Here is a 102,721-nt window from a genome sequence, read left to right on the forward strand (position 1 = left end):
TGTAAATATTACAAAAAAGGCTAGGAAATGTAACACAAATGTATTACATCAATGTTGGTATGAAACATTTGACAGGATATATCACAATTACCAAACACTTACTAGTTATTCAGTTTTTTTAATGATGGCAATGTATATGTGTTCAATGTGAATTTAAAATTCAAACTTATAACAACTTCACTAGCTACAATATCAATGACTTAGTCGAAATATCAACATACTGTAGAGCTTGGGCGTCGCCGTGATGTCACTTTCATTCCCATCATGGCTGCCCGAACACTTAAAGTCAAAGTAGAACCAAGACACAGCTTGGTGGGAACTGTTGGGCCACCAGGCATCTGGAACATAGCTGTCCTGACAGCCGATATCCCATCATCCGTAGGTTCAATGGCCATGGCCACAACATCAAATGGATGTTCATCCTTTGCCATGGGTTGAAAAGGAAGTTGTAAAGTCTCTACAGGAGTCAGGACCATCCCTGATGTGTTACGATTGGACAACTTCATATACTTTGTCCGCCTTGGTAATGGCGTCGATACAAAAGGCAGAGGCTCAGGTTCAATAAGAATAAGAACACGTGCAAAAGGACGTGACGCCATATGCATCATCTCTTTAGCACGTTCACGTCTGCTTCTCTGAGCATCGACAGCTTGCTTAAGTTTCCATAGTAACACACACATGGCAAGAAATAGGAAAAAACTGGAGAAAAATACAGAGAAAAACACAAACAGATCTATATGTGTCTGATCTTGTCTGAAGTAGAGGTTTCCGTATGTCTCATTGGATGTAGGACCTCCACGTCCGTACATTACCACATAAAACTTTGAAGTCTTGAGTCCCAATTCGAGGGGCAGCGTTATAACCACTCGTGACTGAACATTCTGGATGATAAGGATAGTGTGGGTCATTTTGACAGTATGGTAGGTGTGGAAGTCATTAGCTTTCAGTTCTATCAGTTCATGCCACTTGTGTGATGAGCTATTCTGTACACTACGTCTGTGACGACTACCATGCTGAATTTCCTGTGGATGGGGAAATATCAGGTCAGAGGCCAGAGAAGGGTCAAGCTTGATGCTGTGGTAACCATTGGCCTTGCTCACATCAACAATAAAGGTCTGGTCACTTGACGAGAAGTAGATATCAACACCTATACAAAATACAGAAAATTACGTCCTCACTCAAATCAAAATCTGGAGACAATCAAAAAACGTTTTGGGGTTTCACAGAGACATACCTACATACAGTTTCACTTGATTGTTCTTAGAACTATAGAAATCAGTGTAATTTTATGTAAATCTAAGAAAAAATCTGAATGATGAACACTACAACCAGCCCCAGTCTAAAGAAAAACACTACAACCAGCCCCAGTCTAAAGAAATATTAGTACACTACAACCAGCCCCCAGTCTAAAGAAAAACACTACAACCAGCCCCAGTCTAAAGAAAAACACTACAACCAGCCCCAGTCTAAAGAAAAACACTACAACCAGCCCCAGTCTCTACAACCAGCCCCAGTCTAAAGAAAAACACTACAACCAGTCCCAGTCTAAAGAAAAACACTACAACCAGCCCCAGTCTAAAGAAAAACACTACAACCAGCCCCAGTCTAAAGAAAAACACTACAACCAGCCCCCAGTCTAAAGAAATACACTACAACCAGCCCCAGTCTAAAGAAAAACACTACAACCAGCCCCAGTCTAAAGAAAAACAATACAACCAGCCCCAGTCTAAAGAAAAACACTACAACCAGCCCCAGTCTAAAGAAAAACAATACAACCAGCCCCCAGTCTAAAGAAAAACACTACAACCAGCCCCAGTCTAAAGAAAAACACTACAACCAGCCCCAGTCTAAAGAAAAACACTACAACCAGCCCCCAGTCTAAAGAAAAACACTACAAACAGTCCCAGAAAAACACTACAACCAGACCCCAGTCTAAAGAAAAACACTACAACCAGCCCCAGTCTAAAGTCAAACACTACAACCAGCCCCCAGTCTAAAGAAAACACTACAACCAGCCCCAGTCTAAAGAAAAACACTACAAACAGCCCCAGTCTAAAGAAAAACACTACAACCAGCCCCAGTCTAAAGAAAAACACTACAACCAGCCCCAGTCTAAAGAAAAACACTACAACCAGCCCCAGTCTAAAGAAAAACACTAAAGAAAAACACTACAACCAGCCCCAGTCTAAAGAAAAACACTACAACCAGCCCCAGTCTAAAGAAAAACACTACAACCAGCCCCAGTCTAAAGAAAAACACTACAACCAGCCCCAGTCTAAAGAAAAACACTACAACCAGCCCCAGTCTAAAGAAAAACACTACAACCAGCCCCAGTCTAAAGAAAAACACTACAACCAGCCCCAATCTAAAGAAAAACACTACAACCAGCCCCAGTCTAAAGAAAAACACTACAACCAGCCCCAGTCTAAAGAAAAACACTACAACCAGCCCCAGTCTAAAGAAAAACACTACAACCAGCCCCAGTCTAAAGAAAAACAATACAACCACCCCCAGATTAAAGAAAGACACTACAATTAGGAATAATGTTGTATGTTACAGTACATAGAAGTGGATAGTTATGAGAAGTTTTGGTGATAGGAGGAGAAAGTATTTAATAAGAAAATCTAGATAAATTTGTCATAAAATGTGGATACCTCCTTTTGTGATGTCTATGGTAACTCGGATGTCTACATTGAGGTAGCGTGGTTGGACGGCAAAGAAGACAGTGCGCCCTCTCAACAGTGGTCCAGGATTTTGGTTACAATTCTTCTGTGTGTCTGGATCTAGACAGTAATCTCGATCTACTGTCATCTGACGGTAACAATGGTGACCATTCGTAGGTGTTCCTAAGAAGTACTCCTTACAGGCAGAGCACTATGAAACAGGAAATAACATTTTGAATTAAGATCTTCCAAAACAAGAGGCTAAACAGGCTAAAAGGCCTGTGTTACTCACCTGCTCTATAGCTCATGAAGAGAAGACATTCTTGATAGAGAGTATCAGGGAACTTTCATGTTTAGTCTATAATTGATACCTTATTGCCTGTAGGTTCCAGGTAAAATTGAACACAACTGATGCCTGTGACCTTAAAAATGGTCAATGTGATTAATTGATTAATAATTGATTAGTTTGATTACCCTTCATCCCAGCTTACTAATGACTAAATGAATCTGTACCTTTTGGTTTATGAGCGGAAGTCGTTTGGAAAATTGAACACATTTGACCCCTATGACCTCAAAAGTAGGCCAATATAATTCATTTTATCAAACTTTATCCTTCATACCAGTATGCTGACCCAATATCTTGAGTATCAGATAAAGAGAAAAGTTAACTAAAACCAAACAATGTGCCATGACACAACCTTATTTATTCTTCAGACAGATGAGCTAAAAATAAACGCTTTTTCAATGAAGAACACTACACAGCAGACAAGACTTATTCAGAAGAGGAAATGTCATTTTGTTGCGGAACATCATCATAAGAAAAGTTTACCTGTTTCTGCCAGCACTTCTCCGCAGACTCCTTGTCTATCTTCTGACTCTGACAGGGACTCTCAGTGTTATTGGCACAGCGACAGTTCAGGCCAGACTTACTGTCACACATGTCACTGTGGCCGTGACACTGGCACCTGTAAATATGGATGTGAAAGTATGTCTCTTACTAAACCCAGGTCATTTATGTCTCTGACTTTTACATAAACATGTACACCAAGGTCATTTATGTCTCTGACTTTTACATAAACATGTACACCAAGGTCATTTATGTCTCTGACTTTTACATAAACATGTACAAACATGTCTCTGACTTTTACATAAACATGTACACCAAGGTCATTTATGTCTCTGACCTTTACATAAACATGTACACCAAGGTCATTTATGTCTCTGACTTTTACATAAACATGTACATAAAGGTCGTTTATGTCTCTGACTTTTACATAAACATGTACACCAAGGTCATTTATGTCTCTGACCTTTACATAAACATGTACACCAAGGTCATTTATGTCTCTGACCTTTACATAAACATGTACACCAAGGTCATTTATGTCTCTGACCTTTACATAAACATGTACACCAAGGTCATTTATGTCTCTGACTTTTACATAACATGTACACCAAGGTCATTTATGTCTCTGACTTTTACATAACATGTACACCAAGGTCATTTATGTCTCTGACTTTTACATAAACATGTACACCAAGGTCATTTATGTCTCTGACTTTTACATAAACATGTACACCAAGGTCATTTATGTCTCTGACTTTTACATAAACATGTACACCAAGGTCATTTATGTCTCTGACTTTTACATAAACATGTACACCAAGGTCATCTATGTTTCTGACTTTTATAATGTGAGTGTTAACATACTTGATACACTTATCAAAGGCTGTTTTTCCCTCTTTCTCTACCCTGAAGTAGCCCTCTAGACAATTCTCACAACGCCGTCCTTCAGTGTTGTACATACAGTTGACACACATTGCCTCATCTTCTTTTGGGCCACGTGATCCAAAGCTATTGTCTTTACTCTGAAGTTCAAATTAAACAAACAATGTTCATATCTGTATGGGAATATATTCCAATTTGAAAACTTCACAATGAAGTAAACTTCTCGAAATGAAATGACTTACAGTAAGGTATGTTATTCTGGCAAGAGGTCAAACTCACATTCAAGGTCTAGGGGAATTACGTACATACCAGAATCATTGGGAAACTTACATCACAGAAGTATGGGGAATAATTACATCCCAGAAGTATGGGGAATAATTACATCACAGAAGTATGGGGAATATTTACATCCCAGAAGTATGTGGAAATACTTACATCACAGAAGTATGGGGAATACTTACATCACAGAAGTATGGGGAATAATTACATCCCAGAAGTATGGGGAATACTTATATCACAGAAGTATGGGGAAGACTTACATCACAGAAGTATGGGGAATATTTATATCACAGAAGTATGGGGAAACTTACATCACAGAAGTATGGGGAATACTTATATCACAGAAGTATGGGGAATACTTATATCACAGAAGTCTGGGGAATAATTACATCACAGAAGTATGGGGAATATTTACATCAAAGAAGTATAGGGAATACTTATATCACAGAAGTATGGGGAATACTTACATCACAGAAGTATGGGGAATACTTACATCAAAGAAGTATGGGGAATAATTACATCCCAGAAGTATGGGGAATAATTACATCACAGAAGTATGGGGAATAATTACATCCCAGAAGTATGGGGAATACTTATATCACAGAAGTATGGGGAATACTTATATCACAGAAGTATGGGGAATAATTACATCCCAGAAGTATGGGGAATAATTACATCACAGAAGTATGGAGAATAATTACATCACAGAAGTATGGGGAAGACTTACATCCCAGAAGTATGGGGAATAATTACATCCCAGAAGTATGGGGAATACTTATATCACAGAAGTATGGGGAATACTTATATCACAGAAGTATGGGGAATAATTACATCCCAGAAGTATGGGGAATAATTACATCACAGAAGTATGGGGAAGACTTACATCACAGAAGTATGGGGAATAATTACATCACAGAAGTATGGGGAAGACTTACATCCCAGAAGTATGGGGAATAATTACATCCCAGAAGTATGGGGAATACTTATATCACAGAAGTATGGGGAATACTTATATCACAGAAGTATGGGGAATACTTATATCACAGAAGTATGGGGAAGACTTACATCACAGAAGTATGGGGAATATTTATATCACAGAAGTATGGGGAATAATTACATCCCAGAAGTATGGGGAATATTTATATCACAGAAGTATGTGGAAATACTTACATCACAGAAGTATGGGGAATACTTATATCACAGAAGTATCGGGAATAATTACATCACAGAAGTACGGGGAATACTTACATCCCAGAAGTATGGGGAATATTTACATCCCAGAAGTATGGGGAATACTTAATCCTAGAATTTGAGGGAATACTTACATCCCAAAAAATTGAATGGTTGTTCATGCCGTCTCGAAATGTACAATTTGGTGTGTGGTTGTGGCAGTGTTCCAGACAAGGCACACAGGGTTTCTTGTCCTGAGGTGATCCTACATATAACTTCTGACAGTGTTCACAGTGTGGACCCTGAAACATAAAACTCTCCATACAACAAATCTTACTTTTTTGCAATTTATGAGGAAAATATGACACTAAGCAGAATGTGACATTAACAAATGAAATTATCATTACATTAAAATCATTTTTACAAAGTTTCAATTCAGTAGGGTATCTATTCATAGAAAAGTGTAAGACACAGACTGATGGACTGACTGACAAACAGACAAGGGAGGTAATAATAGTCTCCTCCAGATGGACTGGAAGGGAACTAGTAAAAAAGGCCTCACTCCTGAGAGTACAGCTACTTGGGTTCTGATCAGGTACATAAGTTCAGCATGACAAAATCCCAGCAAGTCGTACAGCTAGTTGGGGCCTAATCAATGTGACATACTTAATCATGAAAGAAATTATGATGTGAATCCAGTTAAACTATGAAAAGAGAAAGGTAAACTCTAACACTATACGAAGGCTCACCTGTGTATTGTTGATGCAGTCAAGACAATTTTCTTTCTCCATAGCACTGAGACACTTGCTGTAACCGTTACACTTACACTTGGTGCTGCAGTCATTGCCTACCCAGCCAAAGTCACATGTACAATGATCAGGTGCATCACACACCCCATGTACACAGCCTTGATGGCATACAGGCTCACAGATGTCCTTACTGTAAGTAATAATTATATATGTACACAGATCTCCTTACTGTAAATAATAATTATATATGTACACAGATCTCCTTACTGTAAATAATTATTATATATGTACACAGATCTCCTTACTGTAAATAATAATTATATATTTACACAGGTCTCCTTACTGTAAATAATTATTATATATGTACACAGATCTCCTTACTGTAAATAATAATTATATATTTACACAGATCTCCTTACTGTAAATAATTATTATATATGTACACAAATGTCCTTTCTGTTTAGTATAATTATCCATGTACATAGATTTCCGAACTGTAAATTATAATTTTTAACGTGTCCACACTGATCTCTTTAATATACAAAAACACAGTAAATCAGAGATTACACCCAGTATACATATAATATCAGACACACATAAACAATGGACACAATTCTATAAATACTGGACACAGTGAGTCAGAGATTACACCCAGTATACACATAATATCAGACACACATAAACAATGGACACAATTCTATAAATACTGGACACAGTGAGTCAGAGATTACACCCAGTATACACATAATATCAGACACACATAAACAATGGACACAATTCTATAAATACTGGACACAGTGAGTCAGAGATTACACCCAGTATACACATAATATCAGACACACATAAACAATGGACACAATCCTATTAATTACGGAGTTTTACACAGTAGAAATGAAACATATGCCTTTAAAACCATATATAGAATTAGATGGTACATACCGTTCTTTCCACAGATAACCCTTCTTACATTCACACATGAAGCCTTCAGGTTTGTCTATACAACGCTGCCTCTCCCTGTTACAGCTGTGATGGTTATTCAAACACTCATTCTCAGTGACGCATTTGGTGAACACCCACTGTGGGGGACCCATCGATAGGCGTAGATAGGGATTTTCCTGTGCTAGAAGTAACACACCTAACAGAATGTTAATAACAGGAGTCAGATCTTTAACATCCGCTTTCCGGTACCCATAAATAGGTAAAGAAAGGGTTTGTCCTCTACACAAAACTATATAAAAAAACTAAAAAAACACAGCTGCCTTAATCCTCAATAACTTTCAACTTTCTTTACTCTAATCCACTCTAATAAACTCAAAGGTAAAGTGTTAACAAGATAAAATAATGGTTAATGTTCTAAAAGTTTTAAAGGATTTGGCTGAGCTATTAAGTTTGATACAATAAATCACAGAAGGGAGGTAGCTCCTACGAAAAACATCAAAATACCAAATACATTGTATTATTGGTAACGTACAGCAGTTACTTTCAGAGAATATGATTAAAGCTTATGCTGAGAAAGCACAAAAGCATTCAGTCATTCTCAAGGAAATACCTCCAATGAACAAGAGGCCCATAGGGCCTTAACGGCCATTTGACTTTAATGAGATTTATGTGAAAGTGGCTAAATATGCCTAAACAAGACCACTTTGTCGGTTCATAGAAACATTTTCTGCAAACCTGAAATCCTATTTGCAACTACATAAATATGGCTCTGGACCAATTGATTTGAAACCTCAACTCATTTGACCCCTGTGACCTTGAAAGTGGGGTAAAGGTCATTTATTTCAACACACTTGGTAGCCATTCATCTCATCATGCTACAGAACCACTATCAGCACCCTAGGCCATTTGGGTACCGAGAAGAAGTTATTTGAATGGAAACATGATAGCTATAGGTCATCCTGACCCTTTTGGTCAAATGACCTAAAAATAACTTACAGCATATCTTGAGTACTGATCCCATTATTAGTGCCCATCAGAATTGTTTGAGACAATTACCAGCTCCAAACTTTCATAAACAGTTGAAAAAAAAGCATTTTACCCCTCTTTCCAGCAAAGAAACCTTACCTGGCTCTTCTCCTTCACCTGGCACTTCTCCTTCACCTTGCACCTCTCCTTCATCTGGCTCCACCACATGTTCATCACATCGACCCCCTATGGGGCTATTCACACCTCCCTTCATACAAACTCCCAAGCCATTGAGTCCTAAGAAAGCACACCAGCCACAGCCTGGAGCCTGAAGGCACTCTGAGCACCAGCCATACTCCTTACATGGGCGTGGACATTTGCTTCTTGCTGCTTGGATAATGAGGCCGCATTCTCCACCAGCACAGTGGAGATGGTGGTAGGCAGGTGGCATGCACTGCAATTAACAAGTAACAGTTCCTATAGATAAACATTATTTACCCCAGTTTATCAATAAAACTTAAGTTATATCCTAAACTTGGCAATAATGGATCGAAAGAATGTGATTGGTGGGCACTGAAGAGGGAGAGAGAGAGAGAGAGAGAGAGAGAGAGAGAGAGAGGGAGAGAGAGAGAGAAACAAAGTTATACTATTGTAGAATATGACTGGCCAGTAATGAAGAGGTAGAGAAGCAAAGTAATAATCCTGTGGTGACATTACTTAAAAATCACAAACCTCCTGTAACATCTCACTCCAGATACATTCCTTAGAACCTCCTTCACTTCCCGTTGACTTGAGACAGGAGGTACAGGTACGATAGGTGTGACATCGGGCTGGACAGATATCCTGGGACTGTGAGCGCTCGAGAGGTCCTTCTGTCACCGTCCTCAACAGGAAACATCCCCACTCAAATGGCTGATTTCCTGTTAGGATCAGGGTCTTTTCAGCTGAAATTCAAGTAGTTTGTATTAAAATAAAACTGTGGCATTTCATGGAACAAAATATTACCTTAAAGTAGCAGTTTGTGTTTAACTTAGCATACCTAATGGTTGACTTGCAGTATAAATTTTGCATTAAATGGCTGACTTATTTAAACTCACCTTTTCGTTTGATGTTATTGGCCCAAAGACAGCTATTAGCATGGCACTTATCACAGTCTGAGGCTGTACAGGAGAACTCTTCACACTGCCCTGCCTCCAGCTTCACTTGGTTCAGAGTGTTTGCGTCACACTCATTTTCTAGCTTACATTCACCATCAAAAGGGATGCACTTACCCTTGGGACAGTTGGTGCACCATTTACACGCCTAAAATACAAAGCAGTGCATCATTTTTGTTTCATATAACATGAAAACATTTGCAAGATATCAACTTAATATTGGTATATGGGCAATGCGATTCTTTGTCCCCTCATCAACACTTATCAAGATGAAAACCTTTGTCCCCTCATCAGCTCTCATCAATGTATTGTATACAAAATGAAAACTTTTGTCCCCTCATCAGCTTTCATCAATACACTTTATACAAAATGAAAACTTTTGTCCCCTCACCAGCTCTTATCAATATATTGTATAAAAGATGAAAACCTTTCCCGCCTCGTCAGCACTCATCACTGTGTTATTAAAAAAGATGCAATATTTTGTCCCCTCATCACCAATGTTAAATATACTGTATACAAGAGGTAAATCTTTAACCTGACATCAGCACTTATCAATATATTGTGTATGAGATTAGGCAGAAAGGGTGAAGTTACCTTGGAATAATTCTGTTTGAAGTGAGGAAAGGTAGCAAGGCAATGGGAGCAGTCTTTGTATTGGTAACAGGAACGCTCAAGGTGCCACTGTAGACTACACTGCTCTCCAGTAATTACTGTCACATGGGGTGCCTCACAGCTATAATAGACATATACACTGGATTTTTTAAACAGTGTGGCCATTGTATAAAATGAACATGCCATCATAAACAAAGTAGAAATGTTAATCAATCAAATTATTATAGATTACATACACTAAAATGTGAATCAATCAAATTATTATAGATTGCATACACTAAAATGTGAATCAATCAAATTATTATAGATTGCATACACTAAAATGTGAATCAATCAAATTTGTGAATCAATCAAATTATTATAGATTGCATACACTAAAATGTGAATCAATCAAATTATTATAGATTGCATACTCTAAACTGTGAATCAATCAAATTATTATAGATTGCATACACTAAAATGTGAATCAATCAAATTATTATAGATTGCATACACTAAAATGTGAATCAATCAAATTTGTGAATCAATCAAATTATTATAGATTGCATACACTAAAATGTGAATCAATCAAATTATTATAGATTGCATACACTAAAATGTGAATCAATCAAATTATTATAGATTGCATACTCTAAACTGTGAATCAATCAAATTATTATAGATTGCATACACTAAAATGTGAATCGATTAAATTATCATAGATTGCATTAATTTGATACCTTATTACTGTAACCAAGACAAAGAAAACTGACAAGAAAACAAATACAGAGTTAGTATAAGGCCTGTACCTTTTCAAGTATCTTTACCTTGTGATACTAACAAAGCATCCTTAAATAGACAGGTCCAGGCTGATATTTTGCATCATCTCATTCTCATTAACACACTGAATGAGATTTTGTTACAGTATGTCAGCCGGTGATCAAGGTAAAAATGCATATTTCATTAATCTGTTTGCATACTTTACGTACAATGCAGGCTCTGGCCGACTGTTGGAGTAACAGTACGTCCTGTTCTGGGCCCCAGGAGTGGACATGATACAGGCAGAACAGCCTGAGGAGTTGACACAGCGGTTGAGGTCTCCAATCAGGCTACACACATCACTGGGCAGGTCAAGCTTGATAATCTCACTGTGAACAAAGTGGTCCAGACCTCCCATCACATATATACTATTGTTTACCACAGCAGAGCTTGGTGCCAACACAGAGTGTAGAGGTCGACTGAAGGACACATCTGCAATAAATATGTACTAGTTTAACATACTACTCGACCCATTAACGACTACAAAAGTGAAGCCTATTGTAAAATTTCAATATTTTGTTTTTGTATCTATATCATATTTACTGGGTGTAATTTCACAAACAATATGAGGGAAAATCCCAGTCAGATACAAGCAACATACAAGCTAAGATCAGAGCTGTAATGTACACGCATATTCTATAAATGTACAAGGACATTTAAACAGTCTATTTATGTTATTATCACTTGACTTGACTGATGATAATGGATTGTATGGAAATATCTAAAACATTCATATGATATAAAATTTAGATGCATTTGCAAACTTCGATTAAATAAATGCCTTGGAGTAATATCAATCCTACAGTAGATCACAGTTACAATGGTAAATTCAACATCTTCTATACACACCTCCTAAATCAAATTTGTGCCAATAGTTACAGAGGTATCGATAGATGAGGATGCTGTTAGAGAAGTTGGAGTTGTCTGTTCGTCCTCCCATCACTACCATGTAGTCTCCCATGTCTACTGCTGTGTGAAGAAAGCGGGCATCCTTCTACAAAATAAACACATCTATCATGACATAAATTATAATTCAATCAAATATAGACCAGAGGAAAGACTTACCTGACTAACTCTCCTAAGCTTATAGGACCTGCCTTACCTGACTAACTCTCCTAAGCTTATAGGACTTGCCTTACCTGACTAACTCTCCTTAGCTTATAGGACTTGCCTTACCTGACTAACTCTCCTAAGCTTATAGGACTTGCCTTACCTGACCAACTCTCCTTAGCTTATAGGACCTGCCTTACCTGACTAACTCTCCTAAGCTTATAGGACCTGCCTTACCTGACTAACTCTCCTAAGCTTATAGGACCTGCCTTACCTGACTAACTCTCCTTAGCTTATAGGACTTGCCTTACCTGACTAACTCTCCTAAGCTTATAGGACTTGCCTTACCTGACTAACTCTCCTAAGCTTATAGGACCTGCCTTACCTGACTAACTCTCCTTAGCTTATAGGACTTGCCTCACCTGACTAACTCTCCTAAGCTTATAGGACTTGCCTTACCTGACTAACTCTCCTTAGCTTATAGGACTTGCCTCACCTGACTAACTCTCCTTAGCTTATAGGACTTGCCTCACCTGACTAACTCTCCTTAGCTTATAGGACTTGCCTCACCTGACTAACTCTCCTTAGCTTATAGGACCTGCCTTACCTGACCAACTCTCCTTAGCTTACAGGACTTGCCTTACCTAACTACACTCCTCAGCCTGTAGGACCTGCCTTACCTGACTACCCTCCTCAGTCTATAGGACTTGAGTACAGACTTGCTGTAACTACCCTCTACTGCTATAGGATTTGAATAAGACTTACCTAACTACCCTCTGCTGTCTGTAGGATTTGAGTACAGACTTACTGTAACTACCCTCTACTGCTATAGGATTTGAATAAGACTTACCTAACTACCCTCTGCTGTCTGTAGGATTTGAGTACAGACTTACCTAACTACCCTCTGCTGTCTGTAGGATTTGAGTACAGACTTACTGTAACTACCCTCTACTGCTACAGGATTTGAATAAGACTTACCTAACTACCCTCTGCTGTCTGTAGGATTTGAGTACAGACTTACTGTAACTACCCTCTGCTGTCTGTAGGATTTAAATACGACTTACCTGACTACCCTCCTCAGCCTGGAGGACATTCCATTCTTTCTTGTCATTCTCTAGATTCAAAACATACAGCTGGTCTGATACTGAGAATTTATCAATATGAAACAACATCCCTCCGTAGACAAAGATGGCATTTGTTTGTTCATGATAAACTGCGGTATGTCCATACAATCCTGTTAACAAAGAAAAAAAATGTTGAAATTACTGCTTTTCTAAAATATAAAACAACCTTCACTAAAATTTTTTCTATCTGTAAAACTTTTCACATTATCTATCAAATTTTCTATTGCTATTCAGAATGGATACCTTTCTTAAGGTGAAAGCCCTTTTTTGACTTAAAATCTTACCTAAAGGAACAGCTCCATCCAAACTACCCCGATCATACTCTGACCATGCCTTTCCATGCTCCACGTTGGTATCAAACATGTAGATCATGTTGGAGAAGTAGTTTTCTGTTGAGAATCCCCCAATGATAAGTAGCTTAGTTTCCTCTATTCGTGTCATAGTGTGTCCAGCCACAGGTTTTACCAGGGCTGGTACCTGTATAACAGTCACATACCATGTCATTGTCATAATATAGAACTTCATTCATATAAGGACAACTACAATCACTCAATGACATGTCTGTCTACTTGTACAGTATAACTACAATCACTCAATGACATGTCTGTCTACTTGTACAGTATAACTACAATCACTCAATGACATGTCTGTCTACTTGTACAGTATAACTACAGTCACTCCATGACATGTCTGTCTACTTGTACAGTATAACTACAATCACTCAATGACATGTCTGTCTACTTGTACAGTAAAACTACAATCACTCAATGACATGTCTGTCTACTTGTACAGTATAACTACAATCACTCAATGACATGTCTGTCTACTTGTACAGTATAACTACAGTCACTCCATGACATGTCTGTCTACTTGTACAGTATAACTACAATCACTCAATGACATGTCTGTCTACTTGTACAGTAAAACTACAGTCACTCCATGACATGTCTGTCTACTTGTACAGTATAACTACAATCACTCAATGACATGTCTGTCTACTTGTACAGTAAAACTACAATCACTCAATGACATGTCTGTCTACTTGTACAGTATAACTACAGTCACTCCATGACATGTCTGTCTACTTGTACAGTAAAACTACAATCACTCAATGACATGTCTGTCTACTTGTACAGTAAAACTACAATCACTCAATGACATGTCTGTCTACTTGTACAGTATAACTACAATCACTCAATGACATGTCTGTCTACTTGTACAGTAAAACTACAATCACTCAATGACATGTCTGTCTACTTGTACAGTATAACTACAGTCACTCCATGACATGTCTGTCTACTTGTACAGTATAACTACAATCACTCAATGACATGTCTGTCTACTTGTACAGTATAACTACAATCACTCAATGACATGTCTGTCTACTTGTACAGTATAACTACAATCACTCAATGACATGTCTGTCTACTTGTACAGTATAACTACAGTCACTCCATGACATGTCTGTCTACTTGTACAGTATAACTACAATCACTCAATGACATGTCTGTCTACTTGTACAGTATAACTACAATCACTCAATGACATGTCTGTCTACTTGTACAGTATAACTACAATCACTCAATGACATGTCTGTCTACTTGTACAGTATAACTACAGTCACTCAATGACATGTCTGTCTACTTGTACAGTATAACTACAATCACTCAATGACATGTCTGTCTACTTGTACAGTATAACTACAATCACTCAATGACATGTCTGTCTACTTGTACAGTACAACTACAATCACTCAATGACATGTCTGTCTACTTGTACAATGTGATAAACGGAGTTTCATTTATCATTATATAAGGGCAGTATACCTGCAATCTCCATGTTTACTAACCGACATACGTGTCCACTTGCGCCCACCAATAGAGAAGCTCCAGAGCTCATTGGAAGCCTTGTATTTCTGGTTACCAGTCCTGTCTTTGATGAATCCTCCATATATAAACAGCTGTCTCTTTATAGGAATACAGGCAGCAGCGTGGTAATACCTGGGTAACAATGATACAAGGTAAAATCATCAGTGCATGTTGGATAACGTGTAAAATCATAATTGAAAGGGGATCTAGCAACAGACGTAGACAGCAATTATGAGATACTATGGAGTGAATACAAATTAGGAATGTTGAAGGATCCAGGAGATATCTTATATACAAGTTTTGAGCTACAGACACACAGACAAACATACTAAGTGATAAATACATCCCTCTCTTTACTAACAGGTGGTAATGTTACAATATAGTGAAACCTGAATTAAGACCAATCTCATTACTAAGACCACCTTACAATTAAGACCATCTCATTACTGAGACCACCTTGCAATTAGGACCATCTCATTACTAAGACCACCTTGCAATTAGGACCATCTCATTACTGAGACCACCTTGCAATTAGGACCATCTCATTACTAAGACCACCTTGCAATTAAGACATCTCATTACTAAGACCACCTTGCAATTATACCATCTCATTACTAAGACCACCTTACAATTAAGACCATCTCATTACTAAGACCACCTTGCAATTAGGACCATCTCATTACTAAGACCACCTTGCAATTAAGACCATCTCATTACTAAGACCACCTTGCAATTAAGACCATCTCATTACTAAGACCACCTTGCAATTAAGACCATCTCATTACTAAGACCACCTTGCAATTAAGACCATCTCATTACTAAGACCACCTTACAATTAAGACCATCTCATTACTGAGACCACCTTGCAATTAGGACCATCTCATTACTAAGACCACCTTGCAATTAGGACCATCTCATTACTGAGACCACCTTGCAATTAGGACCATCTCATTACTAAGACCACCTTGCAATTAAGACATCTCATTACTAAGACCACCTTGCAATTATACCATCTCATTACTAAGACCACCTTACAATTAAGACCATCTCATTACTAAGACCACCTTGCAATTAGGACCATCTCATTACTAAGACCACCTTGCAATTAAGACCATCTCATTACTAAGACCACCTTGCAATTAAGACCATCTCATTACTAAGACCACCTTGCAATTAAGACCATCTCATTACTAAGACCACCTTGCAATTAAGACCATCTCATTACTAAGACCACCTTGCAATTAAGACCATCTCATTACTAAGACCACCTTGCAATTAAGACCAGTTTTAGAAAGTCTTAAAAGGCCAGTTTTACATTGAAATTCATCTCACTAATCTGACCACAGACCAGTCACAAAGTTGCCTGATGTGTATCCCACTGTTATGTTAGATATGAGATAACTTAGGTTTATTCAAGATTCAAACCTGGACATTAGTTTATTTAATGGTATAATCTGGTTAAATGACGGAGAAAATAGGGACAAATGTAACCATAAGGGTAATCTGTATGCTTGGTCACACTCACTATTCAGACCATCCCAATATTTAAGACCATCGGTGTTCAGTCTCAGAGGTAGTCTTAATAGTAAGGTCTCACTGTATTTTGTTAAGATTTCATTATGTTTACAACATAAAAATATGACTTGAGGTTTAGTAATACACTAGTTTTATACAAGTACATTACCTGCTCTCTGGTTCATCGATGGTAATCGGCATGATTTGGTTCCACTTGTTTCGGGTGATGTTAAATACCCACAGATCATTGAGTAGCCCCTTCTCTAGAGAATGACCTCCGAACATGTAGAGCAGCTCATCTCCACAGGCTGTAAGGGTGTGGCCATACCTGTTCCACTGACCAAACAGGCCCCTAAGACGTGGTACTGCTTGGTAGAACCAGGGTAACAGCTCAATACTGTAGTTAGCTCCCCCCTGGAAGTTACCTTGACATCTACATGAATATCTCTCCTGAAAAAAGATTCAAACAATAAATATAAGAAGGGCCCACTGATTCTACATTTGCTGTTGTTAAATAACACTTGGGGGGGGTGGGATGGGAGAGAGAATTACGTCCTTCAAACCAAGGGACATAAAACTCCAAAGATGTCGAAGAAACACATTAGAATCACTATGTTAACCCATTTATCACTCACCTGTATAAAGGTACAGTTGTCTGTACAGATGTAGTTGTCACAGTCAGGACCATCATGGCCACTCTCACAGATACAGCGGTCACCCTCACACACTTTGTTTGTGGAGCACACAGAGGGACATTTGTTCATGTGATAGCTGGCATTAAATCCAGGTATACGATGGTCTGATTGAGAAAATACTGTTCATATCAGCAAACAATCACTTTCACAAAATAGTAAAATAAAATTGATTTAGAGAACATGTATATGAAGTTAATGGCATGCTTCATCAATATGATTAGAATAATTCAGCCTCTAACCTTTGATAATTAAAAAATAATCTCAACACAGTGATCACAATAATTTATACTTCAGCCTTTGGTGATTACAATAATTTATACTTCAGCCTTTGGTGATTACAATAATTTATACTTCAGCCTTTGGTGATTACAATAATTTATACTTCAGCCTTTGGTGATTACAATAATTTATACTTCAGCCTTTGGTGATTACAATAATTTATACTTCAGCCTTTGGTGATTACAATAATTTATACTTCAGCCTTTGGTGATTACAATAATTTATACTTCAGCCTTTGGTGATTACAATAATTTATACTTCAGCCTTTGGTGATTACAATAATTTATACTTCAGCCTTTGGTGATTACAATAATTTATACTTCAGCCTTTGGTGATTACAATAATTTATACTTCAGCCTTTGGTGATTACAATAATTTATACTTCAGCCTTTGGTGATTACAATAATTTATACTTCAGCCTTTGGTGATTACAATAATTTATACTTCAGCCTTTGGTGATTACAATAATTTATACTTCAGCCTTTGGTGATTACAATAATTTATACTTCAGCCTTTGGTGATTACAATAATTTATACTTCAGCCTTTGGTGATTACAATAATTTATACTTCAGCCTTTGGTGATTACAATAATTTATACTTCAGCCTTTGGTGATTACAATAATTTATACTTCAGCCTTTGGTGATTACAATAATTTATACTTCAGCCTTTGGTGATTACAATAATTTATACTTCAGCCTTTGGTGATTACAATAATTTATACTTCAGCCTTTGGTGATCACAATAATTTATACTTCAGCCTTTGGTGATTACAATAATTTATACTTCAGCCTTTGGTGATTACAATAATTTATACTTCAGCCTTTGGTGATTACAATAATTTATACTTCAGCCTTTGGTGATCACAATAATTTATACTTCAGCCTTTGGTGATTACAATAATTTATACTTCAGCCTTTGGTGATTACAATAATTTATACTTCAGCCTTTGGTGATTACAATAATTTATACTTCAGCCTTTGGTGATTACAATAATTTATACTTCAGCCTTTGGTGATTACAATAATTTATACTTCAGCCTTTGGTGATTACAATAATTTATACTTCAGCCTTTGGTGATCACAATAATTTATACTTCAGCCTTTGGTGATTACAATAATTTATACTTCAGCCTTTGGTGATTACAATAATTTATACTTCAGCCTTTGGTGATCACAATAATTTATACTTCAGCCTTTGGTGATTACAATAATTTATACTTCAGCCTTTGGTGATTACAATAATTTATACTTCAGCCTTTGGTGATTACAATAATTTATACTTCAGCCTTTGGTGATTACAATAATTTATACTTCAGCCTTTGGTGATTACAATAATTTATACTTCAGCCTTTGGTGATTACAATAATTTATACTTCAGCCTTTGGTGATTACAATAATTTATACTTCAGCCTTTGGTGATTACAATAATTTATACTTCAGCCTTTGGTGATTACAATAATTTATACTTCAGCCTTTGGTGATTACAATAATTTATACTTCAGCCTTTGGTGATTACAATAATTTATACTTCAGCCTTTGGTGATTACAATAATTTATACTTCAGCCTTTGGTGATTACAATAATTTATACTTCAGCCTTTGGTGATTACAATAATTTATACTTCAGCCTTTGGTGATTACAATAATTTATACTTCAGCCTTTGGTGATTACAATAATTTATACTTCAGCCTTTGGTGATTACAATAATTTATACTTCAGCCTTTGGTGATTACAATAATTTATACTTCAGCCTTTGGTGATTACAATAATTTATACTTCAGCCTTTGGTGATTACAATAATTTATACTTCAGCCTTTGGTGATTACAATAATTTATACTTCAGCCTTTGGTGATTACAATAATTTATACTTCAGCCTTTGGTGATTACAATAATTTATACTTCAGCCTTTGGTGATTACAATAATTTATACTTCAGCCTTTGGTGATCACAATAATTTATACTTCAGCCTTTGGTGATCACAATAATTTATACTTCAGCCTTTGGTGATCACAATAATTTATACTTCAGCCTTTGGTGATTACAATAATTTATACTTCAGCCTTTGGTGATTACAATAATTTATACTTCAGCCTTTGGTGATTACAATAATTTATACTTCAGCCTTTGGTGATTACAATAATTTATACTTCAGCCTTTGGTGATTACAATAATTTATACTTCAGCCTTTGGTGATTACAATAATTTATACTTCAGCCTTTGGTGATTACAATAATTTATACTTCAGCCTTTGGTGATCACAATAATTTATACTTCAGCCTTTGGTGATTACAATAATTTATACTTCAGCCTTTGGTGATTACAATAATTTATACTTCAGCCTTTGGTGATTACAATAATTTATACTTCAGCCTTTGGTGATCACAATAATTTATACTTCAGCCTTTGGTGATCACAATAATTTATACTTCAGCCTTTGGTGATTACAATAATTTATACTTCAGCCTTTGGTGATTACAATAATTTATACTTCAGCCTTTGGTGATTACAATAATTTATACTTCAGCCTTTGGTGATTACAATAATTTATACTTCAGCCTTTGGTGATTACAATAATTTATACTTCAGCCTTTGGTGATCACAATAATTTATACTTCAGCCTTTGGTGATTACAATAATTTATACTTCAGCCTTTGGTGATTACAATAATTTATACTTCAGCCTTTGGTGATTACAATAATTTATACTTCAGCCTTTGGTGATCACAATAATTTATACTTCAGCCTTTGGTGATTACAATAATTTATACTTCAGCCTTTGGTGATTACAATAATTTATACTTCAGCCTTTGGTGATTACAATAATTTATACTTCAGCCTTTGGTGATTACAATAATTTATACTTCAGCCTTTGGTGATTACAATAATTTATACTTCAGCCTTTGGTGATTACAATAATTTATACTTCAGCCTTTGGTGATTACAATAATTTATACTTCAGCCTTTGGTGATTACAATAATTTATACTTCAGCCTTTGGTGATTACAATAATTTATACTTCAGCCTTTGGTGATTACAATAATTTATACTTCAGCCTTTGGTGATTACAATAATTTATACTTCAGCCTTTGGTGATTACAATAATTTATACTTCAGCCTTTGGTGATTACAATAATTTATACTTCAGCCTTTGGTGATTACAATAATTTATACTTCAGCCTTTGGTGATTACAATAATTTATACTTCAGCCTTTGGTGATTACAATAATTTATACTTCAGCCTTTGGTGATTACAATAATTTATACTTCAGCCTTTGGTGATTACAATAATTTATACTTCAGCCTTTGGTGATTACAATAATTTATACTTCAGCCTTTGGTGATTACAATAATTTATACTTCAGCCTTTGGTGATTACAATAATTTATACTTCAGCCTTTGGTGATTACAATAATTTATACTTCAGCCTTTGGTGATTACAATAATTTATACTTCAGCCTTTGGTGATTACAATAATTTATACTTCAGCCTTTGGTGATTACAATAATTTATACTTCAGCCTTTGGTGATTACAATAATTTATACTTCAGCCTTTGGTGATTACAATAATTTATACTTCAGCCTTTGGTGATTACAATAATTTATACTTCAGCCTTTGGTGATTACAATAATTTATACTTCAGCCTTTGGTGATTACAATAATTTATACTTCAGCCTTTGGTGATTACAATAATTTATACTTCAGCCTTTGGTGATTACAATAATTTATACTTCAGCCTTTGGTGATTACAATAATTTATACTTCAGCCTTTGGTGATTACAATAATTTATACTTCAGCCTTTGGTGATCACAATAATTTATACTTCAGCCTTTGGTGATCACAATAATTTATACTTCAGCCTTTGGTGATCACAATAATTTATACTTCAGCCTTTGGTGATTACAATAATTCAACCTTTGACATAAGCTGATTAGGTGATAATAATTCAACCTTCAGCCTCACACTGAACTTCTGGCTTTGGATGAAGAAATACAATCATTTAACCTCTGACCTTGGATAACATTGATTTAACCTCTGACCTTATAATTTGGTGACTAAAATAATTCAACCTTTAGCCCTACACTTAACTTCTGGCTTTGGATGAAGAAATACAATCATTTAACCTCTGACCTTATAATTTGGTGACTAAAATAATTCAACCTTTGGCCCTACACTTAACTTCTGGCTTTGGATGAAGAAATACAATCATTTAACCTCTGACCTTATAATTTGGTGACTAAAATAATTCAACCTTTGGCCCTACACTTAACTTCTGGCTTTGGATGAAGAAATACAATCATTTAACCTCTGACCTTATAATTTGGTGACTAAAATAATTCAACCTTTGGCCCTACACTTAACTTCTGGCTTTGGATGAAGAAATACAATCATTTAACCTCTGACCTTATAATTTGGTGACTAAAATAATTCAACCTTTGGCCCTACACTTAACTTCTGGCTTTGGATGAAGAAATACAATCATTTAACCTCTGACCTAATAATTTGGTGACTAAAATAATTCAACCTTTGGCCCTACACTTAACTTCTGGCTTTGGATGAAGAAATACAATCATTTAACCTCTGACCTTATAATTTGGTGACTAAAATAATTCAACCTTTGGCCCTACACTTAACTTCTGGCTTTGGATGAAGAAATACAATCATTTAACCTCTGACCTAATAATTTGGTGACTAAAATAATTCAACCTTTGGCCCTACACTTAACTTCTGGCTTTGGATGAAGAAATACAATCATTTAACCTCTGACCTTATAATTTGGTGACTAAAATAATTCAACCTTTGGCCCTACACTTAACTTCTGGCTTTGGATGAAGAAATACAATCATTTAACCTCTGACCTTATAATTTGGTGACTAAAATAATTCAACCTTTGGCCCTACACTTAACTTCTGGCTTTGGATGAAGAAATACAATCATTTAACCTCTGACCTAATAATTTGGTGACTAAAATAATTCAACCTTTGGCCCTACACTTAACTTCTGGCTTTGGATGAAGAAATACAATCATTTAACCTCTGACCTTGGATAACTAATGGTATCAATGATTTCCAAGCACACAGTCAGCAGCCATTGCAGAGCGCTAAATAAGTTCTATGACAAATAGGAGGGTTGTATGATGAATACATATGGACTCAGAACCAACATCATTGTTACCAGTATCTAGAAACTGAATTGTTAGAAAAACCCAACTACACCATTGATACCAGTAACTAGAGCCTGAATCAGTAGAACAACCCCAGCTACACCATTAATGCCAGTATCTAGAGCCTGAATCAGCAGCGCAACCCCAGCTACACCACTGATGCCAGTATCTAGAGCCTGAATCAGTAGCGCAACCCCAGCTACACCACTGATGCCAGTATCTAGAGCCTGAATCAGTAGCGCAACCCCAGCTACACCATTGATGCCAGTATCTAGAGCCTGAATCAGTAGCGCAACCACAGCTACATCATTGATGCCAGTATCTAGAACCTGAATCAGTAGTCAGTAGCGCAATCCTAGCTACACCATTGATGACATAATCTAGAGCCTGAATCAGTAGCGCAATCCCAGCTTCATCATTGATGCCAGTATCTAGAGCCTGAATCAGTAGCGCAATCCCAGCTACACCATTGATGCCAGTATCTAGAGCCTGAATCAGTAGCGCAACCCCAGCTACACCATTGATGCCAGTATCTAGAGCCTGAATCAGTAGAACAACCCCAGCTACACCATTGATGCCAGTATCTAGAGCCTGAATCAGTAGCGCAATCCCAGCTACACCATTGATGCCAGTATCTAGAGCCTCAATTTTTACCTGCATATAGTAGGTGAAACAAAAGTTAAAGGGTTCAGCAGTGAAGCATGCTAAAGGAAAAGAAATAAAAAAACAATGAAAAGTTTACCTTTACGATCGTTGAATTCTAAGTTACTATAGACAGTGGGTAGGAAAAAATTGTCAGACATATCTGGAATGGAAAAAAGGGTGATTACTATAAATAGTGCCTGTCATGGGAATTTAACCAGTACAAATAAATGTATTGTACAATAATGAAAAGTAGTATCAAAACAAATGTAAACATAACAGGTGGAAGAGATTTTGTGTGACAATGGCAAGTAGGGAAAAGAAAAGAAAAGTGAGGATTACAGGATTGAGACTAGTCAAATGGAAAGGACTCTACATAAGCCTAAACATCCAGTTGCACAGTGGTCCTGCCCTCAACACAAATCATCTTTCAAACAGGGAAGTGCTATCCAGTTTTATAAATAACTTCCTTGTTCCAATTCTATTATTTCAAATTTGGACATTTCTTGTGACATCACCATGGTAACAACACAAATCCTACCCCAATTTTTGTCATCCAGTTCACACAAGTTAAATGTATCTCTGATATGTAATTTGTAATGTAGTTTACAACAAAGCTAATGACACTCAATGTAGAAATGTTAGTAAAATATGACAACGATAGAGAGAGGTTCATAAGGTTACAAGACAGGAATCTGATTGGTCAAATAATACCAACTTAATATTTTGTTTTAAAGTATAAAAAATCCATAAGATACAAGTGCATTAGGGGGGGGGAGCATATAGTAATAATAGTATGTTATACTTGCAAGAGGGTGATGCAGTTTCACTAGATAGATTTACAGATACAATCAATCTGTCACCAAGACAGCATGTACTAGCATGTATCTACAATATATATAAAACAATGGCATGATAACCTGTTTGTTGTCATTAAACAGTAAACCTCGGATGTTTCCAGTCCATTTATATTATTATTCGAGGATCTACGTATACCAGGACAACACGTGATGACCATCACATTCAACCAGGACAACACCGCAGCTAATATAGGTGTATGAACAAGAGATAGAGCTGATTTATAACAAATATCTAAAACTTACGTTTGGAGATGTCCGTTTCAAAGTAGATGGTAACAATCCGAGACTTAGCAAGGACAGAGTATCCCGCTTTCTTTCCACAAAATACACCCAGGAGTGTCCCAAATGCATCTTTATTGCCGTCAATGAAGTCTGGGATACCGTCATACACATACACATAATCCTGAAACAATGATATCTAATTAGCTTAGTGTAACCATGATTATCACTCTCAAAATGGCAGGTAGGGCTTACAGGAATACTAGAGCAAAAACAAAATGGCCAATTCAAAATGGCCAATTCACCTGTTTAATATCCTCTCATATAAATTCAACTTTCAGCTAGCCTTGGTAAAAAGATAGCATTAATGGTCTCCCCTAGCCTTGGTCTAGGACTGTGATCTCCCCTTGCCTTGATCTATGATAGTGATCTCCCCTAGTCTTGGTCTAGGACTGTGATCTCCCCTAGCCTTGATCTATGACAGTGATCTCCCCTAGCCTTGGTCTAGGACAGTGATCTCCCCTAGCCTTGGTCTATGACAGTGATCTCCCCTAGCCTTGATTAAGGACAGTGGTCTCCCCTAGCCTTGGTCTAGGACAGTGATCTCCCCTTGCCTTGATCCAGGACAGTGATCTTCCCTAGCCTTGATCTAGGACAGTGATCTCCCCTAGCCTTGGTCTAGGACCGTCATCTCCTCTAGCCTTGATCAAGGACAGTCATCTCCTCTAGCCTTGGTCTAAGATCTCCCCTAGCCTTGGTCTATGGCAATGATCTTTCCCAACCTTGGTCAATGAAAATGATCTCCCCCAGCATTGGTCTATATGACAACGATCTTACTCAGCCTCAAGTCAATGTCAATGATATCCCTCCCAGTCTCAGTCTGTGTCAATGATCTCACTCAGTCACAATCTGTGTCAATGACCTTATCCTGTTTAATTCTTTGTCAATGACTACCAAGTCTCAATCCATGTAAACTACATTACCCAGTCTATGTCTGTGTCAATGACCCTACCCAACCTCAGTTGGTATTTTTAACCTTACCCAGCCTCAGTTTGTGTCAATAACCTTACCCAGTCTAAGTTGGTGTCAAAGAACCTACCCAGCCTCAGTTGGTATCAATCACCTTACCCAGCCTCAGTCTGTGCCAATGACCTTACCCAGCCTCAGTTGGTGTCAATGACCCTACCCAGCCTCAGTCGGTACCAATGACCTTACCCAGCCTCAGTTGGTGTCAATGACCTTACCCAGTCAAAGCCGGTGTCAATGACCATACCCAGCCACAATCTGTGTCAATGACCTACCCAGTTTGTGTCAATGACCTTACCCAGCCTCAGTCTGTGTCACTGACCCTACCCAGCCTCAGTCTGTGTCACTGACCCTACCCAGCCTGAGTTGGTGTCAAAGACCTTACCCACCCTCAGTTGGTGTCAATGACCTTACCCAACCTCAGTTGGTGTCAATGACCTTACCCAGCCTCAGTTGGTGTCAATGACCTTACCCAGCCTCAGTTGGTGTCAATGACCTTACCCAGCCTCAGTTGGTGTCAATGACCTTACCCAGCCTCAGTTGGTGTCAATGACCTTACCCAACCTCAGTTGGTGTCAATGACCTTACCCACCCTCAGTTGGTGTCAATGACCGTACCCACCCTCAGTTGGTGTCAATGACCTTACCCAGCCTCAGTTGGTGTCAATGACCTTACCCAGCCTCAGTTGGTGTCAATGACCTTACCCACCCTCAGTTGGTGTCAATGACCTTACCCAGCCACAATCAGTGTCAATGTCCTCAATGGTGATGTTGATTGCAGGTGTGTCGTATTGTGAGTCCCCACGGACCGGCTCCAGTTTATCCCCACTGAGAGGGGCAATAATCCAAATACAGTAAGCATGCCATTTCTTCAGTCCGGTGCCCCTGTATGACCCAATATATCCACTAGTGCTATTTAGTACAGTGGGCGTGTCACAAGATCTGTAGCATCTACCTCCATTCCTGAAACATATACAGCAACATCAACCTTAAATCCTATAACATATTACACAGCAATATCTACCTCTTTTCCTGAAACATATACAGCAAAATCAACCTTAAATCCTACAACATATCACACAGTACCAACAACCATAATACATCATCATACTCCAACATCAGCCTTGAACCCTATAATATATTATAGAGCAATATCAATCTTGAATCCTATAACACAGCAACATCTACCTTCATTCCTGAAACATATTATACAGCAACATTAACCTTAAACCGTATAATATATTATAGAGCAACATTAACCTTAAACCCTTAAATATTATATCGCACCATCAACCTCAAATCCTATAATATATGGCTTATTTACCTGATATTAATTTTCTTCAACAACCTCAGCTTATATATTACATAATTAACATTGACCTTAGGTTTTTCTAGAAGGTTTGCTTTATTCTATAAAAACTTCACTTGGCTCTTTACTAGAAGTGAGCAGAAAAACAAAAACTCAACTTTGTTGTCTTCAGACGTATACTTACTCTGGGTTGCCATAGTGACCTTCTTCACAGACCTCACAGTGATCTCCAGTGGTGTGATCCACACAATGGCACTGACCAGTCGCAGAACACAGACCCAGTTCAACATCACCATGACCATTACACTTACATGGTTCACAGCCTGTCAAAAACAGAATAGAATGGAGAGATATGTCACACTAACATAATAATATCCTGATTATTTCCTGGAAATTTTTAATGTCAATGGGTAGAGCCTATTCGTTTATATCAATGATGACAGAACAAATATCAAACTAGCTTACCTATTTTGTCCATAAAATCTTGTCAAAATTCTGTCATAGAATTTGTCTATCAGTCGGTTTGCATGCTACACACCCTAAATTTGTCTATAGGTCAGCTTGTATGCTACACACCCTAAATTTGTCTATAAGTCAGCTTGTATGCTACATATCCTAAATTTGTCTATCAGTCGGTTTGCATGCTACACACCCTAAATTTGTCTATCAGGCAGTTTGTATGCTACACCTAAATTTGTCTATAAGTCAGCTTGCATGCTACACACCCTAAATTTGTCTATCAGTCGGTTTGCATGCTACACACCCTAAATTTGTCTATAAGTCAGTTTGTATGCTACATACCCTAAATTTGTCTATAAGTCAGCTTGTATGCTACATACCCTAAATTTGTCTATAAGTCAGCTTGTATGCTACACACCCTAAATTTGTCTATAAGTCAGCTTGTATGCTACATACCCTAAATTTTTCTATAAGTCAGCTTGTATGCTACACACCCTAAATTTGTCTATAAGTCAGCTTGTATGCTACACACCCTAAATTTGTCTATAAGTCAGTTTGTATGCTACATACCCTGAATTTGTCTATAAGTCAGCTTGTATGCTACACACCCTAAATTTGTCTATAAGTCAGTTTGTATGCTACACACCCTAAATTTGTCTATAAGTCAGCTTGTATGCTACATACCCTAAATTTTTCTATAAGTCAGTTTGTATGCTACATACCCTAAATTTGTCTATAAGTCAGTTTGTATGCTACATACCCTGAATTTGTCTATAAGTCAGCTTGTATGCTACACACCCTAAATTTGTCTATAAGTCAGCTTGTATGCTACACACCCTAAATTTGTCTATAAGTCAGTTTGTATGCTACACACCCTAAATTTGTCTATAAGTCAGTTTGTATGCTACACACCCTAAATTTGTCTATAAGTCAGCTTGTATGCTACATACCCTAAATTTGTCTATAAGTCAGCTTGTATGCTACATACCCTAAATTTTTCTATAAGTCAGTTTGTATGCTACACACCCTAAATTTGTCTATAAGTCAGTTTGTATGCTACACACCCTAAATTTGTCTATAAGTCAGCTTGTATGCTACATACCCTAAATTTGTCTATCAGGCAGTTTGTATGCTACATACCCATAAGGTTAGCAGGATCTCCATGGAAGCCAGGCACACACTTTTCACAGTGATGTCCAGTAGTGTTATGTTGACATTCGTCACACAAACCAACACCCTGACTACAGGTGCTGCGAAGATTACAATGGCAGCTCGTGTTACAGTCAGGTCCTGTGTAGCCGAGTCTACAGTGACACTCATAGTCTGGTGCTTCAGAACAATTCCCATGTACACATGTATAGTGACACCTGTAAACAAAAGGAATCATCAGGAAAGGGGAGATAATAGGAAAAAAAAATTATCATATATAATTAAGTACATCAGTAGAAAATGGAGACACTCAAGCAGATATTATGAAATAAAAAATTAATAGTTACAACAAAAGAGAGGGGAGACAATTTATTTATAATTCCTTGATTAACACATTACCTAATGTGCCTCTTCATTTTTCCTATTGTATCTGGTGCATTTAAAAAATCAGGTAAAGAAACAAAACGTTATGGAAACCCTGTCAGCTTGCAACAAATTGAAAGTACAGGCATTAGGATGTGTAAAATATAAGTAGAAGATTATGGTATCAGAATGTCCTACGTTTTCAGGCAGTGCTGACCATCCCCTTTGAAGCCTCGGTTACAATGACACAAGTAGCTGCCGTCGATGTTCTCACAAGTTGCATTGTCATGGCAGTTATGGAACCCAAGGATACACTCGTTAACTTCGGGGCAACGCTGATATGACCAGTCAGCCAACTGCACTTCTGTTCTGTTCTGTATGTCATGCATGATGACGGAACAGTTCTGTCCGTAATATGGTCCTGATAGCAGAAAAATTTCCAAAATAACACTTCAATACTATATATATCATGTCACTTTAGTATCAAATATCATGTCACTACCCTATCAAATATTATGTCACTATACTATCAAATATTATGTCACTCTACTATCATCAAATATATCATGTCACTTCACTCTCATATATCATTTCACTATACTATAAAATATATATCATATCACTAAAATATCAACTTTATCATGTTTCCATACTATCAGTGTTATCACATCATCATAAAATCAATTATATCATATTCTTATACTATCAAGTAAACCATATCACTGTCCTATGTTGAAGTGTACCTGCAAAGTCTCCGTCAACACAGCGACCTATAGAGGGATTATCGGAGTCACTACACCAGCCACATCCATACATGTCTAGACATGTCTCACAAACTGTGTGAGATGAACAGTTCTTACAGCTATAGGACTCAATTCCTTCACTGTCCATCCACTCACGACATTGACCATTGACAAAGCGTGAGATGTAGTGGGCAAAAGGAAGACAAGTCCCTGTATTCTCACACCAGAAACATTCACTGTTGGGTAGTATACAGGAACTGCATGACCTTCGTCTGGAGAACAGAAAACTCAATCATATATCATAACAATACACATATACAAACATTTTTACTTCTAGAATAAGATATGCATACACCAAAGTTCCAGTTTGTTTTTGAGCAATGGGGTGGGGAAAGGGTATATAGTAAGGAGTAAGGTGTGACAGAACTTACTGGTGACATTCAATAGGACAGTTGTGGGATGATTTAACTGGGAGATGTGACAGAGCTTACTGGTGACATTCAATGGGACAGTTGTTGGGGGGATTTATCTAGATGTGACAGAACTTACTGGTGACATTCAATAGGACAGTTGTTGGGGGGATTTATCTTGGAGATGTGACAGAACTTACTGGTAACATTCAATAGGACAGTTGTGGGAGTGGGGATTTATCTAGATGTGACAGAACTTACTGGTGACATTCAATAGGACAGTTGTGGGAGGGGGGATTTATCTAGGAGATGTGACAGAACTTACTGGTAACATTCAATAGGACAGTTGTGGGAGGGGGGATTTATCTAGGAGATGTGACAGAACTTACTGGTAACATTCAATAGGACAGTTGTGGGAGTGGGGATTTATCTAGATGTGACAGAACTTACTGGTGACATTCAATAGGACAGTTGTGGGAGGGGGGATTTATCTAGGAGATGTGACAGAACTTACTGGTAACATTCAATAGGACAGTTGTGGGAGGGGGGATTTATCTAGGAGATGTGACAAAACTTACTGGTAACATTCAATAGGACAGTTGTGGGAGGGGGGATTTATCTAGGAGATGTGACAGAACTTACTGGTAACATTCAATAGGACAGTTGTGGGAGGGGGGATTTATCTAGGAGATGTGACAGAACTTACTGGTAACATTCAATAGGACAGTTGTGGGAATGGGGATTTATCTAGGAGATGTGACAGAACTTACTGGTGACATTCGATGGGACATTTTGCAGGATCCTTGATCATTGTATGGGTCCTCCATCTCCTAGTACATCTCACATCTTTAGTGATCCATTCACAGAGCTCATCCTACAACATACAACACTCCATAATTATTTTTTCAAAAACATTTACAGAAATCTCCTCTGAGGAAATTCCAGTACAGAATAATCTGTCAGCAATTATTTGTGAAACAAATTCCATCAGAAATACAACAGAAAGGGCGTTTGGGAATTTGATTGATGCAGGCAGAAATAAGTCCAAACCTTGACCATGTAAGTTATAAATGCTTTGTTTATCACACATAAGCCTGAATTCCATGACTCTGATATTTGACTAGATCAATCTAATGAGTGTTGTATTTTTGATATATTTATCACAACTGTACTGAGATGTGAGGTTTCTGTGTTTATGACATATCTGTGCTTCCTTTAGTGCAGTGTATAAATACATACCGAAGCACAGCTGTGACAGTCTACATAGTCAGAGCACTGCACACAGTCATTTGGCTGGGTAATGAGGTAAGCTTGGAGATCAGGGCCAATACAGGAAGAAAGACTGGAGTTGCTGCCCTTGTGGTCGCAAGTTTCTGTGTAGGGACACCAGCCACATTCAGCGTTTGACATACAGGCCAAACAGTTATGGTGATGGCCACAGTGTGGTGAATGATACTGCTCCAAGAACTCCAAAGTGAACGGTCGGATCTGCTTACCCCTATTAAACTCACTGCTAGCTATATTCCATTCAAGTGACACAGTTGAGTTCTGCTTCTCTTTCATATCACTTGTGCCGCTGATAATAAATAAGTACTTGTAGCCCCTAGCTGTATGGGGAAAAAGTGGTCTGCTTGCATTCCTGATTGACTCAACACTGCGGGCACCAGGAGAGTTTGTCTTGTTGATCATAGCAACAACCTCCTACAAATAATTATGTATCTATGAATTTTAAGCAAAATTAATTTACAATCAAATCCAATAACACAATATAACAAGAGGCCCATGGGCCTTAATGGTCATCTCACTATAAAGATCTATATATGAAAGAGGCAAAATAGGCCTAAAATAAATTTCTAAACAGCTTACATAGAATACATTGATGGTTATTCAAGACATTTTCTACAAACTTGAAATCATATTCTTTATACATGCACTACACAACTACCATTACTCCTGACATATTGCTTGTTGAAAAAGTAAGTTACATGCCCAATATCAAGACCCTTGGCATTTCAGTTATTGAAAAGAAGTTGCTTAACATTTTAACACATTTGACCCCTGTGACCTTAAAAGTTGGTCCAATATCAGCACCCTGGGGCTTCTGGTTATTGACCAGAAGTCATCTAAACATTTTAACACATTGGAAACCTGTGACTTGAAAGTGAGTCAATGTCATTCATATTAACAAAGTTGGTAGCGCTACATTCTAGAATGCTACAGGATTAATATCATCATCCTTGGCCATTCGGTTATTGAAAAGATGTTGCTTAAGCATTTCAACTTATTTGATCCATGTGACCTTTCAAGCAGCCCACAAGTCCCTATGGGTCGAATCAAATTTCAGAATTTAAGAAATAATTGCCTACCCTAAGTGATGAATCAGGCTAAAACTTGTTGAAATCCGCCCAGGAAGAAATGAGGAGTAACGTTTTAAAAATTTAATTTCAGCACCACCCCCTTTGGGGCCTCATCTCTCAATCCCTATGGGTCAAAATGATTACCATCACCCAATGATGTATCAGACCAAATTTGGTTGAAAACCACCCAGGTATAAAAGAAGAGTAGGGTTTTAAAAAAAGTTTACGCATGAAGCACTTTGCATGACGACGGACAAAGCATGATGGCTATAGGTCATCTTGACCTTTCGGGTCAGATGACCTTAAAACTCGGTTCAATGATGTGATGAAATACTTCAACATTTTTATCAAACAAAGTATCATTAAATGTAAGAGTACATAATTTGGTGCAGTCCAATTTCAACTCCATATCAATCAGCCACTGATATATTCCCACATCCACAACAAGACTGAAACTGTAATCTGCAGATAATTGGCAAAATTTGTACATGTACAGTATTGAGAAAATCAACAAACTTACCAGTTTTTCTGCTGTACTGTCATTGCTAAGTTGGAGGACAGTCGGAAGACTGGAGGTCATGAGAAACACACGTAGTTTGTCTGTGCCATATACAGGTGTTGCAGCCAGGGGATGAATGTAGCCTTTCATTGTCATTTGTAGGTGGCCATCTGTCTTACCCTTATACGACTCAAAGTCCAGCAACTCCTCCGTGGAGTGTAGGATCTTCACCTATACAACAGTGGTGGATTAATGTTATTCATAGTCCAACAACTAAAAACAAGGCCTAGGCCTGTTGATATATAATAGCACATTTATAAACGTCAATTATATATTTTATTGTTTTCTCTTAATTTATTATCCAGTATGATTTAACTAACAGATTTTCAAATATCAAGAGATTCACAATGATGGATAGTGAGACACTATCAAGCCTTATGTTACGGACTGTCCAGGAAATACAAACCTCATCAGGTTGGTCACTACTAGCGTGATTGTAATGAATGATCATCTGTATCCCTGCTGGGATCTCATCAAGTGAACATTGGTCCACTTCCTCCCACTTAGTGTTGGAGCCATTCCACCAGCCACTGATCCCAGAGATGGACGAACTGGGAGAGCTACTACAGGCTGTCACTGTAAACAGTCAATCACACATATACACTAACACTTGATTAGGAAACAGAAGAACTGAGAGAGCTGCTACACACTGTCACTGTAAACAGTCCATCACATATCTACAGTATCACTTTATGAAACAGAAGAACTTTTTACACAAGAGGCCCAAGGGGCCTTAACGGTCACCTGAGGAATATATGTCAATAATCTGGGGATTTTAAAATGTTGCAAATACGTAACAACACTTGTGCAGGACCATGTGTAAAACATCTGTACCAAGTCTGAACATGACCCACCCAATGGTTCTTGAGAGGAAGTCCATAATGTCTTAGCCAAACAGAGGCCAGGGTGGCCATCTTGGATTTTGAATCGCCCCAAAAAGTTAAAACATTTGCCAGGACCATGTGTAGAACATTCGTATCAAGTTTCCCCTTTTCCCCCCTCCTGGGGCCCCTATTGGGGCCACGCCCTTTTTCTTCGCAAACTTAAAGCCGCTTCCCATGGAGATGCTTTGTGCCAAGTTTGGTCAATATCCATCCACTGGTTCTTGAGAAGTAGTCATTTAATGAAGGTTTTTACATATGGCCCCTTTTACACCCCTTATGGGCCCCAAAGGCTACATTATCACTTTTTTCAACATAATTCCATATGTCCTTCACAAAGGGATGCTGTCTACCAAATTTGGTTGAGATCGATCAAAGCTGAATTTTTGACCCTTTTGAGCGCCCCCTAGTGGGGCCGTTTTTGACCCGGTTTTTTATTTCATTCACAAACTTTGTAGACCTTGCCATGAGGACCCTAAATATCAAATATGAATTCAGGCGACCTAACAAAAACCTTTTGATTTGGTAATGAATCAAACGTGTAAGTAAGGGGCAGTAACTCTGTATCATAGTTTTAATGGATTATCTGATTACTGAGGAATAAAATGTTTTTTCGTTTCTGTGACCACTACTTGAAACTCTGGTTTGGCTAGAGTATATTTAGATTGATAGTAACTTCTGCTCATTTGCTAAATCTGAAATTAGAAAAAATGAGCTTCTGTCTGGAGCAAGATTTATTCTAAGAACAGTCAAAACTTTTATAATCACAAAGTACAGATTCTGTAGCTGGGACCCTAATCTGCCTGATAAGAACCTGCTTAAAGAGTCAGGTATATCAGGGCTCTCACACCCCATTTTGGGACTGGGGCCCAGGGCCCTTAAAATTGGGAAAAATAACGGTGTTTTCCTTAGAATTGTCATCTGACCATATTCTTTACTGTATCTAACCTAGCACTGGAGAAATGACATTAATGAATGCATCATAAACAAGTAGAATATTGCCAAACAGAACAATGGATGATAACAAATGAATACAAACGGATGGACAGGGCAAAAATTCCACATAATCTTATTGGATATAGGGTATTATCAATAACTGACTTGAGTGGTGATTCCCTTAGGATTATTGACTGAGGACGAGTGTACTTACCTGACTTTCGGGAACATGTTGAATTTCTGATACACCACACACACTCATGCTGGTAGAAGCGATGTTTGGGTGACTTGTCCGTGAGTCTGACTTGATGACCGTGGGTTAGACATGACTGACATGTATGTAGAGCGTGACACAGGCCTGAACAGTTATACATCTTGGCATTCCTTGAATCAGCACATTTCTACAAAACAATATGAGAAACTTGTTAAAGACAAGAAATAGCCAATAGTTATAATAAGGTTACATCTCATTATCTCAGGAATATGTGCAATTATAGTTTGGTAGTGAATTGTTCAAACTTACATCTAACCGTGTACGGTGAACACAGCCAGGCATGCGTGTGTCACGCTTCTCTGAACAGAAAGCACATTCAGGATCCTGGGGACAGCGTTCATGTTGGGGGTCAGCATAGTTCTCACAGTGGTCAAGGTCCTTGTCATCTTCATTCTGTAGATAGAAGCAAGTCATCTTACTTATATGTAAAATCATTCAAATAGTACACAAAACTTTTGAAATGTGATGATATTTAGGGCCAATATACTGTGAGGAAAGGATTGGATTGGCGAGACACAAGAGTTTTGTTGTACCGGAGATGTAAGACAGGTGGGACACTAAATAAGGACTACTGTACAGGTGTTGTCAAGCAGGTGAGACACCTGAGGACTGCTGTGATGTTAGATATGTGAGACATTAGAGAAAGAATGTGGTACAGGTGATGAAAGACAGATGAGGTACTAAAAAAGGACTTCTGTAGAGGTGATGAAGAACAGATGAGACACAAGAGAAACTTTTCTCTACAGGTGTTGTTAGACAAGTAAGACACCAGAGAAGGAAGGATTGTTAAAGATGTTAGACAGCTGAGGCACTAGAGAAGGAATGGTGAACAGACAATGTTGGAAAGGTGAGACACTCAAAAAGTATTAATGTACAGGTGATGATCGACAGGTGAAACACTAAAGAAAGATTGCTGTACAGGTGATGATAGACAGATGAGACACTTAAGAAACATTGCTGTACAGGTAATGATAGACAGATGAGACACTTAAGAAACATTGCTGTACAGGTGATGATAGACAGATGAGACACTTAAGAAACATTGCTGTACAGGTAATGATAGACAGATGAGACACTTAAGAAACATTGCTGTACAGGTAATGATAGACAGGGGAAACACTTCAGAATGATTCTATACAGGTTAGACAGGTGTTGATCTCGGTCATTATCCCAGATACTACAGTGGGTGAGTACAGGTAAGTATCATTGCATTCAGGTAAGTATAGGAGTATATAAAGTACAGGTGAGTTTAAGTAAGTACAGCTGTTGTAGACAGAAACCCCTAGAGTAACAAATGAAATATTGATGAGATACCGATTTCTTATGTTGGCTACACGACATCTTGTCATTAATGTTACCAAGACTCCCCTGTAAACAGGACAATGTCCACAACCCACTGATCACTATCGCTGGCCTACATATGTAATACCATTACAAATAAATAATACAGCTAAAACAATTTTACTACCTTAAACTGACCAAACTGACCACCAACTTTACCAGTACCTTAAACTGACCACCAACTTTACCAGCACCTTAAACTGACCACCAATTTTACCAGTACCTAAAACTGACCACCAATTTCAACAGTACCTTAAACTGACCACCAACTTTACCAATTCCTTATACTGACCACTAATTTTACCAGTAACTTATACTGACCACCAACTTTACCAGTACCTTAAACTGACCACTAATTTAACCAGTACCTTAAACTGACCACCAACTTTACCAGTACCTTAAACTGACCACCAATTTCACCAGTACCTTAAACTGACCACCAACTTTACCAGTTCCTTAAACAGACCACCAGCTTTACCAGCACCTTAAACTGACCACCCACTTTACCGGTACCTTAAAATGACCACCAACTTCACCAGTACCTTAAACTGACCACCAACTTTACCAGTACCTTAAACTGACTGTAAACTTCTTATTGAATAAACCTTTAAAATTATTGCTATCAATTTTGAATATCAAAGTATGCCAGGTTTCAGATCTGTCCAAAAATGCAGTCATATGTAGAGGGATTGTGGTGAGCTTCATATGCAAAATTGTATTATCACTGCAGCACTTTCTGAGAAATAGCACTTACAAGAATCATTCACAGAACAAACACTAAGGACTTAATATTGATAAAAAAAATCCCTTTTATTTTTCTATATTAATAAAAACATTCATCCCCAAGGTCTAATGGATGAGTATCAACATCTAAATCTTAAACACCTTATATAGTTATATCAATGAAAAGTACATAAATGTATTTGATTTTCATGTTTTATCCAAGTCAGAAGATTTTAGTAACTAAACTGTAAAGGCTTTGGAGGGGCTCAGAACCAACCATAGTGGGAGAGAAGGTACTCTGTAATTCTGTGCGAGTGCAGAGGTAGTTACCAATAATGAATGATAATAGGTCTTGTAGTACCGCGTTTACATACCAACAAAACAACCATAACATGCATGTCTTCAGCACCAATGAAGACGACATCGTTTTATGTAATAGTCGCATGCTGTGTACACAAAATCTGAAGGGACGTAACAGCCCTAAAAATCAATACCCTGCACTATTCAAGGCCGGGCTGCTCCTCTACCAGGCTTGTGCTGCAGATGTGTCATTCTATACGCCATACTGTGATGTCATCTGAGAATGGAGTCTTGTACAATGTCTTAGGCTGTCTATCAACATTTGGTCTATATGCACTGATGTCCTATACAGTCTGTCTGACACAGGGACTATACACATTTTTATCTTATAGTCTGTCTGACACTGGAATTATACCCATTAATATCATACACAGTCTGTCTGACACAGGGACTATACACATTAATATCTTACACAGTCTGTCAGACACTGCGACTTTACACATTAATATCATACATTGTCTGTCAGACACTGGGACTATACACATTAAAATCTTACACAGTCTGTCGGACACTGGGACTATACACATTAATATCTACACAGTGTGTCAGACACAGCGACTTTACACATTAATATCATACATTGTCTGTCTGACACTGGGACTATGCACATTAATATCATACATTGTCTGTCGGACACTGGGACTATACACATTAAAATCTTACACAGTCTGTCGGACACTGGGACTATACACATTAATATCTTACACAGTCTGTCAGACACAGCGACTTTACACATTAATATCATACATTGTCTGTCTGACACTGGGACTATGCACATTAATATCATACACAGTCTGTCTGACACAGGAATAGTCTCTGACAGTGGGACTGTACACATTAATATCTTACACAGTCTGTCTGACACTAGGACTATACACATCAATATCTTACACAGTCTGTCAGACACTGCGACTATACACATTAATACCGAACATTGTCTGACACGGGGACTATACACATTAATATCATACACTGTCTGTCTGACACAGGGACTATACACATTAATACCTTACACAGTCTGTCTGACACGGGGACTATACACATTAATACCTTACACAGTCTGTCTGACACGGGGACTATACACATTAAAATCTTACACAGTCTGTCTGACACGGGGACTACACATTAAAATCTTACACAGTCTGTCTGACACAGGAATAGTCTGTCTGACAGCGGGACTGTACACATTAATATCATACACAGTCTGTCTGACACAGGAATAGTCTGTCTGACACTGGAACTATACACATCAATATCATACAATCTGATACACTGACATTTGGGATATACACACTGATGTCTTATACAATCTGATACACTGACACTTGGGATATACACACTGATGTCATACAATCTGATACACTGACACTTGGGATATACACACTGATGTCTTATACAATCTGATACACTGACACTTGGGATATACACACTGATGTCTTATACAATCTGATACACTGACACTTGGGATATACACACTGATGTCTTATACAATCTGATACACTGACACTTGGGATATACACACTGATGTCTTATACAATCTGATACACTGACACTTGGGATATACACACTGATGTCATACAATCTGATACACTGACACTTGGGATATACACACTGATGTCATACATAATCGGTCTGACATTGGTACTTCAAAAGCTAATGTCATACACCATCTGTCTCACATTGGTGCTCTATACTGTAATGTTTGTCTGACACTGGGGCTGTGCACACTGTCTTACAATGCCTGACTCACCTTGGACATACAGAGGAATGCAAGATCTCTGATGGTGAAGTAATATCGTTAAACTTTTAAGCCTCAAGGTCATCAAGGACAGCCATTTTGACAGCTGGATGATATACCATTTGCTTTATATACCTCTAGAGGTGAAACACCCTGAAAGTTGCAGGTTACAAGGCAATCATGAACTTGCCCACTTTGACCAGTGATTGTAATACCATGGGTATATACAAAGCTCTGCATCACTACAAACATGGCCACTGTGACATGTGATAGTAATACCATGGGTATATACAAAGCTCTGCATCACTACAAACATGGCCACTGTGACATGTGATAGTAATACCATGGGTATATACAAAGCTCTGCATCACTACAACCATGGCCACTGTGACATGTGATAGTAATACCATGGGTATATACAAAGCTCTGCATCACTACAAACATGGCCACTGTGACATGTGATAGTAATACCATGGGTATATACAAAGCTCTGCATCACTACAAACATGGCCACTGTGACATGTGATAGTAATACCATGGGTATATACAAAGCTCTGCATCACTACAAACATGGCCACTGTGACATGTGATAGTAATACCATGGGTATATACAAAGCTCTGCATCACTACAAACATGGCCACTGTGACATGTGATAGTTATACCATGGGTATATACAAAGCTCTGCATCACTACAAACATGGCCACTGTGACATGTGATAGTAATACCATGGGTATATACAAAGCTCTGCATCACTACAAACATGGCCACTGTGACATGTGACAGTAATACCATGGGTATATACAAAGCTCTGCATCACTACAAACATGGCCACTGTGACATGTGATAGTAATACCATGGGTATATACATACCTCTGGAGGTGAAACAACACCCTGAAACTTGTATGCCACAAGGTCATCACAAACATGGCCACTGTGACATGTGATAGTAATACCATGGGTATATACATACCTCTGGAGGTGAAACAACACCCTGAAACTTGTATGCCACAAGGTCATCACAAACATGGCCACTGTGACATGTGATAGTAATACCATGGGTATATACATACCTCTGGAGGTGAAACAACACCCTGAAACTTGTATGCCACAAGGTCATCACAAACATGGCCACTGTGACATGTGATAGTAATACCATGGGTATATACATACCTCTGGAGGTGAAACAACACCCTGAAACTTGTATGCCACAAGGTCATCACAAACATGGCCACTGTGACATGTGATAGTAATACCATGGGTATATACATACCTCTGGAGGTGAAACAACACCCTGAAACTTGTATGCCACAAGGTCATCACAAACATGGCCACTGTGACATGTGATAGTAATACCATGGGTATATACATACCTCTGGAGGTGAAACAACACCCTGAAACTTGTATGCCACAAGGTCATCACAAACATGGCCACTGTGACATGTGATAGTAATACCATGGGTATATACATACCTCTGGAGGTGAAACAACACCCTGAAACTTGTATGCCACAAGGTCACCAAGAACATAACCACTGTAACCGCCAACAATTAGCAAAATGTTGTTATAGGCTGGCACTGCAACATGTCCAAACCGACCTTTCTTTGGTTCACCATTTGAAGCAGCTGTAGAAAAACAGAGCAAAGTACACATTAGCAAAATAAGTAATTAAATAATTATGATATTCAGTTCTGATAATGATGTTTGTTTGATAATTTAACATACACATTTACTATGTAATCAACATGTTACCTATATCATACTGTTAGTCTGATTAATATTAATTATATATCAACATAAGTGTTTGTAAACATGTGTGATACATAGCTGATCTGTACTGTATTTTCCTGATTATAAGCTGCATTTATTTACCTCATGAGTAGGGCATGGGGCTTATATACCAGTGCAGCTTATATGTGGATGAAAATAATCGGCAGGATGATAGAATGTCTTTGTGTAAGTTATGAGAGGAAATCATATAAGGTACTATGAAAATTTGGTTAGCATGCATAGGCCTTTGTTACTATTTAACAGTACACACACTGATGTGTACTGGAGAGATTGTCAGTAAACTGTATGTAACGTCAGGCCCTATACCCGCACGTAGATAATCTGCAAGCCAAACAAGTTAAATATTTGCTATTTTTCATGTTTTTAAAGACATCAATAAAATAAAGGATTCTCTGTGTACAAGTCATTTACAAACTTTATTAAATGTTTCACTGGCAATCTTGATAAATTGTCTTCCATTGTCTGTTATATCGATGGATTTTGGTCCACGTAACGGTTATCACTTTGTAAGAACTGCCTTCCATTATCTGTTACCAGTATATCAAATGTCAACAATAGTGGTCACCATATCATAAGAAATGGTGTGGCTTATATACCAGTGTGACTTAAAACCCAGAAAATATAGTATCCATATACACAAGGGTATGCATCTGTGATACAAATCTGATCAGTATATTAAACACAAGTGTTTGCAGATGTCTGTGATAAAAATCTGATCAGTATATTAAACACAAGTGTTTGTAGATGTGTGATACAAATCTGATCAGTATATTAAACACAAGTGTTTGTAGATGTGTGATACAAATCTGATAGTATACCTAAACAAAAGTGTTTGTAGATGTGGGATACAAATCTGATCAGTATATTAAACACAAGTGTTTGTAGACATCTGTAATACAAATCTGATCAGTATATTAAACACAAGTGTTTGTAGACATCTGGGATACAAATCTGATCAGTATATTAAACACAAGTGTTTGTAGATGTGTATGATACAAATCTGATCAGTATACCTAAACAAAAGTGTTTGTAGATGTGGGATACAAATCTGATCAATATATTAAACACAAGTGTTTGTAGATGTGTATGATACAAATCTGATCAGTATACCTAAACAAAAGTGTTTGTAGATGTGTGATACAAATCTGATCAGTATATTAAACACAAGTGTTTGTAGATGTGTGATACAAATCTGATCAGTATATTAAACACAAGTGTTTGTAGATGTGTGATACAAATCTGATCAGTATACCTAAACAAAAGTGTTTGTAGATGTGGGATACAAATCTGATCAGTATATTAAACACAAGTGTTTGTAGATGTGTGATACAAATCTGATCAGTATATTAAACACAAGTGTTTTTTTGTAGACGTCTGTGATACAAATCTGATCAGTATATTAAACACAAGTGTTTGTAGATGTGTATGATACAAATCTGATCAGTATATTAAACACAAGTGTTTGTAGATGTCTGTGATACAAATCTGATCAGTATACCTAAACACAAGAGACTGTAGACGTTTGTGATACAAATTTGATCAGTATCGGATCAGGATCAAATAAATTGTATACAACACCTATATGAGTGTGCAAATGTACACCTGGTTATACAACACCTTCACTAACACCGGTGTGAGTGTATACAATACCAACTGGAATGAAAGTGCATATCTGGGTATATACAATACATACCTGAGTGAGAGTGTACTCCTGGGTGTCTAATCCATTGGTGACAGCCGAGATGGTACAAGTGGATCTTGTGATCATAACATGTTTCTATGGAGTTATGCATGTGTACATTGCCTCCATAAATCACCATGTAGTTTCCCATGATAGAGGCAGTATGATAGGCCCGCTGAATGCTGGAGGATGAATAGACACGTTGTTTCTCTGGGTATTCCACCTCGCCCCAAAACAGTGTCTCTACATTAAACATAAACAGTCGACTGGACAGTTTTGCAAATCGAGCCTGCAAGGCTGAATATCCGCCAAAGACTATAATTGAGCGAGATTCTTTATGGTAGACAGCTGTATGTCCTACAAGTAACTGCTGAACCGGACGACCTCCTTTTAAGTAAACTTCTTCCCACTGGTCCTCACTACTATTTAGATCATATCTATATATAGAGGAGGAGAATAATCCCTGCTCCACCTTGCCACCAATTACGTAAATCCAATGGTTGACTAAAGTCAGAGAGTGTCCAGTGAGTTTTTGTGGCTTTATAGAACTGTTGAGTGCCTTCTGTGTCCAAGTTTGTGATGTAAGATTATAAAACAGTAACTCATTACAATGCGATCCATCTGAATGCATCCCACCAAAAATGTAGAGTCCATCACCATATTTCACCATTCTGTGTTCCTTACGAGCTACTGGCCAAAAGTCACTTTGATTGTTCCTCTCCACCGCCTCCCACTGACTATTGCGGACACAGAATCTCACTAAATCCCCCAGGACCATGTTTAGTGTATAGCCGCCATATATATACAGACACTCTTCCTCCCGTACAAACACGCCAGCGTGTGATGTACGTGGGGTAAAACTCCTTGTCGAGGGTGCCAGTCTATACCACATGCCTGTTCCGTTACGACCATGGATAGGTAAATCACATCCCTCCCCCATCACTCCACCATTACACTTACATATCTTCTCATCATTGATAGTTTTACAGTCACCAAATCCACAGGAGTTGGGACAGATGCGGAGCTCACAGTCCACACCAGTATAGTAACTGTTACAAACACATCGATTGTTTATACATGAACCTCGGAGATGACAGTTGAAAGCACAATCCTGCACCTTATAGTCAGCTTGGAAACCCTCCAGGTTGTAGTTCCTATCCGTAAACAGATAGATCAGCATCTACAAAGCAAAATACCCACATGTAAATGTTAATGACCTTTATCTGGTATCTGTGTGAAATTTTCTTGTGTAACTTGTCTGATTATGAAACAATTGTATTAATGTAAAAATTTATTTGTATCATATTTTTTATGCATACAGCATTTTGGGGTATTTCTGAAGACTGTTGTTGCTACTATAGCCCATTTACCAAGTCTGTTGGGGCTAATATAGCATGGTCTGGATATGTAAAGGTACTTACCTAGCCTCTGGTTGGGTACTTTCAAAGCCTGTTGGTGCTGCTATAGGTTATGATTAGGAAGTGTATGGTATGATATGGTTTGGTAATCAAAGAATCTGTCTGAGCTACTATGGTCTGGTGGCGTATGGTCAGGATATGTTAGGGTATGTACAAAGGCTATCTGAGCCATTATAGGTTCTGATTGGGTACTTACAAAGTCTGTCCATGCCACTATAGGTTATGGTTGGGTATTTACAAAGCCTGTCCATGTCACTATAGGTTCTAGACAGGTACTTACAAAGCCTGTCATTGCCACTATAGATTCTGGTCGACTACTTACAAAGCCTGTCTCTGCCACTATGGGTTCTGGTCTGACACTTAAAAAGCCTGTCTGTGCCACTATGGGGTCTGGTCTGACACTTACAAAGCCTGTCTGTGCCACTATGGGGTCTGGTCTGACAGTTACAAAGCCTGTCTGTGCCACTATGGGGTCTGGTCTGACACTTACAAAGCCTGTCTGTGCCACTATGGGTTCCTGTCAGGTACTTACATAACCTGTCCGAGCCACTATGGGTTCCTGCCAGGTACTTACATAGCCTGTCCAAGCCACTATGGGTTCCTGTCAGGTACTTACATAGCCTGTCCGAGCCACTATGGGGTCTGGTCAGGTACTTACATAGCCTGTCCGAGCCACTATGGGTTCGTGTCAGGTACTTACATAGCCTGTCCGAGCCACTATGGGGTCTGATCGGGTACTTACATAGCCTGTCCGAGCCACTATGGGGTCTGGTCGGGTACTTACATAGCCTGTCCGAGCCACTATGGGGTCTGGTCGGGTACTTACATAGCCTGTCCGAGCCACTATGGGGTCTGGTCGGGTACTTACATAGCCTGTCCGAGCCACTATGGGGTCTGGTCGGGTACTTACATAGCCTGTCCGAGCCACTATGGGGTCTGGTCGGGTGTTGCCGCTTACACTTGCCAGCAGTTTACTATTGTAAGATTGGCCATCAAAAATGAAGAGGAAGTCATAGGAGCACTCTGTATCCATCTTTTTAAATGTCAGCAGAATGGACTTGTTGGAGCCTCCTGCTGTAGAAAATAAACAAAAATTTATGTTAGACTGTTTCTCATTATCATTTGTGGTAGTTGATAGATGATAAGTGTGTCTGTTTCAAATGTGAATTTATCCCTCCATTGCTGCAATGGTTACCTTGAGTTTTGATGGAGTAGTCTGTGACACGGTGTGGACAAAATATACATTATAACAAAATGTGCTGTCATTCATTAAGTGTTGATCAGTTTAAACAGACAGTACAGAGAGAATATATAATAAGTTATATAGCATGTTTATGAATATTCACATTTATGAATTGTTCTTTACTTTATAATTTTGACAATTGAAGTTTGATATTCATGACCAACCTAAATAAAAACAATGCACTACTTAGCAATTCATTCATAGACAAAATTAAAAATTTAATAGCAGAGGCAATCTGTTTCTGATTAGATAGGACACTTTAAGTTTTTGTATCACACTGTCAGCTGAGATTACAATGACAAACAAAAGTGCCAATCAGATAAGTGTAGTGTTGGGACAGTGTAGTGACTGCTGTGTTACATATAAACAAATCAAATATATTATAAAAAACTGAGTATCATTTCAAGCTACAATACTATTAGAGACACCTGATATCCCACTCGCCCCTCAATCTACATGTCTTTTTGTCACCTAGTATACATGTATCTTTTAAGTTGTACCCTTAAGTATAATGTGGATATATATGACAAGTATATTTTGTACATGGATTGTTGTAATGTATTTGAATTCTGAGACTTTAGATAGAAAAAATTATCAGACATCAACAAATACCCTTTTTAAGCATGTTACATGTACTTATACAAGTACCACATGGTTCACTGTTCACATACTGTAAGAATTATAAAGAGAAGATACAGTGAGCACCATCATAAAAAGTAGCCAAGGCAACAGCGCCTAATACATGCAATGTATATTGTGTATCATACAGCTTTGTTGATAAATTAGGCTCAGTTTGAACAAATCAATGAAGTTGTCCATCTCTACAATATACACAGCAATAAAGTTCCCATAAAAACATAAATAAGTAAAACACTCCAAAAAATCTCCATAAAGAAACTTGTACTCTGAAAATGACATTCTACAAGAAGTTACAATGAATATTTGATTAATAGTAAGTATATCTAAAATTTTCTTTCATTTCTTTCAATTCAACAGACCCAAAGGTCTATTGTAATTGGATATATCTATATACTTACATTTTATCTAAAGAGCCATATACATCTGCCCTTGCCATAATACATTTGTCTATCTGTGCATTTTTACAAGAGTAATGTCAAAAGTATCATTTACTTGTACTTCAAAGCACCTAAATTCAATACCACCTACTTTATTCAATGATAAACACCACTTGGTTCATATTCATTCCAATATTGAACCTTTACCCAAGTGGTTGAAAAATGATAGCACAATCTGGTTCATTTAAGGGAAAAAACAAGTGAATGGCATATAAGGCAAATTATATAACTACTGCTTATGATCATAACTTATGTTTGTAAAAGGAGCCAATCTGTATGGCTTGCAAGTAGTGTTAAATACAATCTAGATCTCTTATACACAACAGACAGTGCATGCTTGTTCCCTTAGTTAGTAATCTCAAGATGTGTACTGATACCAGAAACTTTATCAAGATGATAGACAACACAGAATTATCATATCAAAATTGAAATAATATGTCATTACAATCCATGACACATGGTAGAAACTATTCATGTGGTTATCCTGTGCAATTGATCTTTTATATTGTGTGTTCGTGTTGTTGAGTTTCCTTTATATTTATCATGATACAATTTATATAATTTCAGAAAAAATCCTTTGCAAAACTTTCATCACAGCCTTTTCTGCTGCGAAAAAGGTTATGTATCTATATTGATACCTGTACTAAATTTCACCTAAGTGATGATAAAACCTTATCAGACTAAAGAAATTTTCTGTGACATTTTAAACTAATCAATTATAATTTTAATTTAACATCAATACATATTGACATGGCTATCACATAGTTGTGCTTCTTGCTGCAATTACCCTATTGATAAGGGTTCCTAAAATTCATCACCATACAGCCATTATCTTCATGAAATTTAGGGGTATCTTGTAATGGTGTATATGCATTAATCGTTGTCTCAAAAGGAAAATTTCCAAAAGTATTTTAAATTTACTGAGAACACTGCAGTATCACCAACAATAAGCCTTTATATGGCTTTTCCAAATGCGTGTACCTGAAAAGATGTTCTAAAATTTTGATTTTTACACTTCAAGTGACAAAATAAAGTTTGAAACATGAATTTTAGTCACTGCATACTGATTGGCAAGCCGAAATACAACAAACAAACAAAAACACAAAACAATTCTGCAAGTGGTTCAATGGAATGTAAATTTCAAGTAATAGGAAGGAACTTACATGTGATGTTTCACAGACTAGCACATGTATTGAAATAACATTGATGCTGCCATTATGTGTACAATGTATATCAATAAACAAACTGTAATATAGATGACCTAATTAAATAATAGCTTTGATAAAGGTGCTACTTTTCCATAAATTTGAATATGTTTATACAGTATCATTCAATTTTGCATTAATCGTATGTAAACATAGTGTACTCGGGTAACATAGAAGTACACTATATCCTGACCGCTACAGCGGCAGCACTCAGCATCCTTACCATCAATAAGCCATTCACATCGGGAGAAATTTGTGTAAGTGCCATCAGTCCCGACCCCGCTGGCCACTGTGCCCTCGGGGGCTGTATAAATAGTACGTTTACCCTTGCATGAAGACTGGGGCCACGCGCACTGGACGATAACAAATAAATTGATTAGAAGTAAGAAAGTCCATATTCCTCTGCCGTTCCCCATCCTCGAAATTACATCTCCGACCCATTCAACCACGGGTATTTAATTTGAGGGCATGCGGGGCCCTCTGCACCGTATATATATCCGAGGTACTACCTCGTCCCCAACTCAACATGCTTAGTTCATACGTAAATCACTCCTGTCACATTTTGTCTACATCTGTCAAAATCTATCGATGTTTTCCGATCTCCGATCAGATGGTCGCCTATTGTTAATCGTCTAGGATAGACTCGGTCTGTCTGGAAAGCTCCAATCTCATTGGTCAATATTGCCTTAATGTTTATTTGGTAAAATATTAAAACAAAGATTATGAAGTGCATAACAGTCACATAATATATATTGTTTTTATAGTCTCGTGTAAGGAGTGATATGGATTGGCTCATAACATTTTCATAAATAGTTGAATTATTAAAGCCGTTCTTGGTCCCGTTAGCATCGGTTAGGACTGGTGCATTTTCCGTTTGGGGAGGGTCGGTTGCGTAGAGGGGCATGGGGTACCGCGCACTTTGTGGGGTCGACAGTGTTTACGTCCATACGTTTACGCTATTTTTTTTCTTTCATTGTTTTTGTCTGCGTCGATGGAAGGGAAGGGGTTTATGTATGTGTATTATTTTGCCACGGGCTTCATGGCTTTGGTCGTCCGTCTTTATGTCCATCCATCCGTCCGACATGCGAACATCGGTCGGCGGAGACTTCTTTTGTAACTATATCTGTTTGTGTTTTCTATATATTTTCAGTATGTGCACGGTAAAAAAGACCAAGTCGCAATTTCGATAAAAGTCAACAGCTACGGTATCATCACAGGTTCATCGTATTTCATTGGTTACATTACTGTCGCAGAGTCGGAATTTCGGCTTTTTGAACTATGCGGGCTAGTGAGGTTAAGAGAGAGAGAGAAAAAAACAGTGAAACTTGTGTATTTCTATTGACCATCTTGATTAGTGGATACTAGGACTGTCTTGCTGCATGATCATCTCGTACACTCGTTACTCTGCAAAACCGAGGACGTACATACGTAAACTACAGGTCCCAGTAACCCACTTATTATGGCCGTTATTTAAAAATACCGATTGACTTTTCTTTTTTTTTAAGCGACACTCCCCTCTAATTATGGTATACAGTGCAGTTAATTCAGTGTCGGTAAAACACAGCATGGTTCCCCAGTAGTTATTGATTTAGGTCTTGAGAATATTGTGTTACCTGCTTTTACAGCCGCTATTGGTACATCCTTCTAATCATTCATTACTCTGATTGAAAAACATTTTTTCCTACAATTTGCCTTGCTTCTTTTCTACATGCGATTCCACGTGTTCTCCTGTCCTTGTTTTATCATCCCCTATTTCAAGAATGTGTATTTGTTAACTTGATTTATTTCCTTCGAAATTGTAGTCTTTGGTCCATCTGAACGTTTCCTCTGTTATACATTAATCTTGCAGTTTTGTTAGTAATCGTTTGTGTGGTACTGTGTCGATAGACTTATATATAAAACACCCAATGGTTGTTTTTCATCCACAAAATTTGTGATGATATCCATTACCCCTAGCAGATGTTTTGTTGGAGACACTCATCTCCTAAGCGCGTGTCGCTTTTTTAAAATCTGTTTCTTAATTCTAACTTTTCTGTGGCTATGATTTAAATCTCTCTCGTCTTACTGTTCCCGACCACCTTGCGCATTGGTACATACTTGCTAGTCATCAAATTTATTTCAATTGCATAGTGATCTTTGTCTCGGAAAGTCTTAGCTCCCGAAACGTTCCGCATTCTATTTCCTCAAATTGTCGGAAATGGATGTCTTCAGTGACAAAACGTTGTCATAGGTATCTGGACATACCACTTCCAAACTGGTGTTCTTTGTGTTTTTGAACGAATATGTTGAAACTGTGATGATTTTGTGCCGTCGAGATCAACCTCTTGCCCATCTGATGTATGCCTTGGTCCAATGACACCCGGGTCTGCTCCTGTTCTCCATCCTTGTTTCAGCTGATCTTTTTTCTTCTGGTCCACGACACGTGACGCTATAGTCGTGTTTGTCTTTGAAACTTCAGCCTTCTTCTTGGTTTCTTTTCCAATTCCATTGTTCTTATTTTGACTGCTACCGTTGGATTTTCTTTCTGGAACGGTTTTTTTTTTACAATATTTTCATTTTTCCATTCTTGTGCAAACATAATGTACTCTTCCTCTGATTAGGACGTTTTCACATAGCTTTTTTCGATCTTTCACTGCTTTCCAAGGTTTTTTTTTTATGTTTTCTCTTTCATCCTCAATGTAATCTATAGTTAATACATTTTATAAAATCCTCTTTTTTATTTATTTTTGATTCCTTTACAGATGTCCAGTGTCTTTTCTCTTCTGTTTTCCAGTACCACTTCGTCTGGTCTTTTTGTTTCTGCAGAAGGTTTTTATTAGCCTTATCATCCTAAGGCTCATTTACCCAAACTTGCAAGCAAAGGTCGGTCAGGTGTGTTATGTCCCCTTTTGTTGGGAGTTTTCTCTCTCAAACTTGGCAAGTTAAAAGCACCAATGTTCGTTAGTCCCCTTCTTCATTTGTTCGTTTCAGTGTTATGTCGTCTATCCCCGTTTCTATACTTCCCAATATCTCGCTCTTCATAGCTTGTGCAGCTTCTGTGAAATTCTATAAAATCTAAGTTTCCAAACTGTCCACTCTGACTTAGACGGTATAACTTTTTAACTAATGTTTGTTTGAGTGTACTCAAAGAATCCTTCGTGGAATGTTCTTTCTGCAAATATTGCAAGTCCTTTTAAAGATATCTAAGAGACGCTTGTCTTGAGGCATAAAGAACGTTTGGTACTTCGTTACATGCAGACAATACAAGCATTCATACACATCGCACAAAATTAACTCCATTTCATTGGAGATGAAAGTTTAACGAACTGAACATTTACCGTTTTCAATGCACGTGCTCTTTCTTGGAGTTTCCACCGATTGCCTTCCTCCGATGGAGTGCATTTTCTTGTAGCAGCCGCTGAGTTAGTTCTATGCGCCACTGTGCTAGCGGGACAGACCCACGAAGCTGGAGACAGTCTTAATTACCTCCCCTTGTATATGTCAGCAGATTCCAATTCTTTGTCTACATGGTAGTTTTTCCACTCTTCTTTCTTTCACGAGATGACGTTGGTTTGAAGTCTTGTTTACCATCTGACTGTGTACTTGATTATCTATAGTATGTATGACAAACCATTAAACTGTAGCTTGACATGTCAAGAAATTTTCAATAAACTACAATTATCACTTCTTGAATTGTTAAAACAAATTCAGTTAGGGTGTGTTGTATATATCGGCTTTTAGTTTAATAAACTAGCAACCATGAAGTCAATCTATTCACAGTTTGAGCTGTTTCCAGTAGTTTGATGTTATCAATATTATCCTCCCGGTACATCTACAGAGATGTTTCCTGGTACATCTACAGGAATGTTTCCAGTAGTTTGATGTTATCAATATTATCGTCCTGGTACATCCAAAGGGATGTTTCCAGTAGTTTGATGTTATCAATATTATCGTCCTGGTACATCAACAGGGATGTTTCCTGGTACATCCACAGGGATGTTTCCAGTAGTTTGATGTTATCAATATTATCGTCCTGGTACATCTACAGGGATGTTTCCAGTAGTTTGATGTTATCAATAGTATCGTCCCGGTAGATCCACAGGGATGTTTCCAGTAGTTTGATGTTATCAATATTATCATCCTGGTACATCCACACGGATGTTTCCAGTTGTCTAATGTTATAAATATTATCGTCCTGGTACATCCACAGGGATGCGTATGCAACACCCTGTGGACAAGATGATAATACTTTAATGTACAATGATCAAACGAATCTCGAGTTGGTTTAACGGTATATAGAAATTGCTTTTGAGTTGGGTGTCGCTCCTTTGTATTTTTTCATTTTTAACAAGCTGAATATAAATTAAAAATAAAGGCGTTAAGGGGAGGGAGGGGGACCTACCACCTGTAAAAATTCTAATTCTACACAAGTCTTGTATTTCTTTGTAATTATCCATGTTCTATAACATCAGTCTTACTTTTCTTTGTAAAAAAATATCCCAATTCTATATTCACCAGTAGTATTATCTTCCTTTGTAGCAATCTCCATTCTACTATAACACCATCCTTACCTAACTTTGTTAAAAAAATAAGAGTGAAAATCCCCATTCTATATTGCCAGTATCATCTCCATTCATAGCAATCTTCATTCTTACCTAACTTTGTTAAAAAAAAAAAATGTGAAAATCCCCATTCTATAACACCAAGTTAAAAAAGAAGGCAATTCTATAACACCAGTCTTACCTTCCATTGTGAAAATCCAAATTCTATGTCACCAGTATTACCTCTCTGTGTAGTAATCTCCATTCTGTAACACCAATCTTACTTCTGTTTATAAGAATCCCTTATTCTGCAATGCTAAGTCTTACCTCACATTGTAGAAACATACATTTGAAAAAACTTTCTCGTTTTATAATGTAAGCAATGTCATTACCATAGCACTAATCAAACCCTTTATTTGTTGGGATCAGACTAGTGGTATGTCCTTTAGAAGGGATCCTCCCCCTTGTGAAAACACAGCACCAGACACCAACCATTGTTTGACAGATTTATTTACAATTTAATGTCAAAAACACAATACATTTGTACACACTCGTGTCCATGCTGTCAAATATATTAACACTTTAGCTGTCCTTATAAAACAGTAATTTTTAAAACTTCAGAGTTTATCCTGACAGTAAACGACCTGATTATTTATCATCAAGTGGAGGTATATTTACATGATAGCAATGCCCTTTTAGGTTATCAGTTTGATATTAAAATCATGATTACTTGTTTCCATGGCAACCATACCATAGGTCTATCATTCCCTGACAATAATGACATATCAGCTGTCAACAACGGAATAATTTAGTTGTTTGTATATATGTTATTTACACATTTCCAGACATATGTACAATAGCTTGAATCAATTAGTTGATTTATTACACTATCATTAATGCTAGTAATAACATTAACAGGTATTCCTAGCTCTGATATAAAAATACATTTCAATTCATATTTGGTATAATTTTTCAACTGTTAACAAACTTAATATCACACATACTCTCTGGGCCCTATATGACGTTCGTTAAGTACTAATCACAATTCCTGGATTAACATCTGAAATGTATAGGATTTGAGGATAAGTGATCTTGTATTCTAGTAAATGTACTTGAATCAATGTCTAGAGGTTTTATATGAGATCTATTAACTTATTTGTTATGTTTCCACATTTAGCTATCAAAACCGTCCCACACTTAAGAGAATAAAATCATTTACTTTAAAAGAAAGTGGTTAAAAATTAAAAGATCCCCAGAAAAGATTTACATCATAAAAACAATGTGCAATAACTCTTCTAAAGACTAATGATTCATATTGCCATTTACGAAAACACAACTTCCTATCATGATGAAAAAATCAGTGGATCTCTGAATACAAAAGAATTTCACTTTTGATGTGTATTTGAAAATAGTGTTGTAGTTAAGTCAATTCTAATCTCAATAACAAGGAGTTACATTCTACTGTACACAAGATGAAAACGTATAATGAGCCAAATCATGTTTGCCAATGTTCCTTCAATTATATCATGAGTTACTCAGGTAAAATATGTTTCAATGTTAAATTTGAAAAGTAATCTTCTGTGTCTCCTTAGTTATGTAATTTTCAACAGAGAACAATACAATCCCTAGCTGTATATTGATAAATTACATTTCTTCCATCAATAAGAGAAACACACGCTGGATCTTAATCAAGTTTCTACTAGGCAGCAAGTCCCTCAAGTTTATTGAACCAGATATCGAAGTGACTGTCAGACTGAAAGTTAAATAAATTGTAGTTGAAGGCAGACACAACTGATACATCTGCCAGACTGAAAATAGATTGAGAATTTTTTCTTATACAACAGGTTGCTTGTAAATTAAGATTGAGAATTTTTCCCTGATACACCAGATTACTTATAAACTAAGATTGAGAATTTTTCCTGATAAACCAGTTTACTTATAAATTAAGTTTTTCCTGATACACCAAGTTACTTATAAATTAAGATTGAGAATTTTTCCTGATTCACCAGGTTACTTATAAATTAAGATTGAGAATTTTTCCTGATACACCAGGTTACTTATAAATTAAGATTGAGAATTTTTCCTGATTCACCAGGTTACTTATAAATTAAGATTGAGAATTTTTCCTGATACACCAGGTTACTTCTAATTTAAGATTGAGAATTTTTCCTGATACACCAGGTTACTTGTAAACAATCAATAACATTAGTCTGAATCCGATAACACAATGATAACTTCTTCAGGACTAGGGGGCGCCACCTGCTGTTTCTGGGACAAAGAGCAAGACTGTGTATCATCTTCACCTGCTAAGTCAATTACTGTTGTGCCTAAAGTCAGGGGTTTAAGATTTACAGTTCTACTTGAGTTCCTGAACATGATCGAGCGTTTCACAGGACTTGGACTAGGAGGGTTTGAGGAATCTTTCTCTTCTTCCAATCTATCAATGTTAGCATCAGACCGACATGGATTGTGTTTTTCATGTTCCGTACTTTCACTAGTGCCATTTTCTAAAGGCCACTTGAGATGGCGTCTAGCTTTTTCCTTGGGACTATTTTCAACAGAATTCATCTGTTCATCCTTTCCAGCACTCACCTCCCCACCCTTCCCAGAATTCATCTGCCCATCGTTTGTGGAAGAGCTATCTTCAGCTATGGATTGTACATTTGATATTTTAAGTGTACACTGATCAGACAGTGATTCATCATTTGTTTCAGAGTTGAAGAGATTGGGAAAGGTTTGTACTTTTGGTAACACAGGCATATGATCCATGTAATCTTCTATACTAACCAGTGTGCCAGACTTTTTTGGCCTGTTTAAGCAATGTATATGATCACTGATGTCACTCCCATTAGGTGAACCCGGGGGTGAATTAGCCACATAAGGTGATCTAGGTTTGGGTGAACTGTCTGAGCATAGTGAACTGGAAGACGAAGGCAGTTTTGGCGAGACACACGGGCTGTCCTTTCTACACACTTGTGGAGAACATTGTGAGGAAAGTGGGGATGCTGCCATCCTGTCTTTACCTAAATGCTTCTGTGCTGATACTGAAACATTTGGAGAATTCAACTCTCTGGTAATTTTAGACGGAGTTGAGGAACGTCCATTGTCAGACAGGAAAGATATTGATGAAGAGCTGCCATCTGTTGCTGCCTTTGTTGGTGAGGTAGAGATTGTCTCCTCATCATCCTCAGAGTCATCATTGAGAACTGAAACATCAAATGGACTTTTTTATTTCATGGGAATATTTATTACATATCGAAATGTTTTCATCCTGAATAACCTGAAACTGAAAACCCGGGCAAGATATATAGTCCTTAAATAAGTGAGGTCTATCATCACAGTTAGTCAATGTGAGCCCAGATACACAGGTGACCAATAAGTCTATCATCATGGTTAGTCATTGTGAGCCCAGATACACAGGTGACAATATGTCTATCATCATGGTTAGTCACTGAGAGTTCAGTAACACAGGTGACAATATGTCTATCATCATGGTTAGTCACTGTGAGTCCAGATACACAGGTGACCAATAGGTTTATCATCACAGTTAGTCACTGTGAGCCCAGATACACAGGTGACCAATAGGTTTATCATCATGGTTAGTCACTGTGAGCCCAGATACACAGGTGACAATATGTCTATCATCATGGTTAGTCACTGTGAGTCCAGATACACAGGTGACCAATAGGTTTATCATCACAGTTAGTCACTGTGAGCCCAGATACACAGGTGACAATATGTCTATCGTCATGGTTAGTCACTGAGAGTCCAGTAACACAGGTGACCAATAGGTTTATCATCACAGTTAGTCACTGTGAGCCCAGATACACAGGTGACCAATATGTCTATCATCACAGTTAGTCACTGTGAGCCCAGATACACAGGTGACCAATAGGTTTATCATCACAGTTAGTCACTGTGAGCCCAGATACACAGGTGACAATAGGTCTATCATCATGGTTAGTCACTGTGAGCCCAGATACACAGGTGACCAATATGTCTATCATCATGGTTAGTCACTGTGAGCCCAGATACACAGGTGACCAATAGGTTTATCATCATGGTTAGTCACTGTGAGCCCAGATACACAGGTGACCAATAAGTCTATCATCATGGTTAGTCACTGTGAGCCCAGATACACAGGTGACCAATAAGTCTATCATCATGGTTAGTCACTGTGAGCCCAGATACACAGGTGACAATAGGTCTATCATCATGGTTAGTCACTGTGAGCCCAGATACACAGGTGACAATAGGTCCATCATCATGGTTAGTCACTGTGAGCCCAGATACACAGGTGACAATGGGTCCATCATCATGGTTAGTCAATGTGAGCCCAGATACACAGGTGACCAATAGGTCTATCATCATGGTTAGTCACTGTGAGCCCAGATACACAGGTGACCAATAGGTCTATCATCATGGTTAGTCACTGTGAGCCCAGATACACAGGTGACAATATGTCTATCGTCATGGTTAGTCACTGAGAGTCCAGTAACACAGGTGACCAATAGGTTTATCATCACAGTTAGTCACTGTGAGCCCAGATACACAGGTGACCAATAGGTTTATCATCATGGTTAGTCACTGTGAGCCCAGATACACAGGTGACAATGTCTATCATCATGGTTAGTCACTGTGAGCCCAGATACACAGGTGACAATATGTCTATCATCATGGTTAGTCACTGAGAGTCCAGTAACACAGGTGACCAATAGGTTTATCATCACAGTTAGTCACTGTGAGCCCAGATACACAGGTGACAATAGGTCTATCATCATGGTTAGTCACTGTGAGCCCAGATACACAGGTGACCAATAAGTCTATCATCATGGTTAGTCACTGTGAGCCCAGATACACAGGTGACAATATGTCTATCATCATGATTAGTCACTGTGAGCCCAGATACACAGGTGACCAATAGGTCCATCATCATGGTTAGTCACTGTGAGCCCAGATACACAGGTGACAATAGGTCTATCATCATGGTTAGTCACTGTGAGCCCAGATACACAGGTGACCAATAGGTCTATCATCATGGTTAGTCACTGTGAGCCCAGATACACAGATGACAATAAGTCTATCATCATGGTTAGTCACTGTGAGCCCAGATACACAGGTGACCAATAGGTCTATCATCATGGTTAGTCACTGTGAGCCCAGATACACAGGTGACAATAAGTCTATCATCATGGTTAGTCACTGTGAGCCCAGATACACAGGTGACCAATAGGTCTATCATCATGGTTAGTCACTGTGAGCCCAGATACACAGGTGACAATAGGTCTATCATCATGGTTAGTCAATGTGAGCCCAGATACACAAGTGACAATATGTCTATCACCATGGTTAGTCACAGTGAGCCCAGATACACAGGTGACAATAGGTCCATCATCATGGTTAGTCACTTTGAGCCCAGATACACAGGTAACAATAGGTCCATCATAATGGTTAGTCACTGTGAGCCCAGATACACAGGTGACCAATAGGTCTATCATCATGGTTAGTCACTGTGAGCCCAGATACACAGGTGACAATAGGTCTATCATCATGGTTAGTCACTGTGAGCCCAGATACACAGGTGACCAATAAGTCTATCATCATGGTTAGTCACTGTGAGTTAAGATATACAGGTGACGATAGGTCCATCATCATGTTTAGTAACTGTGAGCCCAGATACACAGGTGACAATAGGTCTATCATAATGGTTAGTCACTGTGAGCCCAGATACACAGGTGACCAATAGGTCTATCATCATGGTTAGTCACTGTGAGCCCAGATACACAGGTGACAATAGGTCTATCATCATGGTTAGTCACTGTGAGCCCAGATACACAGGTGACCAATAAGTCTATCATCATGGTTAGTCACTGTGAGTTTAGATATACATGTGACAATAGGTCCATCATCATGTTTAGTCACTGTGAGCCCAGATACACAGGTGACAATAGGTCTATCATCATGGTTAGTCACTGTGAGCCCAGATACACAGGTGACCAATAGGTCTATCATCATGGTTAGTCACTGTGAGCCCAGATACACAGACGACAAATTACTCTATTATTAAGGTTAGTCATTGTGAGCCCAGATACACAGGTGACCAATAGGTCTATCATCATGGTTAGTCACTGTGAGCCCAGATACACAGGTGACCAATAGGTCTATCATCATGGTTAGTCACTGTGAGCCCAGATACACAGGTGACCAATAGGTCTATCATCATGGTTAGTCACTGTGAGCCCAGATACACAGGTGACCAATAGGTCTATCATCATGGTTAGTCACTGTGAGCCCAGATACACAGGTGACCAATAGGTCTATCATCATGATTAGTCACTGTGAGCCCAGATACACAGGTGACCAATAGGTCCATCATCATGGTTAGTCACTGTGAGCCCAGATACACAGGTGAAAAATTGCTCTATTATCAAGGTTATTATTGTAATTCAGTTTTAAAATCCTGTAAATAAAGTAGGAAATTTTCTAATATTTTGAACTTATACTACAGAGTTAGAAAGAGATTAGTGGTTGGTAGAAAGCATTTTGAAAGCTTGAGGACTAAAAAAAAAAGAAGCACATAGCCATGCAAATCTCTTATTACATCATGTCCCCTAACACAGAACAACACAAATCACAACAAGACAACAGGTCATGGTCTTTCTCAGAAAACAGTCCCTCTCAGTCATGTTTGATTCAATGGCATCACAAAGCAAATGACTCTGAAGGTAATTGCTCTACATAACTTATATCCCACTGACAGGCCATCCCCTACATCATTCCCATTATAAGGCTACAATGCATGATTCCTTAGAGTTCTCCATTGTTCCCCTTACAAGACTAAATAGGCCTAGAGAGAAGATCCCCGATATATTTCGGAAATAAGACAAGAGTCCCACCCATTCAGAGTATATAACCCCACAAGTCCTAACACAACATATGAGTCTGATAGAAGGTATATACCCACCATAGTCTCAATGCAATGCATGCATTCCCTGGGGGGTATACACCCTTAATTATCCCAATAAAACACATGAGTTCTCAAGGATATATATCCTACAATGTCCCAGCACAACACAGGAGTTCCCCAGGTGTATATATCCTACAATGTCCCAACACAACACAGGAGTTCCCCAGGTGTATATACCCTACAATGTCCCAACACAACACAGAAGTCACCCAGGGGTATATACCCTACAATGTCCCAACACAACACAGAAGTTACCAAGGGATATATACCCTACAATGTCCCAACACAACACAGAAGTTACCCAGGGATATATACCCTACAATGTACCAACACAACACAGAAGTCCCCAGGGATATATACCCTACAATGTACCAACACAACACAGAAGTCCCCAGGGATATATACCCTACAATGTCCCAACACAACACAACACAGAAGTCCCAACACAACACAGAGGTATATACCCTACAATGTCCCAACACAACACAGAAGTCCCAACACAACACAGAAGTCCCCAGGGATATATACCCTACAATGTCCCAACACAACACAGAAGTTACCCAGGGATATATACCCTACAATGTACCAACACAACACAGAAGTTACCCAGGGTTACATACCCTACAATGTACCAACACAACACAGAAGTCCCCAGGGATATATACCCTACAATGTTCCAACACAACACAGAAGTCAACCAGTGATATATACCCTACAATGTCCCAACACAACACAGGAGTTCACCAGGTGTATATACCCTACAATGTACCAACACAACACAGAAGTCCCCAGGGATATATACCCTACAATGTTCCAACACAACACAGGAGTTCCCCAGGTGTATATACCCTACAATGTCCCAACACAACACAGAAGTCCCCAGGGATATATACCCTACAATGTCCCAACACAACACAGAAGTCCCCAGGGATATATACCCTACAGTATCCCAACACAACACAGAAGTCACCCAGTGATATATACCCTACAATGTCCCAAAACAACACAGAAGTCACCCAACACAACACAGAAGTCACCCAGTGATATATACCCTACAATTTACCAACACAACACAGAAGTCCCCAGAGATATATACCCTACAATGTCCCAACACAACACAAAAGTCACCCAGGAGTATATATCCTGCATTGTCCCAACACAACATATAAGTCACCCAGGAGTATATACCCTGCATTGTCCAAACACAACACAGAAGTCACCCAGAGGTATATACCCTACAATGTCCCAACACAACACAGAAGTCCCCAAGGATATATACCCTACAATGTCCCAACACAACACAGAATTCTTCCAGGTGTAAATACCCTACATTATCCAAACACAACACAGATGTCCCCCCAATATAACACAAAAGTCCTCTTAGGAATCATACCCTAAATTGTGGCTCAGACCAGTACAAAGAAAACTTACATCAGTACTCTGATCAGGTGTCAGCTTTAGCAGGTCGAAGGGGATGGTCTGTAGATACAACTAAAGGCCCATGGAGCTTCTTTTGCTCTACTGCTTTTTTGTATTTGACTTCTGGCAAGAAAAATGGTTTTCATACCTTCATGAGCATTTTATAGTTCCATTATTATGGGAAAACTCCTTTACCATAACAATGATTTGATTTTAGCACCAATAACTTGTTTCCAACCTATTCACAACAGTCACAACACAATACAGTAAATACAGAAAGAAAACCTAGAGAAATCACCTTTCTACCAGTCTGACCAGAATCACCTATTGTGTTGAACCTGGAATGATGATTCGAAAAATTGAGAATTAAAATCATTCTTAGGTAAACCTACTTGTTAACCGCAAAAAAGTTTAAGAGTGCAATGTACAGAGAAATTTACCAATTTTTCAGTTATCTTTACAATCATTAAAGGTGAACATGACAGGTCATTCTGGTTGGACTGTGAACAGGTACAGCAAATAAAGATAGCTAACCTAGTGACAACATTTACAGCAAACATGGTGCCAACTATAGGTAAATGACAACATTTACAGCAATCAACTAAAGTTTACTGACAACATATACCACAGACATGGATAAATTGCAAATAAATGGGATTATAGCAAAAAAGGATACCAGTTACAGATAGCAACAGTAACACCAAGGATGAACATCAATTACAGATAACCATAGCAACAAGTAGAACAAACATGGACACCAGATAACAATGGCAAGACATAGACACCAATTACGGATAACAATGACATCAGGTACAGCAAACATGGACACCAATTATGGATAATAATGACATCAGGTACAGCAAACATGGACACCAATTACAGATAACCATAGCAACAGACACAGCACACATGGATACCAAATACAGATAACCATAGCAACAGGTACAGCAAACATGGACACCAATTACAGATTACCATAGCAACAGGCACAGCACACATGGATACCAAATACAGATAACCATAGCAACAGGTACCACAAACATGGACACCAATTATAGATAACCATAGCAACAGGTACAGCCAACATGGATACCAAGACAGTTCCGACAAGACATAAAGCAAACATGGACACCATCATGACACTAATTAAAACAAGAGATCCCAAGGGGACTTTGGCAACCACCCTTTTTTGGCCTTATTTGTTCTTAAAAAATGTTGGATCTTTTCCCTTTTCCTCCTCTTTCCTATATTATGGTTCTTAATTACATGTATATAAAATTTGAAAATAAACATTGATAATAATCTGTAATTGTCAAATCCAAGATGGTAAAATGATGGCCAGTTGTTTTTGTGATCAGCCCAAAATCAAAAGGGCAGAAATATGGACCAAGTGTAAATTTGAGAAAGATCCCCCAGTACTTCTCAAGGAATTGTGATAACAATGACAAACAACAAATGGACAGTGGATTAGGGCAATTTCAATTGTCTTCAATCTGATAACCATGACAACAGTTGCAGCAGACATGCAAACCATCCACAAATGATTTTGTAAATGCAGCAGCAGTTAGAGCAAATACATGTACTGGAACAGTAAAACCCAAGTGAGGGTGTATGTTACATTTGAATGGATGTATGACAGGATTCACTATTTCATCAATACGACTATCAAATCAATAGTTAACACTATCAAATGATTTTAATAAGTGGGAACTGCTGCAGGTTTTGATCTCAACCATAAAATCAAAATTTTACCCAACAATAAAAAGGAATAACAATAACTTAGCAAATAGCAGAGAAAAAAACCAGAAGACTTTTTGATTGACTACCGACCAGGAATATAGGGATCCTAGGGATTTAACAGTATGAGTAACACTCAACTTAGATTAACTTGGTTTATCGACGGATCCCATTATTCCTGAAAAATGTCCTTTTTTGTAAATTATTGAAAAAAATCAACAAACTATTATTAAACTATTAAGGTTTATAAGGTAGTACCAGAACCAGTGGGGAGACATTCAGGTAAACCTACAGGTCCAGTAATACCAGTAGGATTTGTAGGTAAACCTATAGATCTATTGGTAGTACCAGTGGGGAGACTTGTAGGTAAACCTATAGACCTATTGGTAGTACCAGTGAAGAGACTTGTAGGTAAATCTTTAAGCCCAGAAATAGACTTGAAGGTGAACCTATAGGCCTATTGGTATTTCTTTGGGCAGAATATGGGTAAGATCATGTCCATCGGTAATACCATTGGCAGGTTATGGATAAACCTATAACCCTATCGGTATAACCAGTGGGCAGTTTATGGGTAAACATATAGCCCAATCAGTATTACCAGTGGGCAGATTATGGGTAAACATAAAACATATAACCCTATTGGTAATACCAGTGGGCAGATTATGGGTAAACATATAGCCCAACCAACTGATGTGTGATAAACTTCAGATCATATAGAGTATAGGGTACAAACTTACTAACAAAGTACATCCATTAAGCTCTATTTAAGCCTAATGAATATGAAAAATGCAGTTCTGCATACTGTTCACTCAAATCTATGTAACTCAATATGGACAACAAGGCTTTCCAATTCAGTCTCATTCATCCCTGTAACAGGTTCTGTAAGGAAACTATCTATTTAAAATCACATTCTCTCTCTGTAACTTTCCTGAATATGTGTAAACTTGACCATAGATTTGACGTATCACTTCAGATCTAGTGATGAACACTCAAGATTCAGTTGGAAATTCACACAATATTTAACCTATACTGCATAACTTGTTCTAAGTACCAACACTGGACTTGTTTACACTTCCTGAGTGAAATTCATTATGAATGTTTACACAGAATATATTGAAAAGTTTATTTCTGTGAGAAGAACAGTTTTAATACTCATGAAATCCTACTTTCGATCATTTCTGGAACATCCTCCTTGTCCATCATTTCCATTTCTTCTTTGTCTTCTTCTTCCTCTTCCTCTGCCTTTTCATCTACATCCACATCTTCAGGAGATTCCTCTTGCCGTCGACAGAATTTCTCCAAGACCTATCAAACAGTAAGTCTATATCTCATCTCAATTTACAAAATTTGAGATGTTAAATTCTATCATCAAACACAAAATACAGCATTTTAACTCTGATGCTAGGAGACAACCATCATCCATTCAAATAATTTTGACCTTTTCCAACAAATGCCCAAATGTTTACAAATAACCTATAATACAGGTTATTTTTTTGTTCTATGTTTACTCCATTTGTCAAAAATCGATTTTGGGTTCATGGTAATCGTAACAATCCTTATATTAGGTGAGGATTGGTCTGCTATGTCCTAGGTAAGAAGACTATATTAAAATATTGGTGGGTGTTGGCTTGGTGATAAATGATAAGTTGTTATATCTTGGCAATATGACTCCACTTCTGTAAGATTTGATTATCAATCTTAGATTATGAAAGAAGAATAGCTTGTTGTGTGTGCACAATAGGTTACTATAATCAAACTTAACCAAGAATAACATAATAGCATATTACTTACGTCATCAAGTTTGCCTTTCGCAGCTTTCCTGTTCTCATCTAGCTTCTTCTTAAGTTCTGGGTCTCTTAAAGCTGGATCTTCCCTCGACCTAATAGCAAGTAAAAGTTTATTTCACAAATGTACTTGACTATCAATGCTTGCATGTCTGATCATATAAAATTCACAAGGTCATTTTCAAGTCAATGGAATTTTATTTTGAGTTAGAAGTATATGTTTTTATTATAGATGGCAGTAGGGTTTCTAACTCAGAGCTTAAGTAAAGATTTTTTAGTGTCTTTTAGCTAGGATTACAAATGATTCCTAAAGTACAATAAGTTAGGCTTGTAACTATGATTCCTCCCGTAGAGAAACAGTGAGCCTGGTAATTACAACAATTTTTACATTACAGCAACTGTCAAGACTTGTAATTACAGCAATTCCTATGGTAGAACAACTGTAATACCTGTAATTACAGCAATTCCAATAGTAGAACAATTGTAAGACTCGTAATTACAGTAATTCCAAGAGTAGAACAACTGTAAGATTCGTAATTACATCGATTCCCTTGGTAGAACAACTGTCAAACTCGTAATTACAGCAATTCCTTTGGTAGAACTATTGTAAGATTCGTAATTACATCAATTCCCTTGGTAGAACAACTGTAAGACTCGTAATTACAGCAATTCCTATGGTAGAACAATTGTAAGATTCGTAATTACAGCAATTCCTATGGTAGAACAATTGTAAGATTCGTAATTACAGCAATTCCTATGATAGACCAACTGTAAGACTTATAATTACAGCAATTCCTACACCAAAGCATTATTTTGTCTCATGCTTACTGCAAACGTTTAGATTACTACAGTAAAGTGTCAGCGAGTGTTTCTAAATTTTAAGCAACAATTTGAAAGTCTCTTCATTAAATTTTAGAAGTTATAATGGTTTACACCAAATAGATTTCCTATTGTATTAATCAAGTTCCTTTCAGCAAAAGTGTTGTATTTCTCCAAGAGAAAGCCTTCCTATAATTCATGGCAGATATTTTCTCTTTACAGAGGAGTGTTGCTGGCGTTAGATTTGTGGGCTTGATGGAATAATAAAGTGTAGAACTAGTGTTAAACTGAGGGACAGAGAGTTGATGGAATGAAATGATACATGTGAATAATTTTGGACTTATATGTTCACCCTTGTTCATCTTGGAGATGTCCCGGAGACGTCTTCCTTAGATCACTGATTCGCCGTTTCTGCAGAAGGTCACCAATATCCTGAAAAGCCTCCCTTGCTAAGCGGTCTATAGCGGGCCCACTGCAAATGAATATTCATACAGCTTACATATTTTGATACACTAGGTCTATTTCCATACAGCTGTGGATATCATTTCAAGTCAATGTATGCCATTTTTTGCATATCTAACCTCACAAATATAACCACAGTTATCACAGAATACGTTTTTACTATGGACTTACAGACACACTACAAGAGGTAACAGGTATATATTCAACACCTTTGCAACAAGTTCATTAAACAATAAATCAATTTTTACCTTAATCCTAGCTTTTTTTGTTTGCTGGTGTCTCTGATGACCTTCTGGACATCATGGAAATCTGGGAAGATCTTGTGTTTGTTAACAAACTTCTCAAGCTTCCTGTTGACTTCTGGATACCTTGTCCCTACAGTGTATAGTAAGGCATTATAATCCTTGTAATTACAACTTGTAATTACAACATGTGTATAATCCTTGTAATTACAACATTTGTATAATCCTTGTAATTACAACATGTGTATAATCCTTGTAATTACAACATTTGTATAATCCTTGTAATTACAACATGTGTATAATCCTTGTAATTACAACATTTGTATAATCCTTGTAATTACAACATGTGTATAATCCTTGTAACTACAGCATTTGTATAATCCTTGTAATTACAACATTTGTATAATCCTTGTAATTACAACATTTGTATAATCCTTGTAACTACAACATGTGTATAATCCTTGTAATTACAACATGTGTATAACCCTTGTAACTACAACATTTGTATAATCCTTGTAATTACAACATGTGTATAACCCTTGTAATTACAACATGTGTATAACCCTTGTAACTACAGCATTTGTATAATCCTTGTAATTACAACATGTGTATAATCCTTGTAATTACAACATTTGTATAATCCTTGTAATTACAACATTTGTATAATCCTTGTAATTACAACATGTGTATAATCCTTGTAATTACAACATTTGTATAATCCTAGTAATTACAACATTTGTATAATCCTTGTAATTACAACATGTGTATAATCCTTGTAATTACAACATGTGTATAATCCTTGTAATTACAACATTTGTATAATCCTTGTAACTACAACATTTGTATAATCCTTGTAATTACAACATTTGTATAATCCTTGTAATTACAACATTTGTATAATCCTTGTAATTACAACACATGTATAATCCTTGTAATTACAACATTTGTATAATCCTTGTAATTACAACATGTGTATAATCCTTGTAATTACAGCATTTGTATAATCCTTGCTCAAACAACATATTTAATACAATGTGCTATAAACTAGTGGAGGGACATCAGTTGCAGACATGATCAATTAATCTGTTGGAATCCATTGATAAATCAGTCCAATAATTCTCAATTTCAGTATTCTTGTCTTTAATACTGATATTCTACTTGCATGTGGTGTATCATAGCTTCATACCTTTCTAGTGTCAAAGCAATCAATTGTTGTTAACCATGTTTTTCCACTCTCGATTATCAACAACTAAACTTTCCACCATATTTACAATGGCCGCCTCTAAACAGAATCTCTCTGGAATCGTGGTTGTAAATCTTTATTTACCGCCAAGCTCACAACCTTATTTCTTGGAAGGTTTACAGCTAGAACTCTAGAGAGATACCACATAGTGGATGTCATTGTAAATATTCTGGTAAGTAAAGCTGTTGGGGAAATGAGAGGAAAATACTTTGTTTACAATATCTAATTGCTTTGACACATATCAAAGTACATACCTATATCTGTATATATATATGCTATGCTATTATGTTTACAGACATATACTACATCATTTAAAATTTATCAGAGCAATAAAATATACCCTTGTAGTAAAACCGTCTCTCCACCGGACGACCTGTGGTGGACTCTGCACCTTTCAGCTCACAAAGCTTCCTCCACACCTTGACAAACTTATGTTGGTAGCGATCCTCTTGTATGTAAACAGAATCCTCTTCTCCAAGGGCATCCAAAGACAAATCTGCATTTTTCAACTCCTCGATCTTGTTACGAATGTCCTGTAATTAAACATTGTAGCTGGTATGTAAAACAGAGCAAAAGACCATCACATTTTTTAATTTCAGCAACTTCTGACTTGTTTTCATTATGTTTCAAACACACTTCTATTCTGCCTTACATATATATTTTGAAACATTTCATTTGTTACATGTTTAAGAGTTTCAATCATACTTTAACATATATTTTACAATTTTGAGTCAATTGATCCACAAACTGTGTTGTCAGGTTTCTTTTACCAGACTTGTAACTTATTATCTAACCTCCAGCAACTTTTCCAGACGGCGGATCTGACGTTGTGATCCCTTTTTCGCAGTTTCTTCAGAGGAATTCATTGTTACTGGCTGTGCTAATTCTGGTTGAGTTCCTTCATTAATTTCAGTATAATCAACTTCATTTTCATTGTCTTCTTGTTCAGCCACTGATGAAAACTTTGTGTTGTTACCTTTTATAACATGATTTTCTACTTGCTTAGTTTCAACACGTTTTATATCTTTTGTTTTTTCTTCACTTACAGGTTCAGAGGTCTTATCAACACTTTTGTTTTTAAGTGTAACACCAATTTCTTTTTCATTCTCAGAACAGCTTTCTTTTTCTTTCAATGGGAAATAATTTTCCTTTTCATTCTCATCTGAATGTTCTGATTTCAGTGGTGTTGAGCTATCCATTGGAGCGGTTTCCTTAAGGCGTTCACAGATATCTTCCGTTTTAATTTCAAGCTTTTCTAAAACAGGATCATCCTCATTATCTTCCTCATCATCAATTGTGATGCAATCATTATCCAAAACACCAGAAAATAACTCTGGAGAGTTAACAAAACCACCATTGATACCTGAACACCCTTTAGACTTCTCTGTTGTTTCTGTTTTTGCTAAATCACTGGAATCATCTACAGTCATACACAGGTCTCCAACACTGTCTCTGGATACCTGATTTCCCTGAAAATCCTGATCTTTACCTGGTTCTGATGATTCACAATCCCCATTCTTTATTGATCCTGTTTCACAGTTGTTCTCTATATCTTTCGTTTCAGCTTTATCTGTGACCTGATCACAAGTTTTGTTGATATCCTTTTCTCTATCACTAGATTCATCAACACATGATTTTGTTGACTTGTTTTTCGGAGATATTTTACTTAAACTGTTTGATTTTGGAGGGACCTTATATAGGGCTTCACAGAAAGCTGAGCTGTTTTCCGTCTCACTGCAGTCTGTGTCGGTAGAGTTCTCTCGTAAAGATTTTGGACTAGGGGTTTCTGATATATCAGAACCACTTTCTTTACGTTTACGTTTCTTAGAAATCTTTTTATCTGCCTTATTGGATTTTAATTCATTCAAAAAGTCCCTGAGATGAACAAATACTCTACTGTTGTCACTGTCGATTTTGGCTTGTGTTATTTGTAAAACATCTTCAAATTTAGTTGAATTTCTGTAGGCTTGGGAACATTCTTTGTATCTCTTTCTTATCAGAATGGACAAATCTGGTGTCTTCTCAATGAAGCCTTGAATATCTTTCAAAAACTGAAAGAAATTGAGCATCATATATTGTGGTGATCAGACAAAATGTTCAAATATTAATAATACATAATCAGAGATTTTTAGGATTCAAAAAGGTATCTTTTTGTAACCAGGGTAATGAAAATTTTAAAACAACAACTTGGCCTCACCAGTGAAATTCCTACAAAAATTACTGATCATTATACATTGAAAATCAATATTCCATAATAATGTATCATAATATGCAATAAATTGGTATACATTAATGCCAAGTTTGTTCATTGTCACAGGCTTAAATTAGACAACCCACATGACTGCTTTACTATGAAAATACATGTCTATGTGATATTCTGACAACCCCCACCTACCCATTTTCTTGGTAGTCAAGGGCTAAGAGAAGCCCTCTTTTCATGTAATAAATTAATCAATATTAATATGGTCACAAGTTAGGTATACATATACCATAATTTTTTCTTGTCTATCTGGTGATTGCATCTGTTATATTTAGAGAAAACCCAGTGGTTAAAAGTTAACCTCTAACAAACTTAAAAGTTAGTAATACTTACATCAACAACAAAATATCAATACCAAATATACAAGATGAATAGTCACTTCTGATCACAAAATAGATCTAATAGGATCTTCATACACCAATTTTATATTGACAGAAAATACTTACTTTATCAAAGGCTGACTCAGACATATTTTACACTTTTCAAACCTGAAATAAAATTTGAAGAGTAACTGATACAATAAACAATAATGTATGTTTTTGATGGAAAAACCTGTATTCTAGCATAAGCATCAATTTGAAAGAATTACTTTCTGATTTACTTAAACTTAAAGCCATCTAATAAGTTGTAACCAACACATTTATTAATGAAAATTCATAAATATGCTTTTCATAGATATTTAAGTGTGAAACTATATTTCCATGCAGAGCAATTATCTTGATGTGTGTCACTGGCCTAAAACTGTCTCAATTTTCAATAAATGTTGTAGAACAGGAAGCTTGACACTTTCTTTCTTTCTTCACTCTTGCCCAAATATGGCTTATATTTTAAGACACAAGCCATGTATTCTCTATGTATGGTCATTCAAGTATAAATGACACCGAAGTAAACATCTTCATTCATTTAAATAACAAATACTAAACCAATTGGTATTCAATAGGTTAATTTGCCTATTATATGAAAAGTTGTGGTTTACCCCGGCCATCTGCCTATTGTTCTATTTGAGATAAATTTCGTGAAAACCAGTAAACCACATCCCATGTCATATAACACCGAATGAACTTTGACATATTTTATGACTAGAACAATGTGAAAACTGTACCACTTTGGGTAGCTCTAATGTTTCGTGTCATCGGATCACGGTAGCTTTCGATATTCCATGTCAATTTAAAATTTATCAACAGCCTGAAAACTGACAGCACAATATCACGTGAAACAAATTTATAAGCATGACTATGTTACCAGGAGGTGATCGAACACATGTTAAATATATCTGTGTGAAAATATAATTCAATGTATTAACGAAAACTAGAATATTACCATATACGTGCTAATTAAAGTTGAAGCTGCTAATAATTGCTAACATCGCCTACTTGTCTTGGCGCTGAATCGTACAGGAAGTTGGTAGATATGGTAAATAATTTTTAGAACTTTAGAATCTCATAATACAACGAAACAAATTCAGTAGTATTTCTTTATTTCTAAATAGAGAAATTGCTATAAAGCCACAACGTATAACATTTACATATTTGATGAAATTATTTGTAAGATACCGTATATTTACAAAACTAAGTAGCCCAAATGCTATTGCTAAACGTAAACATTTCGTTTCATTCTTAATGCTGATGCTAATATTCAAACATGGCGGCCGCCATTGAAAGTACGGGACGTTCGTCGTCGGAGGTTTGCATTTTTTCAAGTATTTTTACCCATAGAGTTCCAGTTGATATCAACCATATCGTATTATCAAAACTTATAACAAAAGTAAACTCATATAAGTTAGAGTTATATATGATATTATAAAAAGACTAACCATTGGAACATTTTTTACCTGATACTGGAGCACCGGCAAATCAGGCTGTATAGACCTAGTCAGATTTTTCTAAACTGTAAAATGTGACTATACGTAAATAGGGCAAATGTAAACGTAAAGGGACGGTCCGGTCACATTTTTTCGTGCAGATTGAAAACAAAAAGATGACGAATCATGTAATTCATTGAAGTAAATGTTTTTGGCATATTTGCTCAATTTCGGTCATTTAAAAAAATTATAGTTGCATATTTTTAGTATGCACATACACACACCATTTGATAAACTCCATAGTGGGTCCATCCAATATAGCGTTATTCACTCCTTGTATCGTTGAGATAAGCATCCATTTGATGCAGATTCTGGCCACAGGTACAAAAAATAACCTGCAAAAATGTGAATTTTGTGTTGGAAGCCAAAAAGATATGAAGTGTATTAATTATGAACAATATGTGTTTGTGAAACACTAAACCCTCGGTTGCAACAAAATTCTGAAGTGGGACATTTAACATGTACTGTGTAAGGCATGTGCTAATTGCAAGTAGACATTGTGAAACACTTATCTTCATTGTGCACTTGTTAAGGTTGATGTTTAAGTTTTACAAATATATGTCAAAGGTCACAGTCAAGGTCACATGGTTAAAAAATTCAGTACCCACCAGAAAAGTTTTGTCACAAGGAATGCACATGCCAAATATAAATTTCCTACCTCTTGTGGTGCAAGTTACGGCCAATGTTAAAATTTTTCAGATGTAGGTCAAAGGTCAAGATCACATGGTCAAAATTTTGGTACTACCAGAAAATGTCTTGTCACGAGGAAGTAAAAGAACACACATGTCAAATATGAAAGCCTTACCACTTACAATGCAATAGTTATGAGCAAGGGTAATGTTGACAACAGACAAGGGGAATAATTAAGAATATTGAAGTTTCACCTTCAGAGCTTGTGGATAAAGGGTGGTGCAGTGGTAACACACTTGTCTTTTACCTAGCAGTGTGGGGTTTGATTCCTGAAACGGACCTGAAAAGGAAGGGAGTCGCCTGTCTGACCATGTGGGTTTCCCCTGGGTACTCCCGTTTTCTCCCACAGTAAGGCCCCTGGCACGCTTATAAATGGGCAAACAAGAGTGATTAGTATAAGTAGCTATAACATGTTTTTTGCAATTGTTGTAAAAGAAATAAAGTATATATAAGTACTAGAAAATGCAACAACGAAATTCAACCAACTCACTGGAAATAGAGTTCTATGTCTCACTAGATTTGTCGTCCAATTTTTTTTTTTTTTTTTGTGAAATTGATTAGTTCATTGTTATCCAAATATTTCACAACTAACCTTCTTTTTACAATAAAGATATTTTCCTGGTTTTGATTGTTCACACAATTATTATGACCAGGTATGGAGCATTTGCTTACATTTGCCCTTTATATGTATAGTCAGAATTGACTTTATAGACAATTGCTAGATTTACCAGTGCTTCAGTACCTGATAAATACATAGACTAAGTGAAAGTCACATTTAACACCACAACCTTTCATACTCACTTGTAACAGTTTGGTCTAATGTTAATTTTAAGAAATGACATTTCACTCCCACCTTCAAAATGACTAAATCCAGGTTGAAATGCTCTCACTTCAACAACTGTAATTTTGTTGAAGTTTAGCAGTTCTATGTACACTCTGACCTCCTTCAATACTTCAGCACTCTGATCCATTTTCAAATTGGTGACTTGGCAACCAAAAGCAACAGTCCTGTCAGTAAAAGCCAATACATCACCTATGGCTCAATTTATGGAAATGGGCTTATTGTGTAAATACAGTACAGCTTAATATGTATTAAGTTATGACACTGTGTATTCTGTTAAACATCATCATTGATATTAAATCAAATTTGTTTGAATATGGTATGTGATACAACTTAATGTGGCTAAAGACAGAATATTGTGTGTTGTGTTTAACACACATTATTATAAAAGATTATTATTAATATAACAGAGAAAATAACAAAGCTGTGATATTCTTCTTTTTCTATCAGAATATCCTGAATGAAGTGAGGAAGTTCCTAAGAGGTGCCAGCAATGAACGTCCTATGGGAAGAGAGAGTCACACCAAATCAGCTTTATTCCTACTGCAAACTTTACCCACTGCTAGATTTGCAGTGTTGGAACATCTTTGTAGTGTCTTTGATGAAGCAGTAAATGAACATTTGATGCAACTTATGTTGAATAACTCTGAAAATCCAGTGGGTAAGAATTCATGCTTCTCAGTGAGAACTTCATTGATATAGATTATGCAATCATCAGAATGCTGGCAAATATAGATGTCGTTAAAAACTGTTTTAGTGGAAAGAATATTTATTTTTTATTTTAGATGAAAATCGTGGCCATTTGGATGGTGTGATACAAGATGCCTGTGGTGTTCTTTTTAACTTCATCAAGACTGGTCCCCAAGCATGGGCTCCTATCATTTCTAGTGTGAGTTTAAATCCTAGACCATTCTAATAATCTTTCAGTTCCCCCAGCCCAAATCCTTACCATCAGTCAGCCCAAATTCTTGTCATCAAAAGTCAGTCAGACAAAATCCCTGCATTTTCTACCAGTGAACCCAAATCTTTTTGGTCTTTTGTTAGTCAGCCCAAATCCTATCTGTCTCCTGTCAGTCAGCCTAAGTCCTTGTTTTCTATCATGTATTTGTATTGAAGAAAAATGGCTTTCTTTGTTTGTAACACAGTGGTCACTGGAGTTGCTCGGTCAGATCAGTCAGAAGTATGCCAGTCACAGAATGGTTCCTCATGCCAACTCATTGAATGAACTTCTTCAACTGTGGATGACATGTACTCCCACAAAATCACTTATGGAGGTAGCCACAGAATGCTTTGCAGCTATGTAAGTGTCTGGAATTAATTATTTGTCTTAACATTTTTTGGCAGAAAAGTAAGAGTCAGGAATAATATTTGTTGAAACACTTCTAAGCTATGTAGGTGTCTGCAGTAAGTTATTTGTTAGATTGTTTTAAACCTGGAGTACATTATTTGGTAGAACATATACAAGCTAAAAGTAAATTATTAGGTAGGATATTTGTAATTTATGTAGGTATCTGGAGTAAATCATTGGGAGGATATTTGTAATTTATGTAGGTATCTGGAGTTCGATAATGAATAACCTATTACTTTCATTAGACCATTTTACAGCTATGTAAAATGCTCTGAATGTAAATGAGATGGAAACAACTTTAGTGGTTCTTTGTGTGACAGGATTCAGGGGGCCCCAGATTCCTGTGTGGATGCCCTTCTGGAGGCTTCTGTCAAGTACAGCCCACACTTTGACTGGGTGGTGGCTCACATAGGGTAAGTATTTAAACTATATGGATGCTCTGCTGGAGACTTCTGACAAGCACAGTCCACACTTTGACTGGGTGATCATTAACATAGAGTAAGTAAAGCAACCATGTGAATGCTCTGCTGGAGACTTCTGAGAAGTACAGTCCACACTTTGACTGGGTGGTAGCTCACATATTGTACTGGAACAAGAAACAATATAATTTAGATTTGCCAAAACCAGTGAAGTGAAGGTGAAATAGAAGATGAATTCAAGATAACAAAATCACAATAGAATAGAATGGTTTTTTGTTCCTGACAAAATCATAAGTGTTGTGAAGCTGGTTTTTTTCTTGATGTTTTAATTAACCTAGCATTGATGTTTTCCAGGTCATGTTTCCCCGATACTATTATTACGCGAGTGTTGATGTGCGGTCTCAAAGACTTCTGTCAAAATGGTGGGAGGTCAGCTGACATGGAAATGATGGCAGAGGAAAGGATACCGAAGATGGCATCTGTTGTAGGGATTCTGGGGCATCTAGCTTCAAAACACAGCCCAGAAATACGTGCAGCTTTAATGAAACTGTTTGATGTAGGTAGACATTCTGGAGATACCATAGTATGGATTTGTAGAGAAAGCATTTCATATCAGTAGTGTACATTTAATCTAGAAAGCAGTCATCAATTTTACTGAAACCTTTCATTATTTCAAAATGTAAAAAATGTGTTTTTTAAACCAGTAGAAACTTTAATGTGTTTTGGAAAAAAATGTAATACCTTAAATGAAAACTCTTCAATAAGATGTGCTTTGATTACAGGACAGTCTACATACACAGAGTGACACCCTCAAGGTCACTACTGTGCCATTCCTCCTTCAGTTGGCCTCCATGTCACCCATGCTGCTCCAAATCCTCACTACTGACCTCATACAAGCCTGTAAGTGTCACTATTTACCTGAGATAGGATTATAGTGTAAAGGTCTGAAGTCTGAGGTCTGACCTCATTCACATCTGTAGCATGTAGGTCTGTAGGTCTGAAGTTTGATTTAATACAGGCCTGTAACATACAGATCATTTAAGTCTGAGGCCTAACCTCATACAGGTCTGTAAGTCTGATGTCTGACCTCATACAGGTCTGTAGCATACAATTTCATATTTCTGAGGTTAATAAGTCTGAGGTCAGACCTCATATTGGTCTGTAGCACTGAGGTCCATCAGTTTGAGGTCAGACTTCATACAGGACTATAATCTGTTTTATATCCACTAAGTGTTCATTCGACTTTAAAAGATACAGAGTATCTTTGCTTGGTTTGATTTCAGTAACTCCTAGCGTCCTGAACAAACTCAGTGACCAGTTTGCCAATTGGAAGGAGTCAAGCTCTCATGAATATGAAAGGTATGTATAATTTATATGTGTGGCAAAGTCTTAATAAAGGTCACAAGGGTCAAATTTGTTCAATTTTTTTGAAAACTTCTTTTGACCAAACAAAAGGCTCCAGAGCATGATATTTGGCTTATAAGTTCCTGAATGCATATCCCAGGTCACAGTGGTTAAAGTTTTCAAAACCTGTAAAAGACTTTTTCTGGTATCTGATGGAAAGGTGTTTCTAGGTCAAAGCCCCACTAATTCTAAGTAATGACATTTGTCTATAACCTTCACTGTATATAGCTTAGGATTAGATGCATATGTTTGTTATGGAAATTAGTTAAAAGTGGATGGGCCCACTTTGAATGCCAGTGGAAGAAGATTGATTGTATTTTTGATTAAAATTGAATACCAGGTAAGTGGTGAAGGCACATTGGGCCTGATGTTTTATTTACACAGGTTACCAAGCAATATCAAGGTTGTGTTCTCATATAGTATTGAGAGAAATCATCTTATTTTGACAGCTTCCTGAGCCTGGTTATTCACCTCATCACCATGATAGATGTTGGTTCCTACCAGGTCCTCCAGTTCTTTCTCAATATAGCCCAGCCTCAGGGTAAGTCACTCCACATGGCCAAGCCCCAAGGTAGGTCACTCCACATGGCCAAGCCCGTGGGTAAGTCATTGAACATGGCGGAGCCTCAGGGTAAGTCATTCAACATGGCGGAGCTTCAGGGTATGTCATTCAACATGGCTGAGCCTTAGAGTAAGTCATTTAACGTGGCCGAGCCTCAGGGTAAGTCACTCCACATGGCCATGCCCCGGGGTAAGTCATTAAACATGGTGGAGCCTCAGGGTAAGTCATTCAACATGGCTGAGCCTTAGAGTAAGTCATTTAACCTGGCCGAGCCTCAGCGTAAGTCACTCAACCTGGCCGAGCCTTAGGGTAAGTCACTCCACATGGCCAAGCCCCGGGGTAAGTCATTAAACATGGTGGAGCCTCAGGGTAAGTCATTCAACATGGCTGTGCCTTAGAGTAATTCACTCAACTTGGCCGAGCCTTAGGGTAATTCACTCAACCTGGGCGAGCCTTAGGGTAAGTCACTCCACATAGCCAAGCCTTAGGGTAAGTCACTCCACATGGCCAAGCCCAAGGGTAGGTCACTCAATATGGCCTAGCCTCAGGGTAAGTCACTCAACCTGGCCGAGCCTTAGGGTAAGTCACTCAACCTGGCCAAGTCTCAGGGTAAGTCACTCCATGTGGCCAAGCCCCAGGGTAGGTCACTCAATATGGCTGAACCTCATGATAAATAACTTTACATGTCTGAGCCTTAGACTAAGTCACTCAACATAAAATCTTTGAAGCAGTTGGGATTCCCACCCCTAAACTATATATATCAATGTTGGGCATCAAGAAAAAAACACATTCATGACATAAGGACTGACTCTAGGGTGTGCCACACCTACCATATTGGGACATATGGTAAACCAATGGACTTAATTTCTAGGTTATATCTTTGAAACAGTTGAAATCTCCACCCCATAACCATATATAGAATTGCTTAGCATCGAGAGATAAACACATTTGTGATGTAAGAATTGACCCTTGGGTATGGCACACCAATGGGGACATATGGTAAACCTTCAGTCAGTTTGAACAAAATTAATTAAACATTGTTGAACCTGTCAAAATTATAAGAAATGATGCTCATGAAAATAAATTAGTTTGAATTTTCGTGGTCGACGTTGCTCAAAACCATGATGAAGTATCAATAAGTGATATTGTCAATGTCAAAATGGCATTTTCTTGGAGGTCAGTTAAACAATTATCATCTTTTGAAACACTGACTGTACTGCAATACATGTTAATCAACTGTTAGGAAATCACAGGTTTCATTTTCATCTTCATGACTTTGAATACTGTGACGAAGAAACCAGCCCATAAAAAGTACAATTCTGTTTGTGTATTGGCAGAAGTTAACATCGACATATCAGTATGTGTAGTGAGGATTGATACTTAATATGACAACAGCATGCACACACTGTAACGGCAAAATGCAAAAACCCTACACATCAATGCTAATAAAGAGACATGTATGTGTACAATCTGACAATATCAATTATTTACAATGGTCATTTACTGCCATATTTGGAAACATTTGAAATACCAAACTTATAGGCATGTAAACCATTGCTGGACTGTAAGATCCAGGTGAGTGATACAGGCCCTATGGGCTTCTTTTTAATGTAGTGTAACCATATTGAAAATTGATAATATCATCAATTTTTGCACACATTTCATGAGACAATGATGAAAGCACGATGACTAGGTTTCACAACAGCTTACATTTTGGCATTTTTTTTTTAATTATGGGAGAAAAATACCATGAGTCTGTTCCATGGACAGGGATAGCACAACCCTTGCGTTGAAGTGTATCTATCCATGGAACAGACTCATGTAAGATTCAGTTAGTCGCAGTGCAGGGTATTGTTTACATATATCACTTTGGGATATTTCAGACCAAATTTACAGTCAATGGAACATGTTTTGTTAGCTATATATGTAAAGGTTTACAAACAGAATGTTTATGTGCATTCTCGACTTTCTGTCCTCAGAGAAAACAGGAGAGGAAGTTCCTAATAAAGAAGTACAAGAAACATGTGCAGTACTCTTGGTAAGTATTTACCTCTGAAAGGAAGGAATAAGTAGGGATGAAGAGGGATAGTTGGATAGTTGCTAATGGGAGGAATTGGTTTAGGTGTAGGGATGAGGAATAATTTGGGACAAAGAACATGCTGATGGGAGGAATTGGTTAAGGTGTAGGGATGAGGAAGGATAATCAAGACACAGAACATGCTGATGGGAGGAATTGGTTAAGATGTTGGGATGAGGAATAATTTGGGACAAAGAACATGCTGATGGGAGGAATTGGTTAAGGTGTAGGGATGAGGAAGGATAGTCAAGACACAGAACATGCTGATGGGAGGAATTGGTTAAGATGTTGGGATGAGGAATAATTTGGGACAAAGAACATGCTGATGGGAGAAATTGGTTAAGGTGTAGGGATGAGGAAGGATAGTCAAGACACAGAACATGCTGATGGGAGGAATTGGTTAAGATGTTGGGATGAGGAATAATTTGGGACAAAGAACATGCTGATGGGAGGAATTGGTTAAGGTGTAGGGATGAGGAAGGATAGTCAAGACACAGAACATGCTGATGGGAGGAATTGGTTAAGATGTTGGGATGAGGAATAATTTGGGACAAAGAACATGCTGATGGGAGGAATTGGTTAAGATGTAGGGATGAGGAAGGATAGTTTGAGACACAGAACATGCTGATGGGAGGAATTGATTAAGATGTTGGGATGAGGAATAATTTGGGACTAAGAACATGTTGGTGGGAGGAATTGGTTCAGACAAAGGGAGATGATGATGGATTAGTATAGTTTGGAGCTGCGATGGGAGTTTCATGTGAAGTGTATTTATGTTAACAAATTAGTGGTCATTTTGAGAAAAAAATTTATTTTGTTTCATTCAGAAAAGATTTTTGAATTTGAAAGGATCATTTTGAAGAAATATGAATGTTGGTAGAAAGTGCATTTTGCTTCAAAGTCACAGATGATTGTTTAAATATCAATGATGTTTTCGTTCAGAATCGCTTAGTAACTGAACTTCAGAGAGCAGTTTTTCATCGCCATAGAGAAGGCAAGAGTGATGTCCCTTTGCTGGCATCTCTTACCCCCGAGGCTATCCACATCACAGAGATGCTGCTCAACAGTAAGGGACAAAAGTAGGTTTTCTTAAAACTCTACCACTTGAAATATATTGAGTTCATTTTATTTCCTTTCAATATTGTTTTGCAACTTGAATATTGGATTCAAAGAGACAACCCATCCAAGCAAACTAATTTTTATGTGAAGAAAAGAGATTTTCAGGATTTTGTTTAAATATGATTTAAGATGAAATATTTACTTTGTTGTAGGGCGGAATGCTTGGTGAAGCTTTTATCTTTTGTTGGTCTTTATAATGGAGAAGACTGCACAGCAGAGATATTAGCTTACATTATTACTGAGTCACGGGAATGGCACCAGGTATTGTATAAATTTATCCTTCAGAAATATTAACCTCAGGAAAACTTATAAGTAACCACTAGGCAGGTCATGTTGGTCAGGTGACTTTTAAGTTTGGTCTGATGGTCAGGGTGACATGTTATTTTGGTCTGATGGTCAGGGTGACATGTAAGTTTGGTCTAATGGTCAGAGTGACATGTAAGTTTGGTCTAATGGTCAGAGTGACATGTTAGTTTGGTCTAATGGTCAGGGTGACATGTAAGTTTGGGTCTAATGGTCAGAGTGACATGTAAGTTTGGTCTAATGGTCAGGGTGACATGTAATTTGGGTCTAATGGTCAGAGTGACATGTATGTTTGGTCTAATGGTCAGGGAGACATGTAATTTGGGTCTAATGGTCAGAGTGACATGTAAGTTTGGTCTAATGGTCAGGGTGACATGTAAGTTTGGTCTAATGGTCAGAGTGACATGTTATTTTGGTCTGATGGTTAGGATGACATGTAAGTTTGGTCTAATCATTGTGATTTTACCTTAAACAGCTGAAACGGTTCCTTGAGCTACAGTTGGTGAAGGAAGTAAGATTGGGCGATATCCTTGGTCGTACCACCTCTAAACTCATGGCCTACCTCCAGCCGCCCATTGTCTACTGTCCTCAACGCCTCCTCAAGAATGTCCTCATCCTTCTACAGCAGGAAAATAAGACTGAAAATAACTTAAAAGTTATAAGGTAGGTCACAGACATATTGTGTAATTATCATTAGAAAGCATAGATCTGGTATCCAATGGTTAAATATGCTGTTTCAAACTTGATTTATTTTTTCAGGTCTACATTGCTGTTTTATATGAGGGAGAACTGGGAGTCCCTGATTGCACTCCTTTCTCACACTGATCTCACAGTAATCATGACAACTCTCAAGATTCTTGAGATTGTTGGCCTCTCCAGACCAATATCCAGTGTATCAGCCATTCGGATATCATCAGCCCTTGTTATTGTGTTCTTCAAGTCGCTTGAGTTGACAGGTAAGACTAGTTACTAAGCACTGGTATTGCCTTTGATATATTAATAACAAGCAAAAGGACAATTAATGGCTGTGTGGTATCAGTACCCTTTCTGTTTTATAGATATCCTCCAGTCGCTGTGGTCAGTCTGCTATATGTATGTATACTCTTCTGTATTTTAGATGCCCATAAAGCCCAGCGGTCAGTGCGTGTTTGTAAGCAGTGTCTCCGTCAGCTGTGCCATCATAGCTTCGTCCAGTGTATCGTACTACGCTTTCTTCTAGAAGGACTCACCAACAGAGTAAGGTTAAAATACAGCTGTTCCCTTGAAGGAAAGGATAGAGATAGTTTTGCTGTGTTTAAAGTGTAAAATAAGCATAATATTTCATCATATTTTTGACAAGTACCTACATGTCATGGTGTTAATCCGGTAGCTAAGTTTAGAGTGTCTGTAAGTCTCATGGTCATGCTTAATGTTTGTCTGTGAGTTCCATGGTCATGTCTATAGTGCATGGCAATTCCATGGTCATGTCTATAGTGCATGGCAATGTTTAGAGTGTCTGTGAGTCCCATGGTCATGTTTAGAGTGTCTGTGAATCCCATGGTCATGTTTAGAGTGTCTGTGAATCCCATGGTCATGTTTAGAGTGTCTGTGAGTCCCATGACTATGTTTAGAATGTCTCTGAGTCCCATGGCAATGTTTAGAGTGTCTTTGAGTTCCATGGTCATGTTTAGAGTGTCTGTGAATGCATGGTAATGTTTAGTGTGTCTGTGAGTCCCATGGTCATGTTTAGAGTGTCTGTGAATCCCGTGGTCATGTTTAGAGTGTCTCTGAGTCCTGTGGTCATGTTTAGAGTGTCTCTGAATGCATGGTAATGTTTAGTGTGTCTGTGAGTCCCATTGTCATGTTTAGAGTGTCTCTGAGTGCATGGTAATGTTTAGTGTGTCTGTGAGTTCCATGGTCATGTTTAGAGTGTCTGTGAGTCCCATGGGCATGTTTAGAGTGTCTGTGAGTCCCATGGTCATGTTTAGAGTGTCTGTGAGTCCTATGGTCATGTTTAGAGTGTCTGTGAGTCCTATGGTCAAGTTTAGAGTGTCTGTGAGCCCTATGGTCATGTTTAGAGTGTCTGTGAGTCCTATGGTCATGTTTAGTGTGTCTGTGAGTCCTATGGTCATGTTTAGAGTGTCTGTGAGTCCTATGGTCAAGTTTAGAGTGTCTGTGAGCCCTATGGTCATGTTTAGAGTGTCTGTGAGTCCTATGGTCATGTTTAGAGTGTCTGTGAGTCCCATGGCTATGTTAAGGGTATCTCTGGGTCCTATGGCTACGGCCATGTGTCACTATAAAATGATATTTTGGTGGTGGTGTGACATCATTCTGTGATTGATCGAAGCTGGCATTTATATGAGATTTATATTATTTTCTGTATGTGTTATAGGACACGTCATTTCTATTTGGTGCTAAGAAAGTAATCAGGGACCAAACAGAGCGAAAGGACCAGTATCCTAAAGTCTCACTACTGGAGGAAAATAGCAAACACGGAACAACACTTACCCTGCCACGGTCACAGTCCAGTGTGTTCCACGCAGGAATTATTGGTAGCGGACTGAGGTCAAGGTCATCTGGTACAACACCATTAGTACAGGTGAGAACAATGTTATCTGGTAGTTTTAGTACAGGTGAGAACATTGTTATCTTGTACAGTTTTACTACAGGTGAGAACATTGTTATCTTGTACAGTTTTAGTATAGGTGAGAACAATGTTATCTTGTACAGTTTTAGTACAGGTGAGAACAATGTTATCTGATACAGTTTTACTACAGGTGAGAACAATGTTATCTTGTACAGTTTTAGTACAGGTGAGAACAATGTTATCTTGTACAGTTTTAGTACAGGTGAGAACAATGTTATCTGATACAGTTTTAGTACAGGTGAGAACAATGTTATCTGATACAGTTTTAGTACAGGTGAGAACAATGTTATCTGATACAGTTTTAGTACAGGTGAGAACAATGTTATTACAGGTGAGAACAATGTTATCTGATACAGTTTTAGTACAGGTGAGAACAATGTTATCTGATACAGTTTTAGTACAGGTGAGAACAATGTTATCTGATACAGTTTTAGTACAGGTGAGAACAATGTTATCTTGTACAGTTTTAGTACAGGTGAGAACAATGTTAATGAGAACAATGTTATCTTGTACAGTTTTAGTACAGGTGAGAAAAATGTTATCTGATACAATTTTACTACAGGTGAGAACAATGTTATCTTGTACAGTTTTAGTACAGGTGAGAACAATGTTATCTGATACAGTTTTAGTACAGGTGAGAACAATGTTATCTTGTACAGTTTTAGTACAGGTGAGAACAATGTTATCTGATACAGTTTTACTACAGGTGAGAACACTGTTATCTTTTACAGTTTTAGTACACGTGAGAACAATGTTATCTGATACAGTTATACTACAGGTGAGAACACTGTTATCTTTTACAGTTTTAGTACAGGTGAGAACAATGTGTTCTGGTACAGTTTTACTACAGGTGAGAACAATGTTATCTGATACAGTTATACTACAGGTGAGAACAATGTTATCTGGTACAGTTTTACTACAGGTGAGAACATTGTTATCTGGTACAGTTATACTACAGGTGAGAACATTGTTATCTGGTACAGTTATACTACAGGTGAGAACATTGTTATCTGGTACAGTTTTACTACAGGTGAGAACATTGTTATCTGATACAGTTTTACTACAGGTGAGAACATTGTTATCTGGTACAGTTTTACTACAGGTGAAAACATTGTTATCTGGTACAGTTTTACTACAGGTGAAAACATTGTTATCTGGTACAGTTTTACTACAGGTGAAAACATTGTTATCTGGTACAGTTTTACTACAGGTGAAAACATTGTTATCTGGTACAGTTTTACTACAGGTGAAAACATTGTTATCTGGTACAGTTTTACTACAGGTGAGAACAATGTTTTGTGGTAGTTTTAGTAAAGGTGAGAACAATGTTATCTGATACAGTTATACTACAGGTGAGATCATTTTATCTAATAGTTATACGACAGATGAGAAAAACTCAGAACAAGGTCATGCGTTTCAGCACACACAGGAATGCTTAACTGAAGGCCGTGTCTTGTCATTTTCTAATCATCTGTGTAATTTTATTAACAGGGTCATGTGAGTCGTAACAAGAGATGTCTCCTGGATATTTTACACACCTGCTCCAGGCAGAATGACAATCACAATATAGACAACAACATGGAAACTGATCCCAGCCACTCAGATTCCCCTAAGAACAAAGTCCGCCCTCTGACCTTGTCTGGTGACCTCTGTCGCATGATTGGCAGTCTGATCACAGAACTGACCACACCAGATGTATTGTATAACAATCGGTTCTGGCCAGAAGAGGATTCCTTGCGCTTCACTGTAGAACGGTAACTTACAACTGTTCCTACACAATAATCTACTGTTGAATGTAGCTTATAAGTAACATATATATGCATACAACCAAATTTTATATTAAGCGCTATCAAAGGAGTCAATACATCTTATACCAAACATACAGATTTGAAATACAATGATATGTGTTAAGAAATTTTGGCAGATTTTGAAAATTGTTTACGCATCTTCCTTAAACAGATGAATCTACATGCAGAAAGTATTCTGTCAGGAGTTAGTGTTTTTGAACTTAAATCACTTAAAAGAATCATTGTGTGTTGATATCTTTTTTGCATTTCAGAGATCTCTATGTTTGGAAAGTGTTTGATGAAAACCCTGTCTTATGGGATGTGATAGAGTTATACTCTGGCAGTAAGTATATTATGGGATGTGACAGAGTTATACTCTGGCAGTAAGTATGTTGTGGGATGTGACAGTTATACTCTGGCAGTAAGTATATTATGGGATGTGACAGAGTTATACTCTGGCAGTAAGTATATTATGGGATGTGACAGAGTTATACTCTGGCAGTAAGTATATTATGGGATGTGATAGAGTTATACTCTGGCAGTAAGTATATTATGGGATGTGATAGAGTTATACTCTGGCAGTAAGTATATTATGGGATGTGATAGAGTTATACTCTGGCAGTAAGTATATTATGGGATGTGACAGAGTTATACTCTGGCAGAAAGTATATTATGGGATGTGACAGAGTTATACTCTGGAAGTAAGTATATTATGGGATGTGATAGAGTTATACTCTGGCAGTAAGTATATTATGGGATATGACAGAGTTATACTCTGGCAGAAAGTATATTATGGGATGTGACAGAGTTATACTCTGGCAGTAAGTATATTATGGGATGTGACAGAGTTATACTCTGGCAGAAAGTATATTATGGGATGTGATAGAGTTATACTCTGGCAGTAAGTATATTGTGGGATGTGACAGTTATACTCTGGCAGTAAGTATGTTGTGGGATGTGACAATTATACTCTGGCAGTAAGTATATTATGGGATGTGATAGAGTTATACTCTGGCAGTAAGTATATTATGGGATGTGACAGAGTTATACTCTGGCAGTAAGTATATTATGGGATGTGACAGAGTTATACTCTGGCAGTAAGTATATTATGGGATGTGATAGAGTTATACTCTGGCAGTAAGTATATTATGGGATGTGACAGAGTTATACTCTGGCAGTAAGTATATTGTGGGATGTGATAGAGTTATACTCTGGCAGTAAGTATATTATGGGATGTGATAGAGTTATACTCTGGCAGTAAGTATATTATGGGATGTGATAGAGTTATACTCTGGCAGTAAGTATATTATGGGATGTGATAGAGTTATACTCTGGCAGTAAGTATATTATGGGATGTGATAGAGTTATACTCTGGCAGTAAGTATATTATGGGATGTGATAGAGTTATACTATGGCAGTAAGTATATTATGGGATGTGACAGAGTTATACTCTGGCAGTAAGTATATTATGGGATGTGATAGAGTTATACTCTGGCAGTAAGTATATTATGGGATGTGATAGAGTTATACTCTGGCATAGAGTTATACTCTGGCAGTAAGTATATTGTGGGATGTGACAATTATACTCTGGCAGTAAGTATATTATGGGATGTGATAGAGTTATACTCTGGCAGTAAGTATATTATGGGATGTGACAGAGTTATACTCTGGCAGTAAGTATATTATGGGATGTGACAGAGTTATACTCTGGCAGTACGTATATTATGGGATGTGATAGAGTTATACTCTGGCAGTAAGTATATTGTGGGATGTGACAATTATACTCTGGCAGTAAGTATATTATGGGATGTGATAGAGTTATACTCTGGCAGTATATTATGGGATGTGATAGAAGTATATTATGGGATGTGACAGAGTTATACTCTGGCAGTAAGTATATTATGGGATGTGACAGAGTTATACTCTGGCAGTAAGTATATTATGGGATGTGACAGAGTTATACTCTGGCAGTAAGTATATTATGGGATGTGACAGAGTTATACTCTGGCAGTAAGTATATTATGGGATGTGACAGAGTTATACTCTGGCAGTAAGTATATTATGGGATGTGACAGAGTTATACTCTGGCAGTAAGTATATTATGGGATGTGACAGAGTTATACTCTGGCAGTAAGTATATTATGGGATGTGATAGAGTTATGCTCTGGCAGTAAGTATATTATGGGATGTGATAGAGTTATACTCTGGCAGTAAGTATATTATGGGATGTGATAGAGTTATACTCTGGCAGTAAGTATATTATGGGATGTGACAGAGTTGTGCTCAGGTCGTTAGTAAATTATGGGATTTGATAATTGTACTCAGGTTTTTATGTATATTATAGAAGTGACAAATCTGTACTGCAGCAGTAGGTATATAATGGGATGTGAGAGTGATACTCAAGCAGTATGCAAGTATACACAGGATGTGATAGAATTATACTCGGGCAGTATGCAAGTATATTATGGGATGTGATAGAATTATACTCGGGCAGTATGCAAGTATACACGGGATGTGATAGAATTATACTCGGGCAGTATGCGAGTATATTATGGGATGTGATAGAATTATACTCGGGAAGTATGCAAGTATACATGGGATGTGATAGAATTATACTCCGGCAGTATGCTAGTATACACGGTATGTGATAGAACTATACTCGGGCAGTATGCGAGTATATTATGGGATGTGATAGAATTATACTCGGGAAGTATGCAAGTAAATTATGGGATGTGATAGAATTATACTCGGGCAGTATGCGAGTATATTATGGGATGTGATAGAATTATACTCGGGAAGTATGCAAGTATACATGGGATGTGATAGAATTATACTCCGGCAGTATGCTAGTATACACGGGATGTGATAGAATTATACTCGGGCAGTATGCAAGTATATTATGGGATGTGATATAATTATACTCGGGCAGTATGCAAGTATACACGGGATGTGATAGAATTATACTTGGGCAGTATGCAAGTATACACGGGATGTGATAGAATTATACTCGGGCAGTATGCAAGTATACATGGGATGTGATAGAATTATACTCCGGCAGTATGCTAGTATACACGGTATGTGATAGAACTATACTCGGGCAGTATGCGAGTATATTATGGGATGTGATAGAATTATACTCGGGAAGTATGCAAGTAAATTATGGGATGTGATAGAATTATACTCGGGAAGTATGCAAGTAAATTATGGGATGTGATAGAATTATACTCGGGCAGTATGCAAGTAAATTATGGGATGTGATAGAATTATACTCCGGCAGTATGCTAGTAAACACGGGATGTGATAGAATTATACTCGGGCAGTATGCAAGTAAATTATGGGATGTGATGGAATTATACTCCGGCAGTATGCTAGTATACACGGGATGTGATAGAATTATACTCGGGCAGTATGCAAGTAAATTATGGGATGTGATAGAATTATACTCCGGCAGTATGCTAGTATACACGGGATGTGATAGAATTATACTCGGGCAGTATGCTAGTATACACGAGATGTGATAGAATTATACTCCGGCAGTATGCAAGTATACACGGGATGTGATAGAATTATACTCGGGCAGTATGCAAGTATACACGGGATGTGATAGAATTATACTCCGGCAGTATGCTAGTATACACGGGATGTGATAGAATTATACTCGGGCAGTATGCAAGTATACACGGGATGTGATAGAATTATACTCGGGCAGTATGCAAGTATACACGGGATGTGATAGAATTATACTTGGGCAGTATGCAAGTATACACGGGATGTGATAGAATTATACTCGGGCAGTATGCAAGTATATTATGGGATGTGATAGAACTATACTCGGGCAGTATGCAAGTATATTATGGGATGTGACAAAGTTTAACTCAGACAATAAGTATATAATGGGATGTGACAGAGTTATACACAGGCAATGGGATGTTGTGGGGTGTGACAGAGTTATACACAGGCAAAAGGTATATAGTGGGGTGTGACAGAGTTATACACAGGCAATAGGTATATAGTGGGGTGTGACAGAGTTATACACAGGCAATAGGTATATAGTGGGGTGTGACAGAGTTATACACAGGCAATAGGTATACAGTGGGGTGTGACAGAGTTATACACAGGCAATAGGTATATAGTGGGGTGTGACAGAGTTATACACAGGCAATAGGTATATAGTGGTGTGTGACAGAGTTATACACAGGCAATAGGTATACAGTGGGGTGTGACAGAGTTATACACAGGCAATAGGTATGTAGTGGGGTGTGACAGAGTTATACACAGGCAATAGGTATACAGTGGGGTGTGAAAGCGTTATACACAGGCAATAGGTATATAGTGGTGTGTGACAGTTATATACAGGCAATAGGTATTCAGTGTGACAGAGTTATACACAGGCAATAGGTATACAGTGGGGTGTGAAAGCGTTATACACAGGCAATAGGTATATAGTGGTGTGTGACAGTTATATACAGGCAATAGGTATACAGTGGGGTGTGACAGAGTTATACACAGGCAATAGGTATGTAGTGGGGTGTGACAGAGTTATACACAGGCAATAGGTATACAGTGGGGTGTGACAGAGTTATATGTGGGCATTAAGTATATAATAGAATGTGACACTTTATAAGACTAAGTGACAGGATGTTACTGTTTTTATGCTGTAGATTCCCTTGCCATGTGTCGGTGCTCTCCAGTGCTTAAATCGCTTGTGGCTGCCCTTATGAACCACTTTGAGTGTTCGCGACTTCAGGAAGCCTGCGATACACCAAAACAAAATGAGTCTGCCTGTCGTTTGGTTAACTGTTTGTCCAGGGTGAGAACTTCTAAACATTACCTGTTGATTCTTAACATTAAATAATTACTTATCAAACTGTATTTCAAAATTCAACAAGATAAAATCATGAAATATACAGGCCTTAAAGACCTCTTGTATGTACATTGTTTTTTGTTTTTTTATTTACAGAGCTTGCTTCTTCCTGATCCTCTGAAATATGTGTCAGAGTTATTTCCCCTTGTCTCATCATATGAAGCCTATCTATTACTACTAGCAGTTTGGAAGTACATGAAGGTAAACAAAAAAGGCTTTGTTATCTAATTGTGTTCAAAGCTATATTTTGATAAAGTTAAGTGTAAAATGTGAGTAGAACACATCCAAATATAATGTATGAATAGATGGCATGGTTACCAGCTCAAGAATGATGTGTGGCTCGAAACATCCTTGGAATTCAGCAATCAAATAGATAACACCTGTATCCCCCACAGTGACAGGAAGTCAATGTATGTCAGCATAGAAATCAAAATAAAGCTTATTTTTTGACAAGTTTAAACTTTGCTTTGTAAAGTCCATAATGTGAGCAGAGGATGAATTTAAAAAGACTACTTCTTCATACAGCTGAAAGAATTTTAGCCAAACTGGGAATAGAACAGTATGAATTGATGAGGTTTTGGTGATTAAGTATTTACGACTTATGTTATCATCAGAAAATTGTGAGTGCTGGTCAATCTGTAAAACTGCATGTTTACTGTTACAGGAAAACCCTCCGACAGAGGACCCTGAAGAAGCCAAGCGACGAGGTAGGTGCATGGGGATAGAACAGGGGTAAAGAGGTATACAGGGGCAGTGTTGATGTAAATAGGCACCCAGGGGCAAGACTGGAGGTAAATAGGTATACAGGGGCAGTGTTGATGTAAATAGGCACCCAGGGGCAAGACTGGAGGTAAATAGGTATACAGGGGCAGTGTTGGGATAGATAGGTACCCAGGGGCAGTACATGGGTAGTTAGGTACCCAGGAACAGAACAAGGGGTAAATAGGTATACAGGGGCAAAGCTGGGGTAGATAGGCACCCAGGGGCAGTACATCAGTAGTTAGGTACCCAGGAACAGACCAAGGGGTAAATAGGTATACAGGGGCAAAGCTGGGGTAGATAGGCACCCAGGGGCAGTACATCAGTAGTTAGGTACCCAGGCACAGAACAAGAGGTAAATAGGTATACAGGGGCAATGCTGGGGTAGATAGGTACCTATGGGCAAAGCTGGGGGTAGATACATCGAGGTACCAAGGTATAGTCCAAGGAGTAGATAGATATACAGGAGTAGTACAAAGTAGATAGGTAGGTAGTAAGTAGGTATAAAGGGGTAGTACTGGGTCTAGATAGGCATTCAGGGGCAATGCTAGGGGTAGGTACTCAAGGGAAGTACTGGTGGTAGAGATAGATACCAAAGGGTAGCACTTGGGATATATAGGTACCCAAGGGCAAAACTGGGAGATAGATAGGTAGAGAGGGTATAACATTATGTATGCAGCAACAGTATAGGGGAAAATATACATAGATGGGCAGTACAGATGCAAGTTGATGAAAAGGTATTAGATATTATTGAAAAAGCTGATAATTAAGATATTGTCTACTTGTAAATATTTTTCTGTTGTTTTGAGGCTACACTCTGTATAGATGTTTTTTGTGTTTTTAAGTTTGTGAAACCCGCCATACAGATATAGTCAGAGCAATCCTCCACAGTAACATTGACAAGATGGGCCACCTCTTCTTTAGGTTCTTTAAGGAATGACATAGGTCTGTGTGACTGCAGTAATCCTAGAAACAAGACACTACCACAGACCATGGATGATACAACAGCCTACAAACCGCTGCATACAAACAGACTTGCAGTTGTAGTTAATGAACGATCAGCAAACTTACAGCTGAACTTGATGACAGGTCAGCATAGGCTAACTTAGAGCATTTCTGGACTGGATGGTTGGTCATCATACCTACAGCTGTTGTAACATATCAGCATATTTCTGCTTAACTGCATTAGAGATTGTTACTTATAGCTCTTAAATTCAGCATACTTACAGCTGTTGTGATGATTCAGCATACTTACAGCTGTTGTGATGATTCAGCATAATTACAACTGTTGTGATGAACAGGGCAGCTTACTGGATGTAAAAATCAGTGCACTTTAAGCTGTATAGTATGATCAATTAGCATACTTCCAGCTGTACAGAAGTCATGGTATTGACAACCAAGAAGAAAAGGTCAGCATACATCTAGCTGTACTGGATATATCAGTGTTCTTAAGAGTTGTGCTGGATGAAATGTCAGTGTACTTACAGCTGTGCTGGATGATTAGTCAGTGTACCTACAGCTGTTGTGAAGAAGAGGTCAGCATACTTACAGCTTTACTGGATGATTAGTCAGCATACTTACAGCTGTACTGGATGATATGTCAGTGTACTTACAGCTGTGCTGGATGATTAGTCAGCATACTTACGCCTTCACTGGATCACAGCTAAGTGAGCTGTTTATGATAATGTATGAACAATATACAATGTGATCCCTGAGACACTACTGGTCATATTCACTTCAAAACAATAAAAGACTTACAAACATTCATTTTCATTTTATGTTTTTTTTTTGCTGCATGCAAATCACCTCAATTACTGTCCCATGGTGATAAGATTCCAGGAGGACCTTGGTGCCCACCATTTTATTATCTTTATTTGTTCATTTAAGTTGGATATCCTAATTTCTTTTCCTCTTATTTGCTCTTAATTATATGAAAGATGGAGTTTCAAAATGGCCTAAGAATCAAATACAACAGCTTGTATGTGCTATTGGTAGCCTCTGTAGTTGTACATTTACAAATAGGCATTTATGTCCAATCATGTACATACATTATATACATGTGCTCTATTATGATCCAAGATAACTTGTTTCACAACTGTTGTAAAAAAGATAAAGTTTATTTATAAATAAGACAAATGACAAGACATCAGATTGTGAAAGTATAACAAGATTTAATTACATATCTAAATTATGACAGTGTTATGAGCTCACCTCATTAAACAACAGAGCTCAAGACACACAGACTTATAACCAAGTCAGACACAGACTAGTAATCAAGTAAGACACAAAGATACACTGACTGATTATCAAGTTAGACACACAGAGACAGACTAATTATCACGTCAGACACTCAAAGACACTTACTATATATCAAGTCAGATACTGACTAATAACCAAATCAGGCACACAGAGACACAGACTAATAATAAAGACACACAGAGACACTAACTAATTATCCAGTTAGATACTGACTAATAACCAAATCAGGCACACAGAGACACAGACTAATAATAAAGACACACAGAGACACTAACTAATTATCCAGTTAGATACTGACTAATAACCAAATCAGGCACACAGAGACACAGACTAATAATAAAGACACACAGAGACACTAACTAATTATCAAGTTAGACACACCAAGACACTAACTAATTATCAAGTCAGACAGACTAATAATCAAATCTGACACACAGAGACACTGACTAATAATCAAGACACACAGAGACACTGACTAATAATCAAGACACACAGAGACACTGACTAATTATGAAATTAGACACGCCAAGACATAGACTAATTATCAAGTCAGACACTCAAAGACACGGATTAATAATCAAATACATACATATATATGTTCATGATCGAGACTGATTGTTATGTACAAGTAAAACTTTTCTTACAATAAATATGTCCAAGATCAAAATTGTCAATACTACACAAGTTAAAATAAGTACAATCCGACTTCTAAAAATAAAAAAGTCTGGTTATATTTATATCTTACCAAAATATTTCTTTCTAATTTAGTGACTGTCAACAAGTAATTATGATTGAGGGTCAGCAATGGTATCTTATAATATAAAGTTATAAAAGTGAGGAAAATGTCGTAATAAAATACCATATCTGTTTCTCAGTGTAATAACTAATATTGTATCTGTTTCTCAGTGTGATAACTAATATTGTATCTGTTTCTCAGTGTGATAACTAATATTGTATCTGTTTCTCAGTGTGATAACTTATATTGTATCTGTTTCTCAGTGTGATAACTAATATTGTATCTGTTTCTCAGTGTGATAACTAATATTGTATCTGTTTCTCAGTGTGATAACTAATATTGTATCTATTTCTCAGTGTGATAACTAATATTGTATCTGTTTCTCAGTGTGATAACTAATATTGTATCTGTTTCAGTGTAATAACTAATATTGTATCTGTTTCTCAGTGTTATAACTAATATTGTATCTGTTTCTCAGTGTGATAACTAATATTGTATCTGTTTCTCAGTATAATAACTAATATTGTATCTGTTTCTCAGTGTGATAACTAATATTGTATCTGTTTCTCAGTATAATAACTAATATTGTATCTGTTTCTCAGTATAATAACTAATATTGTATCTGTTTCTCAGTGTGATAACTAATATTGTATCTGTTTCTCGGTGTTATAACTAATATTGTATCTGTTTCTCAGTGTGATAACTATTATCATAAGATCTCATTGTTATAACTACTATCCTATCTGTTTCTAAGTACACACCATATAAGCATTATCACATACCAGTATAAAAGACAGTATCCATTACAGCTAATACATCTCTTTTCTAGGATCTATTACTAGTAGGATGGTCTATATCAGCAGATTTCACTATAGCGAAATCAGAACTGTACAAATGTAATCGGAACCAATTACTTCCATTGTTAAGAAGTAACCATGAAGTATAAACACATATTGTAGATTTAAATAATAACTGAAAAGTAAAACAAAGCCTGTCCCATACTATATCAACTCTAATTCAACACAACAAATCCAGTTAAAATAACTATTGTAGATTTAAATAATAACTGAAAAGTGAATTATAAAGCAAAGCCTGTCCAATACTATATCAACTCTAATTCAACACAACAAATCCAGTTAAAATAACTACGATCTCTAAAAACTCCTCAACTAATATCTACAGTCCACAGATAACCGGGGTTCTTTACAAAAAGCAAACAGATAGTGAAAGGTTCACCTGTGGAATATTAGCAACTTAGGGACGAGTAAAGCAAGATCAGCAATTTGCAGTAATAACAGGACACTTGTATCAGCAACATGGGAGGCCTACAAGTGGAGACAATGATGTATGAACAGGTGGGGTACATAAAGGGAGAATCAGTGAAATTTGACATAATTTAGACATGGAGACCAGAAAAAAACAGTTGTGAATACTATATTTGAAGAAACTGTTTTTACATGATCAACATCTCTTTGGCATTAGGGTGTGAATAAAATGTGAAGTCAAAATGGATTTCTTTTTTTTTTGTTTACAAAATTTAAGATAAACTTCAAGACTTATGCAAGGCTAAATGTTTTCCATATTGAAACATAAAATACATACTGTATGTACTGTGTTGTGAGTCACTTAAAATACATACATGTATTGTGTTTTGAATAACATAAAATACATACTGTATACTATTTTGTGAGACAAAGAAAACTGCATACTGCATTTAATGTCTTGTGAAACAAATGAAATACATACTGTAAGTACTGTGCTATGAGACACATAAAAATATATACTGCTGTACATGTATACTGTATATGTTCTGGTTCTATTTTGTGAGACAAAGAAAAAATACATACTGCATGTACTGTCTTGCGAGACATGAAATATACTGTATGTACTGTTTTGTGAGCCATAAAAATACATTGGTGTTTCGTGAGACACGTTAAATACATACTGTTTGTACTGTCTTGTGAAATATGTTGGTGTACATGCTGTTTATACCAGTGAAATGTACAATCTGAGCAAGGCATTTATTTAAAAGATATACTTAAGACATTGTGACATGGAAAAGAAACTATCAAGCTTCCCTAAGGACACAGAAAATTACATCTCTCTCTACAGAACTACTTATCACCTATATGGACATTTTGACACATGACCCAGATATGTATCACACATTGAATGCTGAGGTGGTATTTACTAAATCAAAACTACATGGTTAACATACTGACATGAACTCTTCAGGTGTCTATCACCCACCAGGTTTTTCTACCTTAGGAGGAGCAAGAATCTAAATAAGAATATTTCTCTGACTTGACAGCATGATTGTCATATCAACGGGAATCAAATCCCAATAACAAAGGACAATGGAAAAGTATCCTACACATAAAAAAACATTTTTACTAATCAAAACAAAATTTAGAATGGGGTAATAGGACAATTTCAAATCAACAGCAATTATTTTGGAGAAGACAGAAACATCTCCTGCGACTGTGAAACAGTGCAGAAGTTTAGAACACAGAGGAGTGAGAAGAATATCAGTATAATTTGTACCAGATAAAAATTAAGAACAAGATGTGTCATGAAGTAGAGGACTAGGTTGACAATCTGGATTTCTACACCAAATACTTTCCTTAGCATTTGAAAAATCTGTGAAAATTTTTTTCACAAAATACCTCTTGTATTTAAATGAAAAAGTTGTTGATTAAAAAAAGTAGCTGTTGCACAATGACATCAATTTGCTAACAATTCAGAGAGTTTATAATCACAGTGCAATCCAGGATGGAGGATTCAAGATGGCATCCGACCGAGCACTCTCAGTACTGTCTTTTTTATGCTTGTAGTAGACCACCTCACCTCGTGCTAACCAAGCTCCCCACCAGGCCAGGGAATCATTCAGTATGATAGAGTGATCTACACCAGCCAGTAGTCCTAATATAACTTCCTCAGCTGACTCCACCAACACTGATACATCCTGTTGATGTTTCAATTCAAAATTCATCCAAGATGTTTGAGTTTCTTGTTTTATCACACAAACGAAGATAACATGTTTATAACGGTCTCTATAAAACTGCATGGCTTTCTGAAGGAAATTTTCGGCATTTGTTCCACTGAATTCTTCCACAGGATGCCCTAAATAAATACTCACTAAAGCAGAATTTTTATCCCTGTTCCTCACTTTTTCCAATTCTTGGCGAACTTTTGACGTAATCCATTTCTTTGGATGGAATCTTGAACGAACCTCATCAACTTGACTTTCAAAGTATTTGTAGCTTCTGTAGTTACCTTCAAAGTTAATGTCCACATTCATTAGTGTTGGGTCAAAGCCATACTTAGTCTCTTTCTCAGTTCTCTTTGGAAAACAGTCACAGTATTGTAGAATAAATTCATTCTGTGGAACAATGTCAAACACTGGAGTGAGTATATTACTGGACTGAAGTGTGATTTCTGTGCTGTGGCGGATGTGCAGAGTCAGTAGGAATGCATACTGAAACATCTGGTCTCCAAGGTTTCCACTGTATTTGATGCAGAAAAAATGAGGGCGAGGACGGTAAAACAGGGTGCCTTGAAGATTGAAGACTGTACAATCTGACACAGTGTCCCGAAACTGTAGTGAGAGCACCATAAACAGGAACAAGAGGAGGTAACCCACCATCTGGTACACACCTGGTAACAGACATTAACATATAAATCTGTGATGCAAGGTCACTATATACACCAAGGAAATTCACACATATTAACATGAAGACTAGTACAATCAACATCAAATTTAATTTAAAGAAAAATTTAAAGAAGATATTTGACTAATTAAGAGAAAAAGAAGATATTTGAACTAAGTTAAAATTCTGAAACACACAGATCAGCAGGTCTTCCAAAAACCATCATGGCTTTTTGCAACCATTATCAAATCTTTAATTTTTCAAAGAAATAATTCAAAACATATTTTTATAAAACCTGGTCATAGATGTGTGAGTCTATGGTAAGTCCCTGTTTAGTACCAGTTTACTGGGTTTCCTTGACCTGCATGCTGATTGAAAACTTCGATTTGAATCTTGAAAATCTACTACTTTAAATATGGAACTGTTCATGTCAATGACATGATATTGCAGTGTGACATGATCTGGTAGTCCTGACTCGAATTGTTCCGACTATGATCCAATGATTTCTTGCCTTCTTGGGTTCTTTTATTTTTAAACAAAGCATTGCCAAATTACCTTCCTTGAGATCGTACATTGTTACCAATCAACCTGTTTTCACTATTATCTCATCAATATCTCACCACACTATGTTCTACCTCATATCACATAAAACTAAACTATCATCAAAAAGTCTTGTGAATTTATGGTCATTTCGTACACTGTTAAAATGCTTCACACTGATCAATTATCTGACAAAGGTATGGGCAAAGACATCCAAACATCACACATAAATTCGGAGGTGGGTGTGATATTCAGTTTCAATTCTATTTACAACTTATTGGATGAGAACATCTGTTCAGCATAGTCAAGTCTATTTCTCACAAACCTGCCATGGGTTGGGTGCATTGAACCATGCAGCTCGGATTTTCACCTGAGGTTATGTGGGCCAAAACCTCAACTAAAAATTTCAGATGTGTGGTTCAAAATTATAATGGAATATCCATGACAGATCATTAAAAGGCCTATATCATAAGTCAGCAGGGACTTCCATAGACTACAGCATCAGCTGTGTGATATCAATGGATTTCAATGTAATATCTACAGACTACAGTATAATATCTACAGACTTCAGTGTAATATCTACAGACTATAATGTAATATCTACAGACTACAGTATGATATCTACAGACTACAATGTAATATCTACAGACTTCAATGTAATATCTACTGGATATAATGTAATATCTACAGACTACAGTATGATATCTACAGACTACAATGTAATATCTACAGACTACAATGTAATATCTACAGACTATAATGTAATATCTAGAGACTTCAGTGTAATATCTACTGGATATAATGACTATCAGACTATAATGTAATATCTACAGACTACAGTGTAATATCTACAGACTACAATGTAATATCTACAGACTACAGTGTAATATCTACAGATATAATGTAATATCTACAGACTACACTATGATATCTACAGACTATAATGTATTATCTACAGACTACAATGTAATATCTACAGACTACTTTATGATATCTACAGACTATAATGTAATATCTACAAACCACAGTATAATATCTACAAAGTACAATGTAAAATCCACAGATCACAGTGTAATATCTAAAGACTACAGCGTAATATCTACAGACAATAATGTAATATCTACAGACTATAATGTAATATCCACAGATTACAATGTAATATCTACAGACTGCAATGTAATATCTAGACTTCAGTGTAATATCTGCAGAATACAGTATAATGTCTACAGACTTCAATGTAATATCCACAGACTAGTGTAATATCTACAGACTACAATGTAATATCTACAGACTTCAGTGTAATATCTACAGACTTCAGTGTAATATCTACAGACTATAATGTAATATCTAAAGACCACAGTGTAATATCCACAGACCACAGTGTAATATCCACAGACTACAATGTAATATATACAGACTTCAGTGTAATATCTACAGACTACAGTGTAATATCTACAGACTACAATGTAATATCTACAGACTACAATGTAATATCTACAGATCTCAGTGTAATATCTTAAAACCACAGTGTAATATCCACAGACCACAATGTAATATCTAAAGACTACAGTGTAATATCTAGACTTCAGTGTAATATCTACAGACTCCTTTGTAATATCTACAGACTACAATATTGATCCTAAAACCACAGTGTAATATCACAATGTAATATCTACAGACTACAATGTTGCCTATGTAATATCACAAGTGTCTCCCCCCCCCAGAGTAGGTCTAGATCAATTCTGTACAACTACAACACCAATACTTACCTCTCACTCGAAAACAGTATCTACAAATGCGAAACCTCATTTTGCTCACTAGTTCATGCAAGCAGATTCCTGACTCTGAATCTGAAAGAGTATACACAAATACATTAATATACACAAATTTTGAAACATCTTATCACAAAATTTTAAGTCCAACCTTTTTAAATCAATATCATATCACCTGCAATAAGTCTTTTATCGTATTGTTCACTACATCTACGACTTAGTCTGTCACTTTCCAGTCCTTTATCTAATAATACCACACCATCCTTTTGTCTAAATATCAATGCTTCCTCAGTGCCACACATACCAATGCCAATATCTTTATCACTAAGTTACTTCCTCATGTGATTCCAGTAAAGTTTCTCTGAAATTAACATGATTTGTACAAACCTGTATCCATTGTTATTCCATTGACACTGGTATCATTACAGTCAGGGGCATCGAATGGCATTCAAAACAGGCACATGTGGTACATAAAATATTCACAAGCATCTTAAACCAATTTGGGCTGGCCTATGTCCAGTCCATAGCCACAGCACTATTTGTATATATAATTTCATCCGTTTGACTGGGGAATAAGGATGAAATGAATTTCTCCGTGTTATGCTTTTCCAATAGGTGGCGTGTTGTGTATTAGCACGTGCGGGTCGTGCTAATACATGTGTCCTGGTACCCGGGTCCGTCATTCAGGCGACTCGGGTAGCGCGGTGCACACGCAAATTTAGGTCCAGCATAGTTCGGGTATATTTTGTTAAATGGAGACAGACAGCCATGAAAATATTGGTGCCCTGACGGGCAGTTCGGGAGAAACTACTCTTGGTGATATATTGGAGCATTTGAAGGAGCAAAAACGAGAGTTGCGGGGTTATTTAGACTCAAGGTTGTCAGTATTGGAAAATTCACGAGATGTGGCCAAACAGATTCAGAAGTTGAGGGAGGATAAAGATACTGTGTGGAAACGTGAAGGAAATAAAGAACAATTTACGTTTAATTTGGAAGTGTTAGAGGATGTACAGCAGGTAGTTTGGGCTTTGAAGGCTGGTAAAGAAGATTATGCAGGAGAGATACTTGATGAACTTATTAGTAAGCTAACAAGGCGGAACAAGCTGATTAGAATAGCCGAGTCGTCAGAGGCAGGTTGGGGCATAGTGAAGGAATATGTCGCTAATCCGTTAGCAAGTGATTCGGATAATGACAGAAAGATTGCGAGAGCTGACAGTAAGGCAGTAAAGAGGCTTAAGGACAGAAAGAAAAAGTCAAAGGAGAAAAGTGTGAGGTGCAGCTATGGAAGGCCTAGTTTTGAGGCGGGTACGGCAAGCCAGGAGTCTTATACTCGTCCTATTATTAATCCTGGGAAGCAGCTTTTTCGTGGCCAATACGGCACTGGAGCACGAGCATGTTTCGCCTGTGGTGAATTCGGGCATTTCCAGAGAGAGTGCCCCAAAACCCCTAAGACCAGAAACCCGTGATAAGGTCGATTCTAAAGAAGGACAGGTGTTAAAAGATAAGTATGATCTTATTTTTAGTGACATCAAAGAGTCAAGTGGAGATATTACATGTAGAGGAGACATTTTATTCACGGATGATTATTTTGAGTATGAACAGGGCCAAAGTGATATTAGAGTGAGAGGCAGATTGAATAAGAATATTGAGTTTTGGAAAGCTATAGGGAGTTCAGAGTTTGTTTTAGATGTTATTGAAAATGGCTACAAATTACCATTCTATTCGGCGCCAAATGAGTCTGAAAAGGTTAATAACCTGTCTGCATTAAGGAACAAAGAATTCGTTGAGAGTGCAATTTTACATTTGGAGAAACGTCAATTAGTAGAAAGGTGTAATACTGTTCCTTTGGTTGTAAATCCATAAACGGTCTCGGTACAGAGTAACGGAAAGAAACGTTTAATATTAGATCTGAGAGAAGTGAATTTGCATCTTTGGAAACAGTCGGTCAAGTACGATGATTTGAGAACGGCTTTAACATTTACAGTAAAGCAAGGCTGGCTTATTAAATTTGATGTTCACTCGGCCTATCACCACATAGACATATTTCCCCCACATACAGAATATCTTGGTTTTTCGTGGACTTTTGGTTCGGACAAAGTGTATTTTACATTCCTGGTTTTACCATTTGGATTGTCGACAGCGCCGTATTGTTTTACCAAAGTTACTAGACCGTTAATAGCAAAATGGAGAGGTGAAGGTCTCAAGATTTTAATGTACTTAGATGACGGTCTTTGTCACAATATTTGTAAGTCAAAATTAGTAGATCAAAGTTCTAAGGTCAAAAGTGATTTGATACAGTCTGGTTTTGTTCCGAAGGTAGATAAATCTATGTGGGATCCTGTGCAGTGTATGGGTTTCTTGGGAGTGGATATAGATACCCTGTTAGGAGTTCTAAGGATACCAGATCGTCGCATAGAAAAAGCACGTGCTTGTGTTTTGGATATCCTGAAGTGTGTTGACAAAGGAAGGCCAGTCCATGTGAAGGCTGTGTCCAGTTTTGTAGGGCAGATAATCTCTATGGGTATCGTGTTTGGTAATATTGTACAGCTTATGACCAGGTGTATTTCGATACGTATGTTACAGGCGCAGTCTTGGAATGATTGAATTACGTTGAACGACGAATGTTTGAGTCAAATGCAGTTTTGGTTGAATCATTTGGACTGTATTAATGGCAGAGAACTTTGCTACACCCCTCACTGTAATAGGATAGTCTATTCAGATGCCAGTAGCATGGGTTACGGTGGCTACTGTGTCGAGTCATCGCTGGGTGTGTCACATGGAACGTGGTCTCCTTATGAGACAGGTCAAAGTTCGACGTTCAGGGAATTGACAGCGGTATATAGGGTCATGTTGTCATTGGTACACGTGCTCCAGGGTTCCAGGGTGAAATGGTTCTCAGATAATCAGGCTGTTGTGAAAATAGTATAAAAAAGGGGAGCATGAGACATGAGACAACTGATTTACTGTCATCAATCTGAAGTAGTTTACTGTCAGGAGGAGACAACTGATTTACTGTCAGGAGGAGACAACAGATTTACTGTCAAGAGGTGACAACTGATTTACTGTCAGGAGGAGACAACTGATTTACTGTCAAGAGAAGACAACAGTACTGTTGTGAGAAACAACAGATTTACTGTCATCAATCTGTAGTAGTTTACTGTTAGGCGTAAACGATATTTTTACCGTCATCAGACACGACAACACAACCCTAACATCTCACAAGCAACTACCCTCTTTTTGCAATCTGTTTCATAAAATGAAACACAACACAGTTATTTTCACCCTATTTCACAGTCAAAAACAGACTTTCCGAAGCCGAAATGAAAAAAATGAAGAATATCTTCCCACTTTCAAAGAAAGCACCATTATTACATTGTATATTTTACCCAATTTGTACATGGACAGGCAGGTGTAAAATTCGGGTAAGCAAAAGCACTGCTTCAGCATGTATACTAGTTAGTCTTTGAAATATGTGATTCTTATAAAGCACAGGGTGAATTATGTTGGTACCAAGACGTTAGTATATGACGTTTCTTTTGTTGACAAGGGGTGTACATGGTAATCGTAAACTCGGTTCTTTACTATGTGCGTCGTTTAATCAGACGTAAATGACAGTTTGGTAGCACGATACTGAAAGGTCTTCAGTAGTGTTTACACAGGTAAGAAACCACTGAAGTATTGACAGTAGGTCAATGAACAGTCACCATGAACAGACCTGTTAACAGTGTCACGTATGTACCTGTTCTCGATCGGCCATCGACCTACTTCCGGAATTCCAACATATAACAGTGCGAATTTTTTGTATAACTCATACAGGGAAATTGGCTTACCATTTCAGACAGCAACATTCAGTATTCAAAACAATAATTCCAACATCCCAAAACAAACAACTTGGACAAGTTAGCTTCCCAGGCTAACTTCTGTCATCGTGTTGTGATCATTCGATACCAAAATACGTCACATCTGCGTTTGATTTGAAAGAGTTTCTTCTTACACGGTGTAAAGCATCATTAAGATACAGATTATCACTCCAAGGGACATTATCGCAGTACTAGGCATCACACCATTGGACCGGTCGGGTTGGATTACAATCAATTGACAACTTTCCATTTCACTTGAAGATAACGGTTATGAAA

At 37.4% G+C, this 102,721-nt stretch overlaps 4 protein-coding genes and 1 pseudogene across 6 annotated transcripts; 2 read left to right on the forward strand and 3 right to left on the reverse strand.

Moving 5' to 3' along the window:
- Window positions 1-212: 212 nt before the first annotated feature.
- Window positions 213-47,931, reverse strand: LOC132546123 (multiple epidermal growth factor-like domains protein 8). Its single transcript, XM_060209819.1, has 34 exons — window positions 47,739-47,931; window positions 44,902-45,065; window positions 42,586-43,753; window positions 40,575-40,726; window positions 35,190-35,333; window positions 34,881-35,067; window positions 33,256-33,425; window positions 32,811-33,020; window positions 31,173-31,634; window positions 30,704-30,807; window positions 29,524-29,795; window positions 28,979-29,201; window positions 28,409-28,635; window positions 26,994-27,132; window positions 26,235-26,463; window positions 24,500-24,659; window positions 17,252-17,415; window positions 16,786-17,066; window positions 15,083-15,233; window positions 13,518-13,710; window positions 13,174-13,343; window positions 11,909-12,053; window positions 11,230-11,491; window positions 10,244-10,382; window positions 9,593-9,797; window positions 9,228-9,439; window positions 8,691-8,949; window positions 7,530-7,710; window positions 6,591-6,780; window positions 5,946-6,143; window positions 4,375-4,532; window positions 3,493-3,628; window positions 2,655-2,874; window positions 213-1,147 (listed from the first exon to the last, which is right to left on the reverse strand). Exons 1-34 carry the CDS (start codon window positions 47,929-47,931, stop codon window positions 213-215), a joined length of 8,403 nt encoding a protein of 2,800 aa, XP_060065802.1.
- Window positions 1,316-2,538, forward strand: LOC132546021 (salivary glue protein Sgs-3-like; annotated as a pseudogene).
- A 4,655-nt stretch (window positions 47,932-52,586) lies between the features above and the next one.
- Window positions 52,587-70,301, reverse strand: LOC132546056 (eukaryotic translation initiation factor 5B-like). Its single transcript, XM_060209752.1, has 9 exons — window positions 70,289-70,301; window positions 69,415-69,456; window positions 67,503-68,759; window positions 67,049-67,241; window positions 65,472-65,598; window positions 65,114-65,233; window positions 63,950-64,037; window positions 63,325-63,463; window positions 52,587-55,241 (listed from the first exon to the last, which is right to left on the reverse strand). Exons 2-9 carry the CDS (start codon window positions 69,436-69,438, stop codon window positions 54,241-54,243), a joined length of 2,949 nt encoding a protein of 982 aa, XP_060065735.1. The 5' UTR covers window positions 69,439-69,456; window positions 70,289-70,301; the 3' UTR covers window positions 52,587-54,240.
- Window positions 70,302-70,609: 308 nt separating this feature from the next.
- LOC132546048 (integrator complex subunit 5-like) lies at window positions 70,610-91,396 on the forward strand. Of its 2 annotated transcripts, XM_060209744.1 has the most exons (22): window positions 70,610-70,651; window positions 72,811-73,021; window positions 73,146-73,249; window positions 73,506-73,660; window positions 74,029-74,121; window positions 74,482-74,683; window positions 74,910-75,027; window positions 75,411-75,486; window positions 75,981-76,072; window positions 78,073-78,131; window positions 79,113-79,249; window positions 79,442-79,550; window positions 80,068-80,255; window positions 80,352-80,548; window positions 80,710-80,828; window positions 81,964-82,170; window positions 83,710-83,972; window positions 84,278-84,348; window positions 88,667-88,815; window positions 88,966-89,070; window positions 89,534-89,576; window positions 90,474-91,396. In XM_060209744.1, exons 1-22 carry the CDS (start codon window positions 70,610-70,612, stop codon window positions 90,566-90,568), a joined length of 2,835 nt encoding a protein of 944 aa, XP_060065727.1. In that variant the 3' UTR covers window positions 90,569-91,396. The 2 variants fall into 2 exon arrangements, with proteins under 2 accessions (XP_060065727.1, XP_060065728.1); XM_060209745.1 differs by lacking the exons at window positions 70,610-70,651; window positions 73,146-73,249 and having other exon boundaries at window positions 72,945-73,021.
- A 1,645-nt stretch (window positions 91,397-93,041) lies between these two features.
- Window positions 93,042-102,502, reverse strand: LOC132546034 (uncharacterized). Of its 2 annotated transcripts, XR_009554055.1 has the most exons (4): window positions 102,416-102,502; window positions 98,583-98,663; window positions 93,406-96,280; window positions 93,042-93,366 (listed from the first exon to the last, which is right to left on the reverse strand). XR_009554055.1 is itself a non-coding variant. In XM_060209729.1 (3 exons), exons 2-3 carry the CDS (start codon window positions 98,620-98,622, stop codon window positions 95,379-95,381), a joined length of 942 nt encoding a protein of 313 aa, XP_060065712.1. In that variant the 5' UTR covers window positions 98,623-98,663; window positions 102,416-102,502; the 3' UTR covers window positions 93,042-95,378. The 2 variants fall into 2 exon arrangements, 1 of the variants encoding a protein (XP_060065712.1); XM_060209729.1 differs by having other exon boundaries at window positions 93,042-96,280.
- Between the last annotated feature and the right edge of the window lie 219 nt (window positions 102,503-102,721).

The sequence above is a fragment of the Ylistrum balloti genome, unplaced genomic scaffold (genome assembly GCF_031769215.1).
Source record: "Ylistrum balloti isolate Yb309-2 unplaced genomic scaffold, AGI_CSIRO_Ybal_v1 Utg369874, whole genome shotgun sequence".
NCBI lineage: Eukaryota > Metazoa > Mollusca > Bivalvia > Pectinida > Pectinidae > Ylistrum > Ylistrum balloti.

What these genes read in the sequence shown, in the direction of transcription:
- LOC132546034 (XM_060209729.1), bottom strand. Translation starts at nt 98,622, where the DNA reads ATGAGGTTTCGCATTTGTAGATACTGTTTTCGAGTGAGAG. An exon ending in ATACTGTTTTCGAGTGAGAG is followed by an intron (nt 96,281 to 98,582) that starts GTAAGTATTGGT and finishes GTCTGTTACCAG; the next exon opens with GTGTGTACCAGATGGTGGGT.
- LOC132546048 (XM_060209744.1), top strand. Translation starts at nt 70,610, where the DNA reads ATGGCGGCCGCCATTGAAAGTACGGGACGTTCGTCGTCGGAG. An exon ending in CTTTAATGAAACTGTTTGAT is followed by an intron (nt 74,684 to 74,909) that starts GTAGGTAGACAT and finishes CTTTGATTACAG; the next exon opens with GACAGTCTACATACACAGAG. An exon ending in CAAGTCGCTTGAGTTGACAG is followed by an intron (nt 80,549 to 80,709) that starts GTAAGACTAGTT and finishes TCTGTATTTTAG; the next exon opens with ATGCCCATAAAGCCCAGCGG.
- LOC132546123 (XM_060209819.1), bottom strand. Translation starts at nt 47,931, where the DNA reads ATGGGGAACGGCAGAGGAATATGGACTTTCTTACTTCTAATCAATTTA. An exon ending in GGTCAGCACTGCCTGAAAAC is followed by an intron (nt 28,636 to 28,978) that starts GTAGGACATTCT and finishes TTTTGTTTACAG; the next exon opens with GTGTCACTATACATGTGTAC. An exon ending in TCAAACAGAATTATTCCAAG is followed by an intron (nt 9,798 to 10,243) that starts GTAACTTCACCC and finishes TTTGTATTTTAG; the next exon opens with GCGTGTAAATGGTGCACCAA.
- LOC132546056 (XM_060209752.1), bottom strand. Translation starts at nt 69,438, where the DNA reads ATGTCTGAGTCAGCCTTTGATAAA. An exon ending in GTCTGGAAAAGTTGCTGGAG is followed by an intron (nt 67,242 to 67,502) that starts GTTAGATAATAA and finishes GTTTAATTACAG; the next exon opens with GACATTCGTAACAAGATCGA. An exon ending in CATCTCCAAGATGAACAAGG is followed by an intron (nt 64,038 to 65,113) that starts GTGAACATATAA and finishes ACTTGCTATTAG; the next exon opens with GTCGAGGGAAGATCCAGCTT.